Source organism: Callithrix jacchus, chromosome 3, assembly GCF_049354715.1.
Source record: "Callithrix jacchus isolate 240 chromosome 3, calJac240_pri, whole genome shotgun sequence".
NCBI lineage: Eukaryota > Metazoa > Chordata > Mammalia > Primates > Cebidae > Callithrix > Callithrix jacchus.
The window spans coordinates 118,448,016-118,592,194 of NC_133504.1; the positions used below are offsets into that span (position 1 = coordinate 118,448,016).

The 144,179-nt window shown below is 34.4% G+C and overlaps 1 long non-coding RNA gene and 1 pseudogene across 1 annotated transcript; one reads left to right on the forward strand and one right to left on the reverse strand.

Moving 5' to 3' along the window:
• Positions 1 to 18,994: 18,994 nt before the first annotated feature.
• On the reverse strand, positions 18,995 to 91,553 carry LOC144581873 (uncharacterized). Its single transcript, XR_013533288.1, has 3 exons — positions 91,096 to 91,553; positions 71,728 to 71,845; positions 18,995 to 20,290 (listed from the first exon to the last, which is right to left on the reverse strand). It is a non-coding gene; the product is annotated as an uncharacterized LOC144581873 (long non-coding RNA).
• LOC100388061 (putative elongation factor 1-alpha-like 3 pseudogene) lies at positions 46,692 to 48,233 on the forward strand (annotated as a pseudogene).
• Positions 91,554 to 144,179: the final 52,626 nt, after the last annotated feature.

The following is a 144,179-nucleotide window of genomic DNA, read 5'->3' on the forward strand; positions in this document are numbered from 1 at the left end:
TAAATAGTATTGATTTGGTGAATATAGATAGGTTATATTAATGGCCCTGAGTCTTCACCATTCCCTGTATGAAAGCCCTTTGTCATGTGTATTATTCAGGCTTTGATTTAAATATTAATCTCATCTAGAAATACCCTCACAAATATACTCAGAAGAATGTTTTACCAAATGTCTGGGCACCACATGGCCCAGTCAAGCTGACATATAAAATTAACTAGCCATGTGAGTTTGCAGTTACTCCCACAAAAAATATAAACTGTTTTCTCACTCTTTAACTTAGATTTGGCTATGTAAGTTGCTTTAATCATTGAATGTTAGCTGGCATGTCATGACCTAAGGCTTTAAAAGCACTTCCGTGTTTCTACCTGTCCTCTTACATCTCTGCTGTCCCTGTGAGATAATGTGTCTGGGGTAGTCTGCTGGTCCCAAGGGGAAAATGAGTGACTCGTGAAGCAGAATTGAGTTGCCCCAATTGCACCCAGTCCGAATCAGCCAATTCCAGCTAACCCATAGCCACGTTAACTAAATAAAACCTTGTTATCGTAAGACTCTGAGAATTTGTTGGTCTTGTTATGCAATGTTATTGTGCTCCTAGTTAACCATTAAAGCATCCTTTTTTAAGGCCTTTTTAAAATCTCTCCTATATGTTTAGTTGTTGTAAAATTTTTTCATGATATCTAGTTCTTTTATCTGATTTTTATAGCAATGCCTGAAATTACTGATAGCACAGATGTTTTAAGTAGGTTTAAAAGCAACCTCATCAACAGTATAATGCTCACTTTCGGTACTGAAAGTTATGTAGGACAAGTTAAACGAAGCCAGCCCTCTGTAAGTGTATAATATAAGGAAGCATATACTGTTGTGTAAGGAACTTAAGTCTGTAACATAGAGATGTGATCCTGTATCAGTCTCCTGTTCAAAACTATTTGATGTCTTTTCACCAGCTTGAACCCAGAATTCCTAGTCTGGTAGTCAGCCCTATGCCATTTTATCCAAACTCCTCTTTTTGTCTTGAGTAACCTATATGTTGAAAAGAAGAATTAATGGAATAAAATTGTAAAAGTAACTTGCTTTTTAATTTTTCACCATCCTATTAAACCTGATCAGTGTGTGAACTCCTTCTCCTCTCCTGCTCCGAGATGCAAACTTAGACAACTTCACAACCTTTTTCATTCTGTTAGATTTTTTTTCTTTTACTCCTTTTAAGTTATAAGCATAACCTAAATTCAGTGACTAAATTTGCCAGTAAAACATATGAATCAAAGCTCAAAAGTTAATGTAAAGTTAAATCTCTTTTCTTTACCTATTGTGGATCCTGTATGAAACTGCTGCTTGCTGTAGAAAAGAGATAAGGGATTTTCCTTTTTGTTCATTCACTTCCTTTTTCACTAGTCAACTACGGTTTCTTACCATGCCAAGATGGAACCTGGAATAGGAAGGAGAGCCAGAGGGTAAGGAAAGTCTCATTTGACCAATGCTAAAATAAGACGGTTTTATGCTTTCTGGTCCTGGCCAATGTTTACTATTTCATCCTCATATTAATACTCTCTGAATGCATTTAACCTTGGGAGCAAGGCCTTTCCTCCAGCTGCCTACCTCAAATTCCTTTCAGCTCCCAGTGTGGTCCAGCATGACCTCTCACAGCTGGAGGTTTACTCAGTATGTGCAACTACCATTTTAGGTACAATTCCCTTCAAAGCAACTAACTCATTTTGGTTTCCATGGCTGATCCTTCAAATTTACGTGTATCTGACTAGCTATAAGTGGATCTGTGACTCCTATTTTGCTGAAATGACCATGGGGCCAGAGTTCAGTTGCATTCTGACATACCTCTAATGACAGGATACACACATTAAAGCCTATGAGTGGCCCCACCATTGAAATTCTCACGAAATTGATGTGAAGAAGTAATAATGGAAGAGGGAGAGATTCCCCCAGTGCAGGTTTCTCTCAAGAAATCCTTCTCTCTAATTTTCCCATTTTTTTCCAATGTTTTTGCAATTTGATGTGCTGAGAAGTTCAAAAGATTCGGGTAATTGGTTTTCAGCCAAATCCTTTGAAATTTTTCATATGGCTCAGCGCTCTATTTTATATAAATGCCTCAGTCAGAATTTCCCATTTATCACCTGTTCCACTTCTTAATATTTCTCATGTGGCTTATTGTTCATTTCTACATGATTCTTGTGGCTCTCCAAACTTTTAAGCATCTGTTGCCTCTTATGAGAGTGCTGCTCTTTCATCCACCTTTTTTGCATAAGACTAAACTCTAGTCTTCTTTCAAGGATTCTCGTATTTGTTTTCTCTTTGATCTTCTGGTCAAAATCAGTACTTCCTACTATGTTTTCAGGGCATGTTGCATCTTTATTGCAGCTTTTAATAAAGCATAGTTTATATTCAAGTTCTTAACCACCATATTTCAAGAATTCTAGGATAAATAGATTTTTACACTAAAACATATTTGGAATTGACATGCGTTTTTCAATGAATGCAGTGATACCTTATAATTACTTGGCAGAGTTTTGTTTTGTCTTTCTTCTGTTTTGTGTTTTATGAAATAATAGTGTCTCTCACAATGCATGGCACGTCAGTAGTTTGTCAAATTTCAAACTTTGCCTCATTACATTGTATGTATTCCCCAGCAATGAATCCAGGGCCTTGCATAAACAAGAAGCTCAAAATTTGGATGTTGAACAAAATGTGTCTTCTATATAATGCTGGTATACTATGATTTTCCTTAGGGTCCAAAACATTCCCAATTACAATTTCGTACAAATTAAAGAGGCTTTGATGGGACAGTCACTACTTGAAAAGTAACATTTATTAGTCTATGTGTTGTGATTGGAGCTTCAATGTCATCAGGAAGTTTAATTTGATTTCATTTTCACTCCATTAAAAGCCTTGTAACAATGTTCATAAATTAGACTTCCAGAGTCATAAAAATATATGTCATAGTTCCAATCTGCACAATTTTGACCACATTGGATATTTAGCACAGTTTTAGATTTGAAAATCTCTACCATTTATACACATTAATGTTTCTAATGATTTTAATGAGGGCACACAAACATATAAATTGTATAATTTTTGTCTATCCTGTTGTCAATGATACTAATAAACCAGGGACACGTTGCAGCAATTAGAGTTCATTTCTTTGCTTAAAATTAACACTTTTTTATTGTGAGCTCATCACAAGCTTGCCTTGCCTACGTTGAATTGTAATCGGATATCATAAAAACAGTCAACTAGACTTATTATTTTAGGAACAAATAAGACATACGGGAACAAAATAAACTGAAATAGTAGTAGTATAGAATCATTGTGAGGCTTAAATGTCTTCCTATGACCAAACCTTAATTACCAAGATTCTCAATTTAGAATCATTTAAGGACATACATTTACTAACTTGCCGGCAATTTCATTTGCTTAGAAAGGTGTATGAAGACCTTAGAGCGGAAATGGAAAACAACAATAAAGAGATGATAATTCTGCAGCAATAGGCCACCCTCCCATACCTCAAATGTTCCCTTTCCTGAATGCCAATATGAAAATATTTGGAATGGGAAAACTTACTTCATGCATATACCAAGTGAAAATTTTCTCCTATGCAAGTAAATATGTAGGTTTCCATTAATCCATTTATTTATTTTTTTATTAACTTTGTTCTTAAGTAATTTCTGAGTTTCTCAAGAAACAAAAATAAATTGTTAGAATTCTAATACATTGTGAGGTAGTCCATAAAAAGTTTGGTTGCAAAAACAATGGTTTCTAACTAAAAAATTCATATTCTACTGTATAAGGTCATTATAAGTAAAAGTCATTAGCCATGACTAAGAATAGTTGTTTCAGAAAGTGTCCTCTTTGTACATATACTAATCAATCTTCACAACAATCTTGGAACTTTCATTCAATTTCACCACAGATAAGAAATTTTGCTGTAACTCTATTTGTTCTAGAGTGGAATTATTCTTAATCCACTGAGATTATTTTAAAAATTCAAGTCCTAAAAGCATTGTGTTTAGATTACATTACCTAATATTTGGTTCACCAGGACATGCTCTATGTAAAATTTTGCTTTCTTATATGAAAGAATATTGCAGTGATTTAAAGTTCTTCAACAATGGGATGAAAACAATTCTCATGCAGGGGCGGGACCACTGGCAGAGTCACAGAGTTACCCTGCTTTGGAAGAAAGTTTGGACAACTCAGATCAGTAAGGTCTTTTCTAATTTTCACTGTCATGAACAGTGAAAAACAGTGAAATAAAAAGGGTAAAGGTACGAATCATAAGTTCTAGAGTCAATAGTCAAGAGATCAAGTCTGGGCTTTTACTACCATCCTGTTTGGGGGTTAGCTTATTGATAGCTCTCTGGATCTCACTATATTCAATTAAAAAATAAAATAAGGGGCATAATTGTGAACTTCACATAGTCACTATTAAGTTAATTGAGAAGTTAAAAATAAAACACTTCGTAAACTTTAATATACATATTATGTGTTGATATAAGAAATAGTTGGTACAGTAATGTACCCAGAATTAGTCTTTAAACTGATCTTTAATAGGAACTTGTCCATTCTCAAGGGAATTCGTCAGTTTTCATTATATAATCCTAAGTCTCTCAGAGTTTTCAACCATTTTTTCTTTTTTACTTACTATTTCAAGTAGAAAAATAGTTTTCGTTTTTGTTCTTTTGTACCATGTTTGAGATTTCTTTAGGAATTCAATATGGGTGCCTTCTGTCAGAATAATACAAATTTCCTTTCAGTGTTTGCAGCACATCGGTTTTTTCAGAAGCCTCTCTTTGGGCCTGTGGCTCCATGCTAACATACAGATAATACTAGAAGGTAGCTGTTCCCTATCCCATTTTAACTTGTTTCTTCTCTCTCAGTCACCTATTGCTTGAAATGAGTTTGTGTTCAGGGTAGAATATATTTGAATGTAATAGTTAATTGTAAAGAAGGAAAAGTAACTGTTATACCTGCCAATGCTTTAAAATAAGTATGCTTTACTCTTAACAGTAATTATTGAAATAAAAATTTCTAGCATTAATTTGCTGCCAAACATTATTCGTTTAGAGACCATGTAGGATGGTTTTCTGGGCCTTAAGCCTACTCCACTTCTGACAGTGTAAGAAGAGTTGTGGGGAAAAAAGAAGAAAATTCCTGGGCCTCATTTCATCCCTACTTGTGTATTTGCCTAACTCTTGTAAGCATTTTATAACTTACGAAAACGTATCTGAATGAGAGACTTAAATATTGTAAATAATAAGAGCCTACAATGCAGATGTTCAGTCTGTGTGGCATAACAGGAACAGTCATTACAAACAAACAGTAACAAGACTGGAGTAGTGGGGTCAAAATCAAGGCCAGAGCTTAAAGGGAAAAGCTTAGCTTAAGAGGTGTGAGAAAGATCAGGAGTGGTCAGGATCAGATAGTCTAAATGGAAAAAAACAGGACAAAATGTCAACATTCCTTAGCTAGTATAGAATAACGCAAGCTGGAGCCAGTGAGAAGGTAGTACACAAGAGCTGGGAGGGAAACGTGGGTCACGACAAATTATTAAGAGCTAGTATCAAGTTCTAGCCTCTGGTCAACCTGCTTGATTCACCTATCCAAGACTGTCCGAGTCTCCCAGACTTCTGCAGTGGACTAAAACAGATGAAGGGAGCAAAAATTATGCTTGGCTGTATAAAACTGATTATTCCTACGCAATGTCAAATCAGTTCTGCCTTGCCCAAGGAGAGACTGTATTGCTCCAAGAATAACATTCAATTGTGGCAGGGATAAGAGAATCCCCCTATCTATTCCCCTGATCTATGATAGACTGTGAGGCCATGTACCCAAGTTTCATAAAGAAGCAAATCACCAACCTTAATTCTATACTCCTTGAAACACTAAATTCAGCATTTTCCGGGAGGAAGTAAACTGACTATCCTACAACAAGAATCTAGTTTTTGTCCATGTGTGAGCATGCTGACTAACAATTTCACATGCTTAAGGGAAAACTGAGCAATAGGCATCTCTTTTGGAGTCTCATAAACTAGAGTACGTATATTCTTCAACCAACTTTATTAATATCTCTAAGGGAACAGTGCATGTCTGACATTGGTTTACAATGTAGTATCATTAGGTTATTCCAAGTCAATTCTCTCTCATTTCTCTTCTATGTCATTAGTGGTTTGATGGAGCCTGCTAGAATTGCCACAGTGAACAGACTGTCCGAGTCTTAAAAATAAACTCTCGTTGGCAAGGCTTTATATCTGCAATTTGGGGTGGAATTTTGGCACATGAAAGATCAGCTTCTTAAATGATATTTTTTTTTGCATTTGTCTGCATGATGAATTTGTTGTACTAAGTCATCATGAAATGAAAAGAGAGAATAATGAAGTGAAAGCCATGATAAGATTATTTACCTATCTCAAAATACAGTTTTTAGGATAATACTTTATTCAGCCATAAACTCTTATACCAAAGCATGTTACCACCTTCTTTTCTTTATATTGACATTTTAAATTGTAATTATTTGAGACCTCTTTTCCTTGTCATTAAAAATACATACACTTACAAACTGAATTTTGCTTTTAAAGATCTCTTATAGATTAGAATAAAATGTAGCTCTATATTAAACAAGCTCCTTCCACATACGCACTTCTATAGAAGATTATAACTGAATTACTATTCAAGCTTAGTCTAAAATGAACGTGGTAGTCAATGAAAATATAAACTCATTTTATCATAATTAAAGCAGATACATAAATATATAAAATAATATATTTTTCAACTTTTATTTTAGATTTGGGGGTACATGTGTAGGTTTGTTTCAAACGTATACTGCATGATGCTTAGGCTTGGGTTACAATTGAACCTATCACCCAGGTATGGAGTATAGTACTAAATAGGTAGTTTGTCAGATCTTTCCCTTTTCCCACCCCTCCCCCTCTTATAGGCCACAGTGGCTATCTTTATGTCCATGTATACTTAGTGTTTAGCTCCCACTTATAAGTGAGAAAATGCAGGATTTGGTTTTCTGTTTCTGTGTTAGTTCACTTAAGAGAATGACCTCCAGCTGCATCCATGTTGCTGCAAATAATATAATTTCAGTCTTTTATACAGCTGCATGATATTGCATGATATATGTGTACCACATTCTCTTTTGCCAATTCACCATCAATGGGCATCTATGTTTCCTTGGCTTTGCTATTATGAATAATGCAGTGATGAACATATGGGTGCATAAATCTTTTTGGTAGAATGATTTATTTTCCTTTGGGGATATATCCAATAATATTTGAATAATATTATTCAATATAAAAGGTCACTTGTCCAAGATGGTCCCCAGCAAGCTGGTCTCTCAGAAAAGGAGCTGACCCCATACAAATCTAAAAAATTTACTACTGCCCTGTCCTTGAGGCAACAGATCTTGGTCTAGCAAAGCCAGGGACCATCATCCTGCTCATCACACCAGAGGAGGGACTAGAGCTTCCCCAACACAAATGCTGAAGTGGTGAACCCTGTAGCAAACTTCCCTTGCCAGTCATCTCTGCTGTATGCCTGGGACTGTAGCCCCCTGATTGCATAGTGTTGAGGCTGGTGCTCCATCCTCCAAATATGCACACTCACTTGCTGGAAAGATAAGATTGGAGACAAGATTCCTCCACAATCATACTGCTATTGTATTCCAGCCCCTGCTCAAGCCAGGGAATTGATAGAGGCTTCTGTAATTTTACTGCTTAAGTGATCCCCCAACCAGAGGGACTAGTCTTTCTTCCAGGGTTGGAAGTCTGGCTCATCTAGTCCCCTGTGTCTGCCTGAGAATGCATAGACAACCAGAGTCCCATCGTAGAATGCTGCTCTGGCAAGTCTGGTGTGTGTGCTATCCAGTCATGTGCCTTATTGACATGACATTAATAGCAGTCACTATGCAACTATTTACTGAGCTAAAGACTAAAAGTCTTTGCAAAAACCCAATGAAGTAATTAAATTGTCTTGAATTTAGAACTGGAATTAAAGTAAAAAAAAAAACATTAATTAACCTTCCCACCTCTTCTTAGGTAATATTGATGAGATCAGGTTTTAAACCCAGATTGGTCTTTAAAGTCTTTGCTCTGTACCTATATAGTATTAATTCCATGATTTAAACTTTTCAGATAGAGGAAACTTTACAACTTTAAGTTCTAAACCAAAGATCCTTAAATCACTGTGGACTGAAGATAAAATTTACTGAAATGGCTAAAACTATGCAAAATGTCCTCAGGGGACAAGAATTTATAATTCTTCTTGAATATACAGAGAGGCAGGTACTCTCAGTGGCGGGACTGGAGCAAAAGAACAAATGGGGAATGACATAAGACATATCTAATACTTAAAAGGTTATAAATAAGGCAAATAACTCATAAATAAAACATGTCATGTTCTCTTATCTAGACACATACACCTTAATAGCAACAAGATCAATGTATATACAAATGCATATATATATATATATATAACTATGTATTTTTATATGACTGAAAGCCAGTAAAATAGCAAGATAGCTTAATGTAATTATTATTGTGATTTTCTGAATGTTCTCTTTAGGCCTGCTATACTCTAACAAATAATAAAATGAAGATTCATAATTCACAAAGGCATGTTTTTAATAAATTTATTTTTACCTTTATTTTGACAAAATCACCACTTATGCAGTTGTAATTGTGCATTTTAACATAATTTGGCAATATTTACAGCAATTACAGATTAACCATTCTTTCTTGGAACATTGCAGCTCTTTGATGATTTGTTTTAACAAGTTTCCATTTTGAGAAACTTCATTTTGCTGACAAAGTAATACCTGAGATTTTTAAATGACATTTTAAAAGCATTCCTTATATTTGGAAATTAACCATGAATTTTACAAATTATGTTTAATCATTGCAGTAGAGTAGAATTGGATGCATGATTAAGTTATCATAGAATTTATTGCAAGACATTTTAAGTGTATCATGTAAGTCACTAGCACGTATGCAGCAATTTCACCTCCTCTTAAAACAATAACTAGGTTCACAAAGTATTTAAGTTTGATTTAAAAATTTTAAACACTGGAATATTCTATGGAAAAATATAAAATGTAGTATATTGCTATTTCTTTTTCAAATTTCTCTTTAACTCAAGGCTACACCTGATATATAATATCAAGAAAATAATCTGTAGAGAAATTATTTTGGGGATTATTTGGATGTGATTCTTCTCTTCACATCATATAAACATGTCCATGTCCTTCTCACTTCTACATGTTTTAAAATAATGTCATGTTTGTTACATAATTTATATGAAATTTCTTGTAATTTAGGAAAAACTTTTTTTCTAGACTTTTATTTAAAAATCAATCTTTTAAAAAGTGAAATACTCAAACATATCTGTGTGGAGTTTTTTGTATTCAAATGTGAATAGAACAAATTCTAAATAAATTTTCTTTCCCATGAAAGACCATGGTTCACTCTACTTGATGATATTTTGTTGTTTAACTCAATTATTCTGATATGCCTCATATTTTTATAACTTAAGTCTAATTAGTTTAATAGTCATGAAATGACATTTCCTCACATGTCCAAGAATCCTTGGGAAGAAATCCAGTGTGGAGAGACCCAAGAGAAATACGTTGATCCCCTGTTCTAATTCTCCATTGACCAAAGCCAGTGGATGCCAGAAAGCATAGATATTAGCTGTTGCTATGCAGCCCAGAACTCTGAGATCCCTCTCAATGATTTGGTTGGTGTGCTCATTCATCAGTTGCTTGCAGCTGCTTCTAGTATAGACTTCACCTGCACCCTTCTCAGAAGGCTTACCCTTAAGTGATTGAGGTCACCTTACCTGGAGGTGCCTGGGAATTATACATTCTTTCCCCACCTAGTGGCCAGTGGTCCAGGACTGACTGGAGAGGCACTGCAAAGTCCTTGTTTCCTTGTCCCAAGTTGAAAAAGATTCTGCATCAGAATTTATACTCCAGAGCTTTCCATGGAATCAAGCCATGGAAGCTAGATTTCACTTGAAACCACATTCTTCCATAGCTGCTTTTCATTCCCTGTTTGCCTTCCTCACTCCTCTGAGGATTGCTCCTGGGAGCACTCTCAATATGTCATGTGTACTCAAATCCCCACCTCAGGATCTGTTTCTAAAGAACCTGGCCTGGGAAAGCATAGTGGCCTGTGGAACATAGCCCTGGAGATTAGCCTCCAGAGTAGAGAGCAGAGTGTCAAGGGTGGAGAGTAGATTTGAAGGAGCACATGGAAGATTCTGACAAACTGGGATATTATACAGCTCACTGTGTGGTGCCATTTTTAAGCATGCTACTCCAGTCATCCTTACAAACATATTCTACATTTGTTAAAGAGTAAAACAGAAACAGCTATGTACATACTTCAGGCCAATGAGATGCAGGCATAAATCTCAGTGGGGAAATTGTCTCTTCCTAATCAAACCGACATAGCTGCAACAGGAGAAAGAGGTCTGACCCTTTTTCTCTTCCTCTTTTTCAGTCTGGAACACAGGAGCTGGAAGCCTGGAAGGGCAACAGCCATCTGGTGGCCATGATCTGAAAAGCATGAGGATGAAAGACAAGATGTTAGGATTACACAGTGAAAGAGATTTCAGAGTCTGTCTGTTGTGTCAGCCTGGACTGCCTATCCCTCAATATCTGATCACGCAAGAAAAATAAAACCTTCTGTTTTTATATCACTCTTGCTCAAACTTTCTATTATCTGTCATTATTTGTAACTAATTCCTGTTACAGCAGCCATTAGAAGAATAAAGAAGAGTTATACCGGAGACTCAGAGTTTTATTTTACTAGAGCGACACCCACCTGTAACAAAAGATTCATACCTTTTACCTCTAAGCATTCAGTCGAGTTTCTGCACCAAGTGTACTGGAAAAATAAAGCCAAGCACTCTGGCAGGACATATCAATGTTTTAATCATGCATAGACTCTTGCTTCTGTGGCCTGAGACAAACTATCTGGAGAGTATAAAGGCCACTCAGCATGCAGAACAATTTTAACAGGAGCAAGAAAATTAGCCAAATGGAAATGGACTGAGGCTGAGGATAATTCTTCATGTTTTATCCAAAAATTTGTCTGGGAATTATTGACCAGTACAAATGCTCCTGGCTCTGATTTCAAATCTTGCCCAAGAGAGGAAATAAGTCTTGCCACAACAAAGTATCCAAGTGCCTTTTTGGCAGATATTGTACATGTTTTCCAGGAGGAATAGTTTTCTGGGTCAAGTAACATTTATATTACAGGGACGCAGACACAAGTGCCTTGTTTAAACAGCAATGCACTGTTTGATAAGTGCTAATACTTCTGACAAGTGTTAAAGTTTAAGTTCTATTTTTTAAAGCCTTGTGGGTAATATCTCTTTGCCTCTGTGACATATATATAATTTTATAGTCAAGTAACAGAAGCTATAGCTCTGAGATTGAATTGAATAAATTGAAGGTAGGAGAATTATAAAAAAATAACTAAGTAACAATAACCAAAATGAATTTCACAGCCTAAATTAATATGCAAAAGATATAACTTTCTATAGTTTTCTAACAGGGATGATGAAATTATGTTTCGTTCAAAAAAGATGCTTTACAAGATGCTTTTATGCTCTAAGTAGACCATCAGAATATACACTCTACACACACACACTTCATACATATATACACACCTCATCCCCTATAATCTTTCATTTATTTTATAGCTTGAACCTAGTGTTCTCTCTAGTTTTAAACAGTTCTTTATGAATCCCATTGCTATAAACAAAATTCAGCCAACATTTATATGGGGGACACTCAACCCTGAATGATGTAAGAAATGTATTCTCAGATAAATTATGATTTCTGAATGTACAATGCTATTATAAGCAGGAAATTTAAAGTTTTATTCTTACCAACTACAAAAACAATGAATCTGACTACCTTAGAATGGTGTACAAATCAAAACTAATTTGACTAGCATGCTTAGTACAATCAATGACTACCTGGACAAGCAATTGATGGGGAAACACCATTTAAAAACATATTTTCAACTTTTATTTTAGAGTCAGGAGGTTCATATGCAGGTCTGTCACATAGGAACATGCTATGATGCTGAATTTTGGGGAAGATATGATCCCATCACCCAGGCAGTGAGCACAGCATCCAACAAGCAGTCCTTCTGCCCTCACCCCTCTTCCCTCCACAAGTCTGCAGTGTCCATTGCTCCCATCTTTAGGTCTGTGAGAAATATTCCTTTAAAATGTTTGATTTAGTTTTATGTTCTCAATAATCAAAACACTTTCATGCAAGGTACAGCTATTAGTGAACCACAGAAGAGGGTTCATCATCTAGGTCAAGTGGATGGTCTACTTCATTTCCTGTTAATTTATTCATTCATTCATTTAAAATAGATTTTGACTAATTACTGTGTGATTGGCTAAGTACAGGACTTCAAAGACATAAGGGGCAAAATTCCTGAAAGAGCTTACAGCCAACTTAGTAGCCAATGGAAATATGTAAGGGAATAATTATTATTATAAATATACATATGATAGATACACACAAACAAGGCTGTGTCATTGTACAAATCCAGAGGGAAATGTAGAAAATGAATGTAAAGAAAAGGTTTACAGATACATTTAGGCAAAATCTTAGAGAATCAGTGAGAATTTGTCAACTTAAAACTGAGTGTAAGAAAAGAATACCAAATGAAATGCATTGCATAGAACATAAAAATTGTCATGGAATAATTGTAAGCCTAAGTCTGTGGAGTGAGGCCTGATCATTAAAATCCTTGTTGGACACATAAGGATTTGGATTTCAATGAGCAATGGGGCCTTATGAAAGGATTTTAAGTATGTAACATGAGCATTTATATATTTTAAGAACTGACTCTGACAAATGTAGTTATATTGGAGGGGAATGAGAGTAGAAACAAAGACAGAGACAGCAGGGCAGTAATAGAGTCACTATAGCTATGTGAAGAAACTGGACTAAAACAGCTATTTCAGTGATAAGTGGATAGCGCTGAGAAATACTTAGATGTAGAAGTTGGTGAGAATAAAAACTGATAAATTATCTTAAATTTCTACTTTGGAGGGTTGGGTAGGTAAAGGCCATTCTATAGTATAAGATATATAAAGAAAACAGATACATGAAGAAGAGTAAAGAGGATAATTCAATTACAGTTATTCAAGACACACAGGTCCAATTTTCTGGTGGGCACTTGAAAATATAAATATGAACTTCAAAAGAAAGGTAGAAAATGGAAAATCACTTGGAGTAAGAACAGAATTTAAAGTAAAAGGATTGGAAGCAATCTCTCTCATGGAATACATTACTGAGAAGAGAATTTATGACAGATCCTTAGAAAATATTCCCAGTTAATGGTCAATCCAGGAATAAGAGGATGTTAATTTTAACTCTATCATTATATCTACTTTACTTATGTATTTTTGGGTGAATTATTTGTTTGAATATTTCAATCTGGATGAAATTCAATTCTATTGACCAGTATAATGGGGAAAAAAGCCTGAGTTAGAATTCCATATCAATAAGTGTACTAAATACTTTCAGATGAATCTCATAAAATCAATATGAACATATATTAAAATATTATCCATTTCTATTTACATCAAGAATTTTGAGACTTTTGAAAGAAAATATAGAAGCAGCATCTGCATAGCAACTTTATATAAACATACATTTTAAATTTCTCCAAACTATTTTAAGACTCTAATACAATGTTAACACAATTCTTTACAGTGATCAGGCCTTAGGTTATCAATTCAAGAATGAAAATCTGGAAAGCTTCCTAGGAGAATATAAAAAACATAGAAACCCGTCTATGAAAAAAAATCCCACTTCTAGGTATATATGTTTTAATGAATATCTACCACTGGGTTAACGGTCTTTTTCATTTTTTAATTTTCAGGGAAACTTAAGGGAGATTAAATATTCAGAAACTGAAGCCTTTCTATTTGGAGAATAATAAGAACAACAAGAGAATACAGTGTCTATTTGTTAATTGCAAAAGAAAAAATAATTGAGATGGTGATTTCATATATATGATATCAGTATGTTTTACTTTATTGACTTAGGACAATGTAGCTTTGTCATTGACAGACAGCAATAGCTTCACAAGAGTAACTACTGTCCCAGTTTTACTTTCTTACTGTTAAAGTAGTAGACAGAAGAGAACCTTAAGATTAACATATCTTCTGGCAAAACATTTCCTAAGCATTTGGCACTGTTTTCCAAGTATGTTTCTGCCCAAGAAAATTCAAGAAAATCATTTATAAATTTCCTTTTTATATGTATAGTTTTATATACCACATTGCCTCATTTGATACTCAAAACAACCTATAGCATAGACAAAGAAGATATAATTATTTCAACTTTAGAAATGAGAAAATAATAACAAAAATTAGTGCTTTTTCACAATGTAGCATGTTGCAAGCACTGTGCTATGAGCATTCTTCTATAATTGATCTTACCTTCACAGTCAACTATAAGATTAAAATGTTTTTATTTTAGTGTCCAGAGGAAGAAACTGAGTTTTAGAAGTTTGGGAAGTTGTCCAAGGTCACATAGATAGTGAGTGTTAAAAATGGAACCCGACCAGCTCTGATGCTAAATTCTATGATCTTAACTTTTGTTCTTCTTTCTGCATATGAAATGGCTTTGCAGAGTCCTTGTCAAAGAAGAATATTCAGGAAGAGTTAGAGAATCTGGATGTTGTAGCAATTGTGAATCACTTTGAGACATATGGCTACTAAATGGAAGAATTGGGATTTAGTTCAGGTTTCTGACTCCAAATCATGGGACACCGAGTCCTAATCTCTGTAGGGTACCCTACATACTGAAACACTTGAGTTATACAGATAACCTGGTTCACAATCACCCATTAACTCCTTCAATCAGATGGAAAAGTAATTGCCAACTTTGAATTTTAAATTTTCATATCATTATATGATTATCTATGCTGACACCTAGAGTAGTTAAATTACTTAGCATTGATGTGAACTCTGTGTGATTTAAGGACAGTTGGCAAAATTTCACTTGAATACAAAACCCAGAAGAGTCATGGTTATAACGATGTCTTAGGAGTACTTTTTATGTTCCAGGCACTGAAGGTAATGATTAGTCAACATTACCTTGTTTATTCTTAAAAGCATCCCCAATGTAAGTTTATTTTTTATATATTGCCATGTTGTAAGTTTATTCTTCATATATTTAAATTTCAAGAGGCATCAGGTTTTCAAGAAAACCAACGTTCAGGAAATGAAATCAGCCTTCAAGAGTTAATAGAATGTCTAAGAGAGTTCCAGAAGCAATATATGGAGTTTTCAGCAGAGTTTAGTGAGACCAAATTGGCTGCATGATTAACAGGTATTCTTGTCATTCCTAGACTGGGAAGGTGACTAGAGCTGCGACATGTTCAACCGAATGGCTCAGCTCAGACCTTCTCTGGGCAGAATGCATTTCAGCTCTGTGCTGGCTGTGCTCGCTAACCAGAACCATGCTTTCAGTCCAATGAACCCCTGAGACAGTATGCTTCAAGGCCTTCAGCTACAAGATTTGGAAAGTCTTGCACTTTGAAATATATTGCAAAATTACACTATTATGAAAAACAAAGAGAAAGCATTAGAACTCAATCCTATCACAAGACAAAATGTGCTGAAAATGTACATATGGGGTAACTGCCTCTTTTTATTCAGTTGGCAACTGTATGACATGAAGGAATCAGTTTGCTCACCTAGTGATTACAGATGAAAAGAAGTAACAGCTTCCAAATTAAAATAATACTGTTCCTTTGGTGAGTGTACGTGAGCATAATATTTCATGGAATTTTTTTACCCAGACAGTTAAATTAACTCATTGGAAATGTAGCATACTAAATGATTCCTTCCAAAAAGTAACATGTAATCATTTCTTTTTCAGGCTTGATTAAATTTCCTCTGCCTGTACAAATTTTATATCTGTGCCCAAGTTTCATGTATCCATTTCTGATCATTGAACAGAGCACAGACCCTGCATGATCCATCTCTATTAATAGGCAAACTCATGTAACGGCAGTTGTAGGGCATTGCACTGTATTTGGTGTTATGTTCTAAGGAATGCTATATACATAGGCTATGTGAATGGCAGATACTCCTCAACAAATCATACAACGGGATCTTGTTTAAAGATAAGAGAGCAGTCTAAAGCAGGTCTTTACTGTAAATGAAATGCCCAGCCACCTCAACCTTATCCCATCCCTGTTCCTAATTACCTTCTCAATAGTATAGAGAAACCAGATATCCTAAATGATCTTATTTTACCCTATCCCTGATACCACGACCTAATATTCTAATCCCAGCACTGCATGCTAATGTAAGTTGTCCATCCGTACACTAAATGATTGTTATTCAGGTGTAATGTACAGGACATTCCTAGGTAGAGCTGGAAACCAGAGCAGAATCTCAAAGCAGAGTCCAGTAGACAAGCTAGAATGAAAGGCAGATTCCAGTGATAGTGGCAAATTGAACTAGACTGGGAGCATTTACATTCAGAGAGTCACCACTTGTTCCACCAGCAACGTAGAGACATGCTTAAACTATGAGGACAGGCGCAATAGCTGCTGCTGCTGCAGTCCTGCCAGCCCTTTTTATGTGATCATATCCCCAGTCACTGCACTGACTAGCCCTTCAGCCACAGGGAGAAGGGACTGGGGATACCACAGACTGTTGCCAGAGCTTTGTTGCGGCATCATAGACAAGTGACAGAAATAAAATCTAACGTGAAACTCTACAGCACTTATTATAGTTGATTATTGCCTACTCCTTCAGTTTGAAAGCATTACAAGCTACATAGCAAGTTTATGAAACTATCTGATATATAAACTGATTTGGCATTTTTTTTTACTCAGATATGTGTGCAAAACATGAGAAAAAATCAGCAGAAAAGGATGTTCTCTCTTTAATGAAATTAAAATTAGGGATACTAGAAAATGGCCTTAGCCAAAAATCACTGTAGTTTAATACCCATAAATAATGACTGATGTTTTTAACCATGCCTAACTTACAGTGAACCTATGAAAATACAGTGGTAAGAAATAATGAAATCTTAGAGAAGCTATTAGGACATATCATTTGAGAAAGCAATACCTGACCTTTGGGATTCTATGAGATACTACAATGTCAGACTTGTAATAAAGTCCCCTTCTTCTGCTTAACTTTGTTTGAATAGGATTTGTCATTTGCAAACAAAAAGAATACCAACAGACAAACTGGAATAGTGACATTTGCCATGCAGATTTCTAAGAAGGTTTGGGTTATTTTTTTGAAAAGGGATTGGCACACAGTAGGCATTTTATAAATGGTGGCTTTTAATAGCAGAGTAAATTGATCATCCTAGGTTGACATCATGTGTTTTATCCTCAATGAAATAAAGGCAATCGCTATTCTGTAATGTTGGAACTACAGGAAGAGTGACAGATTGGTGAGAGATGAGGACATTGTGTAGAAGCAAAATCAATGCTGGTGGTCAAATGACGGCAGCTGTTAAAGCTGTGTCACTCTCATGTCCCAGTCAGCTATGCTGCCATGTTAATTCCAGGTGTAGCTGTTTAACAACACACAGTGCCTTCATCTAGGGTTAGAGTTCAAGATTATACATAGAACAAGACACAAACTGAGTTTAGTTAAAAAAAATTGATTTAATTGTAAAATTGATACATACAACTAATAAAAGTTTAAGCTAACTTCCAAGAAAAATGTTAATTCTTTGTTAAAAATCAGAATGCTTGGCAGTTTAATAATCAACAATCTATTAAAAACATGTTTAAGAAAGACTATTACATAATAGGATTAGGCCAGTCATGTTGAAAACAACTGAACAACATTTCTAATTATATTACATTATATTATATTATATTATATTATATTGTATTCTTTTATTTAGAAAGTGTCTTGCTCTGTCACCCAGGCTGCAGTGCAATGGTGTGATCTCAGCTCACTGCAACCTCCACCTCTATCCTCTCCCGTTAGCCCCCCAAGTAGCTGAGACTATAGGCAGGCACCACCACACCTGGTTCATGTTTGTATTTTTTGTAGAGCTGGAGTTTTGGCATGTTGCCCAGGCTGGTCTTGGACTCCTGGACTCAAGCGATCTTCCTGCCTCAGCCTCCCAAAGTGCTAGGATTATAGGTATGAGTTAATGCACCCAACCATGTCTTATTATTATCCATTGATTTATATTATTGAAAAGTTGAACTATAATTATTTTGTAAGGACATGAGGTTCAAAATAAGATATCTAAACTCAAAAGCAAGTAAATATTAATCTTGCCTGTACACGGGACTTAGTGGATATTAGTCTGAACAGAATAATATGATTTAAATATGTGTATGAAAATACAGCACATACAAACCTGTCCACATGAATTAGTTTAAATTTTCATCCTTAAAATTGTCTTTATTCTCTGAGAAAAAAAGAGAAATAAAGTAAACAATACGTGCATAAGGAAAAAAATAATGTGTGGTAAACCATGGCAGTAGATAAATGCGGCTATGATCTTTGTCACACATTCTTATCATAGTCATGTAGACATTTGTAGTTCAACAGTGTTACAGCAAACTCATCTTTATATTAAAAGGTTGAAGACGTGGTGTAGATATTTTTAATCAAAGAATTTTACCTTAAATAGAAGGAATTAGATATTTTTGTATGCATATGATGACTGACATCTCTAGGTCCTTTCCAAAAATAAAATATCTGCCGTCATGATTTGAAAATTAAATAAGCAAAATTTCTGGATTTTGGAGGATACACAAGGCAATGCACTGAAAGCATCCCTCCACAGTTTACATCTAGTACAATTTCCAATCAGTAGAGGGCTCCCTCGTCTGTGCAAGACCCACAGTAAAAATGTAGTCTGTATATGCAGCAGTCACACATCGTGTGCATGTGCACATACACACACACACATCATCTAGATTAATAAAACTGTCATTTTTCATTGTTTTCAAACCACCTTTAATATCAGTTGATTTTAAAGCTTAGGGGAAGGAACACATAGGCAGCACCCATTGGCAATATGTTAGAACATTTTCTACCTAAAAATACTGATAGGTGTTTACAAGTTTTCTTCATTTCACTGTGACATTCCTCAGCTCTGATGTGCATTTGGCTGCTTTCCTGAATTCACACATCTCTCTGTTTGCTCATGTGCTTGTGCATTTTGCAGAAGTGTCACTACCCAAGCTTTGCAAATAACGAACTCAATCTTCTAAGTGACGTTGCTGAGGCTGTCTCTATTACGCCTTCCAAAACTTGAAAGAGTCAAAAATAAAAATTTGAAAAATGATGCAACTAGTCACTGAGTCCAGCTATATTTTTCCACGCTGAAAAATAGATGAAGACATCCTAACTGGGTTGAGTTTTAGTTGAGATTTTTCTCCTCTCCTTGGCCTGTAGGCTAGCTGATTCAATGATGCATAGTGAAAATGCCAAAAATAAGCAAACCTCACTGGGGTAGAAATTTGTAATAGAAAGGGCATTTATGGAGGTGTAATAGCAGGGCTGGAATAATCTCAGGCTGTCCCCCCAGGCCAGTTTTCCTGATACAGTTAAAAACTGGCTGGGCCGCCAGCAGAATAAACTGTTTAAACATCTTGTTGATTGTTTATTATAGTTGCCCCATAGATGCTTAAAAACATTGGTTTTCATGAACCTCTGGTGGAAACCTTTTATATCCAGCTGATCCTAAGTTATTATTCATATATTTGCTCAGTAGCCAGATCCAAGAATTCTTGTGGGAGCTCTTAAAAAGGAGAGAAGCAAAAGAGCCTATGATTTTTCAATCTAGAATCACCACGTCCGAGAAATTTTTCTTTCCCACTCTTTAATGTTCCCCACAAGGCTCTCTGTTTAATATTCTCACTAGTTTCTTTATGTGTCACATATTTTCATTGTCTACTCTAGCCTGAAGTTTAAAATGGGGCCGTTTTGAAAGTAATGTGCTGCTTTTTACCCCTTATCCCACTTGCTCTTGCTGAAATTCAACCTTGAAATGCCTCATCCCATTACCTAAATGTTTCTGGGCATTTCCAAAAGGCATCTCACATATGCTTGACACAGGTCAGTCAGCTCTCAGGTGATGACTACCAGATACAACAGTCACTTTGGTAGGATTAGGAAGCCTGATTATGCCACAGATCTGAACCTTGTTCAACAATCCGAAACTCCTGTCAGTGAAGCAGATAGTTTTATCTCCTCTCCAAATCCTGGGTTGCTCTCTCAATTGGTTTCAAAACTGGAGTGGAAGAAAGAAGTATAATTAATCATGACTATCACCACTCTCCAATCTCAACATCTATGTATTATGATCTTCGTAAAGAAACTAAGATTCAGAGAGGTTAAGCAACATGCAAAAATCATCCATTAGTAAGTGTCAGCCTCAGAATTCAAATCCACGCTTTATAAGTCTTAATCCTGTGCTTGTTTCACAGCTCCTGTAACATTAGATAAGAAGCTTACCCTTGCTCTGCAAGGGTTCATATAAAGATTAGTATACTTCTGCCAATAAAACATGAGATAAAAATATAATGGCTTCAGAGACTGAGATGATACACAATTTTAGACAAAACCCAATTCTTTTGTTTTGACACTTAAAGTCACCTACTCTTTATGACAACTACTCTCACTGAAAATGCCCCGATTCTGATGTTCTTTTCCATTAAGATTTGCACCATCCTTCTGTGGAGCCTTTGCTCGTGCAGATCTTCTCACATTCCCTCTATTCTCACTTCTTATTCACCCAATTCTCATTCATGCTTCAGAACCTGGCCTCTAACAAATTACAGCAATTAGCTCAAGGTTTCCTCTGACAATTATTGTTGTAAACTTCTCCATTTGCCTTTATGCCTTCTTCATGTCATTTGGGAATTTTACAAGTGATTATACCACTTTCACATGTCTGAATAGTAATCTCTTGACATTATGAGTAGTCTTTGCTACATGTGTAGATATTAAGCAAGCTTATTTATATCAGATATAGGCCATACAGTCTTATAGATGCTTTTCACTGTATTGATAGATTAATGCTCCCCTTCATACATACGTCTAAATTACTCAAGCTCCAAAAATATGTCTCCATAGAGCCTTACAATTCTCTTTTTGAAACTAGAACAAGTTAAGGAAATCGTTTCTAAAAATTTGAGCTTGAGGTAGAAAAGAGGATGATGAAGAAAGAATAAGTAATATTTTAAACTTTTTCTTACTCTGTTCTATATCCAGAAAATGTTTTAATGATACAACTTTGACATCTGTAGCAAGACAAAGTTCCTTTCTTTTCATCATCAAGTCAGAATATTACCATTGAGCTGGTTTCAATGAACAATAAACTCATATATTTACCCTGACTAACAAGGGAATATTGATATCAATAACATATATTTAATTATGGATGAATACCAACACATGAGCATGGAGTTCTTAGGAAAATTGTAAATACCAAAGTATTTTGTAGAGCATTGAGTAATTGATTTTATCAGCCAGAATAGCAGGTAGATCTTAGGCTGTTAATATTTAAATTTTGGGGACAACTTAACAAGTTTTCTTTCATGGTCATCATTTTTAGAAATCTTTCTATAACTTAGGGAAGTGTTATAAATAATACAGAGTGGGAATATCCTAGGGAGAAATGAGAATTTCTGATTCTAAGAGGAACAGTAAATAATTTCATCTCATGTACCAAATCTGAGTGGTTGGCAGTGGCTGTTGAGACTTTAGAGTGCTATGTTGATGAGGATTCTGAGTCTGGGGCCAGGCTCTGTCATGTCACAAGTGATTAGTAATGTCTGCAGTAAATGGAGAATTGTAAGGAAAGCACATGTCATATGTTGCCACTGCTGCTGCAGTTCTGAGATTCTGCAATTTTTTTGGTTCTTCTTTGGTGTTCAGGAAGGGCTTAGACATGTGAATGTTAACACTATAATGCCATATGAGGGCATAACATAAAAATATATGAAAACCTCCATGTTCGGGATATGCTCATCCCGGGACATGAATGGTAGTAGATCATAAGCAATGAGTAACCAGATTGCCAGAGTGATGATGCAAGGGTGGTGGAGAAGGCATTTGCTGGTTTCCTTGCTGTAAAGACTTTTGCCGTGCCTGATTCTAAGCCACCAACGTGAGGTCATCAAACTCAGAGCTGGAAAGATGTGTAATGTCCAGACCAGGGAGGAGGCTACAGCCAACCAGTGATATAAGTGAACTTTTAGGGTTTTTAGGTCCTGAGTAAACCCTGGGCCACAGAATGGAGGATAGGCATAGGGATCCAAGGAAGGACCAGAAGCCCATAGACAGATCAGCTGTGTGCAGCCAGGGAACAGTATCAGCTATAAATCAGAGCTCAGGCCAACATTTCTAAGTTATAACAACTTAAGAATCAGTTTCAATGCCACCCTCCATAAACATACATTTTACCTTATCTACTGACATAATGTGTTTTCCAGGGCCATATGCCGAGACTGCATAGTATATCAGTGAAGTATATGGTTTTTAGAGCCAGACTCCATGGGTTTGAATTCTAGCTCCGCCATGTGTTAAATTCCCCTGAAACCTTGAGAAAATTACTTAACCTCTCTGTGCCTCAGTTTTCTCATCTATTAAAATAGGGATATTAATAGCACCATCAGGTCATTTAAAATTAAATGAGTTAGTAACTGTAAACTGTTACTAACAGTAAACTGCATAGAACAATATGTGTGTCTGATGCATGGAGACTGCTGTATAATAAAGGTACATAAAATATAGATTTGCAACTTTTATCAGAATATCATTATCAATATATAATTTACCCTTGAGCTTAAGACAGAGGCATAGGATAGCTATGATAAAAATGCCCACTAGTATAAGTGATTAACTTTACATTTATAATTATAACAATTTCAACTGTCCTATATCATCCCATTTATCTCAGAAACTAGAAATAACAATTATATTAGCAAGTATACACCATTTTTAAAGTTCCATTTTTGTAGCATTTAGATTTTTTATGACAAACTTAATAACAAAGCCAAAATTGAGATGTTTTTATTCTTACAAATTTTATTTTACATAGTATGTGGCGATGATTTTTTTATGTTGAGGAGTTTAGTGAAGAAACTTCATATCAGAGATTTATAGATTTTTAATCTAGAATATATTGTGCATATAATAAAGGACATTCTTTCTATTGGAAAAATTTTTTTAAATGTCAATTCCTCAAATATAAACTCATAGAATAAAAATTCTGGAAGTGGTCAAGCTCATTATACCACAGTGAACCTGTTTTCCTCAGGACTAGATTTAACCTTCTAAGTTTGTAAATTTTACATTTAGCCAAATTTTTAACTAAAACAAGTTAAAATAGAGCAGAAAGAACCTTTCCTGCCAGTTCTATTCAGTAGCATGTTAATCAGATTGCAGTAATAAGTACGAAACAATGCATGCAATTAGCAGTGGTTAATTTGAAACTACTTCATGTCAGTTTCTTTCAGAGCAATACGTTAGTAGAGTAATTATTTATTACCCTGAGGACATGATCAATGATATCCTTCCATAATATCGTCTGCAAAAAGAGTAGGCATCTTCATTTGCATAAAAAGGAAGCTATAGAAACTGGTTTTTTTCAGCTAAATAAAAGCAGAAAACTGTTTCTAACCTGTTTCCAACTATTTCATTAGTAGTAACAGATAAGCAAATCATTTGTTACACTTCGATATTTTTATGGTAACATAATGCTGAGGGGAAAAACCAGCATTAATGATTTAAATCCACAAAGACTATCTTTATTGAGAAAGGGGAAAATGACCCATTTTTAAATGCATTGTCATCAGTAATGTGTGTGTGCTAGTCCCTTCCACACCGTGATAACTCACTAGTACCTTAGCTGGAGCTTGAGGATAGAATTATGGGAAGCCCTGAGTGATAACAAACACACGGTATACATAGCTGAGCCATGGTTGTGCAAAGTCAAGCAAAAGACGCCAGGTTAAACAGGGGGCCACAATTAGATGGTGCAGTTAAATAATTGGGAAGGTGATAATTAGAGGATATCATCTTGGCTTTCTGAGTTCACTGTATGTTAGACAAGAAATCCTGTATGTCTTCATATCCAATTAATTCATCTAATTGTATAAAATACCCATCTTTCTAAGAAGGACAAGAAAAATATTTCACCTTTGGAAGTAGTCTGGGTAATGGAAGAGAGGACACAAAGAAATGGAATAGGCTGGAAAGGCCACACCAAAGTAGGTAAAGTGAACATGTTAAAATGATGCACAGGTCTGAGAAGGATCCTCCATATTTTACAACCCCAGGGGCTTCTTTCCATTTGGAGAATGGCAATCGATGAATTGGGCATGTGACAGCCTGCACATCTACATGTGAGGGATCCAAACTGAGATGATGATATGGGACACAGGTCAAATTTCAAAGTAGGAGGACCAAATGAAAGACATAGGCAGGTTTTGTGGTTTCAGTGAGGTAGGGGTCTATAACCGCTATTCAATATGTCCCCAGTATTTAGCCATTTGTGAAAGGATTCATAGCTCTAATAGAGTCAATGATAAAGCTACGCTGGTGAAATTATCAGTCATATTGTACCTTACATACAGAAGGTCGCCGAGTATATGTGGAAGAAAGAAATTTTAAAATGTATAAAATCAAAATTATTTTTAATAAAAATATTTCCTTTTAAAGGTTTTGAAACAATTACACGAGAATTGTGTACATGTATGTTACAACTGCTCAGCTCTTTTTTGTTTTTCCAGGAATAGTATTTTCTTTTTATGAGAACCATCTTCCTTTCATACCACAATTTCTGCAGAGAACTGTTATACTTGTATATTACTCAGGCAACTTGAAAATATATTCTCTATCTGGGAATGGGAGTTACCTGCCCTGTTAGACTAGTTTGAATTCATTTTTGCAATGTTTTGCATTCTAATAGGGAATGACAGTAGCATCTGGTGTGGTACCCATGAAATGTAAAATGAAGAGCCATCAGCAGTGATGTTCCCCATATGGAGGAAGTTGATCTGCAGTGGGACAGAAGAGAGCTGACGTGAAGAAATGGAGAAAGTCCTGATGAAATTCAAGTCCCCAATAATTTTATTTTTATTCTTTTAGGGACAGGGTCTCATTCTGTCAACCAGGCTAGAGTGCAGTAGCGTGATTATAGCTCACTGTAACCTTGAACTCCTGGACTCAAGCAATCCTCCTACCTCAGGTTTCTGAATAGGTAGGACCACAGGTGCACACTACTATGCCCAACTTTTTATTTTTATTTATTTATTTATTTATTTTTAAATTTTTTGTAGAGAAGGGGGTCTTGCTATATTGCCCAAGCTCTTCTGGAACTTCTGACCTCAAGCAATTCTCCCACCTTGGCCCCCGAAAATGCTGGGATTACAGACACGGCCTGTCCCCTTATTGTCTAATTCTTGAGGCCCAGAGAAACCCTTGCTCTTCCACAGTTCATTTAGTCAACCCTTATTTCAATATTGCTATACATTCCAGTGTTCTTTCAGTGAATCACCTTCTTGCCTTAAGTACTTTGAACTAGTTCTCTGAGTAAAGCAGAATGCAATATACTCTGCTTAGCATGAAACACATACTAAGTCTAAAGAAAATAAAAGAAAAGGAAGAAGAAAAACGGAAAAAAAAGAGCAACACACTGAACATAAAGTCCTATTGAGCTTATAGACAGTTCTTTGTAGATGAGTATTTAATTGCTTTTTAACTGTTTCAGGTTTATTAATCATGCCTTACTAAATAGTATTTGACTCTTTAAAGTAAGATACTATATATTGTATATGAAGTTATCACAAACAATATTCACTACAGTTCCAGGCTAAAAATAGTAAACCAAAAAAAAAAAACCCTAATTAGTTGATTCAATAATTTGCTTTTTGTCCATTCACTTTTTAACATTTCTAAGACGCTGGGTTACCACTTAATGCACCAGAAGTAATAACTTCCTAATGGTGTACCAATGATAGACAAGATCTAAGGTATCTCAGGGGAGCCATTACCACTTTTTCCATCAGATTTGGCACAATATTTGCATGATTCCATGTGTTACTAATCTGTTACTAATGGTTTCACTTCAGGAAAACCTGAAACATAAAGTAGAATTTGGGGCAGCTTCTTAGTTTATCTACCAAGCAACAAACTTAGTAAAACCTAGCGTAATAGCCAAGTCCCAGACATATAAGGAAAAAAGTCCTGAGAATCAAGTTGTTGAGATTTTTTAGACTTCTCATCCAGTAAGTACAGTTAGCGGCAATAGAGAAATGTTTCCTATTTGATTTTATTAACTGATTGATATGAATTAATGCATTAAGATATTTGATTGTGTCATAAAATGTGTATATGAGCATCATGATTCAATTTAATGTACCTATTACTGGTTGATGTGCCATTATATTAGGCTAAATTAAAAGATTTTATGGAAAAAAAATTACAATTAAAGACTCAAAATTGATTGCATTAATAACTTAAAAGTAGATATTCTGTTCCATTAATATTTTGAATAATTATAATATATCAGAAAACAATGTGGAAAACCTGAGAGGTAGACAAGGTAAAACAAAGACAAATAGCTATAAAGAGTCAAAAATAAAGTTTACTTTCTATGTTAAATCAATTATTTTCTCTTTAGTTCAAGTTTTTAAAAACTGAAAGAGTAAAAAAGTCACATGGTTAACAGCTTGTCTCAGCAAATAAGTTTTAGGTCACATTGTCATAAAAGAGATGAATATCCCTTCTTTCTTATTCCAAATTACAAAACAAATTGATTCCAAATAAAGCATTTTAATTTTTTAAAATAATGTTTTCATAGACAATAAGATGACACTTTGAACAGACCATGAAAATTCTTTTAATGCAACATGTGCCTGATGAAGGGTGACTCCATTTGCTGAGGACTGAGGGATTTCTGGGTCATGGGACTTTCAGTGTTAATACCAGGACAACCTTCCTGGCAAACAGAGGTGGTTGGTCATCCTACATAAGCATATTGTTTGGCTTATTTGTAAACATAAGTGTCCAGAAGCAGATTTTTTTTTTAATGTTGTGTTTACTCTTGAAGACTTAAAGTTACTTATCTCCTATTTTAAGTAGATAAAGGTTGATTCCTATAAAGACATAGGCATTGACAAATTAGGATTTTGCTAAGATTTCTTTTTTCTGTTAATTCTGAGGATTAGGAAATATTCTACCTTTCCTACTGACAATGTGGTCCATGAACCAAAAGCATCAACCTCCCCTGGGAGTTCATGAACAGTTCACAAAAATAAAATTAAGCCCAGGCATACTGAGAGCACAGAATCTGTATCATTAACAAATTCCCAGGTGATTCATATATGCAGTAAAGTTTAAAAGGCACTGATCTAAATTCTCTTAAGAATTTTCTAAATGGACTCCAATTCTTCTCTATTGTCAACTTTCTTTTGAATTCCTGTCTAGTCCACTACAAAGCCAATACAGCCTCATTAGCTCAGCTGCAATTAATTTGAGATGTGTAATCATCTGACCTGGGTTGGACTGACAATTTTGCCCTGCAACCCTTGCCCTAGGTTTGAAAAGGAGTTATCTAAGCAGGAGGGCAGTGTTGGAAAAACCTACTTTTTAAACTTGTTAACAAATTAATTCTTCATAAAGTATTGAATGCTATCTGAAAATTAAAATGGACCTAACAGGACCTTTATTTGAAAACTTTGTGTTTGCAGGCTTCAAATTAGTGAAAGAGAGGAACCTATATGGGATTAAAAAACATTTGCACAGCCCTCCTCTAGCTAGCCTAATTTGGTGAAGTTTGACTGAACATTTTAGCAACTCTTGTCTAATTAGTTAAGCTCATTAAACATACTTTCCTGGTACATTATATTGCAAAATTGAGTCTAATTCTTGGAAGAAGCCATGCTCTTGTAGGTCTCCTTCCTTTCTTTGCCTCTTTGTTTTCTGACTGGGAATCCCCTCCCTACCGCCCTCAAACTCCATACCTGTTTTCTGACTGGAAAACTCATACTCATCCATTAAATGTCGCTTTAAATGATATTTCCTATGTAATCAATCATCTAGGTTTAGGTTCTCCCCTAGTGTATCGCTCTGTTTCTGTCCTTGAACAGCTTTTAACATTTATTACATTGAATTATTATGGTTTATATGTGAGAGATCCTCCAAATGGACTATCAAGTCCTGCAGGCAGATTACCTTTATAGGCTTAACAACCAGCCCCAACTATGGGCTTAATAGACATTTGTTGAATGCCTGAATGAATGAGAAACTGCATGAATGAATAAATCTTAAATGATAAAATGTTACTGATAATGAACATTTTGAATGTTCTTATATGTTTATTTTAATAAATTCTTACTATCCTAGAAGAACTAGAGGAGAGAAGAGATATAGATGTGTGTGTCTAGAAATCTGTTGCAGGCCCATCATTTCAGTACACATAAACATCTTGTGGAAGCTGAAACTGAAGTAACTGATCCTTTTTGCATTATTTCTTCAAAGTTTTCTTTGTTTAAAAAGTCAGCCCATTTGTACAAAAAGCCCATTTGTACCACAAGGCAGGTTGTTCTGTGGTTTCCTCCGATTTCTAGTAGTCCTGAGCTATGATGATGGGGCACACACTGGCTTGGTATTTCCAGTCTCATTGTAAGTAGATAGAACTTTAATCTCCTCATGTATTATCCGAATGAATACCGGAGATTGAGACTTGTTAACACTGGCAAAAATGCCATTTGAAGTTTACCAAGAGTTACAGACTTCAAGGATGAAGACTGAAATTAAACTTTAAAGTAAATTACACTTTTGGGGAAGATTAATGCGAATTGTTAGATGTGAATTTAAGTCAAATGCTTGCCCATAGTTTTCAGAAAATACGTATCCAAAAAAGTACCATTCCAAATCAAGAAGTATAGTGTTTTCTTTAGAAATTTATACTCCTAAATCTTAGTGTTCCTTGCAGATTTGGGAGCAGGGACTGAATCTCAAATGTCTTCAGAGAAGGCTGATAAAGTAAATGAGTGAAGTGAGCCAGGTGAGGCTTGAGGTAACCCAAGAGTTCAGGCTGTTGAAGAGGTAACATTTACTCATTCTCAACAGATTATGATCATGCAGAAATATGATTTTAAGATTGCCATATATTTTGGTTTTTCCAAAAAAGCTAATGTTCTAGACATGTATATAAAATATCCCATCATTTAAATGTTGGCAAGTAATTCAAAATTATAAACACTATGTGAATTAAATAGAATATATCTGCTGAGTAGATATGGCTCACAAACTAACAGTGTATACCTTATTATAGAGAAATACCTCTCTTTGAAATTTGAATTTAGACTGTTCTGAATCCATAAATAATTGGACGTCCCTGCATGGTAGAATGTCTTCTGTGAGCGGGTCTTTACTAGTTGTAATGCTTAGATGGAAAAGACTGCAGAAAGGTCATACAGACTCTCTCTAGAAAGAAACTTTTCAAGGATAAATGCAGTGCAGCTTGGAATGAATATGCAATATGTTACCCAAGGTAATTAGTTAAAAATAAACAATCCACATTTCAAAAAGTGTATGTGTATATGTCAAGATTCCAGTGATAGTTCTTCTGGGGACATCAAAATCTATATGGGGGCTTCCCCTATGAAAAATAGTTGCTTTAAGTATGGCCACTTTTAATAGATGATGAAAGTTTCTCTACACCATACTTCCCATCCATTATCCCTGAGTCCTGTTTAAAGTTCCAGCCTGATCCCTTTTGTGTTATGGAAAATTTAAAAGCACTTATACCATGTTTTAGGAAGACTAAACAGAGAAAGGGCTGTGTCCTTTCCCTAAAACCGTATTGGAAATTCCAGCAATAGCTATTAGTGAAGAACTGTTGTACCCAGCAATAGAAATCTATTAGTAGTTAGCCATAGCAAAGGCAGTAGCAAACCAAGCAATAAGGCGAGAGAACCCAATATAAAGAATTTCAATGAATAAGCCCACTGGGAATTCTCCCACCCCCCAAATAACTGGGCATACATTGGCTATCCAATTTCTGACAATAAAGCTTAAAGAGAAGTAATGCCATAATCATATATATTTTAATTTTGTTTCTTGTATTATACTTTTAGGATGATGAGGATTAAAATATATGGGTTACACTCTACAATATAAATATTATTTTCATAATATAATGCTCTGAATTTTGTGAAACTCAATTAACAATTTTATATGCCTGCAAACTAATGTTGGTATTTACTAATATCAGCATTACTGCTGTCAGTTTTACAAGAATGAAGTATAAAATATGTGACTTGTCACCCATGTTTTCTTTTTGCTCATTTCACTGATGCTATTCTTGCAGCTTAGCACTCTGATAAGCCCTAAACAATCCCTTTTCTCCCTGCCCTCCCTATTCTAGCAACCAGGAAAGACCTCCTCTATAGAACCCCATATGCAAATCTACAATACAACAACACTTGAGTAAAATAAATCGAATAAATTTTATAAGCTATGTGAACAGCAAAACATAATATAGAATCTGTCCAAATTAAATGATTCTATTTCAAGATGTTGGCATCAGCATCTTTTGCTTCTTAATAATCATAATATTCTTACAAAAGAAATCATCACAAAATGAGCACAAATACAGGATTTATATTTTGTTTTTAAAGATCATCTCTGTTTATTGCAAAGCACTCACTCTTCCAAGATCTTCCACTGCCTTATTTCTCTAGCTGTTCTTCAGATGGTCATTCTCTTTTCCATTTCAGTGTATCAAAAGAAGCTTGAGCCCTAGTTCTTACATTTTCATAATACAAAACATTTTTAGACTCATTGAAATGACCCAAACAGACAAAGAAGAATTGGATGACCATAATTTTTAATGCTTTTTCATACATCCACTTGGTCAGAATACAATTTGACCAAAGGATACTTATACATATACATGAATTTCTGCTATATGAAATAAGCAGTCTATTGTTCAAAAAAATCTGTACCAGAGGCAGTGTAGGACATTAACTCTACTTGTTTTTTAATCTTAATTGCTTTTGTCTTTGTCTATATTATTTTGTTATCTATTCTAATAGATGATTAACAAGACATCTCAAAGTTGTTATTCAATTAATTGCCATTTATTTTCATATCTTTAGAGAACTTCAATTTTAATGGCACTTTACTGAGAAGCTATATATAGCTTTGAAAGAGGGAAACCAGGAGGAACAGTCAACAATAGTAGAGGGCTTTACGTCTTTAGAAAATGAGTAGGACAAGGAAAGCCACATTCATTTCAGTTTGGATCATTACCACACTAGTTCTGCTCCTCTGTTTCTAGTTGATAGAAACAATTAAAATGAATATCTAGCTCAAAGGAGATACAGTGGAATAGGTCACTGCCCATCACTCTGAATATCCAGACACTAGTTCTGCATGACTCATCTATCCACACTGTAAAACCAGTCTGGAGGGCTGAAGTTGTCATGTATCTCTAAATATCGTTTGTTTCATACTAAAAGCCTAGTGTTATAGCAGCTGTATTAATTGCCACCCAAATCAAAGTTTAAATATTACTCTGTTTCCATTTTGATTGGGGGAGGGGTTGCTGTGGGGTTTCTTTCTATTCTAGCAACCAGGAAAGACCAAGGTGACTTTGGAGAGGAAGTTGCCTTGTGATACTATCATTATCAGTAATTAGCCACAGTTAGTAAGCTTCTATTAATCAAATCCACATCTGGAAAGACTTTAATTCTGTGAGATGAACAGTGTTTGCAAAATTTAAAGCATGGAAGATAACATTGCATAATTTTGCAAGTCAATGCAGGGCAGAAAAGAGAAAAAAAATCCTATCATCAAAGCATAAATAATCTTGTTTAATTAAGAGTATTATCTATAAAGTTATATATAACATTTATGTATCTATTATAGAATAATTATAACTATTCTTTTTAACACAATTGGAAACTCAAAAATAAAATTTAACTATTCTACATATAGCCCTCTCATATGCTAGTTAGTGACATGCTATGGCGAATGTCTAAGCATGTTGTAAATAAATAGGAAAAGACAAAAAACTTAATTTTAAGGGATTATGAGTGTAAATCCTTCGCACTTCTAGGCATGAGGGAAATGTCCAAGTTCCTAAGAAGAATGTAAGAGGTGAAGCTGTGATATTACTATCCCTTTCCTCTGCCCTAGGAAAGAAGAGATTAAATATCTTATAAAGAGGAGGGTGAGCAGCACCTACTCTTCAGTACCTCCAGCCAAGTGTTCTGGGGATACCAGAAAAGTACCAATCCATTCCAAAAATAAAGTCTCAAACTTGGAATTTGTACTTTCAAACACAGAGCAATTTTGTCCCTAGAAAAAATCTTGCCCTTTGACTCATCTTAATATTAGCCAACTAATTGGCTAGTCAGGGTTCTCTAAGACAGAATTAATAGTACATAAGGATATATGAAGGGAACTTTTTTAAGAATTGACTCACACAATCCCAAGGTAAAGTCCCACAGTAGTCCGTGTACAAACTGAGGAGCAAAAAGGAAGCCAATCCGAGTCCCAAACCTCAAGAGTAGGGAAGCCAACCGTGTGCAGCCTTTTGTCTATGGCTGAAGGCCTGAGAGCCCTGGCAAACCACTGTTGTTAGTCCAAGAGTCCAAAAGCCGAAGAACTTGGAGTCTGATGTTTGAAGGTAGGAAGCATCTAGCATGGGAAAAAGAAAAAGACCTGAAGACTCAGCAAGTAAGTTTCACCTTTTTTTGCCTGCTTTGTTCTAGCCACACTGGCAGCTGAATAGATGGTGAACACCGAGATTGAAGGTGGGTCTGCTTCTCCCAGTTCACTGACTCAAATATTAATCTCCTGTGAGGGCAACACCCTCACAGACAAACCCAGGAACACTACTTTGCATCCTTCAATTAAATCAAGTTGACACTCAATATTAACCATCACACCATGCTTTATTTAATTTCATTACCTCCTAATCCAAAACTTCCAAGAAACTGTATTTATACCTAAATTAAAACAGCACCTACTGTATCTTCTTCCTGGTTATATATAATGAAAAGAGCAACAGACTTTGACCTGGATGCAAGTCTTGAGCCTACAATTTTCCAGTCAGGGGATGCTGGGCAATTAATTAAACCTCACAGGGTCCTATTTTTCTCTTCTATATCTTTTGCAAAAGCCAAGTCATTTTATGCTTTCTAAACTGCTCTACAAAGGAAAAATAGTGATGTTCTTACAAAATAGATACCGAGGGATGATTATATTTGCTTATATTCTTTTTCTCTTACTGTTCCTTTTTCCTTCTAACTCTGACACTTGGCTCTTTCCCTAAGCCATTCCTCATCAGAGTATTGCCTCCTTCACTTTTCTGTTGCCATGACCGTGGAGGTATGGCGGGTGCCCTCCTTGCTTCTAACAGCTGCTTTCAGATTACCGTCTTCCCCTACTCCCTGAAATCCCTGGATTTTAAGCTTATACCATCAGAATACATCACTCCTATCCTTCCTTATGCATTTGCAGCACCTTGGCCCACTTGCCTTCATTCTTTAAAAATTTTTGTCTCTTTTTTACTGTCATTTCTCTTACATACTGCAGCTCTACAATCTTTAATTATTTTAAAATTCATAAAAACAATATTTCCAATAACCTGTCCATTCATTTATAAGTTAATATTTATTGAGGGCCTCAAATTTGTCAGGCCCGATTCTCAAGGTGGGAGATAAAGCAGTAAAGCAAAAACAAAATCACTGCTTTTAAGGAAATGGCATCCAAGTGGAGAGATTGATAATAAATAAAACCAAAAAGTAAAAATATGTCCTATTTCAGTGAATGGTAAGGTCTGAGAAGAAGAAAAAGATAAACCAGGAAGCATAGCTGTGTAATGTGTATGTTTGGGAATGGAATGCTTGGCATTTGAAATTTCAAGAGTGGTCAGAAAAAGTATCACTAAGAAGGTGACTTCCGAATAAGAATATGGGAGTATTCAAATACAAAGTCTCATTGGCTTCTTGACCTTCTCTCCTCCAATAGCCCTGTTGCCTACCCTACCTCAGCAATATGTCCCCATAGCCACAACTTACATCTTCTCATTACCAAAAACTGTACCCTTCCATTCTCTCAGTTCCAGGCATGCGGCTCTCTAATCACCACCCCTACCACTCCAATCCCTACCTTCACGCATTCTAGCTCATATAGTCCTTTATTCCCATTGGATCTATGGTGAAATAATTGTCTTAGCAAAGTTTTATTATTTCTCATCCCTCCTTTTGTTTTTACTTCTTATATTACTGGCCCACTACTAAAATCCCTTTCTTGTATATAATATGCACCCTCAACTGCCCTGCCTCCTCCCTTCATTGTGCTCACTTGGCAGAATTCCAGTTCTGATTAACCTACTCGGTCTTGCATCTCAACAGCTAAGTGTGATGATTACCTCATACATTCTTTGATCTCCTTAAACCTTTAGTAGTTCCTCTGATTCCCTCAAACTCAGTTGAGGCTTATGTGTCTTACATTTCTGAGAAACTTAATTTCTGCATATTTCCAACATTACGTTTACCAATCAACCCAAATCCAGCTAATATTCTTGGCCTTGTAGCTTCCCAGCAAAGATAAACTGTCTATGACTTTCTTTTATTTATTTATCTACTTTTCTTCTGAGGTGGAGTTTCACTCTTGTTGCTCCAGTTGGAGTGCAGTGGTGTGATCTTGACTCACTGTAACCTCCGCCACCCAGGTTCCAGCCATTCTTCCACCTCAGCCTCCCTAGTAGCTGGGATTATAGGTGTGCACCACCACGCCCAGCTAATTTTTTTGTATTTTTGGTAGAGACGGGGTTTCATCATGTTGGCCAAGCTGCTGAAACTCCCGACCTCAGGTGATCCTCCTGCCTCAGCCTCCCAAAATGCAGGGATTACAGTCATGAGCTACTATGCCTGGCTCATGACTTTCTTTAGGATAAACTCCTCCTTCAGGAGACATAAATTATTCTCTAATCACACCAAGTCCCCCATTGTACTAAATCCCCCATCTGCACACAAGCATACTGTAATATCTTATATCAAGAAAGAAAGTGAAAGAAATAAAAAAGAAAGAAAGTGAAAGAAAAGAAAGAAAGTGAAAAAAGAGAGGAAGGAAGGATGGAAGGGAGGGCGGGAGAGAGGGAGGGAGGGAGGGAGAAAGGGAGGGAGGATACTTTTCAACTTTATATTCCTCTTCAAGTACTATATCATATTTCTGCTTCCCTTTATAGAAAAGCTTCAAAATAACTGTGTGCACTCATTGTCTCCATTTCCTCCCCTTTTTTCACTCTGGAACCCTCCAAGATTAGGCTTTTGTCTTCACCACTCCAACAAAAAGCTCTGGTCAAAGTCCCTGCAAGGTCCATTTTGATAAATTAAGTCCTGTATTCATATTTTCTATTTTATTGAACCTCTCTGTGCCTTCCACACAGTTGATCACTTCTTGAAGTACCCTGTTCATTTGGCTTACAGGACACTATTCTCCTTGTTCTCCTTTCATCTCATTTACTGTACCTGCTTATTTTACTTTTCTGGTCTCCTATCACCCTATCATAATGAATTTTTCCAGGGCTTTATCATCAGACCTTTCCTCTTTTTGGCAAAAACCACTGACTTTCGTTTCACCCTGAGGATGTAAATACTATGCCTACACTGACACTTGCAAAAATTCTTATTTCCATGCAGTACCTTTCCTTGAGCTCCAGATTCTTATTTTCAACTAGTCTCTTTACCTCTCCTCTTAGATATCTATATATAACTTAAATGTAACAGCTGCACACTGCCAGGTGTGTACCTAAGCAACAATCTTGCATGTTCTTCACATGTACCCCAAAACCTAAAATGCAATAAAAAAAAGTAACAGCTGCAAAGGTGACTTCACTTGTTTTCTTCCCTCCAAAACTATTTTGCTTTTCTCAATCAGTGATAACTATTTACTTTAAATTGCTCAGGTCAAATTTCTTAGGGCCATTTTCACTTTTCTCTTTCTCTCATACTCTGAACTGTGAGGGAAAAAATGCTCTGGAATGATTCATCAGGCAGAGAAAACCATTCGGCTCAGTGCAGTGGCTCCCACCTGTAAGCCCAGAACTTTGGGAGGCTGAAGTAGGAGGATCACTTGAGCCCAGGATTTCAAGACCAGCCTGGGCAACACAGTGGGACCCTACCTCTTCAGAAAGAAAAAAAAAAAAAAAAAGAAACTAGCCAGGCATGGTGGCATTCACCTGTGGTCCCAGCTACTTGAAAGGCTGTGATGGGAGGGAGGTTGAGGGGATACTGAGCCATGTTCATACCACTGCCTTCCAGCCTGCGTGGCAGAGCCACACTCCATCTTCAAAAAAAGAAAAAGAAAAACTTTACTCAAGACTGTTGCAATAAGGATCAAGACTATTGCAAAAGGAGAGAGAGGTTGAACTCAACTCTTGCTTTGAAAGAAAAGTAGGAGAGATTTTAAGCTCAGGGGTGAGACAGCGTGAAAGTACTGGAGAAAGTTAGCCAGGAAGTTGGTCAATGCCAGTAGACCATCTGTGTTTGCTAATTGTTATTTATTGGCCCACTTCCCTTTCACAGAGACTAGGAGATAAGGGCCCTGTGTTTCTAGCATATTACATTTCAAAGAAAAGGTTTTCAGGTCTTTAGGAGAGACATTCCTGGGTTGTAGAAAATTTACATTTCAAAGAAATAGAGAAGGTATTTAAGACTGCAAATTTTTCAGGGTGAATGCTCAGAGAAAAGGGAGACCAAGAGCCTATACTCAGAAAAGAAACCTGTCTAAAGTTAAGTGAAGATGAAGGGAAGTCAAGACCATCTTGATCAATATGCAATCAATCACATATCCACAAAATTCACTTCTTACAGATCTTTGCTCAAAAGTCACATGACTAGAGTTTTCTTGATCTCCCTTTATAAAATAGCAATCTCCCTCACAATCTTCCGCTACCCATTACACACCTAGTCCATCTTATCACCTTCAGACTGTGGCATTTATTTATTTAGGTAGTTCATTTTTTCTATTTTAAAATTTTTTATTTTACTTTACATTCAGGGAGTATATGTGCAGATTTGTTACATGGATATTTTGTATAATGGGGGGTTTGGACTTCTATTGTACGCATCACCCAGTAGCGAACGCTGTATCCAATAGGCAATTTTTCAACCTGCATGCCTCACTCACCCTGCCTGCTTTTGGAGTCCGCCATGTCTATTGTTTCCATCATTATGTCCATGTGCATCTAGTGTTTATCTCCCACTTATAAGTTAGAATGAACAACTTATTTGATTTTCTGTTTTGGAGTTAGTTCACTTAGGATAATGGCCTCCAGCCCCATCCATGTTACTGCAAAGGGCATGATTTCATTCTTTCTCATAGCTGCATGTTATTCCATGGTGTTTATATACCACATTTTCTTTATTCATTCAACCACTGAGGTACACTTAGGTTGATTCTATAACTTTGCTGTTGTGAATAGTGCTATGATAAACACACAGATGCAGATGTCATTTTTACATACCAATTTTTTTTCCTTTTGTTATATACCCAGTGGTGGTGGGGTTGTTGGTTGAATGGTAATTTACTTTTAGTTTTTTGAGATATCTCCATACTGTTTTGCATAAATGTTTTGCCAACTTACATTCCCCCAAAATTGTATAAGAATACCCTTTTTTCTGCACCCACAACAGTATCTGTTGTTTTATGACGTTTTAATAACAGCTAGAATGAAATTAATAGAAATTGCATCAAACCTGTAGACTGCTTTGGGCAGTATGATCATTTCAACTATATATTTTTAGATCCACGAACATGGGATGTTTTTACATTCACATGTATCATCTATGATTTTGTTCATAAGTGTTTTGCAGTTCCTCTCGCAGAGACCCTTCATCTCCTCAGTTAAATGTGTATGTATGTATTTTGTTTATTTTTGTAGCTGTTGGAGGAATTGACTTCTTGATTCAGTTCTCAGCTTGAATTATTACTAGTGTATAAAATTGCTACTAAGTTTTGTACATTGATTTTTGTATCGTGAAACTTTACTGAAGTTGTTTATCAAGCCTGCAAGTCTTAGAAGAGTCTTTTAGGTTTTCTAGATATAATAAGATTATGTTATCAATGAACAGAAATAATACAACTTCCTCTTTTTTGTTATCAGGGTAATCTTGGTTTCATAGAACGAGTTAGAGAGGAATTCTTCCTACTTTATCTTTTGGGATAGTTTCAATGAGATTAGTATCAGCTTTTCTTTGTATGTCTGATAAAATTTGTCTGTGAATCCATCTGATCTGGAGATTTTACTTGTTGGAAGATTTTTTATTGCTGAATTATGTTCGTTACACATCATTGGTCTGTTCAGGATTTCTTTTTCTTCCTGGTTCAATCTCAGAAGCTTGTATGGTTGCCATCTTACATGGTTGCAGGACTCTATCCACTTCCCCTAGGTTTTCTAGTTTGTGTGTATAGAGATGGTCCTAGTAATCTCCAATAATCTTTTGTATTTTTGTGCTATCTATTTTAATGTTGTCTTTATCATTCCTGATTGTCTTATTTGAATCTTCTCTTTTCTTCCTGGTTGAACTAGCTAGTGGTCTATCAATTTTGTTTATCCTTTTAAAGAAATAGCTTTTTGTTATGTTCATCCTTATTATCATTTTGTCAGTCTGTCTCATTTAGTCCTAATCTGATCTTTGTTATTTCTTTGCTTCTGCTAGCTTTCAGTTTGATTTGTTCTTGTTTTTCTTTGAGTTGTGACATTAAGTTGTTGATTGAGATCTTTCTATCTTTTTGATGTAGGCATCTAATGCTATAAATTTTTTTAGGCCTCCTTTTGCTATATCCCAAAGATTTTGGTATGCTGTGTCTATTTTCACTCATTTTGGAAAATTTTTTAATTCTGCCTTGATTTCATTGTTTACCCAAAAGTCATTCAAGAGCAAGTTGTTTAGATTTTATATATTTGTGTAACTTTAAGATTTCCTCTTAGTACTGATTTCTAATTTTATCCTACTGTGGTCTAAGAAGATATTTAATACGATTTTGATTTTTTTGGACTTACTGAAATTTACTTTATGGCCAAGCAGATGGTCAATTTTGGAGAATGTTCCATATGCAGATGAAAAACATATATGTTCACTAGTTCCTTCATAGAATGTCCTATACATACGTATGAGGTCCATTTGGCCTAGAGTCCAGTTTATGTCCAGAGTTTTTTGTTGGCTTTCTGACCTATCTAGTGTTGTCAGAGGGGTGTTGAAGTCCTTAACTATTATTGTATTTTTATCAGTTTCTTTTCTTAGGCCTAATAGTATTCGGTTTATGAATCTGGATGTTTAAACATCAAGTGTTAAGTGTTGGGTGTGTATATATTTAAGAGAGTTAAATCTTATTATTGTATTGAACACTTTATCTTTATATAATATTCTCCTGTTTTTTCTTTATATTGTTGTGGGTTTGAATTTTGTTTTGTTTTCTATAAGAGTATCTACACTTGCTGACTGGTTTTCCATTTTCTTGACAGATCTTTCTCCACCTCCTTACTTTGGGTCTTTGGTGTCCTTATGTGTGTCTCTTAGGCAGGAGATTATAGGCTCTTGTTTTTCTTTAAATCGGTTTGTGGCATTTAAAACTATCTGAAATATTCAGATATATAATACTTTTACTAATTTATTTCATATTTATCTCCCTCTACTTGCCTGTAAACTTCATAAAGACAAATACTGTTTTGTCTACTGCGGGCTCTCCTGTATCTAAAACAGTGTCTGATATGTAGTAGCCACTCAATAATTATTTCTGAATGAATTATGAAATGCCAGATTATTTCTGGCAATTAAATACAATTTATTTGAGCCCTAAAGTGCCAGATTTTACATCATAAACATTTGTGAAAATCTGATGAAAACTGTATATTCTTTCTGCAGAAAAATATACATGAAGACACACTCACTTGATTTTTGCTCATAGTTTCAGAGAAGAGTATGGATTTCATAAGGTCCTAGGATTTCATGTAAACTCTAGGATCTCACTGACTCCAGAGAAACCTCTCTGGGCTACTATGTACCTGCAACTGTCTAAACATTTTGAGTACCAGCAATCACATAGGCTTACTAATTTATACACAGTGTACTTCTACTGCAATATATTTCAACTTAGGAAACTAAAAGTAATGCGTTTAAAGACCACACTCAATTCCTGTTAAATTGTCCACAAATGGGATGGTGTCAAGATTTCTTAATAAATTGCTTCAGGAAAAAAATGTTGTTAATATTCTAGTACTTTGCGATGTACTCTTGATGTAATGGCAAATAAGCATATTTTTTATTTTCCTCTTTGAGAAAAAGTACATGTCAGATTCTTAATTCCATGTCTATATCTTTCACAAAGAGCTGGAATCAAGGACAATCATTTCTATTATACTATCTAATGCTGCAGTTATTAATAAGTATGTATAAAAATACACAAACATCAACTTATTGTTCATAAAAAATAATCTGTTCTAATAAAAACACACCCAAATATGCATTGTTTGATTATCCATTTCCAGAATGACTATGTAATTGTGTCAAGAGACTCAATATTTAGACTCATTAATATAAAACCCTACATTCACTTAATAAAGCCCTTTGCTCAGTCTGCCCATGAGTTATTCAACCTGCAGAGGCTTTTGTTTATTTCTCTGAGGTACAGTTGTTATTACATTATTGGATAGCAACTTGATGCTGCTTTTAATCAGCTAAAAAAATAAATTATGGAATATTTCATCAAAATGAAGGTTACATGTCCATTTAAAAGAGTATGGAGTTGAGCAGGGCTAAATAATGTGTGTGAAGGAAGAGGGTAGAGTAATAATGTTTAGGATCAGTAAAGAACATCCAGGCTATGATAGTGCTAAAGATCAAATGGGCCTGATGTCCTCTATTTGAACTTTGAACCAGTGGGAAAAAGGAAAAATTATGAAGCAGATACAAGCAATATATCTGTTTTAATCCTAACACAAGCTTGAGTTAGAACGCACAGCTTCAGTTTGAGACAACTAAGGACCTCCTACCTCCAAAGCCCAAAATTACACAGAATAATTTCCCAGTCACAGGCTGCGTTTGACTTTGCTTGTAGGGACTTGATGCTATACATTTATTATAATGGAGAAACTTACAAAAAATATATGCTTCCTCTCATTAGGTGGGTTCCATGAAGAATAAAAAAAGGTACTTAGCTTTTCAGCCCCAGTGTCTAGGAGGAGGGGGGTATAGAAGAGATAATTAGCATTACATTAATGTATTCACAGAAGGGGACATCAGAAATGGGGTGTTACTGTTCACATTTAATTTGAAAGGAGGAGTGTGCTATGAAGCCAAAGTGGACCACCAAGAGGGAACTTACAGAAAACAAGAATCAAGCAAAAGGAAAGGTGAAAAATTATCCAAGAATGAGGGTCAAGGAGATCACTGTCAGGGTAACAGCAGATTAGAACCCTCCCTAAGATGATTCTATACTTTCAGGTAGCTTCTCACACATGGCTATGACTAGATCTCATACAACCAACTTTTCCTGCCAACTTGTAACTTAGAAATCATTGATTTATTAGAATGATGTTTTTTATTTTGACACAATAGTCCTTTTGCTAGAATTTTTATTTCACTCACTTGTAATCTCAGATCTTTAGCATTCTTTAAATGCTACTCATTATACATTTGTTTTTTAAGTATTCAAAAATTGTACTAGGTAGATTCATACTCTGAACTTAGGAGAAGTAACTCCTATTTTACTATTCTATCCTGTGTATACCAATGATTGATTACTGCCAAATTCTCTTATATACAATTTTTAAATTTAAAGACTGACACAATACTGATAAGTGGGAAGACAAAGAAAAGCCCAAATAAAGAACAATAAATGTATGCAATCAACTCTTCCACCAAGGCAACCATTCCTAACATTTTAGTGTAGGTCTTTCCAGTTTCTTTTTTGTTCATTATACTTTTTCTTTCAATCAAATGGTAGCACTTTTTAATATTACTTAATAGCAACATTCAGTAAGCATTTTCTTATGATAAAACACATTTTCATTCACAGACATCTACAAATCCAACTAACATTTACTGAACTCTTTCTATGTATCAGGCACTGGGTTCAGCACTGGGTCTCTGAGGATAAGTGAAAAAAACAGGCATAGGCATAGCCTTCATGGTGCCTAAAATTAATGTAGAAAGATAATAAATAAGTAAGCAAACAAATAAATTAATCAACAAATACCCTGTGAGCCAATATGATATTAATGGAAAGTATGTTCTTATTTTATTTTCTTGTTTGTTGAGAAATACAAATTATTTTTACATATATCAATTATTGGTGAATTGAAAAATATAATAAACAAAACAATATAATAAAACAATAACTATCTGGTAAGTGGAGCAACTACAGTCTATCCTATTTCTTCCACCAAATACAGCTATGAAACTTGGATGGGACATGTGAACATGAGAACTCTGAAAAGTAAATGACATGAGGCAGATGGGAATGATGACCAGAATTTGAAATTTTATTAAACTGGCAGTAGATTTTACCCAGAAAGCACTGGATCACAGAGATCACACCATGGAAATCACAGAGAGGGAAATGTTTAGGAAAATAATCGTAAAGGTGCTTATGAACGCCTGGGCTCACTCTCTACTGTGCATGAATGAATATATACTTAAGCATACCACAACCTTGAAAATTAAACTCATAGAAGATAGTCCACTGCCCAGATTCCAGACTGGCCACTGGGGCAGAGCACACAGAAGGAAACATCCAAATGGGGCATTTTGTGTTCATATTTGATCTCACAGTTAGTATCTGAATGGTACTGCAAAGGCTTTGAAACTGAACTGACAAGAGAACCACAGCCTATAGAAAGTGTGTCAGAACCAGTGAACTGACAAATTCAGATCAGCTTGCCAATACGAAAATTATCAACATTCTCTGTATAATTCAAACAAGACTCAGAGTCTCACAACATCATATGCAATATATCCAGAATACAATCCACAATTACTCAGTATTTCAAGATTCAAGAAAAATTCACAGAAGCCAGAAGAAAATGGAACAAACTGTGAGAAAAGAAGTGTCAGCTGGGCGTAGTGACTCATGCCTTTCCCAGCACTTTGGAAGGCCAAGGCAGGTGGATCACTTGAGCTCTGGAGTTTGAGACCAGCCTGGATGACATAGTAAAACCCCGAGTCTACAAAAAAATTTTTTAAGAAGTTAGTTTGGTGTGGTGACGCATGCCTGTAGTCCCAGCTACTCAGGAGGCTGAAATGGGAGTATCACTTGAGCCACTCTTTCCAGATGACATAGATAACCTGAATAAACCTATTTGCTTAATATCTTTCCCCAAATATCTTTTGACCTAGAGCATTTACAAGTAAACTCTAAAAAACATGTAGAAAAGAAATAAAAATTTAAAAATTATAAATAATAACAAAACTATATAATGCATTTTAGAAAACAGAAGGAAAAACACCTGCTAACCTATTTTATGAAGTCAGCATTACCCTGATAAGAAAACCACAGATAATGCATATTTTTTTCATGTACAGCCAACGATAGTGCATATTTTTTTCATGTTTGAAAACAAATAAATCAAATTCAGCAATATAGAAAAAGCATTACACAATATAAACAAATGAAGTTTTATGCACTACTAGTTCAATATTCAAAAATTAGTTAATGTAGTCCACCATTTTAACAATCTGAAGAAGACATGGTATATACTCAATGGTGAAAGACTGAGTCCTTTGCCCCTAAGATCAGAAATAAGGGAAGGATGACCACTCTTACCATTCATATTAGATTGGAAGCCGTATCAAATATAATAATACAAGAAATGAAAAAAGTCATACAGATTGGAAAGGTAGACAATCCCAAAGAACCTTAAAGCAAACAAATAAAATTCTTAGGAATAATAAATGATTTTAGTAAAGTCTAGAGAGAGGACACAATGTGAACACACTAAAATCTATAGTATTTCTATGCAAAATACTAAAAGAACACTTAAAACTCAACAATAAGAAACCAACCCCATTAAAAATGGGCCAAAGATCCTAACAGACAACTTGTTGAAGAAGATGTACAGATGGCAAAGCATATGGAAGGATACTCAATATCACATATCATTTAGGAATCACAGATTAAAACAATGAGCTACCACACACCTATTAGGATGGAAAGGAAATGCAAACACTGATGGCACCTAATGTGAGCAAGGATGTGAAGCACCAAGAACTCTAATCCATCGCTTACTTTGTGATCCAGCAATCATGCTCCTTAGTAGCTAATCAAATGAGCTGAAGACTTATGTTCACGAAAAAACCTGCACATGGATGTTTGTAGCAGCTTTATTTCTAATTGCCAAAATTTGAAAGCAACTAAGGTATTTCTCGATAAGTGAATGGATAAGTAAACAGTGATTCATTCAGACAATGGAATATTATTCAGTGTTAAAAGGAAATGGGCTATCATACATTTCCACGTAAAGACATGGAAGAAAATTAAATACATATTCGTACATGAAGAAAAGACAATTTGAAAAGACTATACAACTGTATGATTTCAACTGTGTGACATTCTGGAAAAAGGCAAAGCTATGGAGACAGTGAAAATATCAGTGGTTGCCAGCGGTGGGGCAGAGGGAAAGATGAACAGGTACACCACGCGGTTTTTAGGGCAGTGAAACTATTCTGTATGATATTTTAAGGATGGATACATGTCATTGTAAGTTTTGTTTCAAACCCATAGGATGTACAATAAGAACAGTGAACCCCAATATAAACTATAAACTTTGGGTGGCAATTATGTGTCAAAGCAGGTTCATTGGTCATCACAAATGCACCACTCTAGTGTGGAATGTCAGTAGTTGGGAGGCTGTGCATGTGTGAGGACAGAGAGTATTGTATATGGGAACTCTCTATACTGTCTTCTCAGTTTTGTATGAACTTAAAACTGTTTTAAGAAATAAAGCCTATTAACAAATAACTCAATGGTCATATTAAGATTAAAAATGTCTGCTCTTTGAAAGACGTAATTAAGAACACGGACCAAGAAATAGAAATTCCATTTGATCCAGCAATTCCATTACCAGGTATATATTCAAAGGATTATAAATCATGCTATTATAAAGACACATGCACACGTATGTTTATTGCAGCACTGTTTATAATAGCAAAGACCTGGAATTAACCAAAATGCCCATAGATGAGAGACTGGACAGGGAAAATGTCACACATATACACCATGGAATACTATGCAGCCATAAAAAACGATGAGTTCATGTCCCTTGTAGAGACATGGATGAATCTGGAAACCATCATTCTCAGCAAACCCAAGAACAGAAAATCAAACACCACATGTTCTCACTCTGGTGGATATTGAACAATGAGAATACATGAGCATAGGAAGGGGAGCATGACACACTGGGGTCTGTTAGGGGGGGACCAGGGGAGGAACAGCAAAAGGTAGGGAGTCGGGGAGGGATAACATGGGAAGAAATGCCAAATATAGGTGACAGGGATGGAGGCAGCAAGCTACATTGCCATGTATGTACCTATGCAACAATCCTGCATGTTCTGCACATGTACCCCAGAAGCTAAAGTGCAATAAAATATATATATACATATATATATATACACACATATATATACGTATATATATACAAGTCAAAGAATAAGACAATATATTTGCAATCTATATATATGCTTCTGTCAAATACATATGCATATTTGGCAGAAGACTTATATCTAGAACAGATTAAAAAAAGAAAAATACTCTTAAAAGAAAAGCAGCCCTATAAAATGGGTAAGAGGTGGTCATGGTGACTCTTTCCTGTAATCTCAACACTTTGGGGGCCAAGGTGGTAGGATCACCTGAGGCCAGGAGTTTGAGACTCCCTAGGCAATGTAGCGAGAGCTTGTCTCCATAAGAAAAAATAAAAAACTAACTAGGCATGGTGATTCATGGCTGTAGTCCTAGCTTCTTGGGAGGCTGGGACAGGAGGATCACTTGAACCCAGGAATTTGAGGCTACAGTGAGCTGTAATTGTGCCACTGTGCTCTAGCCTGGAAAACAGAGCAAGACCCCCATCTTAATAAAATAGGCAAAACATTTAAACAAACACATTACAAAAGAAGGGAAAGCGCCCAAAAAGCACATAAAAAGAGGCTGAACATCATTAGTCATTAGGATATGAATATTAAAACCACAATAAAATACATCTTAGAATGGCTAAAGGTTAAAAGACTGTCAATACCAAGTGCTTGCAATTATGAGGAAAAAAATTCTTATACATTGCTACTGAAAATGTAAAATGGTGCAGCTGCTTTGAAAATAGGTTAGCGGTTTATTGAAAGTTAACACTTTATGTATGACCAAGCAATTTCCTTCCTAGATATTTCCCGAAAAGACTTAAAAACAAATTTTTGCTATTTTTTTCGCAACGGGTTTGCCACCAGAAGATAGGTGTCATGAAAACTACCCCTAAAAGCCAAAATGGGAAAGAAAAGACTCATATCAACATTGTCGTCATTGGACACGTAGATTCAGGCAAGTCCACCACTACTAGCCATCTAATCTACAAATTCAGTGGCATCAACAAAAGAACCACTGAAAAATTTGAAAAGGAGGCTGCTGAGATGGGAAAGGGCTCCTTCAAGTATGCCTGGGTCTTGGATAAACTGAAAGCCGAGCGTGAACGTAGTATCACCATTGATATCTCCTTGTGGAAATTCGAGACCAGCAAGTACTAAGTACTATCATTGATTTCCCAGGACACAGAGACTTCATCAAAAACATGATTACAGGGACATCTCAGGCTGACTGTGCTGTCCTGATTGTCGCTGCTGGTGTTGGTGAATTCGAAGCTGGTATCTCCAAGAATGGGTAGACCCGAGAACATGCCCTCCTGGCTTACACACTAGGTGTGAAACAACTAATTGTTGGTGTTAACAAAATGGATTCCACTGAACCTCCCTACAGCCAGAAGAGATATGAGGAAATCGTTAAGGAAGTCAGCATTTACATTAAGAAAATTGGCTACAACCCCAACACAGCAGCATTTGTGCCAATTTCTGGTTGGAATGGTGACAACATGCTGGAGCCAACTGCTAACATGCCTTGGTTCAAGGGTTGGAAAGTCACCCATAAGAATGGCAATGCCAGCGGGACTACACTGCTTGAGGCTCTGGACAGCATCCTACTACCAACTAGTCCAACTGACAAGCCCTTGCTCCTGCCTCTCCATGATGTCTATAAAATTGGTGGTATTGGTACTGTTCCTGTTGGTCGAGTGGAGACTGGTGTTCTTAAACCTGGTACGGTGGTCATCTTTGCTCCAGTCAACGTTACAACTGAAGTGAAATCTGTTGAAATGCACCATGAAGCTTTGAGTGAAGCTCTTCCTGGGGATAATGTGGGCTTCAGTGTCAAGAATGTGTCTGTCAAGGATGTTTGTCGTGGCAACGTTGCTGGTGACAGCAAGAACGACCCACCAATGGAAGCAGCTGGCTTTACTGCTCAGGTGATTATCCTGAACCATCCAGGCCAAATCAGTGCTGGCTATGCCCCTGTACTGGATTGCCACATGGCTCACATCGCATGCAAGTTTGCTGAGCTGAAGGAAAACATTGATCTCCATTCTGGCAAACAGCTGGAAGATGGCCCTAAGTTCTTGAAGTCTGGTGATGCTGCCATCATTGATATGGTTCCTGGCAAGCCCATGTGTGAGAGCTTTTCAGACTACCCACCTCTGGGTCGCTTTGCTGTTCGTGATATGAGACAGACAGTTGCCGTGGGTGTCATCGAAGCAGTGGACAAGAAGGCTGCTGGAGCTGGCAAGGTCACCAAGTCTGCCCAGAAAGCTCAGAAGGCTAAATGAATATTATCTCTAATACCTGCCACCTCAGTCTTAATCAGTGGTGGAGGAAGAACAGTTTCAGAACTGTTTGTTTCAATTGGCCATTTAAGTTTAGTAGTAAAAGACTGGTTAATGATAACAATGCATCATAAAACCTTCAGGAGGAAAAGAGAATGTTTTGTGGACCACTTTGGTTTTCTTTTTTGCGTGTGACAGTTTTAAGTTATTAGTTTTTGAAATCAGTACTTTTTAATGGAAACAACTTGACCAAAAATTTGTCACAGAATTTTGAGACCCATTAAAAAAGTTTAATGAGGAAAATAAAAATTTCATAGCAGTTTGACTCAGAAAAGCTAATAAATGGAAAGAATCCAATGTTCATCAACAAGTAAATGGATAAACAAATTATGGTATATAATACAATGGAATATTACTCAGCAATAAAAAGAAATGAACTAACAATATACAGAGAGCAGCAGAGATGAGTCCCAAAAACATAATGCTGTGAGCAAGAGACCAAACACAAAAGAGTACTTGTTTATTTATGAAGCTCTAAAAAAGATAAATCTAATTTTTAGTGATAGAGAGCAGTGGTTGCCAGTGGCTGAAAGTTGGGAGCTGATTTACTGGATAGGGGAGCAAGGAATTTTGGGATGTTAGATATCTTCTATTTTCAATTTTGGTAAGAGTTATATCAATATATAAACTGGTTACATTCATTGAAAATAAACAAAGTGTATGCATTTTATTGTATTTAAATCATTCTGCAACAAAGTTAATATTTTAAAACCCTCAATGGTTTCACTAAGACTATTGCTTTCATGAAATTAATGAATCTTAAATTTGAGCAACAAAAGAATATATTGGCTCACATAGCCAAATATATAGTTTATATACTCATACTGTAGGAAAGGAGGTGGGAAGCCTACCTCAAGTAAAACAAAAATTAGGAATTCAAATATTGACAAAACTCTATTTCTCTTCACAGGACTAACTCTATTGCTGGCCTTGATTCCTCAAGATGGCGGAAACTAGGACAGCTGACAACTCCTGAACTTAAAACCTCATGGATTCATCAACCAGAAAAAGATCTTTCTTTGGAGATTTGGAGGTGAAATTTGAAAAATCTGGAGAAGGACTTCAGTTGGCTCCACTTGAGTCATGTGGATGGCTATCTCGGATGGACCACTGTAAGGGCTTAGGACACTGTGATTGGCTCAGATTGAGGTAAGTGGTGATTTCCTAACCAAGTATTCTGATGACAAAGGCGAACTTATTTAAGAAGAAAGTTAGTGCTTTTAGAATAAAAACTAAAAGCAGAAGCAAAAGAGACTTTTTATAACAGGAAGAAAATAGCATAAATAAGGCTACTGAATCATTTAAAACTAAAAATCCATTCTTATTTGTTTATCCAATAGTGAACATTAAAGAAAAGTATTTTAAATTCTCGAAGCCTATGTCTAGCTAAGACAACAAATTCATAAGGCATTTATTTTCAGCTGTAAACTTCTTATTTACTAAGAATGTGAACATTTTACACCACCAGAAGTTGATCAGGATTTTTTATTCATGTTATGAAAGAAGAAAATAGTTGTTCCTATAATCATAAAATTGCTCAGTTCAAATAGAGAGATGAACTCACTGGGATGTCACCAAGTCCCTTCCTACATGCATACTGTAGCATTGTTACACTGTTGGATTCCTCTTCATAAGTTGGGTTACATTAACTGCAGATGGTACATCTGACTTTAGAGCAGGTGTTGTAGCAGGCCTGGCCCACAGCATCCTGATGCTTGTCACCTGGACAGTTTCCAGCCACAGATTGGTCTTTGAGTTGTTGAGGAGATTGTCAGAGAGATTGATAGTGTGAGCCATATTGGAACTATCCATGATAAATGACATGATTTCCTCCACTCTTCTCAAAAGACAAGCTGTGAATCACAAGACTGTTCAAATAAACTTGATGAGTACCTCTTTCCATGTGGAAGTTGCCTAAAAACACATTTACCTCCAGACTTGGGTCACCTGCACAAATCAGAGCTTTATCAACACATCTCTAGAATAACTATTAGAAGAAGAAAAAGATGACAGATTATATGGGAGTGATTTTTATGTGGCAAATCTGGAGGCAATATTCACCATTTCTACCACATTCATCAACTAAAACTGGATTACATATTCCAAATTTAACTGCAAGGGAACAGAAATGTGGTTTAGCTGTTTAACCAGGAAGAAGAAAAGGGAAATGGATATTGGTGATTATTAGTAATCTTTGCTACACAGGTACTGCAGCAATGCAAATGGGAAAACAGCAAGTTGATTGAAAATTGAAATTTACTGGAATGAAGTCAGTGATTTTTCATCTACAAGGAAGTCTCATATTTATTTCGTCTACTACTGGATAAAATTCTTAGAATGGGTAAAATTATTTCTCAAACTACAAAAGTAAAGTATGTGAAAAATCTCAATATTGTCAGCTCAGCTATCATAGAGAATGGTAGGTAATTTACCAACTTAAAACATTCTTAAAACAGAAGGCAACTAAAATTCAGTTAATAGACTTAACAAGAGAGAAAACGTGCATTATAAAATTCTCATTTAGCCAGGCATGGTGGCTCACACTTATAATCCTAGCATTTTGGGAGTCCAAGGCTGGCAGACAACTTGAGTTCAGGAATTTGAGACCAGTCTGGCTAATATAGTGAAGCCCTGTCTCTACTAAAATATAAAAAAACTTTAGCCAGGTGCTGTGTCCCAGACCTGTAATCACATCTACTGGGAGGCTGAGGCGTGAGAATCACTTTAGCATGAGAGATGGAGGTTGCAGTGAACAACAAGAACAACATAACTCAATTCAAAAAGAGAAACCAGTAACACCATTTTTAATTTTATAATCACTAAATTACATATAAATTATAAAAGAATCTACAATTAAGAAAAAATATCTGTATTCTTTACTTGTGTTCTCTTTATTGACCCCTACTCCAGCCCTCTGAAATTAGGAGCAAAAGTTATTTACTTATGGTTAAGACTATGGTGAGGAGCTGGGAGAATAGTTTACTTCTGAAATGTCAGAGGAGACTTCCATCATGATTGCTGGGGCCTTGGTAATTACATGGCAGTGATGTTCATCCTAGCCCAGACTTTATCCAACATGGTCTTACTGGACTCAGGAGCTAAATGGCTCCACTCATCGTCCCCATATCAAACCTTGTAGTGATGTGCTTTTCCTGGCCTGATAGGTAATTTACCAGCTTTCATTCATTCATTCATGGTAAATTGTGGGGGTTTTTAAAATCAATTTTAGGAAAAAGAGAGAAAGAGGGAAAAAGAGACAGAGATACCAAAGAGAGATATAATTTAAGAAGAGTATAAATGAACACATTACAGACTTAGATTTATCATGCAAATTCAATCCACGGTTAACAAAATATAATAGAGTATTATGTCATATTTACCAAGTGCTCATTTTTCACTAAGCATTATTCTAAATGCTTTAGAACAGCAGTCCCCAACCTTTTTGGCACCAGGGACTGGTTTTGTGGAAAACAATTTTTCCAGGACCAGGTAGTGGGGGATGGTTTTGGAATGATTCAAGCACATTACATTTGTAGTGCACTTTATTTCTATTATTATTACATTGTAATACACAATGAAATAATTATATAACTCACCATAATATAGAATGGGGAGTCCTGAGTTTGTTTCCTGCAACTAAATGGTCCCATCTGTGGATGATGGCAGATTATGACTGATGATTAGGCATTAGATTATCATAAGGAGCATGCAACCTATTTCCCTCACATGTGAGGTTTACAGTAGGGTTTGCCCTCCTACAAGAATCTAATGCCTCTGCTGATCTGACAGAAGGCGGAGCTCAGGTAGTAATACCAGAGATGGGAGGCGGCTGTAAATACAGATGAAGCTTTATTTACTCTCCCTCCACTCACCTCCTGCTGTGCCGCCTGGTTTTTAACAGGCCATGGACTGGTACTGCTCTGCGGCCTGGGTGCTGGCGATCCCTACTTTAAAATGTCTAACGTATGTCTAAGGTTCACTTGGTATCACTATTACTTCCTTCCAAGGCCTTCCCTGAATGGCAGAAGTAAAGCTGGGAAACTTGTTTCCCAGAATCCTCCTTTCTGTAAGATTCCTGGTTAGAGTTTGCAAATTATAGGAAACTAGGAAGGTGTAAGTGAAGGAGCTCTTAGTCTCCAAAGGCAGTTCTACCCAGACTCATAGACTTCCTGATGAATCCTTGACAGCCATCTACTTTGCTTCTACAGACAGAAAAATTGATAAAATATTCTCAAAGATTCTGGAGAATTGCAGCAACTTCCTTTAGAAGTTTATGAGAACCAGACTTTTTGTTGCTTTAGTTTGAGATCTTCAATGATTGCCTCCCTGACATTGGAGGCATTTTCTTGGACTTGTAGTGAGGGTTTGAGGGTCAGCAACCATGAAAGTCTCTATTTTGACATCAAACACTTATCACCCAGAAAATATGTGATGACTTCTGTTTTATTGGCCAAACTATGATACAAGTAATCACAATCATTTTGTAATATAGACATACAAGCACATCACCTACATTTTTTTCATACTAAACAAAAGCTTAGAAACGTAAATATCTTGTTAAAGTTTACACAGCCAAAATTCAAACTCAGTACACTAACTCCAGAAATTATCCTTTTCCTTATAATGTTCTACTCTCAGTCAAGTCGGCACCGATGAGAGATAGAAATAATTTTATAATAAAACAATAACTCAACAACATTAAACATGTACCTTCCTATTCAGCCACCTTTCCTCTTTTTTTCCAAAAAAAAAAACCCTTTCTAGAACTTCTTTCCTACATTATCAATATTAATAGTTTGCATTAGCTTCCTTATCATGTCTATTAAATTTATTGGTAAATACTGAACTTTCTAGACTCCTAGATTTGCTCATAATCATCTTAGACTATTGGATGCTCAGGCATTACAGTTTCTGCTTAGCTGGTAGTTACAACTCTGCACACAAAAAGAATCTTCTTTCAATAGTCGTTTCTCACAGGAAATTGCAACAAGCAATTAAGCATGGTAGAATTGAAAACTAACTTGGAAGATTTTTTGAGAAGAAACGTCTCAAAATTAAAAAAATAAAAAGACAAAATAGAAAAATGTTATCATGCAAAGTACTCAGGACAGAAAACAGGCTTCCCAACTTAGAAGAGGTATTAATAATTTGGGGTCACTTTAAATTACCATTCCTTTAGAACATTTATCTTCACTTTTCCATTTTCTTGAAGAATGAATACTAAAATGTGCAAACTTGAATTGCATGCAAGAAATCCTATTCATTACAAGCCATTGGTCATGTGTTTGTGGATATAATTTATTATGGCAAGATTGCGTCCTAGCTCTTCTAGAAGAAAAAGACACAGACTTGAAGAACTTTTCTCTTTGAGTCCCATAATTGCAACATGTAAAGAAAGTTATAATTTTAAAATTTAAATAAATCACTCCTTAAATATTATGAATAGGAGCTTCCAGGACGCTTATGACTACAATTACAGGTAGAATAAAAATCCTTCTTTCCAGATGAGATCATCAGTTATTCTAATTTATTTTCTTGTGATTTGTGATTTTTCCTTGATTTCTCATGGCAGACTTTCATTATTCTCCTCATTTTAAAAAATGAGGACACTGAAACCCATTCAAATTTGCTCAGAATGACTGGGAATCCAGGGTAGAAGTATACCCAATTCCATTTATCTCACTAAATCCTCATCAGTAAAGCCATAGGGATACTGAACTAATGGAAAATAGCCATATGCAAGGGGAATACAGAGAAAATAGTTGCCATACAGCTCGAACCAAAAAATAGAATATCCCTCAGTTTGTCTCTCATTTGTCACATGGAATCATTTATTCACTTTTCAGCTCTTTCAAAAATAAATTTGAAGTAGCTTGTGCCAACATCACTCCATTAAAGAAGTCCTGGATTAGTCGATATTAGTACCATCCCACATTTATTAGATTTTCCTAAAACTGATTTGATGGCAAATGTATTAAAGCATTTGCAATGTGAATCTAAAATTCCAAATGTTAGTATTTAGATGTTAAATTTGAACTAATTCTCCTATTTCCTTGATTCGATAAAGGGATGAGGCTAGTTCGTATTGTGCCTCTGGGAGAAGAAGAAAAAGACTTCCTCTCTGGAAGGAGGCAGTCATGTGGTTGCAAGGCTGGGCAGGCAGTCAAAGTCATGGTGTGTCAAGAAAAATGTGCCCCTTCTTCCTAGTGGATACAGTCTCATATCAGGTGTTCGGCTTGGCAAGCAGACTGAGCTGCTTTGTAGCTCCCACTCACCACCTAGGCTGGGTTCTTCAGTGCAAGGTATTAATATAACCAGCACAGATATAAGTAGTAACTCTACATAAGCACCCTTCTTAGCCTTCAGATCTCTGATTCTGCATTACAAAATATCGTGTGTGTGTGTGTGTGTGTGTGTGTGTGTGTGTGTGTGTGTGTTTGAGACGGAGTTTCGCTTTTGTTACCCAGGCTGGAGTGCAATGGCGTGATCTCGGCTCACCGCAACCTCCGCCTCCTGGGTTCAGGCAATTCTCCTACCTCAGCCTCCTGAGTAGCTGGGATTACAGGCACGTGCCACCATGCCCAGCTAATTTTTTGTATTTTTAGTAGAGACGGGGTTTCACCATGTTGACCAGGATGGTCTCGATCTCTTGACCTCCTGATCCACCTGCCTCGTCCTTCCTAAGTGCTGGGATTACAGGCATGAGCCACCGCACCCGGCCTCTTGTGTTTTTTTCTAAGGATGTAATAGATTGTTAACGTTTATTCTTATTTTATCAACTACTTACTATTTTAAATTTTATATTATTATATTTAATATCTTAAATTTTATATTATCTTATCATTTAAAGGACAATTTTATTGCAAATGTGCCCTTTTCTGAGCTTTTTGATACTCATTGGGAATGATATTTTTTGTTCACTTCTTGCTCCCTCTCTCTACCTGATTTTCTTAGATAATTATCCCAAGTCGTACCTACTTTCCATTGACTCTCAAACCCAAACTTTTTCATCCTTGTCATTAATAGCCTCTCATTTTTCTTAAGTGAACAATAGTACAATCATAAATGAATTTTAATTTTCTTCTCTTCTAATTCAGAATATATCTATATTAGTATGCTAAGCATTCCTTTCCTGTGTTAGAATTTTTGAAGTTTACTTTTGAAAACTGAGCCACCATGCTTATTATTTGTTCTGTTTTTTTCCACCATGTTTATTATTTGCATACAAATGTATTAAGTGCTCATGTATGCCAGGTCCTGTGCTACCGGCTAGGGAAACATTGGTGAAAGATTTTCATGTGTTCCTTCATAAATACACAATCAGATGGGGAAGTAAACAAAAACTAGGCAATTGATGATCATATAGTGTAAAAATTTCCTCTGACAGAGAAATGGGATATCGTGTAAGGACAAATCAGAGACATCCACATCAGATTTGGACTCAAAAGATTTTTTTTGTTTGTTTGCTTTTTGTTTTTGTTGTGGTTGTTGTTGTTGTTGTTGTTGTTTTGAGATAGGGTCTCACTCTGTCTCCCCAGCAGGCTGAAGTGCAGTGGGACAACCATACCTCACTGCAGCCTCAACCTCCCTGGCTCAAGAAATTCTTCCACCTCATTCTCCCACGGAGAAGCTCCTTAGAGAAAGGACTGATTCCTCAAGAAGGAAGATGAGATAATCAGGCAGAGATAAGGGAGGTAGAGATAGTTTGCGCATTCCTGGAAGAGGGAGGACTGAGTTTAAAGGCCTGGAGCTACTCCGGAGGCTGAGGCAGGATAATTGCCTGAACCCAGGAGGCGGAGGTTGTGGTGAGCTGAGATCACGCCATTGCACTCCAGCCTGGGTAACAAAAGCGAAACTCCGTCTCAAAAAAAAAAAAAAAAAAAAAAAAAAAAGAGAGACATTGTGATTGGCCTTGAACGTAATTCAACAACAGAAGAGAGCCCCCCTTCAGGGTGCTAAAGGGAATTCTGTATAATTGGAGCATGGAACACCATTGAAGAACAGTAACAGAAGAAAAAGCAGAAGTAAACAGGGATATAATAACTCAGGGTTTTGCAAGCCATGTATTTTATTTTTTTAACTGATAACTTGATTTCAATATTACAAATCTTTTTACTTTTTTTTAGTAAATACTTTTCAAGCATCTACTATGTATTAGATTCTATTCTGTGCTAGACATTTAAGATACGTCTACAATATGCTAGACTTTCAAGATACATTAGTGAACAATAGAACAAAAAATCTCTGCCATTTTGAAGCTTACATTTAACAAATAAGATACAATATACCTAAGAAAGTATATAATATGATCTAAGTACGAAGAAAAAGAAAAAGTAGAATAGAGTGAGAGGGTTGAGAGAGGCAGGAAGTTGTGTTTGAGATGCAGAGTTGTGTTTGAGATTGGCTTCATTGAGTATCTCTTCCCTATCTTTCTGTGCTCTCTAATTTAATTGAGAGCATCACTATCCATCCTAATACCCGTATTAAAGCTCACTGATTGCTAAAGGCTTGGGATTCTGCTTCTCCTTTTGCATTCTCATTGCCTTTGCACCACAGCATCCTCAACTACCCGTCTGTTGATCTCCATTCTTTCTCCGTTATAAATTCTTCTTCATCCTTGATCAGACTCTTCGTTCCAAATGACAAGGAGTGATGCCACTCGTTTATTCAAAAACCTTTCCCCCCTTATAATGTCTACAGATAAGGGTCCTGACACCAAGCATGGCATTTAAAAATCCCCAAGTCTGATCACTGACTAGCTGCGGAGCTGTTTTCTAAACTTTTTCTCCTGTAGCTCACCAAGCTAATAGTGCATTAAAGGATGGACTTTTCCTTCTTTTGGATAATATCTTGCCTATAATGTTTTGACTTTTATGACTCCCTTTCTCTCCTCATCTCTGTATTTTTTTGTAGTCAAAACCTCCTTTATCTCTAAAGCCAGGCCACATTTGCTTTCATTGAAGAAGAGTTTCCTATTTCTTCCCACTCATTCTAAATAAGTGTTATGTTTTCTGTTATCCCATGGAATTACGTTTTTTCCCTATGGCATCAAAATCTTGTACTTTCATTCTGAAGAATTCTGTCTATAATTGTTACAGACAGAAGACAGTGCAGTCATTATTAGATGGTAAGCACCCTGAGGACAGGGACCTTCCTGTTGTTTCTCCCCTGGTTTTCCTGCTATAATTGTGGCTCAATGTTTTCTGTAGAGTAGGGGCTCCATTAGTGTTGGATTTAAATTCATTTTCTTAAAATCTGGTTTAGGCAATATTTTATTTTGGAGGTCAATGTATTAGCAATCTCATTCATAGAATTAACATGATGGATAAGAACATTTTTAACAAGCATCTTTTAATAATTATAAATGCCAGATTTCATCAGAAGCCTAGAGCAAGTATTATCACTGTGAGACAAACTAAATGCTACATGTGTCAATATTTACACAAGCAGATTATAACAGTGTGGTCTCATCAGTTCAGCTATTGTGTCTTGTGAGCTTAACTAAATTTCAAACTCCATAAGGAACTGCATTTTCCCCTGAAGTTATTAAAGGGTAGATTTCTTTTAATTAAACTCATTTGCATGACTAAATTAGATTTAATTACTCTCATTCATTTCACTAATACCTTTCTTTGATTGGAGAAGGAGAACTTTTATAATTGATTAAAATAGGATGCTCTGGCCTTCTTCATTGATTCTGGAGAATAGTTCTAATTTATGCTTTTAAATGACTAGGGAAACATGATTTTTTTTTTTTCAGATCTAGTGCTACTGCCAACACTCCTCATGAACCTGGGATGAGCACATAACCACTCCGCTCCTCAGCTTCTCCCTCTGATAAACACTGTAGTACTGATGGTACTGATACTTCTTTTGGCCTATTGTGCAAAAGCAAATAATGCTTTCAATGTGGATGTGTTTGAAACATTCATATAGATCATAAAACACGAATATTATTGAAATTATTAATGTCAGAAAGTAAAGCTCTTGCTTTAAATGTTTTCTAAAAATGAAATTCTTCTTTACCTTTTGGGTGGTAGTCAGGGTCTTCACAAGTTTAGATTATCAAAGTTTACTATTGTATTCATTCATTCACTTATGCCTGCATGCATTTATTTAGTATAAATTTGTTTTCACAGAATATTCCAGATGGCAACTGTCATTGGATAGAATTAGATAAATTCTTAACAAGTCCAATAAAACATATTCCTCCCTCAGGAGTTCATTCTTGAGAGGGAGGTTAATATATAAAGAAATATATTTTGATAAATCGAATAATAAAATTGCATACAAGGTTCATGGTTGAAAAGGGGAAGTTTTTAACTCAACTTGGAGGTACCTAAAATAGATCTTGTGAGATAAATACATTTAAAAAGATAAGAGAGGAAGGTTATTCTAGGACAAAGGAATTCTGTGTTCAAAGGCACTCAAGCAAGAATAGAATGACATATTTGGAAAACTCTAGATTAGTTTGGCTTAAGTTTTGTCTTAGAGTGTGAAGTGACAGGGAAGGAGTTTAGAGAATAACTCATTCTGGGGATGATTTAGCTCAAAGCAGGTAAGTAAAATGATAATATTTAAGTATTAGAATGACAAAGAAGTAGCAATATGGCAAGTAGATTCGCGAGAGATAAGTCCAGCTAGGATATTCTTCAGTTTAAAGATAACACATATCTGCAATAATGCAGTAATAATAAATTTGAGAGGAAAAAACAAATGTGATATATTTCATTGGTATTTATTTAGCAGATAGAATTCACAGGCAGAAGTTTAAGATACCTTCTCTTTTTCTGCATTAGATGATATTTTAAGTAGTGGTAGCATTACCAACACTTAAGAACATAAATATGTTTAGGGTGTGACTAGAAGAAATCCTAATTCAAGTTTTGGGGATGTAATTTTGAAATGAAGACAATACATTTCTCTATATCCTAGGATAGGGGCATAGAAAAACATTCTACATTTGAGAGTTGTAACTGAGGTTTTTATGTTTTGTCTTGTTTTAAATCTACTCTTTACTTTCTTTTGTGAAACCCCGCTTTCCTGAGTTACTGATTCTGGTTTGACCATTAAAGGGGCCATGCCTCACCCTCTGACAGCGGAGGGCACTTGATCCAAGTCAGGCCAATCAGAAAACAAACATAGATACTGATAAGGATGCTGGAAGAGAGGTGGACATGTGTTTTTTGTCAGCGGGATTATTAGCTGTAAGAATAAGTAAGTCCAGAGTAACTCATGGTGTCTTTGTCTCTGTATAGGTGAACTTTGCAGATGAAGATGATACAGAAGTTAAAAAGGTAACAAAAGAAACCATTCTGCTGATATCTTTGCACTACTGGATCCAACCAAGCATTTAGTTAACTTTATCTTTAATGTTTTAGATATGTGAGCTAACAATTTTGAGTTTCATGCCTTATGCATGTTTCTATTTCTGTTATTTGTAACCAAAAGCATCTTAACTAATTCAGGGGTTTTCGGCAAGTGAGTTGTAACTCACATTGGGAGAATGAGTGTCATAGCTCTGGTCAGGGTGTGGTAAGTGAGGAGAGAAAAAGATTAAGGTAATATAATCAGGGGAAATGTGAAAATTAAAAGATAGATAGAGGGAAAGAATCCCAAAAAGAAAGATCATTTAAGAAGCCTAGTGTAGGGTAGTATGATAGAAGCCAAGGAAGTAAAAAAAACATGAAGGATAATGGAATGTCATAGGGAAGAGGTGAGATCATATTAAATGGGACAAGATAAATAAAAATGTGTGTCTAATTTAGCATTCTGAAGATCAGAGATGACTTTGGTAAGAACCGTTTCAGTAGAGTAGTTGGTGCAAGACAGCTGGAATATGTGTGAAAAAGTAAAGTCAGTGAACTGATTTTGTCTCTCAAGGAGATTATCTGTAAAGGGGAAGTGGGAGATTGAGCTTTGTCTTCAGTGCAATGGATAGTTTTTCTAAAAGCTAACAAGAGGTTTTTTTTTTTCTAAGTTGGGAAAAGTGGCACTGTATATGTGCTGAGATAAAGCATCATTTTTCTTCTGTTCTTTCTTGTTTAAATGCAGTACTTTTTACATGGCTTTTACAAGAAAACTTGTGGTGATTATCAGCATAAAATTATAAGAATAGTGACAATTATAAATCAGAGAGGCTTGTTCATTTCTTTCATTCACTTATGTAAGTCCTAGAGATTTTCCATATTCTCATGCTTCAGTTTTTCAAGTAGAAAATCTTGTTTTTCACCAAAAAAATGCACACTGAGACATAGAGAATCATAATATATGTCCTACAACCATATCATAACATACAGGAGCTAATAACTGGCTCCGGCAAGTATTTTCAAAGCAATGCTCTTTATTTCAAAAACTGTGCTTTACTACTGAGCAGAACCGTTTTCTTAACAGAAGATTGTCATTACCCATTTTAAGATACCTGTGTTTGCTGAATTTGATAGAATTTATCTCAATAAACTAAGCTCAAAGCTTTGCATTAGTTGGTGGCTTTTCTACTCATTAAATGTCATCCTTTTAATGTATCTAATTACAATGTATAGGTAACATTTATCGAACCACCTAGGATATGAATCTATTGTCAGTTTCATGTTTTTTAAAAGATAATAGTAAATATAGAATATAGACATTTAAAAATAAAACACAATATTGCTTCTTAAGTAAGGCATCACACTTTTAGTAAATGGCATATTTACTCATTAAAAAGAGAAAATCCCCAAACATTGCAGTAAATAATAATGTACTAATAGTCTTGTCTGTCTCTTCCAGCCTACAAACAAAATCTAGGGTAGGATTAGCCAAAATAACTCAACATACTAGATCAATTTTTGGAGAGTTAAAAAATCTATCTGCATTCTGGATATAGACATCTGATTCCTAATCAGGAAGCACCTTGAGGTGAGCACCTTCCCTTTCAAGCCTGCATTTGGATATTTGGCTTGGGTGTACACAGTCATAAAAAGGAATGTGTCATGAAAAGAAATGGAAACAAACAAGCCACAATATCAAAAAGAAGCAAAAAAAAAAAAAAAAAAAAAAACCACAAACTACACTTTCACAGTCCTCTATTTATACTAGCACATTCTGGGAAAATCACTCAAAAACCTGTTACTAATCATTTAAACCTTAGGCTGTCGACATTTTTCTGCTTTGCTAGCCAAATAGTCATGTGCAGCAGCCAGAGGGTTAAAGAGCCAGATTTCCTGTCCCGTACTGTAGCTTTGTGTGAGCAATATGGAGGACTCCATCATCACTGCAGAGGCTCCTGTTGAACATGAAGAGGTCTATCCAGGCAAAAATATGTGCAGCCTTCTGGGCCAGATTTGCTCCGGAAAGCCTTCTGAGTTGGCTGTGCAGTGAACTAAGCTGTCCAGACCTGCTGTTCTGCAAAGGCCAAGATTCTCCCTTTGTGCATCTAGTTCTTCAGCCACCAGACCATACAAAGCCTACTTTCCCTGGGTCCAGGCACCCTACACAATCATTAAAAAGGTCTTTGCTTTGTTTCAGGAAATACAATACATAATTTATTATAAATTAGATTAATTAGGTTTTGGTAGACCGAAGAGAAACATTTCAATTTTCACATTGAGACAAAATAAGTGAAACCAAACACATAATTATATAGTTCTGGGATTTAGACTGTGGAAGGCAACAACATTTTCTATTACTTGATTTAAAAAAATACCTACAGTCTGTCAATTACACAACAGTTTTATCTACAGTGGCCTAGGCACATTGCTTTATTTGTATTATTTTAATGGAAGATTTATGATATGCTGATAATAAGTACTGTATTAAATGTCTTTAAAACATTCATTGGGAGAATTCATAATCAAGGGAATGGGAAATTAATGCTGTCAAGATCCCAGTCACATGTCATAATTGTGCTTTGTGACTTCAAGTGAGAATTCTTGATTTTAATTTCTCCAGACTCTGTTCATTTGACTTGCTCTCAGCCATGCTTAATAAATAAAATAAGGACAAAAATACTTAAAGCTGGCCATATCTTGTGGACAAATATTAGTGTTTTTCACTTCATAAAAAATCAAAGTTCAAATTCAGTTTGACAAGAAACCCACCCACGCTACCTCCTTCTATGAAGTTCCTCATTGACAGTCTGAAAATCTAGACTCTTCTGCAATAAGAGACAAGAGAAACCTAAAAAATCAAGAAAAAATCTGGGTCTCACACACAGGCTATGGCTGAGGACTGCTTCATGTGATTCTTTCACTGTGAACAGAAATTTGAAGGTACACTTTGCAAGTTAAAGAAAAAAATTGCAGTTGAAAGTTTGATTTATCTTTAACATCTGAACATCATATCCTGTTTGTTTGGAAATCTGACTAAACGAGATCCACAGATCCACGATACCTGCTGTTGTAATCAAAGCTCAGTGATCTAGAGGAGGCAAAGTTTGACTCAGGATTAACATAAGCCACCTTGGGTCCTTGGAGTCAGACTCAAACACTTAGATTCCATCATGCCCTTAATTATCAAATGTGTTTCCTGTGAAGAAAGGAGTACTGTTTAAAATGTTTGATAATCTGACAAGGCCATAAGGCTTAATGGAATCGATGATTACACACAGATGGACGATTAACTCTCGAGGTTTAACGTTAAAAAAAAAAGGAACTGTGCTGGATTGCTGCTTAATGGAATTACACTGCCCATATGGAAAAGAACTATACCCTAAATATACCCAGAATGATGGAACAGGTGGCAGAATCTGGGCAAGACTGCTTGGAATGCACAAAAGCATTCTGAACTTGTAACTGCCAGAAAAGATTCCTGGAGAAAAAAAAATAAGGGGAATCTTTGCAAGTGTGTTAACTTTTCTACATTTGGGAAATATGAGTTGCACAAATAATTAGAAAACTGAAACCCAAAGTACATTTTGTGTAGTAGGTCTTTTTTTCTGTACTACGTTCTGGAAACCTGCACACTATGTCTATTTGTAACTGAGGTAATGTTACAAGGCATGAATCCATGTATTCATGAATTCATGAATTAGGTTTTAGCTCCAACATAAAGTTAGCGAGGGCAGAGACCATGTCTTTCTTAGTCATAGCTTTATACTTCAAAAATATAATTGAGGAAAGAAAATTAAAACTATTAGCAAAAATAGTTTTAAATGAAGATTGGCCATCATTTCTGACTTTCATATTCTTTACTAACATGTTACATCCCCCTGCCATGAATAAAAAAGAGCTGCATATGTAAAAATAGTGGCAGGATATGAACACAAGTAAGCATTTACATATAAATAAGCAAATGATAAGGCAATTAAGAAACTACTGCTGATAGAAGGTAATTTATTTGTGATGTTTTGCTCCAACTCGGCAGGGTTTTTATTTTAAATATTAATAACCTTTTAGATCATGCAGACTCTATCTTTCATGGACATGGAGGGGCATGAGAATAGAATCTGGAAGGCCTTAGTAATAATAAACTTAGCAGGGAAGTGGCCCTGAGCACTTACTATGTGCAAGAATTAATTTATTTATATGCATTATTTTATTCAATTCTTAATATGGTTCTTTGTGTTCTTTCCCTATTTTACCAATGAAGAATCTGACATTAAGTAGCTTTCTAAGATCACAGAGCTAGTAGTTGATCAAGTTGGGACTAAAATAAGAAAGAGGTCTTTTTGGAGCCCTTTCACATAGAACCATTTTTGTCAGTACCTATTTTACATGATCTCTCCTTGCTTCTGTGTTACTTCTCTAGTTTTGCACATGCCTGAACATTCTTGGACTCTTTCTTGTGCCTGATGCCTTCCATAAGCATTATAGATCCACACTGTTTGCCAGATTTCTGTTATTAAGATATTTAGAAAAGTCATAAGGATAGATTAGACAAGAGAGCCCTACCCACAACAAAATAGTTAACTAAAAATAAAATACTAAATGATAAAATGAGTGTGAAGAAGCCACACAACGTTTGGTTTCTCTTCCATAAAGTACTAAGTTCTTTGTTTTTTTAATTAAATGTTAAATTCTTAAAAAGAATTTTGATGGTATCTCTGCTTTATTGATGCCTGTAACATAGCTTGTTATGCCTACTGGATAATTTGGGAAAACTCTATCCCTGGGTCTACTAATCAATTCTTGCTATGAACTGAATATTTATGTCCCCCACCAACTCCCACATTCATATAGTGAGGCCCTAATTCCTATTGTAATGGTATTTGAAGGTCCAGCCTTTGGAAGGTAATTAGGTCATGAAGATGGAGCCCTCATCAACGGGATTAGTGCCCTTATAAGAAGAGACATGAGAGATATAATCTCTCTCTCAAACATGTGAGCCTACATCAAGAAGGTGGCCATCTGCAAACCAGTAGGAAGCTCCTCACCAGACATCAATTGCTGATAACGTGATCTCGGACTGTGCAGACTCCAGAACTGTGAGAAGTAAGTATCTGTTGTATAATCCACCGAGGCTATAGTATATTTGTTATAGCAGCAAAAAGACAAACCATTCTGAAAAAGTTGAAAATTATCTTGGTTAAACCAATCACTACATTTCATTATATAATTTTGGCAAATTAATACTTTCAGATCTCTTTCATGACTCTACCATGAAAGTGGAACACACCTAATTGTTTTCCCTAAAAATAATCTTGACATAATCCCACAGACCGATTGGCTACTAAAATTACAGACACAACTTCTTCTAACTGCTTGCTCCTTAGCTTTCCATATGCTTAGGATTTTTTATACATTTTGATATATGTACATTGTCAAAATATTTTTTTCAGACTTTTTTTCCTACCCAGAGAAATTTTATCACTGACAAGATACAAGATGAAGCAGAGAACAGACTTCTGGTCCAGTGAGAAAACCTCCTTTTAGTCTTCAATATTTTATTTCCTGCGAATTAGTTGTAAACTTTGTTTTCTTATTTGTTCCAGGCTTCCATTTTTCTCTTAAGATACTTATCTTGATTATATCATAGGAATTACAAGATAAATTAAGAATGAAATATGGGAAATTGCTTGAAAAAATAAGTAAAGTAAATGAGCTGTTGAAAATTGGAGACAATATGCTTTCCCTCCTTGCCATATACTGCACAGTATAGGTGCTCAATCAGCTTCTATCACAGATAAATGAAAATAGTTCTTAACCAAATAGATTGTAAAAAGCTTGAGAGCAAGGGGCTTACCTTACAGTGGGGCCACACAAAAAAAATGTTGGTTTTTATAGGGGATTATACAAAATAGAATGACTAGAGTAGTATAGATGGCAATGAAATGCAAATACTTTGGGTAGATAATATATGCACTTTCTTACACGCTTGCACTATTGGCATAGCATCCTTTGTTATTGTGGGGATTTTTTTTTTTGGAAAGTAAAGAGTATTTTATCCAGGTAATCTAAATTATTTATACTACTATCAAACTTATCTTATGCTTATTTAGAAATCTTAAATTTCTAGAATTCTAGAATTTTTAAAACATATTGAATATCAATCATAGTCTTATTTTTCAATAATTATTATAGTTTCTAGTTCTACATAAGATATTACTTCCATTTCCCAGCAGACAGTTTACTGTTTTGATGATGTGGAGTAAAGGAAGTATGTTGGTAGAAACTAGTGTTGAATTATATCTTTATCTTTTTAGCAATTGACAGGTGTACTTTTAATAAGATATATAGAATCACTATTTAATATCCTTAAAACATTTAGTATTTCATCAAATTGGACACATTTTGAAAATTTCTTATTACTGGTTTTAAATGGTGGGCTTGTTTTATTTACTCACTTTTGATATCATAAACTGTTTGCCTGATAGATACTCAGCCTTAAGATTGAAATGAAAGATTGAAAACTGATCCCAGCCTAGAGTGACTGTCTCGAGGAAGCTTTTATGCTACAATATTTAATGCAAGACTAACTAATAAGGAAAAATCCTAAGGCAGCCAGGGTAAATGGGTAGGTAGAAATTCTACAGTTGCCCAGATAGAGACAAAAGAAATAATAGTATTCCTTTGAGACTGATAGCAGGCTCTCTTATTTAAAAGCACAGTTTTCACACTGAGAATGTCAATACATTTTGCTATTGTAGGGCTTATTTTTTGTTTCCACAGATCTAACCATGTCCTGAAAATGATCCTCGTCACTTACTTCTTGGTTGGTCCAAGTATATGACTGCCCCACTAAAGGCCAAATAGAAGAGAAACAGGAGTGATTTGTCTATTGGATGTACTTCAAAACTAAGAAAGTAGAGGTGGTTGTCTATTGGTTTCATAACAATATCATCAAAGAAGATGGAGCAGTGAAAAGAATATCCACAAGATCACAGCTTCTCAAAACCCAACATGGCAATTTCTGAATATGTACTGTGGGAAAGTATGGGAGTAGAGAAAAAGGCAAGAGCCTAAAAATGTTGGCTCTTGATGCTTTCGAACCAATTCTCATGGCAATTTACACCACAGCCTACAAGACACGTCTCAGGCATTTCTTGTGCAAAGTAAGACATTCCCAAGAAACAGCATAAACCACACATTATGAATGCAATTTTATCTTGATTTTTCTTCCTTGCAAGACATCAAAGGTGGAACAGAGCAGAACAGTCATGACACAGATGAAAAAACCATAAATGTGTCATTGCTTGCTTTTACCAACTTCCACCTCAATGTTTTCTTGTTGCACTGTTTTCTTTCTGCCTTCTCCTCTCTTGAGGCTCTGTTATCCTCTCTACACTCCAACTATACTACTTTAATTTTGCATTCTTAGTGTCTTTATGCTTTGGTTCTAAATCTCCTAAAACAGGTCCTGATATTTCATATTTATATGTGTATGTATTTAGTCCCATTTTTTACTTACCCATGTTCACACACACTCAAGATACAAAAAAACTGAGAAAAAGGAATATCTCATTTAAATCATGATGAGCAACTTTCCAAAGACAGGACTGTAAATGTCAGATCCAGGGAAGTTGGCGTAATAAAGTGTTCCTAATTTTAGTTTCCATTGAAGGTCAGCAGTCTGTGGCTGAAGATTAACATCCCTCTCCAATCAGAAATATCTGAGACATGTTTTATTGTGGTATTCTTAGACCTTTTCCTGTAGATGATTCTAGCACAGCTTTATATTTCATGAAAATCATTCTATGAAATCTCCTATTTCTGAACCCACAGTAGCAGTCCCTTAGATATGACTTCTCTTCACCCAGTAATCTATACATACACAATTCCAGCATTCTTTAATTCAAAATCTGGTTTTTTTTCATCATCTGGCTCTAGTGAAACTGGTGTTTTACAGTAATCTACCCAAGTTATACATTCAATATCACTCACTTACATCCGAATTATCTGTTCTATAACCATGAAGGATATCCATTGTGCATTGTTACAGAGAAGCATGACAGGATCAAGGTACTATGAGCCCTAAGGTCCAATTTTAGGCACATTAAAGGTTTTGTATATATTTAAAATATTCATTATTCTTTATTAATTCACTTTCAGAATTGTTTATTATCCCATAGCTTCTGGGAACCAGTTGCATAGAACTCAGCACAAAATTCTTGTACAAATTTATCCTTGTACCTCTACTGAAAATCATTACATGTCCTGTTGACATCTAAACCAGACATGTCATTTAAGTAGTATGCTACTATAAGAAATATACTATACAAACTTTTTCTTTTCTTTTCTTTTTTTTGAGACGGAGTTTCACTGTTGTTACCCAGACTGGAGTGCAATGGCACGATCTCGGCTCACTGCAACCTCCGCCTTCTGGGCTCAAGCAATTCTCCTGCCTCAGCCTCCAGAGTAGCTAGGACTACAGGCGCGCACCACCATGCCCAGCTAATTTTTGTATTTTTAGTAGAGACGGGGTTTCACCTTGTTGACCAGGATTGTCTCGATCTCTTGACCTGGTGATCCACCTGCCTTGGCCTCCCAAAGTGCTGTGATTATAGACTTGAGCCACCACGCCCGGCCTATAAACTTTTATCTTAATACAATATCACCTATATGTTGTTATGAACCCGGATTTGAAAATACCATAGGATGGTCATTCTAAGGCAAGAACGAGAGGGAAGTATAAGGTCTTTACAGACACCATCAAAAGCCTAACTCAAGCTTAAATGTGGTGGCAGAGACATATTCATTTTTTAACTGAAAGTTATTCTGGGGTTTATTTTGTCATTTTTCAGGTCTTCTTTTTGTTAATTAAACCATCTATTTGGAGAGTTTTAATATTTTTCTTTGTCAGCTATTGGTTATTAAATTGCAGTCCTCAGCTTGTGACTACAGTAACAGATGTCTCCTAGTTGGAGTGATATCAGAAGATTCCTTTTGAATGAATGTAAAGAAAATATACCAATATAATAGAAGAAAGGACATGTACATCCTAGGCAGTTGAATAGTCTGCTTAGGATACAAAGCAGAGATGGTGCTCGTGCATTTAATCACTTTTGTGTCTTGCCCAAAATAGTTTAATGACTAACTTAGAAACCAAGTAAACAGTCATAGAAAGTTGACAATTTCATCTATGAAATTTTCTCTTATGATGTATTTCACTCGTGTTAGCAAATAATACTAGGTAAAGCTCTGTTTTTTCACACCCCTTAAATATCATTACCATAAAAGTATTTATTAGCAAAATTGAAACTGTCATGTCATATGTGGCATATATTTTCACATAGCTCACCTACAATGTGATACTATATTTATATCTGTCTAAGCTCAATATCTTTCAATATTTACTTATTCAACGTAACACTTACTGAGCACCTTTTTATGCCATAAAACATACTGGAATGTGGCATGTGCCTTGTATCTTGAGGATGCTATATAAAGAGATAGATAAATATAGATATAGATGGGAAGATTGATTATAAAAATAAATGCAGAAACGAATATGAAAAAATTAATGTAATAAGGTGATAATAGAGTGTGGATATTTTGAGAGTATAGAGCTTATTTTAAAATGCTTTTTATTTTAATATATTTATCCTGTTATTTAACAACTATTTACTTGTAGGCCTGGTAATACAGTTGTCATAATTCATACATATATAGAAACTTCAAAACAGAAATGATTCTTAGATTCTGCTCAGTAGTTAGAAATTGTTGTTAGATTGAAAGCCAATTCATGTCTTATGGAACAGCTCCATTTTCAGAAACTCACAAAAAATGTCTATCAATTAAATCCCAGAGGAGATCCAATCATTCATTTATTTTGAAAAAAAAAACTTGTTCAGTTTAAACTCTTTTGTACTATGCTTTTTATTCTCTAATTCCAGATTATTTCTATTATTTTCCTTTCTATTTTTTAATTTACTCTCTTTTTGTTTTGGAAATAGCTGTATTTTATTTTTGACAATCTGCAAGATGATTCGGATATTTTACTCTCAAAAAAAAAGGTCAACATTTCTAGATTTCCTGCATGGACTTTTCTAACATTGTTATCTATATTGTTTCAGTGTTAGTAGTTCTCTGACAAAGAATTTTAAAACCAACCAATTATAGGACATAGTGATAAGGGAAAGAGGAGAGAAGCTAATTCTACCATTTCAATGAAATCTCTGCTAAAGTTTCCTGGAAGTTGTTATGCCCAGTTCATCAGGAGCATATTCTCTGATGCCCTCCTAACTGAAATCCCGACTTCTTTATTACTTTGTGAAGCTCCCACAGCCACATTGGAATGAATTATCTGAAAAGCTATTAATAGGTTCATTCTGAATCCACCAAATAATCACATGTCCTGTCACAATTCCATCAGCACTGGACTCATCGAAAATGCAAATCGTAAATTGTTTGCCAGGGAAATATGTGGTCTACTTTCAGTGTATACTGGTGTTCAGTGAGGTACTGCAAAACTAGAAATAGAACATTGATTTTTAAATTGAACATAATATCTTCTTGAACTACCACCAGATTCAACGCACTGAAAATAATACAAATATGAATCAGACAAACCTAACTCTCAGAGGTGGAGACTTCAAACTGATAGCACAGGATGTGTTTTCAAGACATGCATTAAAAATCCTCTATATGTAAAATGGTAGAGAATTTTGGTAAAGGGAGAATGAAGGGCTCACGAGTTCAGGGTAAAAAGGCAATTAAAGAATGCTTCAAAACATAGGTGACATTTGGTTTGTCTTCATGGGAAGACAGTGAGTGGAGAATATTTCAAGCAGCCGAAATCAAATGAGCAATGAAAGTAGAAAAGGGCAAATGCCTAATAAACATTTACTGAATGAAATGGTTCTAGGAACAGTCAAATCTTTTTTCTTTTTATTATTATTATTATTATTTGACTTTTGACAGTGGTAAGGATTTTCCCATTTTAAACTCTAAATTTTGGGGGTGTTTAGTGTATTTTGTCACTTTTTGTAACTTATTTCCACAGATAAAGCGGTTGTTTTCACATCTATCCATCTGCTAATCAAAGATCATTTTGGAATTAAGTGTAAGGAAAAAGAAAAAAAGAAAGGAAACCATGAAGCTGTGTTACACTTGAAGTACATTAAAATATAAAAACAAAAAATAGGAACACACTCCAAATGACTCATTTGCTTTTCAGTATTCCACCATTTAGTGACAATAACTGGCAGTACGATGATTTCACAGTGTCATCCTGGTGGAACACAGGGTTCTCATAAAATACATTTCTATCTCCTTCAACATCACTATTAAAATGACTTATTTGCTTCTGATTAATTAGGACCCAGTTTCTTCCTTCTTGGCATTGCATTTTTCCTCCTGTTCAGTCTATCTGGACAGGCTAGATTTGCGTGGGCATGTACCACTTTGTGAGATTCTGGATCAGAACTCAGTGGCTTTGCAACAGTGATAAACCTAACTTCTGGTAACTGTGAATTTGTGTTTCAACGTGCCACAAACCGCACGGTAAGATGCCACAAAAAGGAGCAGTAACTAGGTCGAGTTTTTGGCAGTCTCCGTGGAGCTGTGGTTCCAATGCTGGCATGCCAGTGATTAAATCGAGCTAAAAAATATTTTTCCTTATCTTCCTTAAGCAGAACAAAGGAGCTCAGATTAACTGATGGGAAGTGCAGAGGAAAAAGGAAATCTTTTTAGAGGAGTGTAACTGCCAACTATCTAAAATCCAATTATTTATGTCCACTATGAGCAGAACTCAAGGGTGCATGCTATGGTTATAGCCAGAATGTGTTTGTGTGTGTGCGTGTTATGTCTCTATGTGTGTGTGTGTATGTGTGTGTTGGAGGAGGTGTTTCTGTTAGAGTCAGGTAGAGACAAGTTTTTTCCTGCCTTCCCGCAATACTGTCATAGCCTATGATTTGTGGCTGTCAGCAGTCTTCAGAATAATGCCATTTCCCTAGTACTTTTTCTTATATCGTAATTAGGTAAGTGTTTAGAAAAATAATAATAATAATAATTAGGTAAGTGCTAAAACATTTGCTATTTTGGAAAAGCAAAGAAATGTGCTAGACTTGGTAGTATAACATTGAACTGCAGGAGAGACTAAGCCTCCTTCCTGAGAGCATGATAGTTCACTCTAGCACACGTTAATCGTAAGTGTCATTGCTGTTCATGTTTTTCATATTTGCCCCGTGCAAAGATGTACCCACCTCTCTAGTTCTGAATGTACTCTTTTCAATTAGTTCATGATTTCCAATAACTAAAAAATTAATATGCAAGAAAGCAAAAGACTAAAACAAAACTGGTGAACAAACATTTGGGAAAAACCATTGAGAAAACTAATTGACGTGCTTTGTAAAATGCCAGAATTATTACCTTTCTGTGTGTTTAGAAAACAAATTATCTTAAAATGTAACACTTCTTTCTCTATTCATCTTAGTGAATCCAGTCGACAGGATTTAGCACTGGGAAGAAACCCAGAAGGTTTGAAATCCTGTAAGAAAGAAAAATATATTTTTAGAATTATGGTAACAGCTGCTAAGAAATGTATTCCTATTTTGTAGTTAGTCTGAGCTGCCTAACATAAATGTGTGGTAGAAAAAAGATAACAGAAAGAAGGCAAGTGGAGAGAATTATAGCAAAGTGAACACTATCTTTGGTTGTTGTTGAAGGAAAAATTGAGTACTAAAGATGGCATTTTATCAAAATAAAACTATATATTGTACATCTAAGAGCTAGAATTAGATATCTATCCTCTCCCTCTCTCTCTTTCTCTTTCCAGTCTTCACCTCTCCTCCTTATATTTCTTATCTATTTTTAAGTCTTTTCTTAATGGAATTTTAGGGAGTATTAACATAATAACATTGATCTCATTAAAAATCACCTTCTAATGTTCCCAAATCTGCTACCAACTGTCAAATACACAATCTATCAAATGTTTACATTAAAAATAACAAAGATGTTTAAATAAAGCTCTAATTAAAAAGTTATTTTGCAAATGACTAAAAATTTTATTACAGTTTATTTTCTTATGAAATTGATGTTTCTTAGACTTTATTATTCAAGTACATGGTCAGTACAAATAGAAATAAAAATATACTGCAATTTCTTCACATATTGAAGTAGATATATTTCATATTTTGTCTTTCCTGTGACTGGTGTGTTTGGGAGGTGTTTGGGTGATTGAGTTTGTTAAAAATAGTGACATCACATATTTGGGAAACAGTAAATATTATTACTAGCAAACATAATATATATTTGTGTTATTGTTTCTACCTCTTGGGCTCATTTTGTTCTCAGATTTGATGGAAAGAGCCACTTCTCCAAATAAACAAAATGGGTGCAATTTTTGGGAGGACTTTTCAACCTATTCTCCACTGGGAAACAGCCTGGAGTTGGCATCAAAATGACATAATGTGCATGTGGTTTGTAACCTAGGGGCTGTTATAGAAATTTAATTTATTGTTTCATAAGTTAACTACATTAATAACATATTGTTGTTATGGTTACTGTCAATTATTAAATGAATACCTGGAAGGATCATCATTTTACAGGTTGAAGAAATCTCAAAAATGCTCTTAATAATTATCCCTTGGTCTAGAAGAACCTTTTAATTAGTCCTTAATTTTGCTTTCCTAGTTTTTCTTGGAAATATTCTATGGCTTTTTATTATATATCATAAACACATATAAGCCAGCACACCATATTTTTCTCATTCATATCCTAGAAGATGTAACTTACCTTCATTATCAATAATTACTCCTACTCCCTTCCCCAAGAACTCAAATTTATGTACGTATTTTTACTCACTTTCTCTTTCACTCTATCTTTCGTGTGCTATGCTGTTCTAACCACCATAATTTTTACAATGGAAAAATAAGCTGCTAAATAGTATTGGATCTTTGAAATATTGAGAAATAATGATACATATATCTGCATGCACAAAGTATCTATTTTCAGAAACACACTTAATGAATCAGATAGAAGAAGATGGGAAAATAATATTCATCATGGTGAAAAGTTTGAAAACTGAAAGACTGGTTGAGAGATCAGACTTATTTGAAAATAGTAGGTTTTTTAAATGGCTAAAATTCATTTAAAATGGCCACTGTTTAATTGTTTTTCTTTCTCTCCCTAAATCCCTTCTCTTCACTGTGATGCGTTCCGTAGATTTGAAAGGGTACTTCTCAGACGATTCAAAGGTTTTCATAATTTGTTTAACACATAGCTCACCTCCAACCACCACCTATTCCAGATATTACAATGTCATTTTTCTCTTCTATTGGCAACCAATAAAAATAATTCATATTAGTGTTGCTTGTATTTGACCATGATACATGCCCATGAGCCACTTAAAAAATATGGTAGTCAACATGGCACCCTGGGATAAGTTGATTATAGGGAACCTTTGCACTTTATTGTTAGAAATATGTCTTACTCTTCCTTTTACTCACAGAATCTATCACAAGGACTAACATAGCAGGAGATAGTCAAGTATCTGTTGCACCAAATTTTATTTAATTTTTTTATTTCTATTTTGAAATACAAATTGAATATTTGAAGTCTAATTTTTCCAATCAGTACTGTTTACTGAATTCCAAAACATTTTCTCCCCAAATTAGTTACAGGAGGTAACAGAGACCAAAGAACAGAATAAAAGTTGGTCAACTGAAAGCCAATTATGGACATTTGCTTGTTAATCAAAGCATTATCTGTTATGTATTAAATAATTCTGTATGTTAGGGTATTTTACGTATTTAATCTCATTGAATCCTCAAAACAAAAGTATAAGGCAGATACAATTATTATTTCTAATTTACAGATGAGGAAATTCAGGCACAAAAAAGCATAAACTACTTACCCAACAGAGAGGGTCAGGATTTGAATCAATGAAATCTAAATAGAGAGTGAACAAATTTAAAACCATACTTTCAGGTTTATATGGCAAAGTTGATTTCCATGGTAGATAGTAACATGTATTTATAATTCCAAATGGGGCACGAAGTTTAATTATTTAAACTTTCTTGTTCTATATTGTTCTGACCACCACAAGTTTTAAAAGGGAAAAATAAGCAGTATAAGGACCTGTGGAATATTAAGTAGTAATAATATATCTGTATGCACAAAATATGTATTTTCAGAAATACACCTTATGAATGAGATAGAGAGAAGAGGCTAGGAAAATAATATTCATCATGGTGAACAGCTTGAAAATAGAAAGATTGGTTGAGATATCAGATTTATTTGAAAAGGGTAGATATTTTTAATTGCCACAATTCTCTTCTCCCTGAATTTGAGTCTCCTGCAAAATAACTGCTACTTCTTCCATCAAGAAAATTCTATTTCTCCATTTTTTGAACTGAATCTTGTAACTTGATTTGACCAATAGAATGTGGTCAAAAGGATATGCCAGTTCTGAGCCTAGGTTTCAAAGAGTTTTCCATGATTCCACTCTTGCCCCTTGAGCCCCGCAACTACCATATAATCAAACCCTGCCTACCCTGTTGGTTGTTAAGAGAGATGTGGTCCAGTAGCACCATTGCTCCACCCAACAACCAGCCAACTCCCAGAAACAGAGTTGCCTAGATAGCCTGCTAGCTGAACATAAATAAATGCATGGGCAGGTCCAGTCAAGATCAATCAGGCATGGCCCAGATCAACACAAAAGATCATCTGATCCATAGACTTGTGAAAAGTAATATGTTGTTATTATTTTAAGGATCTAAGTTTTGGAGTGGTTTGTTATGTAGTAATAGGTAAAGATCCGGCATGTATCACAATCACTTAGATATTAGTAGTGCTGCGTTAATGTGAAATGTGCTTGCTATTTTCCTGGAATGCCATGACTCAATATCATTCATTTTTAACTGTTAACACTTATTTTTAACAAATCACAATGAAAAGAAAACTTACTTATCTGAGAAATTTCAGCTTTGCTGTCTATGGCAGTGACATTACCCATAATGATTTGTCATGCAATTTTATTTTCAAAGCCCAAAATTAATTATAAACATGAAACAAATCATCGTGTTAAGACATACATTAAAAACAAACTATGATTTCAAAATGCATAATTTACAGCTTGGAAAATTAATTGATTAAACCCAAAGTGCATAAAAATAATTGCAAAAACCGAGGAATGAACAAACCAATGGCAATGTTATCTAACTGAGCAGAGAATAATGTATAATGATCAAATATCACAGCAAAAAAACAAAAAATCAATAGTCATAATTAAATCATAAAATCCTAGGTGGAGATAGGTTGAAATCCCAATTTGGGGATATTTCTATATTAGAGTGATGGGCTCAAGAAATCAAATCCCATCTTTCCAATGAAGTCAAAATAGAAACTATAATATTGGCATCAAAACCAGTCATAATTTTTTTGAAAATATATGCAATAGATTTTACATATTAAAGCAGCACTACACACAAGTAAGTAGTTTAAATGTGCTCTATCAGTTATCTATTACTTTCTATTCTATTCTTTTCATGTTCTTTTGGCCTGGCTTTTGTGAAATATGTATGTATAAAATTTATTCAAGATATTATCTATAAATCAGAAATGAAAAGAAAATAAAGCCAATAAGACAGCATTTTTATACCAAATAATATTTTGTTCTAAGCTTTTTAAATTGTTTAATATCCATTTTAAGAATGAGGAAGATTTCAATTTTAATATTTAGAACTAATATTATAGGCATTTTAAACATATATGATGGTCAAAGAATATGTTTCAAGCAATTGTCTACGTGTTAAAGTTTTTAGGTAGCCAAATTTCCATTTTATGGTATATAAAATGTGTTATGAACATCTTTACAGAGAAGTTCAATACAAATAAAACATTTAATCATCATAGCTTTTAATAACAACCTTCAATTTTGCTTATATTTAATGTTGAAAAATTGAAATAGAGTAAGTTTTCATTCAGTTTATCCCTAAAAGTTTCTATTGACTCAACTTTTTACCAAAGAATTCAATAATCCATTCTTGGATCCCCTTGTCAGAGTTTAGCAGCTTTTCAGAGGAATTATGTCACTAATTTACCCATGCCTTCATTTGGATTCACCCCATAGCACCTGGAAACCAGATCTTATATTCAGGAACTTTAGGATTTATTCAGGCAGGAAAAGTGAGGGAATGGGGAAAGTGAGCAAGGAAGAATGAAAAAAGTCAATAAATACACACGGATTTACATTTTGCCATTGTTAGTAACTGGGACTTAATCTTTCTGGAACTGAACTATGAAGACAGCAGTAAAATCCTGTAAACTAGCTGGACTCTCGGTCCCAGTGGAAAAACTTGATAAACTCCAAGTGTTACTGAAGTCAAGAGTTATAAGATAAAGGAAAAGAAAAAATGATCTAAACAACAGAACTAAAAAAGTGATCTACACATTCTAATAAACTACTTGTTTGTTCATTATTTATTTACTTATTCACAAACATTTTCTAAGTGCTGATTATAAGGACACTTTGGTGATTAACTTAAGCTTATTTTTGCATAGGAGATCTGTAAACATGTATTTTGCACTTTACTGAAATACGTAGAGTAATGCGATTCCTAAATTTATTCATGCTGTCATTCAAACATTGTTTACTGAATAGCTTTACGGCTGTGAGCTGTTGTTAAGAACTGTTAGGAAGGCAGTTCAGGAGAGAAAGGATAGTGTTTTCCAGAAGTAATGTTGATATAATTGGTTGTCCATATCCAAAAATAAAAAGCATTCAAACTGTACATCACATCGTATGCGAAAATTAACTAAAATGGATTATAGAGCTAATGTAAAACTTCAAATGATAAAACTTCGAGAAGAAAACTTAGACAAAGAATATTTGTGACATTGGATTAGGCAAAAATTTTTCAATATGATACAAAAATAACGATCCTTAAAAATCAAAATTGATAGATTGTATCTTACTGCAATTAAAAACTTGTGTTTGTCAAAGACAACTTCAAGAAAATGAAAAGCCATAGACTGAAAGAAGATATTTGCAGAGCATATATCTAATAAAGGACATATATTCAGAGTGTATAAAGAACTCTTAAACACAACAATAAAAAGCAAACAACCCAATTAAAATAAGCAAAAGATTTAAATGAACACTTTACTAAATAAGATATAATGATGGCAAATAAGAACACAAAAGGATGTTAAACATGATTAATCAACAGGAAAATGCAAATTAAAACAATAATGAGATGTGGCTATACACCAATGAGGGTGGCTTATATAAAGACTGATCATATGATGTCTTGGGGAAAGTCCAGAAGAACTTTCAGTTCATACATTGCTACTGGGAAAGTAAAATGGTAAAACTACTTTAAAAGCAGTTTGTTAGTTTCTTAAAAAATGAAAAATATAACCCCCATATTATCTAAACATTCCAATTCTAGATATTTTCTCAAAATAACAGAAAGCATACATTTATGGCAAGACTGGTACGCGAATGTTCATAGTATCAAAAGTTTTATTTAGAAGAGACAAAAATTGGAAACTATCCAAATATCAATTGACAAGTGAAAAAACTTTGGTATTTTCATACAATGAAATGTTATTAATACTTAATAAGGAATGAACAATTGTTGCACACAACGGATAAATCTCGAAATTATTTTGCTGACTGAGAAACTTCAATATCTACTATATGTCTCCATTTAGCATCTACTATCTGGTTCTACTTACCTATAACTATAGAAAAGACAAAATAATCTATAGTGACATAAGTTATATCAGTGGATTCCTGGGGAGTGGGAAAAAGAATGGAGGTGGGTGGAAAAGAAAGACTTAAAAGGAACACTAGGAAATGTCTGAAGGTGATGGATATGTTTCTTATCTTGATTGTAGTGATTGTTCCACAGGTGCAAACATTAGTCAAAATTTATCAAATTGTGCATTATAATTTACTATATATTAACTGTATTTCAATAAAGCTGTTAAAAAAAACCTGTTCTGGTATAGATTGTGTCAAGCATATAAGGAAATTGTAGTCTTATTGGTCATAAAATTATTAATTGCCCAAGCTGAAAAACATTGGATATGAATAAATCTGTCTGTAGGGTAGAGAAGATGTCCTGGGAAGGGAATAAAGAAACATCACAGGTAGAAGACGGTAGTAAACTAGGACTGAGGGGATAGATGAATGGCCCCAAGAAAAAATACAATCTAGCTGAGACACATGGGATTGGTCCCTCTCCTGACATTTAAAATTTTCCTGTGTGCCATCTTTGGCTACTGTTGCCCACCCCACTGCTACAGAAATTCTAAATATTGCCATTTCAAGTGAATGATTGCTGTTTTCCAATATGCAAAAGAATATGATGGCAATATGAACATTTCTACAAGTGCAAATAAAGAGTTCTTTGTTTTAAAATATAAAACAGGATTTGGTAAGTAAATACATTAATGTTCAGGGAACTTTATGTCTCAGATGATTCTAAAAACCACGTTTGATCACTCAGCTGTCAAGTTGGATCTTCCCAAAATCAGCAAGTCAAAACTATTTAAATGATTTACTGAAACATTGTGGTCAGTAGTTGCCTCTGGAGAGAGTGTTCATTTAACATAGGACTGTAAAGCTTTAAAACCAATCCATGCTTCTTCCTGACATATAGCTTCAACACCCCTTTCTCTTTCAGCTAAAGCTCTTTCTTCAATTTAATTCACCTTCAGACTCTTTTAGACAGAGTGCTATACCATATTTTGCTGTTAAATCATGAGAAATGATAGAATCTCTACCCTTTTGCAGGAGTCATTGTCAAATTATACCCTCCAATAGGTAATACACGGCTTGAGTCAGTAATTTCAACTGTTTGTATGCATTTCAGGTTTGCCAATTACCTTTCCAAGCTGTAAATTGCCTATTTTGATAGCATAATTTGATTTTTAATGTTTGTCTTAACAGCCTGATTTGTTTTGTCTTTTGATTTGTTTCACATTTTAGTAATTAATTTTAGGCTGACAATGTCTCTCCTAAAAGGAAGGTGGGGTTTGGAAGCCTTTGAGAACTACTGCCATTTTGATACTGGTATAAATTTGTCTAGGGCCATACAGCCTAAGCAAAAAAATGCCAGGCTTAATTTTCTTTTCTTTGGAAAGAAGTCATCATTTCTTTTCCAGGAGGTATACTGTTTTGAGTTTCAAATGCACACTCCATAACCCCCTAGATTTAAATACACATGAACAAGCAAAATTGGTCCTAAGAAATATACTCAAAACAGAAGTGATATTTTTCAAGGCATCAGTCTGAAAATAAAGACTAAAATGTGTCTTGGGGTTATATAAATGTATTTGTTCTCAGGTATCTTTTGAACTCATTCTGCATCTTTAGCCTACTGACAAAAACTATGGTGAAAACAAACCTCTGGCTCACAGACACTGCAAAAATTCTGTTATGGTTACTCGGGAAACACTAACACTTCTGACTTAGATTTATAGCCTTTAATAACCTCAGTAATATTTTTAGTTAGTTCCGTGGGATGCAGCAAGTCTTTTACTCTTCTACATTTTTGAGAATGAACATAGCAATGAAGAAGGTAACCAAAAAGTAAGATGTGAAAAAGCACGAGAAGGAGAGCATAGCTGATGGAGAAGGGTGAAATAAGAGGCATGCAGTAATAGAAAATGGAAAGAAAATTGGAGAGTAAAACTTTCCATGACTTGTAAAACATGTGAGGGAACCTCTCCAAATCATTTGATAGTTCCCTAATGACACCAAACTGCCTAACTCTAAAAACATTTGATTTCTGCTCTATTTTTGACAGAAAATAGAGTATCCAATATCTTATAACTGGTGGGCAAATTGAATTGGAGGGTTTTTTGTTTACATTTAATGGAAATTTAATGTCAATAATACATGCATGAAAGACAGAGTTTCTTTCCATTTGCAATATGTAAAATGTGCATAAATTATAAAAAGAGATGACGTCTGAATGTGTTGCATGTTCCAAATGGGGAGAAGTTTTTATATTCCAAGTACTATTTAGAAGTATTAGAAAATGTAGCAAGGACAGAAGAGCAATTAAATGGTTCATTATCAGTCTAGAGCACACGTGTTCTCCTGGAACTATTTGTTGGATATTTAACACTTCAATTTACTGAATTCAAACATTCCAAATGAAGAGTACTCGTGTTTGGAGAGTTGAGAGTGAATTTGAGATCTTTTGGGGGCTGGCTTTTTAACTACAACTACTTGTTTTGTGATGATTGTAGATTCACACCTATTTGTAAGAAATAATTTTGAGAAATCTCATGCATATTTCCCCAGGTTTTCCTAAAGGTAATATCTTGGAAAATTATAATACAATATCACAACTAGGATATTGACACTGATGCGGTAGAAATACGGAAACTTCCATTGTCACAAGGATTCTTCCTGTTGCCCTTTTATACTCATACCCACTTTTCTTCCACTCACTACATCCCCTCTTTAATGCTTAGTAACCACTAATAATCTTCTCAATTTCTATAACTTGATCATTTCAAGTATATTATATAAATGAAATCATAAAGTATATAACTGGAATCAACTTATTTTCATTCAGCATAATTTTCTAGAGATTTATCAGGTTGTTGCATGTAGCAACAGTACTTTCCTCTTCCTTGCTAAGTAGACTGCTGTAATATGGATGTATCATAGTTTAGTCATTCATTCATTGAAGGACATTTAGGTGGATCCTAATTTTTTCCTATTATAAATAAAGTTGCTATGAACATTAATGTATACATTTTTATGTCAATCTAAGTTTACATTTTTCTGGAATAAATGCCTAGGAATACAATTGCTGGGTTTCAGGATAATTGCGTGTTTAGTTTTTATAGAAACTGCCATACCACTATCCAGAGTGGTTGTCCACTTTACACTTATACAAGTAAATATGAATGATTCTAGTTTCTCTGCATCCTCACCAGCATCTGGTGTTGTTACAAGTTTTTAATTTTAGACATTTTAATAGGTGTTTAGGGATATTGTCTTGTGGTTTTAACTTGCGTTTTGCTACAGCTAATGATGTTAAATACATTTGCAAGTAATTATTTGTCAACTTTATATTCCCTTTGGAAAAATGCCTGGTCATATCTTTTGCCCAGTTTCTAAATGGATTATTCATTTTCTTAATTTTGAGTTTTGAGATTTCTTTATATGTTCTAGACATAGGATAGATACTAGATTTTTGGGAGATTTGTAATTTGCAAATATTTATCTTAGTTTGTAGATTGTAATGCTTTGCATTTCCCCAGATCTCAAATAATTTTTTTAAGTTTTATAGTTTTACATTACATTTTATATTCAAATCCATAATCTATTTTGAGTTATTTCAGTTTAGAGATGAGGTTTAAACTGAAGTTGTTTCTTTTAATTATTTTTATTTATTTATTTATTGCTAGAGATTTTAAATAGCACCAGTACTATTTGTTGAGATTCTATCTTTGTTGATAAATTAGTTGGGATTCTGTTTTTCTTCTGTTGTATTTCTTTTACAACTTCATCAAAAATCAATTGCATTTATTTATATAGGTCTATATTTTGGGTTCTCTCTTCTGTTGCACTGTTCTGTATGTATCCCTCTGCTAATACCATACAGTCTTGATTACAGTAGTCATATAAGTCTTGATGTCAGATAGACTGATTTCTCCCACTTTACTCTACATTTTCTCAATTGTTATAGCTACTCTTGTTTTTTTTTTATTTTTCATATAAATTTTGAAATAATCTTACCTATATTTATAAAAATACTATGTTTTGATAAAAAATTATAGTAAATCTGTATATCAATTTGAGGAGATATGAAATTTTTAGCATACAAGTCTTTCATATCTTTGGTTAGAGTTATACCAAAATATTTCATTTTTCAAGCAATTGTAAAGGAAACTGTATTTTTTATTTTACCCTATTTATGTCATTACAAACAGAAAATTGATTGATTTTTGTAAGTTAACTTTGCATTCTGCAACCTTGCTTAACTCGTTTATTAATTCTAGAAATTTTTTGTACATTACTTTTTGTATTTTCTACATAGACCATGCTATCTGCAAATAAGTCTAGTTTTATTTTTTCCTTTCTAATCTGTATGACTCCTTCTTCACCTTTTGTTTTCTTACTGCAGTGGCTAAAACTTCCCATGCTATGCTGAGTAAGAGTTGTGGCAGCAGATAAGTCCCACTTGTTACCAGACTTGGAGAAAGCATTCAGTCTTTTACCATACAGTGTAATTTTAGCTGCAGACTTTTCTGTTCACTTATCTTGCAGGCTCCTTTGTTTGGGTTATAGATATTTTAAATTGCTACACCTTCTTGATAAGCTGATCCTCTTTATCATTATGCAATCTCCCTTTCTGTCTCTGGTAATTTTCTTTGCAGTTACATCTATTTTATCTTATAATAAATAGAAATACTCCTGCCTTATTTTGATTAAGGTTTGCACGATGTATGAGCCTGCTCTTGCATTGCTATAAATACCTGAAACTGGGTAATTTATTAAAAATGGGGTTTAATTGGCTCACAGTTCTGCAGGCTGTGCAGAAAGCATAATGGTTTCTGGGGAGACCTCAGGAAACTTTTACTCATGGCAGAAACCAAAGTGGGAGCAAGCATCTTCACATGGCCAGTGGAGGGGCAAGAGAGAGGGGAGGAGATGCTGCAAACTTTTAAATCACCAGATCTCCTGATAACACCCTCTTGCCACACCACCACCAGGGGGGATGATGCTAAATCATCCTCATGATCCAATCCCACCCACCATGCCCCACTTCCAAAATGTGGATTACACCTGAACATGAGATTTGGGTGGGGACACAGAGCCAAACTCTATCACATGATACTTTTTTTTTCATTACTTTCAAACTATCCTGTTATATTTGCATTGAGTTTCATTTAGGCAGCATATTGTTGATTCATATTTTTAATTCAATCTGCCAATATCTATCTTTAAATTGTTATATTTAGACCATTTCTATTTAAAGTAATTATTTATATGTTAAGGCTTAAGTCTGGCATCTTATTTCATGTTTCCTATTTGTTCTTTCTGGTTTCTTTAAATGTCACTCTCTTTTTCTTCTTGCCTTTTTGTGGGTAAACTGTAAGTCTTTTAGAACTCCAATTTGATTTTCTCTTTATGGTGTTTGAATGAATCTCTTTGCATAGCTTTTTTACTCTTTCCTTTAGGCAGTATATATATGCATATAGATATACACACACATATATATTATATAAGTACTACACAGCTAGATGATTAATCAATTGATTGATTGATTTCCCTAGTCATACTTTTACAATAAGTCTTAATAGTCTCACATTTGTAGTTTTCTTTACCTGAATATGTTTTCATTTCTCTTTAATTTATGATAGATATTTTCACAGAATATAGAATTACAATTGACAGTTCTTTTCTTTCAGCACACACACAAAAATGTTGCGCCACTTCCTCTGGCAAAATTTCTGAAGAGAATACTATTGTAATGTTAGTGGTTTTTTCCCTATAAATTAGGTGACATTTTGATCTTGATACTTTTAAAATCTTTATTCCTTGTCTTTAGTTTTTAAAGATATATTTATGATATGTCTTGATATGAGTTATTCAGAGATTCATTCTATTTGAATTACACCCAGCCTCTTAAATCTGTAAATCCACTTCTTTACCCAAAATACGGAAAATTTTCAGCCATTATTTTTGAATACTTGGTTCGTTTCACTCACTTTTTCCTCTCCTTCCAGGATTCTTATTACATAAATTTTAGAAGTCTTGTTATAATTCCACAGATCTCTGAGGCTCTTCTTATTTTGTTTAGCTTATTTTCTCATTATTCACATCAGGTCTATTCTGTTGTTCTAATGTTCTTTCCTCAAGTGCACTGAGTCTTTCCTCTGATCCTTTTATTCTGTTATTGAGTCCACTCATGCTTTTACTTTGGTTATTGTATTTCTCAACACTAAAATTTTCACCTGGTTCTTCTTTATAACATCTATTTCCTTATTGAGAATTTCCATTTGTTTTTATTTGTTTCAAGTGTGTTCATAATTCCTTGCTAAGAATTTTTTTAAATTGTGACTTCTTCAAAAATTTTGCTAGATAATTGTGAGATCACTAACATTTTGGTTTTAGAGTCTAGTAATATTTTACTACATCTGAGTTGAGATTTTCCTGGTTCTTTGTACGATGAATAATAATTATGTTATTAGACAGTGCATTTTATTTAGACTTTCTGTTTTAGCTGGCTTTGTTTGATGCCACTCCAGCAAGAAAAAAAGTGAAGGGCGTTGCCTTACTACTTCCAGATGGGGTTAGAAGCCCAGGTTCCTCACTCAGCCTTCGTGGACACACAAGGAATGGTGGAGCCCTCTTTGCTGCTGAGTGGTGGTGGGAGTTTGGCTCACTACTAAGCCTTCACTGTTACTTCTCTGGCTGGGAGAAATTGGAGTGCCTCTTACTGTTCCCCATATGGACAGCCAAGGGAGTGATAGTGAAATTGCCTTATTACCGCTGGGTAGTAGTGAAAGTCAGTGAGGGAATGAGCATCTCATTGCTGTTCAATGAGTGAAACTATAGGCTTCCTACTCAGCCTTCTTTTATACCACCCAGTGAGAAAATTGGAGTACCTTGTTTTGTCTTGGCAAAATGGGTGTGTAGGGTCCCCATGTGATCTTTGCTAGTATGGGTGGAGTGGGGCCATGGTTTTTTTCCGTGGTGTTCAGCTGAAGTAGAGCAGCTTTTCTCTAAAACATATGTTTTCCTGCTAAGCACCTTTTCAGGTTTAACTAAAGAGAGAAGGCTTTTGTTAGAGCTGGGTGTTTCTTTTCTTTTTTTCTTTGTTGTTGTTTGTCTTCTACCAGTTGTGTTTCTTGATTGCTATTTACTTCAGGTCCAAGTCTAGGATATATGAGGCAATAAATAAATAAATAACACATGGAATTTATTTGTACTCCCTTGGGACTCAAAGGCCCTAACTTTCTCCACATTGCATTCCTTTCCACACATTTCAAAGTCTTCTGTTTGTTTTATATATAATATCCAGGGTTTTTGTTTTATTTAGTGAGAGGAATAGGAAAAATTAAATTTATTCTATTGGAGGTTACTTTTAAGTAGTGAGTTCTGAACGCAGTTTTCTCTTGTCAGTTTTAAGTTACTAAAGGACTATGAATCCCTTGACCAGATCATTTTGGTGGTAAAATATAAAAATCACTTTGGTCCTAACACATTAATAAAGATACATGCAAAAATGCAATAACTGCAAGTGAGAAATTCACCTTAGTTTATTTATATCAATAATTTATTAGTATTATTTTATCTTGAAATGGGGATAATTTTAGTAATATTTTAATACTTGACATTTAAACTGAAAATTAGAAATGAAAGTAAGTCAGACCAAGTTGCTACAAGGAAAGCAAAACAGAAAATTATCCCTTTACCTGGGGCTAAAACTTTTCTTCCTCCTAACATTTCCTAAATTTTTTGTATCATTTGTAATATATTCATAACTTAAGCAAAATAGCACACTTTTGTATTTGAAGAGCCTAGCAATACAGGTGCTGCAAAGAGACATTTTCTTAATCAATTTAGTGTTTAGATAAATCCTAATACTCCGAAAACCTAGTGTTAAAGTCAACCTGTATTGTCCATTAAATTTCACAGAAAATAAAGTGAAGAAAAAAACCAGTAATTTGTGTCATTTGTGGCAGATATAAAATAATTATGAGATTTTACACTCTTATAAAATATTCCTCTACAAACTGCATAACTTCTAAAAAGAATGTGTAATTTCACAGCATCTTAACCAGTATTATTTCAAAGTCCTGAAAACAAACTAAGATGTCTAAAACGACTTCAATAGCACAGACCGAGTACCCTAGTATTGGTCGGCAAGTGTAAGTATCTCCTCAAGGATTTTTCCACTTAGCTTAACTTCTGAAGGACACTAAAGTTCAAATAAAAGGAAAGAATGAACACAATTATGCCATGATATTTTATGCTACTACAGAGAAAAGAGAGCCAGGGTCAGTCCAGAGAGATACCTGTATTTAATATAGTTTATGTAGATAACACTAACTTACTGCTACGGTCTGAACGGTTGTGCCCTTTCCATCCCAAAATTCATATGCTGAAATCTAATCTCCAATATGATAGCCCTAAGAAGTTAGAGCCTGTGAGAGATGATTGGGGCATGAAGGCAAAACTCTCGTGAATGGGATTAGTGGAAGCTAGTTTGCTCCTTTCATCCTGTGAGGACACAGTAAAAAGTTGGTAGTAGCAACCTGAAAGAGGGCCCACATCAGAACTTGACCATGCTGGCACCCTGATATTGCACTTTCTATCCTCCAGAAGTGTAAGAAATAAATTTCTGTTGTTTATAAGCCATACAGATTATGATATTTTTTTACAGCAGCCTGAATGTACTAAAACACTTATGACTATATAAGTAGTTTTTCAATAAATGAAGCATTGTAACCATCACCTTGTTCTCCTCAATCTTTATTTTCTTACATTAATACAGATGCTTAGCATTTTTTACTTCACATCCTCTATATATTTCTTGTCTCAACTTAATGGAAGAGGGAATGTGCTACAAGGAAACCAAATGAAGTAAAAGTTCACTCAATGTTTTAAGAGGTTTATCTCCTGCTTTTGTGCAGATTATTTTACCATTAGCAAGCCATATGAGCCATTCTCCTTTTCTTAGATAAAATGAGATTGATAATAATAATAATAATAATAATAACAACAAAAACATTTACTACCAAAACAATGGTCTGCCTGCCTGCCTTATAAGCATTAGCTTCTCAAATTCTGGTCAGTGGGCCTCTGTTAAGAGCATGTCACAGTTTTTTTTTTGTTTTTTGTTTGTTTGTTTGGTTGGTTGGTTAGTTTTTTTGTTTGTTTGTTTTTGTTTTTGAGACATTTATAAAACAATCATCTTAATTCTTAAAAAAAAGTCTCATTCATAGCATTGTCACTGATATGAGTGCATTTTATTTGCACTTATGTAGCATGAAATAGATAGCTCATGAAAGCTTTTCATATTGATAAAATAACTTCTTAACTAGGGTAAAAAGGGAAAACTGTTTACTTGGGTCCACAGGGGCAATGCTCAGATATAATTTTATTTATATATGTCCTAAATGCTATGATTCCTCCCATATGTGTAATCCTCCTGTTGATGTCAATCCAAAACCTCTACTCATTCTGAGTTACAGCAGCTGAATGTCTAGTCCTCATACAGCTAACTCCAGTTTTTCCTTCCCTGTCTATGCCTACCCTCACTGTCATATAATGGGCACATTCTTTGTTCCCAAGAATCATGCTTGCCCCTTGTCTTGCAAAACAAAAAGCAAGCAAACAAACAAACAAAAAAAAACAAAAAAACAGCTCCTGGAATTTAATATATACCATATACCAGAGAAATTTCTCTGGTATATGGTATATATTAACTTGCATTCCACAGAAGATATAAGAGGGTATCATGAATGCATCAAAACAACTAAATTAAACATAAAACAAACTACAAAACTTATTTCATACCTGAATCTATCTTCTTTTTTTACCTTTCCCACCTCACCAATACTTAGAAAAAATAAAACAATTCAGATATCTAGGTCATAAATCTATAAAATTTTTAATTTTCTATCAGTATGAATAAATTAAAGCAAAGCAAATGATGGGCAGAATTTTTGAACATGTACTCTAGAAATGCTTTGTTATTTCTATATCTGTACATTTTATAATTTATTAAATTTCAATATTTTATTGAAAAATATATTATGATTCAATCCAGCAAATTTGTAGAGGGTGAGATGCCTCCAACATAGAGCTCGCTGATTAGTTTAAGCACATCAGAGACTGTATCTTCAGTTGTCCCTCAGTACCTGTGTGGGATTGTTCCAGGACCTCTGCCCCTGCAGAATATCAAAATCCAGTGGTTCTTAAGTCCCTTATATAAAATGGCATTGTATTTGCATATAACAAACTCACATTGTCTCCTATGATTTAAATTATCTCCAGGTTACTTATAAAATGTAATACAATGTAAACACTATGTAAATAGTTGTTATACACATCATTTTTTATTTTGTGTTATTTTTATTGCTGTATTTTTTTCTGACACTTTCAAAGGGATGATTGATGGAAAACATGCATCCTAAACCCATGGATATAAAGGGCTGACTATAGACTTACAATGCTTGGGTATAACAAAAACATGATAATACTTCAGTGTAGAATTTTGATTTTAGCATCTGTTTCCTAAGATAAAGAGGAAAAAATAAGTGTCTTCCTTTGCTCTGAGTGGTTTCATCTTTTCTTTAACATTTTAATAGAAAAAAATATTTTAACCGAATTTTAATAGTTGTAGGAGTATGTCAACTACTAATTGTACTTTATTCTCCAGAACAAAAAGAATTGTATATATGATTCTCATCAAACTGTCATGCTTAATGTGTATGTCACTATAAGATGAGAAAGCCTGTCAACACTAACTTCTTCCTTCTAAACAAGAACACTAGAATGTTCATTTCTGGTTGAAAATTTGGATTTCTGACCTGTCTCCTTCCCTTAACTCCTACTCTCCAACATAGAACATGCCTGACATCAGACTTACTCCTGAGCCTTTTCCCACCTCATTCACCTGACAGCCTCCTCCACAACAGACATCTTATCAGACGTGACTGATTGCTATAATCTGTACTCTGGGCAGCCATTAAGCAAATTACCTGAATCATTGCAAGGATTAGTCTCATTAACACATGATTAGCATCAAATTAAAATAATGAGTGTTTAACTTCTGATGTCTTCCAGTTGTTTGAACAGCTTGATCAGCCACACCAGGCTGGCAGGGAGGTGGGGGTGTCAAAGAGCCACAGAAAAAAAGGGAGGCAGCACTGTGCAAGACACAGTACAGCTCACCAGTAGAATGAGGTAAGATCAGACTCAAACTGTATGGATGAAAGGTTTCTTCCAAACAGCAAACATGCCAGGTACAAACAGAGGTCTCTCCCTCTCTCACTGGCACTGACTGTACTGCTAGCCATTCATCTGAATCAAGGCTTTACATACTAATGGTGCACAACCTCACCTGTTCCACATCCTGGATATTTTATTTCTGCTGGGCTTTCCTGTATCAGAGAAATGCAGATTTTGCTCCTTCCTTTTCAAAACTTTATCGGACTTCAGACCCCTAATGTTCTGGGATTATGGTAGACTGAAGATCAGAGCACAGATCCTCCTGAATTCCCACATTTTTCCCTGGACATGGCTGACCAAAAATCAAAACAGAAAGCTTGCATCAGCTCTGGAAACTGTGAAGAATATCATCCACATATAGAAAGTTAAAAGAATCTGCTAAATCCGATGCAAACTATTCCCAACTTATGGTTTGATTTAGGGTTTTTTGACTTTAAGGTGGTTTTATTGAGGCATTAAATGCATTTAGACTAATGATGCTCATCTAGATGTTACCCCATTGTAAGTCAAGAAGCATCTGTGCCCATGTGGAAGATTTGGTGGAAGCCTAAAGCACTAACTCACTTTTGTCCTACCTGTGGAAGATCAGCATTTATGGAAAGTAGGCAGGCAGGTTACAGTGATCCTTCAACTCCAAAACTTAGGGCACCTTATCTGTCCAGTGATGGTCAAGACAACCAGAGAGCCTGGATGATTACTGGGTTTTTTGCCTGAGCTAGTGAATAAAATAAAGAGCTATTGTGATAAAGGGATTCTCTATCATTCCCTTGAAAAATATTAATATGAGGAGTGTAATGTTATGGAAGAAACAATCTAAGATCAGGAAAAAGTGTGAATGTAAAAATCATTGCTAATGTAAACATCCACAGTTAGGTATTTCAGGAGGGAAAAACAACAGATCTTTTCTTCTACCTATCTAAGATTCTCCAGCAGAGGCCCTGTGAATTAGACTAGCCAAAGACAGATAATTAGAGACAAACAAACAGAAGTTTTCCTGGTGGACTTAAGCAAAAAAAAAAAAAAAAAAAAAGTATTCCAAAGAGGCATATTTTGGAGTGATATATTCCAGTACCCCCCAGAATACATTTCTGTTGAAAATAGTCACATGAACCATAAAGGGACAAAAAACAGAATGTGTCTAGATCAGACTTTATTTGCAATATTAAATGCTAAGAAAAACAAAGAAATGAAATAACGCTTACAGAGCTTTGAGCAGAAAAGATCAAGAGCCAAAACCTATTAGTGAGAAAAGCTCATGCTTTTATGCTACAGCAACAGGAAGTTGTTTTAGATATGCTAGACTGAGAGACAATGCCATCTAAAATTCTTTGATTAAAAAAGCTATCTGAATAGCCACTTAAGTCAACTATGAATAGAATATAAATAACTCAAGAAATGGAGTTCTTAGCTCTATAGAGTGATTAGCTTTAAAATTTCAAACATAGTACTTACAAGATAAAATACATACTATTAAGCTAATAATTAATAATAACCTAGATGTGAAAGCTGAGATTATATCAGCAAAACAATGTGAAGGAAAAATAGAAATGTGAAATCTATGCCAAATTTGAGAAAATTGTGCTATCTGAGCTAGAGGGATATGAATGACAATAGTTACTGTTTTACTCTGTTAGGAGATGATGAGAGAAAAATAGACTCAAGTAAGTCTTTAAAATGCTTGGAATTTATAAAACTGTACTTTCTGTGTACCTGTGTTAGTCAGGATTCTCTAGAGGGACAGAACTAACAGGATAGATGTATATATAAAGGGACTTTATTAAGGAGTATTGACTCACACGATCACAAGGTGAAGTCCCACAATAGGCCATCTGTAAGCTGAGGAGCAAGGAAGCCAGTCCAACTCCCAAAACTTCAAACATAGGGAAGCCAACAGTGTAGCCTTCAGTCTTATGGTCAAAGGTCCAAGAATCCAAAAGCTGAAGAACTTGGAGTCTGAAGTTCAAGGGCCCGAAGCATCTAGCGTGGGAGAAAGAGGTAGGCTGGAAGACTCAGCCAGTCTAGTCTTTCCACCTTTCTCTGCATGCTTTTATCCTAGCTGCCCTGGCAGCTGATTAGATGGTGCCCACCCAGACTGAGGGTGGGTCTTTGTCTCCCAGTTCACTGACTCAAATGTTAATCTCCTTTGGTGACACCTTCACAGACACACCTAGGAACAATACTTTGCACCCTTCAATCCAATCAAGTGGACACTCAATATTAACCATCATGGAATCCTTTCCAAATCCCTAAAAGAAAAAAAAAAGGTAGTCAATATAATAAACAACAGAAAAGAAATAGATAAACAAAATAGACAATATCTAATAATATAAAAAAGCACTATATAATTAGTGTAAAAAACTTTAGTAGTTCAATTAAAACTAAAGACTCTCAAATTAAAACATTATTTTTAAATCTTTACTTAATAGAGAAGGCCAACAAAAGTTAAATGTCAGAGAATACACCAAACCAATGTGCTGAAAAACCTCTACAAGGAAAACTACAAAACACTGCTGAAAGATACCATAGATGACACAAATAAATGAAAACATATTCCATGCACATGGATGTGTAAAATCAATATTGTGAAAATGATCATATTGCGAAAAGCAATCTACAAATTCAATGCAATTCCTATTGAAATACCACCATCATTCTTCACAGAACGAGAAAAAAAAAATCTCCAAAATTCAAATGAAACCAAAAAAGAGCCTGCATAACCAAAGCAAAACTAAGCAAAAAGAACAAATTTGGAGTCATCATACTACTTGACATCAAACAATATTACAAAGTTATAGTCACCAAAGCAGCATAGTACTGGTATGAAAAGAGGCACGTAGATGAATGGAATAGAATAGATATCTCAGAAATACAACCAAATAGTTACAGCAAACTGATCTTCAACAAAGCAAACAAAAACATAAAGTAAGGAAAGGACACCCTTTTCAACTAATGGTGCTGGGATAATTGGCAAGCCATATGTAAAAGAATTAAATTGGATCCCCATCTCTCACCTTACACAAAAATCAACTCAACATGCATCAACTACTTAAATCTAATACTTGAAACCATAAAAATTCTAGGAGGTAACATTGGAAAAATTCTTCTAGGCATTTACTTAGGCAGACTTCATCACCAAGAACCTAAAAGCAAATGCAACAAAAAGATAAATAGATGGAACTTAATTAAACCAAAAAGCTTCTGCACAGCAAAAGAAAGAATCAGCAGAGTAAACAGACAACCCAAAGATTGGGAGAAAATATTCACAAACTATGCATCTGACAAAGGACTAATATCTAGAATCTATAAGGAACTCAGATCAGTGAGAAAAAAAAAACAAGTCGTATCATCAAAAAGTGAGCCAAGGACATGAATAGACAATTCTCAAAGAAGAGATACAGATGGCCAACAAACATATGAAAAAATTCTCAACATCGTTGATAATCAGTGAAATGTGAATTAAAACCACAATGTGATATCACCTTACTCCTGCAAGAATCACCATAATTAAAAAATCAAAAGATAAAAAATGTTGGCTTGGATGTAGTGAAAAGGGAACAGTTTTGCACTGTTGGTGGGAATATAAACTAGTACAACCACTATGGAAAACACTGTGGAAATTCCTTAAAGAACTAAAAATAGATCTACCATTTGATCCAGCAATCTCACTACTCGGTATCTATCCAGAGGAAAAGAAGTCATTACATGAAAAAGACACTTGCACATGCATGTTTATAGCACAATTCACAGTTGCAAAAATATGGAACCAGCCCAAATGCCCACAAATCAATGAATAGAGAATGAAAAGGTTATACACACACACACTCACACACACACACCATGGAATACTACCCCGCCATAAAAGGAAATTAAATAATGGCATTTGCAGCAACATGGATAGATTTGGAGACCATTATTCTAAGTGAAGTAACTCAGTAATGGAAAAACAAACCTTCTGTGTTCTCACTTATAAGTGGAAGCTAAGCTATGAGGGCGCAAAGACATAAGAATGATACATTGGACTTTGGGGATGGATGAAAGGGGGTTGAGGGATAAAAGACTACACAATGGGTACAGTGGTGTATACCACTCAGGTGATGGGTGCAGCAAAGACTCAGAAATCACCACTAAAGAACTTATTTAGTTTCGCCCAAATTTTTTATTTTGAATTTTAAAGTTGAATATTTAATTGTACTTACTCTATGTGAGGGACTGTTTATTTACTGGAAACAGCAACTAACAACAGAAATTGATCCCTGCCTTCATGAAACATCTTACTAATTTGAATAGATGATGATGATCATGATGATCATGATGAAGATAGACAGATAGACATTTGACTCAAAAATTTCACTCCTAGATATATACTCAAGGGAACTGAAAACAAGTGTTCATGTTTTCACGGACTTACACATAGATGTATTCCTTGGGATTTTTTTATAGAAACCAAAAAGTGAACAAAACTCGAATGCCTATCACCTGATGAATGTGTAAACAAAAAGTGACATATCTATACAATATTATTTAATAATGAAAATAATAAAGTTCTGATACATGCTACAACATGAATGAACCTTGGACATATTATACTGAATACAAGAAGCCAGTTAAAAAGTCCTCATATTATAGAATCTTATTTATGTAGAATATTTATTATATGGAATCTTATTATATGGAATATTTAAAACAAGCAAATTCATAGAAACACAAATTAGATTAGGAGTTTCCAGGAATTGGATGTAGGGGCATGGAAAATGACCTGTAATGAATGGGTGGGTTTTCTTTTGGGTAATGAAAATATTTTAAAATTAGATATGATGATTGTAAAGATGTGTTAATATATTAAAAACCAGTGAATTGGACACTTATTGGAAACCTTTCCTCAAACTTATGTAGATTGTATGCTAGATTAATTATAGCTCATATATAACAGCTCATAGCTGTTATAATAAATAAGATAAATTATTTCGTTCATTTATTTTTGAGATGGAGTCTCACTCTGTTGCCCAGGTCAAAGTGCATTGGCATGATCTTGTCCCACTGAAACCTCTGCCTCCCAGGCCCAAGCAATCCTCCCACTTCAGCCTCTCAAGTAGGTGGGACTACAAGCATGAGCCACCACACCTGGCTAATTTTTGTACTTTTTAGTAGAGACTGGGTTTCACCATATTGGCCAGGCTGGTCCCAAACTCCTGATCTCAGGTGATCTGCCCACCTCAGTCTCCCAAATTGCTGTGATTACAGATGTGAGCCACTGTGCCCGGCCTAAATAAGATAAACTATACACTATGATTATGGATTAGAAAGCCAACTATTTTAAAGATAACATTACTTTCAAGTTAATCTATAGATTTAATAAAATTCCAATCAAAATTCAAAAAAATTTCAGTAAAAGCAGAAGTTATTCCTAAAATTTATAAGAAATATAAAGGATCAAGAATAGCCAATACATTGGGAAGCCAAAGCAGGTGGATCACCTGAGGTCAGGAGTTCGAGACCAACCTGACCGACATGGTGAAACCCCATCTGTACTAAAAACAAAAATTAGCTGGGCATGGTGATATGTACCTATAATCCCTGCTACTCCAGAGGTTGAGGTGGGGGAAAAATGGCTTGAACCTGGAAGGCAGAGGTTGCAGTGAGCCGAGATCTTGCCACTGCACTTCAGCCCTGGCAACAGAGCAAGACTCTGTCTTAAGAAAAACAAAAACAAAAGAATAGCCAAGACAATCTTAAAGAGAATGAATAAAGCTGAATTACTTACACTGCCAAATGTCAAGATTTATTAAAAAGCCACAGTAGTTAAGACAGTATGGAATTGTACAAGTATAGAAAAATAGGTTAATAAATCTTAATAGAAAGCAAACAAAAAGATCCACATGTGTTCAGTCATTAGATTTATGGCTAATGTGAAACTGCAGAGCAGTAAGGAAAAGAAGAAGGTTTTTTCCATAAATGAGTCCATCAGATAGCCATATAAACATAAATTTTTATACTTACATTATATATGAAAATCTATTCCAGATACCCTCTTCATCTATAAGTGAAAATGGTACAATTAAAAAAAAAATCTAGGTAGAAAAAAACAGAAACCTTTCCTCACTCATGATTTTAGAATAGACAGAGATTTCCTTAACAAGAAACAAATTACAAAGGGAAACAAAACTAACTGTACAAAGGGAGAAAAAAATTGGATGTCCTCATGAAAAAGAATGTAATTGTACCCTTATCTTTCACCATAAAAAAAAAAAAAATTTTTAAGTAAAAGACTTAAACCTAAGGCCCAAAGGAAAAGGAAAAAGATTCTTAACATTGATATTGGCAGTTATTTTTTAATATAATATCAAAGCACAGTTAACAAAAGCAAAAATCAAAAGACAAATAGGATTGCATCAAACTACAAGTTTCTACAAACCAAAGGAAATAAGCAACCCATTGAAAAGCCAATGTACAGAATGAAGAAAACATATGCAAACCATATATCTGATAAAGAATTAATATATAAAATGTAAAAGGAACTTATACAACTAAACAATAATAGAACAGAAACCTGATTTTAAAAATTGGGCAAAGGACATGAACAGACATTTGTCCAAAGAAGACATACAAATATTCAGCAAATATATAAAAAGGTACACATCACTGATTATCAGAAAAATGCAAATCAAAATCACAATAACATATCACTTTATGCTTTTTAGAATGGCTATTATTAAAAAGACAAAAGATAAGTATTGGCAAGGATGTTGAAAAACACGAATGCTCGTTGGTGAGTATGTAAATTCATTCAGCAATTATGAAAAACAGTAAGTAGGTTTCTCAAAAATTAAAAATAGATCTACCATATGTTCCAGCAATTCCACTAGTGGGTATATATCCAGAGGAAATTAAATCAGTATGTCAGCAGGATAACTGCACTCCCATGTCATTTCAGCATTATTCACAATGGTCAAGATATGAATATAATCTAAATGTCCATTGACAGATGAACAGATTTTAAAATTGTATGTATGTATATGTAGTGGAATATTATTCAGTCCTAAAAAAGAAAAAAAATCCCTTGTTATTTGCAACAACATGGATGAACCTGGAGAATACTGCTAAGTGAAATGTAAAACATGAAATAAAAATATTGCATTATCTCACTTATATATGTGATTTAAAATAGCCAAACTCCCAGAAGCAGAGTGTACAATGATAATTGCCATGAGAGGGGGAAGAGGTAAAGAGCGAGGTCATGGTCAAAGGTACGAAGTTGCATTTATGCAAGATAAACAAATTCTTGAGATCTACTACTGAAGAGTGTAGTGCCTGTATCTAACACTACGGTATTAAATGCTTGAAATTTGCTAAAAGGGTAGATCTTCTGTTAAGTGTTCTTACTGCACATGATAATAGTCATAGTAGTAGTACCATTAATAAAGGTGGAGAGAGGAAACTTTGGAAGGAAATAGATATGTTTATGGACTTGATGGTGGTTATTGTTTCAAAGGTGTATGATTATCCCCAAATTCATCAAGTAATTTATATTAAATATGTACAGCTTTTCCCATGCCAATCATCTGTTATCAAAGTGATTTAAAAAAACTTAACAAATTTGTTTTGGCTATTCTAATTACTTTGCTTACCCAAATAAATTTTAGAATCAATCCTGTAATTTCTGTCAAAAATATTCCTGAATTTTAATTGTAATTGTGTTTAATCTATAGATCAACTTAAAGGGAATTGATATTTAAAATTCTGAATTTTCCACTTCATAAACATATTTCTTCATTTATTTCTTTTAAACTTTCTATCAGTATTTTGTTATTTTCAGCAGAGATTCTGCTATTTTGCAAGATTTATTAGTATTTAATGATTTTTGTTGCTGTTGCAATTGGCACTTTAATGATTTTAATCTTTAATCTCTTATTGCTAGTATTTAAGAACACAAGTGATTTTATATGTTGACCTTGTATCCTACACCATTGTTACATTCATTTACAAGTTCTAGTAGCTTTTATTCTTTTTTTTTTTTCAGAGATGGGGGTCTCACTATGTTGCCCAGGCTGGAGTGCAGTGGCTATTCACAGGAGCGATCCCACTACCAATCAGCACGGGAGTTTTGACCTGCTCTGTTTCTGAGCTGGGCTGGTTCACCCCTTGTTAGGAAACCTGGTGGTTTCCTGCTCCCAGAAGGTCACCATAGTGATGCCGTACTTAGTGCAGACACCTGATTGGCATAGCACTACAGCCCAGAACTCCAGAGCTCAAGCGATCCTCCCACCTCAGCCTCCCAAGTAGCTGGGACTACAGGCATGCACCACCATGCTCAGCACTTTTATTCTTATATTTTTTTAATTTTCTACAGGCAGTCATGCTGTCTATGAACAAAGTTTGAATTTTATTTTACTCGTGTGTGTGTGTGTGTGTGTCTACACACATACATATATATGTATATGTATATGTCACCAATAAAGGTAAATGGATGGACACATATAGTAACCTGTATTATTATAATTTTGCTGCATAGAATTTAGATGGCAAAAACATAAAAAATTAAATCTATGTTAATGAACATACAATACATGAAGATGTGATTTGTGACATCAATAACAAAATGGCAAAGTGGAGCTGTCAAAGAAGTAGTTTCTGCATGTGATTGAAGTTAAATTGTTATCAGTTTAAAATAGACTGCTATAATTTTGAGATGTTTATATAATTTTAATAGCAACCACAAAGGAAACATGTATAGAATGCCCAAAAAAGGAAATTAGAAGATAAGTCATATCACTAACAAAAAAAATCAAGAAAACACAACAGAAGGTGGAGTAAAAGCAGAGAGAAAGTACAAAATCTACCAGACAATACAGAAAATAATTGACAAATGGCAACAGTAGGTTTTCACCCATCAGTAGATGTAATGGACTAAACTTCCCAATCAAAAGGCTAACTGCATTTAAAAAAAAAAAAATAGAGCTTAACTGTATGCTGACTACAAGATATTCACCTTAATTCTAAACACACACATAGGTTGAAAGGGAAAGAATGGAAAATTATTTTTAATAAAAATGCAAACAAAAGAGAGAAGGGGTGGCTGTACTAACATCAGACAAAATAGCAAAGCAAAAACATTTATAGAAGACCGAAAAAAGAAAAAAAATACTATTTAAACAAAAAATAGTCAATTTACCAAGAAGATTTAAAAATTATAAATATTTATGCACCAGAATTCCTAAATACCTAAAGCAAACTCTGACAGAACCAAAGGAAGAAATAAACAGCCACAAACTTATAGTAGGAAACCTTAATACCCTACTTTCAATAATAAATAGAACAACCAGACAGAAGATCAATAAAGAAATAGAGAACTTGAATAATACTGAAGGTTAATTGTATCTAACAGATATATACAAAACACTCCATCAACCAGTAGAATAGACATTGTTCTCAAGTTCAAGAACATTATCCAATGTAGAGCACATATTAGGCCACAAAATAAGTCAAGAAATTCAAGATTGAACTCATATACAGCATCTTTTCTGATTACAATGGAGTAAAACTAGAGATTAGTAGCAAGAGGAAAACTGGAAAATCCATAAACATTGAAAATTAAACAACATACTCCTAAATAACCAATGGATCAAGGAAGAAGTTACATGGGAAATTTTTAAATGCCTTTAAATAAATATAAACGAATATACAGCAAACAAAAATTCATGGGATGCATTGAAAGCTGTGCTAAGAAGGAATTTCATAGTTATAAATAAATATATTAAAAAGGAACAAAATGTTGGATTACCACACTTTGCATTTCAGGGAATTTGAAAAAGAACAAACTAATACTGAAACTAGCAAAAGGAAGGAAAAATACAATTTAGAAGAGAGATAAATGAAAGAGAACATTAAAAAAATCAACAAAGCAAAGAATTGGTTTTTTGAAAAGACCAACAAAATTGTAAAACCGTTAGCAAGAGTATCTAAGAAAAAAGGAAGACTGAAATAACTACAATCAGATATAAAAGAGGAGACATTAAAACTGACACCATAGAAATACAAAGAATCATATGAGAACACTACGAACAGTTATGCACCAACAAATTAGATGACCTTGAAGAAATGAATAAATTCCTGGAACACAAAATTTGCCAAGATTTGCTCATGAAGATATAGAAAATCCGAATAGACTAATAACTAATATGGAGATTGAATCTGTAATCAAAAAACTCCCAACAAAGAAAAGTCCAGGACCAGTTTTCTTCACAGAATAATTTTACCAAACATTTAAAGAAAAATTATCACCATCCCTCCACTAACACTTAAAATATTGAAGAGAAGGGAATACTTCCAAGCTCATTCTAAGGTCATCATTATGCTGCTACCAAAGTGAGCCACAGACACTGCAAGAAAAGGAATCTACAGATTGAAAACTGATGAGCACTTATAAAATACTCAACAAAATACTAGCAAACTAAATTCAGCAGCATATCAAAAGAATGATACACAATGATAGGTGGTATTTGCTTCTCAAAGGCAAAGCTGGTTCAACACATGAAAATAAATAATGTAATACATTCCATTAACAGACTGAAGAGCAGAAACCCTGTGATCATCTCAGTGGTTGACATTCTTCACAGAATTAGAAAAAAAAAAAAAGGTATTTTAAAATTCATGTGATATTAAGAAAGAACCCAAATAGCCAAGGAAATCCTCAGCAAAGAGAACAAAGCTGGAGGCATCATGCTACCCAACTTCAAGCTATAATAGAGGGCTACAGTACCAAAAGCAGCATGGTACTGATACAAAAAACAGACATATGGAACCAGTGGAACAGAATAAAGAATGCAGAAATAAGACGGCACACCTATAACTATCTGATCTTCAATAAGCCTGACAAAAGCAAGCAATAGAAAGAAGATTCTCTATTCAATAAATGGTACCAGGATAATGAGCTAGCCATATTGAGAAAGATAGAACCTGGAATCCTTTCTTATACCATATTCAAAAATTAACCCAAGATGGATTAAAGACTTAAATGTAAAACCCCAAACTGTAAAAACTTAGAAGACAAAGTAGACAATACTATTCTGGACATAGGCACAAGCAAAGATTTCATGACAAAGATGCCAAAAGCAAGTGCAACAAAAGCAAACACGAACAAATGGAATCTAATTAAATCAAAGAGCTTCTCCACAGCTAAAGAAACTATCAACAGAGTAAACAGATAACCTACAGAATGGGAGAAAATTTTTGCAAACTATGCGTCTAATAAAGATCTAATATCTCGCATTGACAAGGAACTTAAACAAATTTAAAGGAAACAATCCCATTAAAAAGTGGGCAAAGGACATGAACAGACATTTCTCAAAAGGAGACATACATACAGCCAACAAGTATATGAAAAAAGCCCAACATTGCTGATCATTAGATAAATACAAATCAAAACCACCATGATATACCATCTCACACCAGTCAGAATGGCTATTGTTAAAACGTCAAAAAATAACAGATGCTGGCAAGGCTGTGGAAAAAAGGAACATTTATACGCTGTTAGTGGGAATGTAAATACATTATGGCAATTCCTCAAAGACCTAAAGACAGAAATACCATTCAACACAGCAATCCCATTATTGGGTATATATCCAAAGGAATGGAAATTGTTTTGTTATAGAGGCAAATGCACATGTATGTTCATTGCAGCACTATTCATGATAGCAAAGACATAGAATCAATCTAAATGCCCTTCATTGGTATACTGAATAAAGGAAATGTGGTACATATACATTAGGGAATACTATGCAGCCATAAAAAAGAATGAGATCATGTCTTTTGCAGGGACATGCAAGGAGCTGAAGGTTATTGTCCTTAGCTAACTAATGCTGGAACAGAAAACCACATACCACATATTCTCACTTATAAGTGGGAGCTAAATGATGAGAATACATGGATGCATAGTGGGAAACAGCACACACTGAGGTCTTCTTGAAAGTGGAGGTTGGGAGGAGGGAGGAGATCAGGAAAAATAACTAATGAGTACTAGGCTCAATACCTGAGTGATGAAGTAATCTGTTCAACAAACCCTCATGACACACATTTACCTTTGTAATAAATCTGCACCTATGTTATACTCATGAACTTAACTGTTAAAAAAATTTCATAAAAATTTTTACTTGTTTGTGCCCTTTCCTGCATGTGCATTAAAATTTATTTGAAGTATGCTTAAAATAAAAAAGTAAAAATAATTAAGAAATTTATTTGCATTACTGAAATAATTGTATAAATAAATATGCATGTTTTCCATTTTTCCCCTGAGACAAAAGGAAGAGATGAAGCTATAAAATTTCTCATTGGTCAAAATGTAATTGAATAATTTTGGTTCTCATTTATATGTAGAATAAAGCAACATGTCCTTTATGCCTAAATCATTTCTCGTTCAGTTTCACCAGAAAATAAATGATGTTTCCAGACAGGTGAATGAGTGTTAATTGCCTGATTATGTGATTGGAGAGAGGGTATGGAGGGTGAAAACCTAGATTATTTATTATTCCATAAATTGACATTCAAATGATATTTTTGATTTCAGTTCTTTCCTCCAAACTTGCCTTCCCTGGACCCAGGCGGTTCAATTTTGTTTTGTGTTGTTTTGTTTTGTTGTTTAAGACTGAGTCTTGCTCTGTTGCACAGGCTGGAGTACAATGGTGTGATATCCACTCACTGCAATCTCTGCCTCCCAGGTTTAAGTGATTCCTTCTCCCACCTCAGCCTTCTGAGTAGCTGGGATCACAGGTGCCCACCATCATGCCCAGCTAATTTTTGTATTTCTAGTAGAGATGGGGTGTCACCATGTTGACCAGGCTGGTCTTGACCTCCTGACCTCAAGTAATCCACTCTCTTCAGACCCCCAAAGTGCTGGGATTACAGGCGTGAGCCACCACACCTAGGCTGATTCTAATTTTTGAAATTTTTCTGGAAATATTCTGGGAAAATAACTCACTTTTTGGCAGTATTCACAGCTGTGGAACACTTAGGAAGGATGTCCCCCAATTCTGCTAAATGGTTTATCATTCCCACAATCTACTTGGCTTGCCAGTGCCTCCTATTTTCTGTGTATTGTTTTCCTTGTGTTCCTAGAGCAAGCTTCAAGAGAAGTACCTTCAAAATGGGGGTTTCCTACAATATCAATTAAAAGTGAGTCTCTAATGGGTTAAAACAGTGATTCAGTTTACCAAAATTCAGTATAAAACAATGTTTTAACACATATATGGTACATTTCCTGGAAGTGTGCAGGACAAGCAATGGTTCAGGGGTGACTGTATTTCAGAATTTAAGGAACTATTTCTTTCTTTAATACAATGAAGGGAAAAAAATCAAAGTTTAGAACAACTAGTTGTGTCCAAAATTGTATGACAGGGTCACGTTGAGGTAACACATATATTATTCACTGATCCATTAGTGTAAATGGTTTTCTATGATTTAACTATTACGTTATAGATCATAATTTGTTTTGTCTTCATAAGAATCAAAATAAACCTAATTAATTAATACATATGTGTTCTTTAAAACCTTTTCATCCTAAAACATATTTAAGTTAGCCAAGCAAATTGCTCCATATATCTTATCCATAAATTGTCAAAAAGATAAAGATTCTATTTTGCTTGAAGGAGACAGATATAGGGATGACATGGTGAGAGTGAACTGCATGTCATGTTAATTCTTCTGGTTTCTCATACCTATCTCTTTGGGAGCACTATTACTCAGTTAATAATACTTCTAAGACTAAAAGTTTTTTATAGGCTAAGATTGACAGTCATTGTACTTTTAGTTCAGAAGCAATTCTCATCAGACTATTTGAGATTCATAGGGATTATTGATGGTTTGTGGGTCCCCTAAAATTGGAAAAATAGCAAAGTTCTCTTCCTAATATGAACCATTAAAAATAGTCTATCCAATTTTTTTATGGACATAATTGTAGTCATGTGGGTACATATAAGCAAATTGTTTAAATAGTTACAACATGCCCGTCACATTATTTGACTATTCACCAGAAACAATCTAAAAATCATAGGTAAAATATTTTTACATGGATGAGCTTGCTGTTCTATTAATTTCCATTGAACTATACAAAACAAAATTAAAAAGTAAGAGCAAAGTAAGATTAGTTAAAAAAAACTGAAACTAACAAATAAACAATAAACAACCATCCCCGCCAAAGTACAGTTGTGCTTTGATACTCAGGGACCTTCAAAAGAATCACATAGAATGTATTTAAGATGAAGTATTAAGACTTGGGATTACTTTGCTTAACTGTGGGGAGAAAAAAACTTCTTAGATATTATAATGCCAGTTCAAACTTCTGAAATATGACTGATAGCTGGGTAATAAAGTAATAAAAAATAATTTTAGAGAGCAATAATCATGAACAAAAATTTGGAGGCATAAAATAGCAATGATGAATATGTGGAACAAGAATATATGATACAATTACCTATTAAATTTTATTTCATTGAACGAGCACTTATTATTTGCCAACTGCTAGACCCTGTGCTAAGCAGTGAGACTCTAGAGAAGAGAATACATGTTTCTTGTTCTCATGTGGCTTACTCTCTACCTAACTTAGGACGTCTTATCTCATAAAGAACTTTTCATTTTCTCCATTACTTTAACATTCACAAGTCCACTATTTTCAGTTGTACATCAATATTTGTTTAATAAATTAAGATATGGAGGAAAGGATATAATTATGCTCATCATATAAGATTAGAGGTATGACTTAACAGAGTCAACACTGCAATTTTTAAAAATTCGTCTAATGTCAGTCATGGCCCTAAGGAAAGAGAAGAATCAAGAAAATTAGGAAGAGCTCTGATTGAGTACTGTTTTCAAATTTTACATTTTCTGAAATGTACCTTCAAAAAAAACTGATGTAACGTCAGCACGTTATTTCATATTACTTATAGTTAATTACTATAAAAAAGGAGGAATTTCTACATTGGATAATCTCTTCAATTGTTGATTATATCTCTTTACCGCCATAGAAATAAGTTAATTCTATAATAACTAATTTGGCAAACAACATGGTTATGAATAATTAGAAACAACTGATAATTAGAATTGTAGAGATCACTACTTTTTTTTTTTTTCCGAGACGGAGTTTCGCTCTTGTTACCCAGGCTGGAGTGCAATGGCGCGATCTCGGCTCATCGCAACCTCCGCCTCCTGGGTTCAGGCAATTCTCCTGCCTCAGCCTCCTGAGTAGCTGGGATTACAGGCACGCGCCACCGTGCCCAGCTAATTTTTTGTATTTTTAGTAGAGACGGGGTTTCACCATGTTGACCAGGATGGTTTCGATCTCTTGACCTCGTGATCCACCCACCTCGGCCTCCCAAAGTGCTGGGATTACAGGCTTGAGCCACCGCGCCCGGCCCAGAAATCACTACTTTTTATATAGCAAGGCAAATTAACAAGATTAACTTAGATAATTTATTAATCCACATTTACAAATCATATATTAATATGCAAGAATCAATGTTGAGCCTGTCATTTATTTTTAGTCTAGTTAGGTTTTGTGAGTTTAAGTTTCAAAATATGTTTGCATAGCAACAAAATTTATATAGCTTTTATTTATAACAACTGTACTAAACATTCTTAGGGCTCTTGTTTGACTAAGTCAGCTCTGGTTTCTAGAATCAGATTTTGGATGCTAAATGGCAACAGAGGTTAAAGGATTATATGTGAATAGTATTATGCATGTTAATATAAATACTTTGTATAAAATAAGCATGTCAGATTAGGAAGAGATGACTATTAATAGATAAATTAACTTTACATTTAAATTGAGTTAGTGAAAAGAACAATTTTCAAATATCATACTTTTTTTGGTGAAAAATGTATGTCTCTCCTTGTCTCGATGGAAATTAAAGGCAGCATTAATTAAAGCACAGAGATACTTTAAGCCACAAAACAACAAGCCTCGTAACCGAAAAGTGTATAGACTTTTAACTACGATAGCATGTATGGCAAATGACTGCAATAAGCAGGGAGAAGTGTTCTGTGAGGTGCTGCTGTGATAAATATTCATGGAATAGAAGATACTAAAACTAGAGCAGTAAGCTCTCTTGTCACCACTTGAGTCTTGATATGTCTTCATTGCCTGTAAATGTACATGCTGAAAAATTCAGGGACTGTGTCTGAAAAAGAAATGTGATTTTGTCATCTGTCCACCCTCTGTCTTACCCATTACAGCATATATTATCACGTCATTTGCTCTATCAGTTCTTCATCTTCTCTTCATTACCTCTTTTGAATATAAATATCATATACTATGTGCCTATATTAAATTTCAACTTGAAAAAAAATCTAGTGTTTATCAGACTGGTAGGTAAATGAGACTTCCGTGCTGTAGTTAAAGAAGGAACGTGATGTCATTACATAAATTGCAATCTGAAGTTAGCTATGGACAGGGCTTCTTTTTATTATTATTGTTCCTGATTTACTGACTCTATAAAAGCATGCTAACATATTTATCACCCAGTGCAAAGTGCCCTTGCTGATTAGAAAACAGCAGAAATATTATATAAAAACTAATTCTTCAAAATATTGGAAAATACATTCAAAATTCTGTTTTAGTCTGAAGAATTCTATAAAGACTGTTGAGATGAGAACAATGAGTCAACAAAAAACTTGCTGAAAGGGCTCAAGAACCCCAACTGAATTGTGATGCCAAGATACGGCGTAACTAGTTAATTGCCAGTAAAACAACTGAGCCACTCAAAGATAACTGACTTAGATGTGTTTCTCTATTGTGAAAGGTTGCTTAATGTGACCTAGTGTTTCCTAAAATTATTATTATTATTGTTTGAATTTTAGGTTTTGGGGTATATGCTTAAAATTATTACTATCCTGACTTATACAATGGTAAAACAGATGTTTCTCCCATCAAGAATCACTTCCAACTGGTAACAAAGGCAGAAGACACAGAAACCTGAAAACGCTAAGAGCAAACCCATTTTATAGATGGAGAAACTGATGCCAATGGAACTATAAAATTTAAGATTTAAAAGGAAATTTAGGGATAATTTAGTGCAAGCTCTTCATTTTACTAAGTGAAACTATTGAGGAACAGAGACGTTAAATATTTAGTCCAAAGTCATATGCTAAATAAGCTCAAATTAATTAGAAAACTATAGGACTAATAAATGCCTTTGACAGTTTAGTATATTATTCAATTTCACATCCCTAGTTTATTCTGAATACTTCAGCCTACGTAAGGGATCCTTTACTAGCTTAGAACCATATTCTCGAATACTAAAAATATGGTTAAATCAACTGTAAGGTGATGAAATTCAAATGGTCAGAAATCAAAAAGGCAAGTTAAGATTTTATTTCCAGAATCAAGGCTCAGTACAGCTCAGTAGGACACATATGGATCTACTGAAAACATTTGACAATTTGAACACATTTTCTGTGTTTCATTTCATTTAGCCTAGAATTTTCCTAGATCTGGCTCTGATTAAAGACGGCATGTAGAGGGGCATCTGGAGAGTCCAATTCAAAAATGAAAAACATAATTCTCTTTCTCCACTAATTCAGTTTTCAGTGTTAAATGAAATAAAGTTCCAATTATAAGGAAGATTCAGTAAATAACTACACTACAGATTTTTATTCCTTTTTGATACAAATTCCTCTATTATCATAGAGAAAACCATGGTCTTCTCTCTTTATTTCCTACCTCAATTTTATTTCCAGGCTTGCCAAGTTGCAGTAATGATTCCAGAAGCTATTTAAAAGGCATCAAATTATTCCACAAAGCAATGGAACCAATTATGTGTTTTGCCTTCTTGTTCCTTCCTTTACTAAAAGACAGTTCTCATTCAGATTTCCATGCTCTATTTTCTTGAAATTTTCTCTTCTTCACCTCTGGCTGCTTCCATCTGTTCCTTAAGATGTGAAATATATCAGGATTTGACTGAAAACACCTTCAGAGATGTCCTCTACCCATCAGGAAGTAAAGAGCTTTTGTTCTAAGCCAAACATTCTTTCATAAAAAGTTTACATTAAACATCACATGTACAAGGACTATTATCTCCATACCTTAAATTTGGTGGCAGGCTCTGGGAAGAGTAAGAAGCTTGCTGAAGAGTAGCCTACAAGGAGGATAAAAAAAGAAACTTTGATACATTTTAAGAGGAAGAAATAAATGTCCTTTTCCTGCATTTGATATTTTTATATATTTTTTACGATAATTGAGTCCAGATGTTAAGTAACAGTAGTATCACTGCTAATTGTCAGAATCATTTGGGCTATTCAAATACTGAATTTGCATTTTATACAACACCTCTCAAACCAAATCTGGTGCTTCTTAGTGATGTTACCTAAAAGCTTTTGGAATAAGAATAATTTACATTTATTCCTACCAAATCTGTACAATTTAATATGCTTTATTAATCAGAGTTTGGATTCTTTTAAAAGTAGAGTATGTTTAATATGGCAACATTCTTAACAGTACTATTAACAATAGCCAAAAGGTGGAAACAGACCAAATGTCCATTGATGTATAGATGGATAAACAAAAAGTGGTATTTACAGACAATGGAATACTATTAGGTCTTAAAAAGAAATAAGATTCTGACTGAGCACAGTGGCTCACATCTGTAATCCCAGTACTTTGGAAGGAAGAGGGGGGTGAACAATCTGAGGTCAGGAGTTCAAGACTAGCTGGCCAACATGGTGAAACCTCGTCTCTACTAAAAATACAAAAATTAGCTGGGCATGGTGGCACGTGCCTATAATCCCAGCTACTCAGGAAGCTGAGGCAGGAAAATCACTTGAAGCCAGGAGTTGGAGGTTGCAGTGAGCCGAGATCGTGCCTCTTCACTCCAGCTTGGGTGACAGATTGAGACCATCTCAAAAAAAAAGAAAGAAAGAAAAAGAAAAGAAATAAGATTCTGACCCATGCTACAACATGTATGAACCTTGAAGACATTATCCTACGTGAAATAGCCAGACAAAAAGATTATGTGATTCCACTTACATAGAGTATCTAGAGTTATCAAACTCATAGAAATGAATAGTAGAATGGTTGTTGCTGGGAGCTAGGAGAAAGGAGACATGTGGAGTTAGTTAATGCTTAACGAATGAAGTTTCAGTTTGGGAAGGAAAAAAGATCTGGAGATGCATGGTGAGGATGGTTACACACGTACAAACAGTGAATGCACCTAAGGCTACTAAACTGAACACTTAAAAATGGTTACAATGGTGACTTTTAGGCTATGTATATTTTACCATAATGAAAGAGTGAGTTTAATGATTAATAAAGCTTTGTATTTTGATATTCACTGATTCTAATAATAACAGAGGTAGTTACATGTAACCCTTTTGCAAGGTGGATGACATAAATTATTTTTGTTTCACAGATGGGGGAAATACAGAACACTAACCTTCATAAAACCTTGGAAGACACCAGTGGCAATATTAGAACACCATTCTCTGATCTGTATTTTCTTTCCACTATAAGAAAATATGTTTATAAACGACAAAAGGTAAGACTAATCTTTTGTAAAATTGAAGTTGATCATCTGTATCTTCTTGACTCCTCCCTGTAGAGTACTACCTCTAATGGCCGGTCACTTACTCTTCATACATTGACTCAAAGGCAATATTCCATTGAACCCCCTCGCATACTCAGTCCAGTGTTTTGAAAACTCATTCAGACCAACCTTCTCACACACCAGAATTAATCTCACTTTATCCTGGTCACTACTCAACATTGCCCATACTCCTCAAGCTAAATTACTCTGGCCTCCTTCTGCCTAATCTAATAAATGAAACAGTGTTAAATTATGAATGAATAATGATATGATAGTATGATTATTCCTTCCAGAAAAAAAAATTCTAGAGTTTCCAATATTTTGATTTAAAAAATCGATTAATTTGGAGATTTCTCATGTTGAGCCAATCTTTTCAAGGTGAGTTTTTTGAGCATAAGAAACATTTGGCACCACCTTTGATGGGTGACTGTCAGTTCCACCAGACATTAGGCCAAAGGTCAAGTTTACACACTGATCTCTTCCTTGCTCTTTTCTGATCTTGTAGAGGTCATTCAATATCATTATGGAGAACATATACTGACAAAGGAGACCCATGCTGAATAATGTACATGCTACTCTGCCCTCTAGAACCCTACGATTATAAAAAACAGCATACATTCATTAGAAATAAGATGAGAAATGTCTGTAAGGATGCAGATAGTATTACCAGACATCAGAAAAGAGATAGATAAATGTTATATTATAAATCCAGTAATACTTTACAGAATAGATAATTCTCAAATATATTATCCTATTATCTCAAAATAATTTTGTGTTTTATCTGTATCTGAACTACTTTATGTCAAAAACGCTTTTGAAAAATAAAATAATTTTCAATTTTTACTTTTTAAAAATGTTATATATTAATTGCTTAAAGATATATTTTAAATTTATTTTAAAATATATTATTTCATTTAATTTTTAGGGTTCTAGATGATATTTAAATAAAATAATTCATACAAAAATTGTATATGGTCATGTTAAGATAAAAGAGCAAACAAAATCATAACTTTTACTAATGCATAGCTTTGCTTTTAATGAATAGAGAATTATATGTGTACATTTGTGTGTGTATATGTATGTATATATTTGCATATATTATTAAAAACATGAATGGATATTATACATAGTGGTTTGAGGCTTATTTTATTTTCTAACTTAACAATTCATCTTAGAGATAATTTTTATTGAAACTTGTAAACCACACTATTTTTTAAAGGTCTAAATGTTATTCATTGTATTATTATGGCACAATTTGTATAACCCAGAACATTTCATTTGTTTCCCATCCCTTTCAATATTTAAACCAATGCTTTAATTAATATTCCTATACAAACATCTTTCTGTAATATGATTTTTTCTTCCAGAAAATACCTAAAATATCTGCAGGTAAAATTTCTCAAAATGGAATTACAGTATGAAAGGATGTATATATGTAAGCATTATTTGTTGTTGGGTATTGCCACATGGCTCCAAAGAAGTTGCACCACTTAATATTATCATTAACAGTATATGAAAGTATACTTTCCCCACACACTGCGTAATTCTTCTGTTTTCCTCAAATTTGTGATCTTGCCTAACTGATCATTATAAAATGGCATCTCATTAATGGTTTATTTTGCATTTCTTTAGTCAAAGAAACATAGAGCATTTTGTAATATGCTGATAAGCCATTCTTACTTCCTTTCCTGTGAAATACCTGATCAAGTCTTTTCCTCCATTTTCTTATGAGAAAAGCGAATCTAGAAGAGGTAGCAAACTTGATAAAAAGCCTAACTGGCATCTATTTAATAAATGTCTCCACTTGATGACACATATGTAAAAATTAACACATCGTTAAGAAAGTCCAAAAAAGAAATTTGTGAAATTTTGCATCTACATATGCATCTATTTGGAGATGACAATTCTTAGCATGAAGTATGACTCTAAGAAGAAGTGAGTCTGTGGGGAAAAGGTACGAGAGGATCATGGAAAAGAGCATCAGAAAGTGAAAAATATGAGAGAGAAGAAAAAAGACAGACAAAAAGAGGCAGAAAGGAGAGGGGAGAAGGAGAGGTACATGGAGGAGAAAAGAAGAAGTAGGGAAGGAAAATTATATCTATGTCTAAACTGATTCTGCCCCACTGGAACAGAGTTTTTAATAACACACAAATTATTTCATATACAGTTTTTCTGAATTTTGCTTTTCAGATTATTAGTAGAAATATTAGGAGTTTTGGTGTATATTCAGCAAACTGATGGCATCTCTTTTCTCCTAAAGTTAACATCTGTTAGCTTACAGTTTTCTGAAATGTGTAACTGTTACTTCATTCTTATTTGACACAGAGTCTGTTTCTTGTAATGAATAGAGTTTAGACCTCTTAAGACAACACACTATAATACTTTCCAACAGACTCCTTTTATATCTTTGCATTCAAATCATTGTGGATGGGGTCAAAGAACAACTCATCTTATGTTGCACTCCAGCCAAGAATAAAGAATGTGTTAGGAAAAGCCCAGGAAATTATTGAAAGTAGGGTATTGCTATAATTAGTTTCAGAATTAAAGCAGAAATTTAGTCACTTTTGTATAACTTACGAAGCTTAATAAATTTTATAAAATTCTGATCACTTTAATTGTCCATCCTTTGTTTGATTTTTTTAAATTGCTGTATTTAGTGTTTGTTTTCTAAAGAACTGTGACAGAAGCAGCAGCAGCATGAGGTCCATACTTTATCCACCTGTGCTTTGCAAAAACCCATAGTGATTCCAAGAACAATGCATCTCTGAAAGAACAAAAGTAACTGGTTCTTTTTCAGGCTGTAGCTGCAACAGGGAAGATAATTAGTGGACTTGAGAAAGAAAATTGTTAATAAATTAAAAAGAAAATTTTTATTTGGCAAAAATGTTTAAGAGTTCTGAAAGAATTCATTTCAGAGAAAATATCCAAGAAACTAAATTATAAACCTTCACTAAACAAGTGTAAGGAAATGTAACATTAATTTTTTTGTGCTACATTAACTTGGTAATATTAGAAAAGTGTTAAGCAATTTGGAAGCCTCACTAAAACAATTGAAAATTCATGAGTGTAATAAATATGACAAGGGCAGGTGGTCTGCCCAAAAAATATTTCATTTTCTATATATCTTTTCAATATTGTATAAGGAGAGCATTATATCAATGCACACCTAATCTGCTGGTAAATCTTTGGCTCTTCTTGATCTATGCAAAAATTTACATTAACTTGAAAGAGAAAGCTAAGTGCTTTTCTTTTCCTTTTCCAGGCAACACTCATTGCCCTACTCTCAAAATTCTGTGTGCTATAGAAAAGCCGTGGGGCATTGCTCCAGTCTAAGAACATGCCATGAGTCAAATATGTATTTCTGCAAAATGAGATGACCAGATGGACTAAACAGAATTCCATCATCACGAATTCAATTGAAAAGGTAAAGCATCAACATCAACAAAGAGAAGTATTTAAATATTTAGATAACTTATCTAAATATTTATCAACATAATTTACTTTACCAAAAATCTACATATGTTATATTTAAATTTCTTAGTGTGAGAGAGTAAGACAATAGGAATGAAATTCAAGATTTGTTGTTTTTTTTTTTTTTTAACATCTGTCATTAAATAGATATACGGCCCTGGAAAAATCACTTTATTTATCTAGGGCTTCAGTTATCTATCTGTCAAATGTAGCAGTTAGACAAATAATTGTTTCCCAAAATGCATTTCATGCAGGGCTCTGTAGAACAATGTTTGATAAAGTAGCCCTCCATGAAAATACACAATACATTGTGACACAGTTATGATTTAGAAACTCTCTTTAGGAAAGAAATTTATAGGATATTGCTTAACCCCCTGTTCCCACACTTATTTGACCACAAAATTTTCTTCAAAGAAAGGTTACAAACATCCTAAAAGTACTTATTAATTAAAAAAAAAAGAACAAATAAATCATTAGTTTCTTTTAGCTCTAAAATTTTATACTTTAGAAGTTATACAACTGAAATAACATACTCCTGATTATTAAAATTTAGCATTGTACTTTAAGAAATAACCTTAGGAATCAGTGATAATAATCATGTATGTAAAAATCATGTATGCAAAAAAAAATCATGTATGTAAAAAGCAAATATATTTAATTATAATCATGCACTTTTAATTTTGATCATTCAAATTTGAAGATTTTCGACATAGCATGTTCAAAGAATAGCTCGGTATATGCCCTGAGCCAAGACATATAAACGTGTGTCTATTAAAAACCAGGAATATTTTAAATAATCAAATACATGTTAGTATTCTGCTTTCCAAAGAAACAAAGGGAAAAATTTCTTCATATAGCTATAGTAAAGCAAATCATTAAATTGTATATAATAAAAACAAACATAATTTTTGTTTAAGAAAAATTTACCAAATACTGAAAATTTCAAACTGTTTCTTATATGCTATCCTGTGGTTTGCCCTTTGTGAGTGTGTTGTTGGTACATGAATAAAAAATTCCCTATTACACATTTATACTGCTGATTCTTAATTATAGAGCACAGATTCCACTGAGAAGAGATCTCTGGGTGCTTAAAGCTAATCAGATAATCTCAGAAAATCCCTTCTGACTGCCATTCAACACTTAATCATGCATTTACCATAAGTTAAGCATTCAGCCTCTGCCAGCCTTAGAGTAGTTTGGAGGTGCAGGCTCTCTTTACAATTTTGACCTGTTACTAAGCAGTTCAGCCTACTTGCAGAAAATGAAAGCTTAAAGGGTTGATACTTAAATGTAGGCTAATATAAATTTAAATTGGTCTTTCTAGCACCGGCTGATTAGAAATTTCTCAATATTTGTATCTAGCATCCTTCAATGATCCAGACTTGTCTTCCTCGTTTACCAAAAATCAAAGCTACTCAATGTATGCTCTCTTTTTGTGTCCTTGACTAGGATAGAACCCTCCACCATGCTTAACTGATAATGGGAAAAAAGGTTTCAGAATGAGACCACTAAGAGTCAAACTCTTAATCCACAGGTGTCATGGCATGCTGCTTGGCACTCTCAGAGCATTACTTAGGGAATATTTATCTTTCCCCAAACCCTGAAATAGCCTCACAGTTAATATATTCAGGTAATCTGGTTTTTATGATAGCTGCACATTCCACTAAATCCCCTTACTTGGTGAAGGAACCTTTACCTCTTGAATTGTACAAAAAAATGTGTGTGTACTGTTTGTGTTGTTACCAATAATGGTTGATTGACCTAAGAGAATAGGAAAGTTAGAAGGGACATCAGAGTTGTTCAGATCAACTAAGTGACTTGTTTAGAGACGGAGCTCATTTCTTATGAACTGCCTATTTTTACTCCAACCTATTAACATATAGTTGTGTGTTAACCATCTCTACACTCTCTTTATCGTCATCTATCTCACTCCAATGTTATCACCGTTTTTGCTTAACCATTCTTTCCTTTACCCTCTCGCCTTGGTTTGGGAACTTACTGCTTCCTGACTGAATTCCAGCCACAGATGCTTCAATTTTCTTCATAAAACCAAGCTTTCCCATCTCTGACTCAAGTATCTACAAGTGATTTTTTTAAACCGCATTTTCATTGTGTCATTTCTGTAATCAAAAGATTGACGTTTTATCGACTAATACACAGTATTGATAACCCATACATAGGAGATGTATTCAGATGTAAAGAGATACCAGCTTTAGTTTTTCCTGCCTTCTCACATCCCCCTCAGCTGCTATTCTAATTTGTTATCTTCCTCAACTCTATGCCTGTCTCTGCTTCTAAGGGAAAACAGATTACTTCTCACTTTGCCTCCTACCACAGCAAGAAACTTGAAGTCAGCAGGTGTGGATTAGTTCACAGTTTTGCATTTCCAAACTTACCTACCTTGATTATAGTCACTTTCCTCTCTTCCATCACTTACGATAAGCTGTGCCTCTATTTATTTATTGCTAATTCCTGTCTTTTTCTGGGCTGTGAGTTACATCCTCTGCAGACTCTTCAAGTTTTGCGCTCCATTATTTAATCCCTCTTTCTTTTCTATTTCCTCTCTCCCTTTCTTTTTAATGATCCTTTCTCTTCATCTTATAGACCTGCTCAAATGTCACCCATCATTAAAAATCCTTACTTTTCCCAATCTTCTGACTTTCTTAGTCAAGACTCTTAAGCCAGTTGTCTACACGAAACTCCACTTGCTTATTTGGTATTTGTAGCTCAACCAATGTTACCTGGTTTCTGTGTCTACCACTCCTCTAAACTGTACTGGATACTCTACTGGAAAAGGTCACCCATTGTAATGGACAGCTTTCTTAAGAAAAATCCTCCAGTGATCTCTGACACCTGGTACTCATACTCTTGTGTAATCCCCTCCCCTTGAGTGTGTCTCTAATCAATGGAATACTGCACAGGTAATAGGATAACTTTTTCATAGTTAGGTTTCAAAAGATTGTGACTTCTATCAGCCTCTTTCTGTTGCTTTCTTGGCTCTTGTGATTTGATGAAGCAAGCAGCAATTATGGAGAGCTCCACATGATAACGAGGTAAGAGCAGCCTCTGGCCCACAGGCAAGGAGAAACTGAGGCTCTCAGTTCAACAACTAAATCCTGCCAACAACCACGTGAACTTGGCAGTGGATTCTCACCAATTTGAGCTTTCACATGAAACCCAATTTTAGGTGACACCTTGACTGAAGTCATCTAAGACTCTGAAAAGATGCCTTGCTGCTATTCTTTACTTACAAAACTGCAAGAGAATAATTTTGTTGCTTTATACTGCTAAGTTTTGGGTTGATTCGGTATTATACAGCAATACATAACTTGTACACAATCAATTCTATATTTTCAAATTGATTAAAAGTCTCCCAGATTTTATCTGACTTAACTTTCATGTTATTTTATTTTAATGACCATTCCTCTCCCTTCTTAAATTCCTGTTTTCCTTGTTTTTCATTTCTCCACTGATTCCTTATACTTCTCTTTCTTTATCTCCAAACCTCCTAAACTTTCTCCACTGAATTCTTTTCTGTGTACACACTAAATTTTGAGAAGTTTAAGCATTTGTCTTCTGTGTCCCTCTCTCCTCACTCTACAACTCCCCTTCTTGGAATCTCAAATGCCTGTGATTTGGGCTAACATTTTCCTTCTGAGTACAAAATGAATATATCTAATTGCTTACTATACATGTCTACTAGATATTTCTTCTTCAAACTTAATATATGTAAAATGAAATGCATTATTATCCCCTTACTAACATGTTTTAAGAACCAGATCTGACTAGTAATCAAAAGCTTGACAGTTTTATCTCTTATATCCTAACTTTGTCTACCACTTCTATTGCCTTTGCTTGGTTGTGGCCCACATTACTTCCAGCCTGAATTATTTCAAAACTTCCTGACCAAATTTCTGCTTCCATAATTATCCTCCTTACATCATTCTGCAGGAGAGTGGGTTATCCAAAAGACAAATCTAATTATGTTACAGCTCTGCATAAAATTTTTCAATGACTCATAGTACCAATAGGTAAAAAACAACTTTCTTAAAGGAAAGATCCTCCTTACCTACTCTCAAGTTTTTTTTTTCTTCTAGCCATTCTGATTCCTCTCTCTCTTTTCCTCTCCATTGACACTACTAAACTATTAGTAGTTGTCTGAACACAGTTTGTTATTTCAAGACAAAGGTTCTTTCTGCCACAAATTCTACCCTTTAGCCCATACCTAATTACTTGAAAAACTCCTGGGAATCCAACTCTATTCAGTATACTTAAGTAAACATATGTGGATCAATATTGATACACCATACATGAGACTAGGTCCTAGTGAAACTAACAATAATCTAATGGAGCATTAGAAAATTTAAAATTTCATAGTAGCACTATGCCCAGAGTTCTGTGAGAAGAGCCATCAACCCAGATAAAAGATTCAAAGATCTTCTGAAAGAGATTTGTCACCAGTTAAAAGACAGACATAAATAAGTGTGGTGATTTAGGTACTACAAGCAGTTTAGTAATTTCATCTTTACTCCCTGAATGTCTCTCTTTTCTGTCTGCCAAGAAATAGCTAAATATTCCTTGTAAGTACCACATCTTCCTTTAACACCCTTTCATTGTTGTATTTTGCACACTCAAGTGGTCATCATTAGAATTATAATATTCCTAATTTGATTGTGAGCTTTTGCAAGTTGGGACTAAAGCTGAGTTATCCCTGTAGTGAAGCTACTAGTCCCTGTTTCAGCGACTAGTGTAATTTTGGTCACTTTATAGATGCTCAATAATTCCTTATTTTATTCAAAGTCAGGTTTATTAAGGTATAATTTACACAAAGTAAAATGAAATTTATATACAATAAAATGCATGCAATTTAACTGTACAATTCAATGATTTTAATAGTTGCCTTTTGATTAAATAACTTTGCAGTCTTTTGTCATCTGTTATTTCTTAGATAATTTTATATGCATTAAAGAATAAGATCCAACCACACAGTTTCTTATAAATGGTACAGACTCAGTAGTTTTTTAGTAAGTGAGCAAGCTGACCAAAATTTTCCCAAACTATCACTTCATTGTTTATAAAGAGAGAAAAATAATTTAAAATGTAGTAAAGTTAAAAATTATATATAGAGTCATGTTACAGGGTACTGAAAACCCATTTTAAATAGTAAAGTAAAAAAATACATATATATGTACTGATGTCACAGGATACTGACAACCCATGTTAAATATTCAAAAATAATTTTTCTACATCCCAGAATCTAGATTGGTCAAAAGTATTTTAAATCAGAACTGAATTATTTGGCATTTGTAATTTTATATAGTACTTTGTTAGTAAGCTGCTTCAGAATCAAAATATCACTTACCTTCCAGTCACCACAAATTTAGAAATTATTCACAAGTAGGCAATTGTGTGTGCCAAAATCACCTACAAAAATTTGGACTGGGTTTTTGCCAATAACTATGCCAATTAATTACCCCACAAAGACTGGTTGGCACTAGATCAAGTAAAGCCTCATTGATATGCAAGGCCTCTCCTAATAGAAAGAAGACAGAATAAAAAAATAAGGTACTTAGTTCAAGGAAAGCTAGTGGGAGAAGAAGATATATTTCTTTAATGTTTCTTGGACTCTCACAAATTTCTAAGGACTCTAGTCCCACCTGGATAATCAGAATTGGCACACAAACTCATCCTGCAGATGGATCAGGCCAACATCATCTGAAGAGAAAGCAGAGACTGTAGCTGCCACGCAGGTGTTTGGTACTGGGTTTGCCCTCAAACAGAAGGTAGTCTTGGGTGATGGTAGTGGAAGGAAAGAAATGAACTAGTAACATAAATCATAATTTTTCATAGTGATATGTGTGTCATTTTTTCATTCAAGATAAACGAACACTGGAAACCACTGGAGTTGATCCTCTTTGATTTGCAATCCATTTTTGTTAACAATGTAAGTTTTGAAGAGAAATTATATTAACACTTTGCTTTTATCTAGAGTATTTTTAATTTATGCCAAAAAACTGAAGTGGTATGTTTTGTCCATGTACCATCAACTTTTCTCATTCCCCTTCTACTGCATTGTTTATGGTTTAAGTGAAGACATATTTTCAACAGAGCCTCTATTTCTAAATAAGTCTTTAATATTTTGGAATATATTTCATCTTAATAAAGTCACTGAAAACCAGAAATAATTAAACAAATCTGGCTTTTAAATTCAAATTACTCTAGAATAAAAACTATAGAGGATATTTGAATGCATATAAATATATATAAATCTCATTAAAATGGGTAATAAATAAATAATCGAATGTAAAGATGCATTCTATGGCTTATTTTTAATAAAAAATGATTTATATTATCAGCAACTTAGTCCAAAAAAGCAACTTTTAGGGAATGTTATAAACCCTTCTATCAAACTTAAATTTTCTTAAAAGAAGAGAAAATATCCTCAGTAGTTTTATAGTGGTTGACACATAATAGATGCTAAATAAATGTGAAAGGATAAATGCCATAAGTACATATTAAAGCAAAAAGCATATAATGATTTCTTGTACAATGAGAAAGTAAAATCGATAACAAGTGATATGAATCAAAGATAAATTAAACAAAGTTCAATATATTTTTTGAACGATTATATTTTGTTATCATCCTTTACTTATGTTTGCACAGCAAAATGTCTCAGGCAAGTAATTTTCTTACCATACACATACAAACAGCACTAAAAGTGTATTCAAGTCACTCACCTCTTACAACACAGAACCTTGTTTTCAGTTTTAGAAAAATACATTTCTCAACTTCTACAATTCACATTAAGGTTTCAAAGATTTAGGGGGCCAGATTTCATCAAGATGCCAGCTCAAAGTATCATTGGTTTTTTTATTATCCTTTCTTCTGCTTGAAGAAAATTTCTGCCAAACATATGACCTGGGAATAGAAGATCCACCTTGAGATGGTAACAGAGGTTCATTTATCCTTTTCACATCGTGCTCCAGGAATATCTCTTTTTTCCTTTTGTATTAGTTCCTCAAATGCACAAAAATATTATCCAACTCTAAAAGGAGTATGTAGTAAAATCTTAGGTTATAATTCATGCAAATACATGAACACTGTATTCACAATGAAATACCAATAATCCAGCATCTATAAAGGCAGAATTTCCAGGCAATTAGAGGAAAAACAACCTTCAAGATTATTTTTTTTACACAGCCCAAGAGAACAACAGCCTAAGTCAAGACACCTGTTGAAACAAGTTGGGCAGTTCAGAGTCCACAAACATGGAAGAGAGAGGATTAAAGAAGTTCCTAAGGTAAGGTATATATATAAGAACAAAAATGCTCTAAATATTATCTGACAGAACAATGAGGAAAATCACAAATTCAAGTATATCAAAGCAGGACAATATGAGCAACAGTATTACAGCACTGGTAAGAAATACAGATGCCCTTTGACTTCTGTTGTGGTTATATCCTGATAGATCAATTGTAAGTTGAAAATATCCTAAATCAAAAGTGCATTTAGCACACCTAACCTACTGAACATCATAGCTTAGCCTAGCCCACCTTGAATGTGCTCAGTTGTTGAAGCACATTTTGTCCAATTTAGCCAACAATTGGACAAAATCATCTAACATAGGTTTATTTTATACTAAAGTATTGAATATCTTATGTAATTTATTGAATACTGTACTGAATGCATATCACTTTTGCACCATCATAGAGTCAGAAATGGTAAGCCAAACAGCCATAAATCGGGACTGACGTTGTAAGAAGGTTTATTCACGTCTGAGAGAAAAGAAAAGAGCTAACTTGAATCACCAAAGTAAGTGGAAGACCACAGCTGGAGTGAAAGCGAACCAGGGACTATAAAGTCAGCTCCAGACAAAGCAGGAACTGGCAGGCTGGAGCAGAGAACACTCACTTCATTAACTAAAAAAGAAAAGGTAGCACAGGCTCTGAAAAACACACTACCCAAGGTGATATAACATGCTCAGTACAGCTTAGAGGAAACCTTCCAGCATTCTGTCACATGGATTGCACCATCTTACTGAACAATGCTTTCCCAATAAAGACTCTCTTTCTTTTTCATTCTAGAAAAAAGTTGAATGTCAAATTTCAATGAGAATTTCTTCATGACTAAGGACAACTGCCCTCCTCTATCATAAATAGAAATGTGCACTTAGGTGAAATGGGACTGAGAATTTATTTGATGGCAGTTTTAAGCACTGGTTCTTGAAATTGTTACTGTCTCCTGATATAGTCTGAGAAAGATATATTGACGCTATAAGCTCTGACACTAGAGTGATTAGCAGCCATTACGGCCTGTTTTGGAGTATTCATAGGGGATCTTAACTCACACAAAACAATCTGCAAAGAAAATCACTAATAAGGATTATCTATTACTGAACACCTCATCACCTGATAAAAAGTCTTATGCTGACATTTTCAATTCAATGATTAAAAAGTTTCAAGATCCTTTAAAGCCTATTTCTGTTATATTTAAAACCACATGCCATTGAAAGAAATAGTCTCTATTAAAAAATTGACTTGGAAATTAAGTAACTCTGTTCAGAATTTCTACTGCAGCCAAATAAAATCAGCAAAATTTAATAACAAAAATGAGCAAATCTTATCCATGTATCTTTTTGTATAGTCAACTGAGCAAACAATATTGCTATTAAAAATAACATTAGACCGGTCCTGTAATATAAATGGAGATGAAAAATTACAGTGAGATAAAGTGAATTTAAATCATCAATTCAAAATATTTTTAAAAAATGAAATGAACATTTTTTTTAATTTCTAGAATTGCACTATTGATAATATAATTGTATCCTCTGTCAAAATGAGGCCATTACCGTTATCTCCATTTCATCTTTTACTTCTCTATAAAGCTAATCAATTCTTGAAATGACTCTTCAGTGCTTATGCTAGAAAAGCAATGCTGGACAGAACAATGAATAGAAGTGACTCCTGGGGTCAAAACCTGTTCTCCACCAGTTAGTAACTTAGTAATCATGGGAAAGACACTTAATAGTTTCAACCTTATATTTGTTGTAAGAACTAAATATACTCAGCATTTTTTAAAAACATCCACCAAGTATTAGCTATCATTATTAGATACTGTTCGTTGGGAGCAAAGTAGAGTAGTTTGCTTTTTTTCTTTTAGGAGATCACCCGCTAAAAATTTACACATAAAAACAACATGGAAACAAGGTAAAATAAAATATAGGTAAACGAAAAAAAGACAACAGAGCAAACAACATTTCCTTAAATGGATATGGTCAGTCTTTGAGACTTTACTAAAGCTTGTGGTCACTCTTCTACAATTCATTGCCTGAAGACTATAGCATTTGGATCTTTCTTTTAGTGTTCTTTGTTAACACTAAGGCTTGAGATGTTACAGGACCTACTGGCATTTCATTCAGTGAAAAACTAAATAATAGGAATTTAGTATCCAGTTAGGAAACTGACTGCTGTTCAATGGAATCAAGTGAACAAATTTTTCTCCTTTCTTCCCACTATATAAACTATATGTGGATTCAGGACCTTCGTTGACTCCCTGAAGAAGTCTTCCAAGACCAAGTAGTCATCTTGCCATGAAGTTAAGATCATCTTGGCAATGCACTTATTTATATTTATTCCTTCTCCTTCCTACTATATTTCCATTTTTTCTCACATCTGTTTACTTGGGATGGCATTGCCCAATAACTTGTAAGCACAGAGCTTTTGATTCAGGCTTTATTTCCTAGGAAACCTAGTGTAAGGCAGTAGAGAACCAGAGTGACCCTAGAAAGAAGATCTTCAACATATTTTGGATATGAATTGCCCACCAGTCTAAATTGCTGGTAGTAAGTGGGGCTGGTGATAACCCTTGTCATTAACTTGTGATTGAGATGAGGGGCTGACAAAAAATGAGTTTACGGGATACACAGTGGTTGTTGGACTTACAGATGTGGTAAACATCGTCAGTGCCCTACCCTTAATCTCTCCAATTTTCACTGTGCTCTGCCATCTTCCAAGTGACTGCGTCATCTGTGAGCCTATGTGTGTTTCCTCATAATGGTGGGATGTGTTGATGCCATATGCACAGCCAGATTGAAAATGTCAAGAATTAACACTTCTGCAAGAACCTTCAAATGAAGACTCTTGAATATTGCTATATACTCTCCCCAGTTTCCTTTCCTTAGTTGGAATAATTTTCAAGGTGTGGATTTTACCATTTTGCATGGACAGCCTGTGGGATAAACTCCAGATGCCTTAAGTAGTTGACTTAATCATGCACCCTTAATTTTGTAAATTTTATTTTCTACTGGTGTAATATGTACTTCCTAATAGAATACTTGCACTCATGCCCTGCTTCTGGGAGAATCCAAACTAAGACAATCATTGTGGTGGAGATAATGATTATAAGGAATGCAATGTGGGGATGGGTGCTTTTGATGACATTAGATGCCCTGTGGGAAAAAAACTGTGCAAATAATTAACTGTCAAGGCACACACTGGAAAGCCTGAGGACATCTATGGTAGCTTGTTCTTTAAACTGGAGTTGACAGGATGATGCCATGGAATTGGACTTCCTAATATCTGCAGTACTTAATCATCATAACACTAATAAAGACATAGTGTCTCAGTGGGCTTCCTTAACATTTACTAGTAGCATAAACCACATGTGGGAAGACTAATCTAACCCATTTTTTGGGTAACTTGGAAGACTACCACTTTCAAAGGGGCCTAATAGCAAGAAAGGGTTTTGTAGTCCAAGTTTTTTTGCAAGCTTCCTTGTTGCTCAGACCATATCTATCATATCAGTCACCTATCATATCAGTTATCAGTTATCTATCATATCAGTCAGGCTAGAAGAATCTATGATGTATAGAGAAGTAATCTGGAATCTCTGGCAAGCCACAATAGGAAACCTGCAGTGCAGATTATTAAGAGTTTTAGGGGAAGGCCATGCCTTCTGTGGCCATAAATTCTTCATTTTTCAGTTTCTGATAATACCTAACTACAGCACTTGATAATTGCAGATTGTAACTGCAAATTACAGGCTACAGTAACCTTGGTAAGAAATAGACATGAAAATAATTGTGCTGGAGTTTATTTTTAACTTTTTTTCAAGATTTTCTTTAGGGTCATTTTCGTATTGCTTCTGTGATAGACACAAGGGAAAAGTAAGTGTGATACACAGCGCCTAAAGAGAGAGCATGGTCTGCTCTAACATGGTCTCTAACAAAAGTTAGAAGATGCGGTTGTTTTATAGAATTAAAGATGTGGCTCCCTAACATAACTTCAAATGGGGGAAAGCTTACAGCGAAATTAGTTGGAAAAGGCTTTTTACTGTCAGTTCCGAGACCCTTGTCCCAGATTCTCATGACTCCTGCTTCACAACTTTCTCTCTAGCATCTTCCTTTCTATAGAGGACAACAGCCAGCAGCCCATTTGGAAAAACCAGAAAAGTCAGAAAGTGGCTGGAGTTTTCTACTCAGTAGCACCATCAGTGTGTGCTAGTTCTGTGATTTGTAAGCTGAAGTAATCATTGTAACCCTTGCACAGTAAGGTCATACAGATCAAAAAGGCAAATATTTCCGAACTGTCAAGTGATACATAGGCCTGTTAATACACTGGCCATAATAGCAAAAGCTTTGCAGTCTGGAGAAAGGAGAATTGTCCTAGAGATGATGAATATATTTGACCCTGGAAAACCAATTTAATTTTTTAGTTTTTCTTACTAGCTCTGCTAAAACTCCACAGTTATAAAGAATATTAAAGGAGATATTAAAGATACTCTACATAACATAATAGGAATCTAGGGGTTTTTTTTTTTTTAATCACTAGAGATCCACAATGAAGGCCTCAGATACAATCAGATTCTGAGGGATATATTTGATTTTGTTATGTATTTATTTATCACTTTTATCTTTTTCCTTTTTTCTTCCCTTTCTCCCTTACTCTTCCTTCTTTTCTCCCTTTTAATTCTTTCCATTAAATAAAAATTAAAAAAAAACATACTTACCACCAATATACCAATACAGAATTTATTTCTATGTATTCTGTCTTCACTGGTAACATTTATTCTTAAGGGAGGCAGAAAGAGGACAGAGATAAAACAAAAGACACAGAAGCAAACAAACAACAAACAAAGACATTGTATGTGTCACCTCTTTTTGGGGAATGTTGGGGAGCAAAGACTTCCGTTTTCTTTCCAAGGTCATTTCATGAATGTTGTCATTTGCTTGCAGCATGATAGTATCCCACTCCTTGGTGCTTTCTTAAGTTTAAATTAGTTTCCAATAAAGATGCTTTTGCACCTTGCAGGGGAAAGCATTGTTTTTAATACACTTGTAACTAATGCTGCTAGTCCTTGGGGAGTTTCAAAGGACCTCAAAGGCAATAGTTCTCTACCCAGGAGCAAAGAAGCCATTACAGCTTGTACTGGAAGATTTAATAGGTGTCATAATTTATCATGTAAACCGAAAAGTGTTTCTTAATTAAGTGCGTACGTTAATGAATTTTTTAATTTGATCCCTGTAAGTACCTTGCTATACTAATTGCAATATTCTACACATTAGTCATCCGCTGTTGCCCTTGGCTATTTTCTACCCTGAGAGGAAGAGAAAGAGAGCTTTTCAGTTAAAATTCATTTAACTCTTTCCACCCAACAAATTAAATTTAGTCTTACTCATGATGGAGTGACAGCTGTAGTTGAATTTCTCTGAGCTTCCACAGTACTTGTATGTAGGAACCAGCTTAAATTTCTGTTACTTTCAAATAATAGGAATTTGGGGTAACTGGCCAGAATTCAAAGCCCTGCCCTTTTCTAAAGGGGTACTTATTTCAGTTATCCTAAGACTGAAGAATTTTATAAGGGGTAAGAGGGATAAGGGACACATTTTCTTCTGTTCTGCTGTAAGAATTCGATATAGCATGATTAATGAAAGGCTTCCATATTTGTAAAATATTTCCCAAACCCAAAAGAATTAGGGGAAAAAATAAAACTTAGGTGTGTTTACTTGACTGGACATCTACAATAAACAAAGTGTTATTTGTAATGGAAAAGGAAGTACTTATAATATGAAGCTCAAAAGCACTATTATCATATACTGTGGCACAATATTATTGTACCTATGAAAAAAGTGTTTACAGGAAAACTACTTGGAAAATAATATGTCCGATCATTAGAATGATTGCATTCTGTTGATAAAGTTATGGATATGTTTTTTTCTTTCTCTGTTTTCCAAATATAATATCCATGTGTTATCTAATAGGGAAAACCCCTTTAATTTTAAAACACTAGCTAAATATTATTGTATGAGAAGACTTTAGGCTTCAAATTATTTTAGTTAAGATACTCTTCATCTAAATAGCTATTATACAGATTTTTATTGTTTTCCATATGTTCAAATTTTCCACAGTTGAGAGTTAACAAAAAAACTCATAATTACAAGGCATTATTAAAGGATAAAAAAAAAAAACCTTTAATTTTTTTTTTTTTTTACTTAAGTGGACCTATTAGTTTATTCAGAAGACAATAACTGTATTATAATAAATTGTGTTTAGCTTTCTTATAGAGACACGTAAGTTTCTCTTTTACGTGCTATCTACGATACCTGATTGAGCAGCATATGAAAATCAACAAATGAAGAAAAGAAGAATGTTGTTTAATTGACAGATACCAATGCCTTATTTTTTTTTATATTTATGTTTTACAAATAACTCTTATACCAAAAGAACTTGTTTTGAATCTTAGTTCTGATATGTTTAGCCGTGGATTTTTAGAAAGAGATTTAAATTGAGTCTCTGTTATTATGTCAAATGAATAGAATTTTGAAATAAGCTACAGGATGCCTAGTTAAATTTGAATTTCAGATAAACAATGAATAACTTTTTAATATAAATATATTGCATACTATTTGCTAAATCTGTCAACCCTACAAATGGAAGAATTAGGATGCATCAGAATCAAATAGACAATTTCTGTTATTTTGTTGTTGTTTCATACACATGCCTTACTTGAGAATTTTACTCTTCAGGGGTTGAGGTACACTGATCTAAAAAAAAAAAAGGTTATTACTCCAAATAATTTTTCATAGAGACTGCAATCTAGTGTTTGGGAACCACTATTGTTAAGCAAAGCTACTCACACTTTAATATGCTTAAGATTTACTGAGGGATCATATTAAAATGCAGATTCTCATTTGTAAATTGGGTTGGGTGTTGCAAGTCTGCATTTCTATCAAATTTCAAGGTTATACTGATGCGCCTGGTCCTTAAATCACATTTCAAATAGCTAAAGAGTTTAGATGATCTCTAATGTCTCTGTTAGAATTTACTGATTCTACGATTCTGTTTTTATATACATTATTTTATTTTATTAAAATTTCACTGTCAAGTAAATGATGACAAATTTCACATAATCAAATTCTTACACCATTCTTTGGAACTCAGAAAATTCAGTATGGTATTATAACTTTAGGCTTTCATCATAATTCTTGTCTTGACTAGATAGTAACAATAAAAGTTGATCCGAAATAACAGAACTGTAATATCATTCTTCATTTTAGAGATTTGATTCTTTTTAACGAGTACTTATTGTATCCCTGCTATGTGTCAGGCTCCACTGTTGATCAGCAAGGGAAACTCTTCAGAGAATCTATAGGCTTATTTCAAATGGGAGAAGTTGAACCACATTTCTAACCTTGTGATTTCACCACTCTTTCCCGTCATCTTGTGGTCAACTTGCTCCTTTCTCAGATTCTTTATACTAGAACCCTCTTTTCCTGTGTATTTTTTTATAGTTGGCTCTTTCTCACTACTGAAGTCTCAGGTCACAATGTCAACTCCTTAGGTTTTCTCTAACTGCCTCTAGGTAGAAAAGTACTCTAGTAAATAGAAATAGACATTTCTGTTTTATGATATTACTATTTTCAATGATCTCAAATTCTCTTATTTACTTATTTGTGCATTTATGTATCCATGTATGTACATGCTATTTTCTGTACCCTACTCCACAAGTGAACAGCAACCTTGCATGTTTTGTCCACTGTGCTGTTTCATAAGTACTTGTGAATTAAACAACTCTTCTTAAATCTAAGCTCAAGTCAATTGAAATTTGCACTTATGTAAGTAGAAGTAGAAACTTCAATAATGATAGGGCAGTTTTTGTAAGAGTTTTGTTTCTTTATGCAGGACCATATGGATAATCTAGGAAACTTCTAATTCATTGTTTGATCTTGGAAATTTTGATATATGTTATTATTGGTGTCACATACAAATAGAATTTATATTAAATTGATCCGCTATACTCATAACACCATTCTGAATATTTTGTGTGATATTTCTCTAAATATTTTCAGAAAAAGTGAGGAAATTTCAGTAAAAGCCAATATAACAGTAAAAGTAATTCTCTTTATACTCTGGAAATAACTAGAATTAGATTGGTAGAACAGATAAATAGAGGAAGAACAATAGAGCAACACAGAAAAATTCAACATCATTGACAACTCTTAATTTTTACATGACAAGAATGAAAATGCTTACATAAAAGCAGTCTCAATAAGTGCAATAAAACAATGTCTAACCTAATTTTCATTTGATATTTTGTTCAATATTACACATATGTTTTATAAATTGTAAAAAGTAACTTGATGATTTTTAGGCCATGTGTTTGGACATTTCTATTTCTGGAATTAAGGTTTTAGGGTACATAATTATTGAATAGACTAGTAAATCTCATTATAATTTAGGCTCTAGGAAGCTGGACTCCTAATTCACTCACACAGTCACTTAATTAGAACCTACATCTCCAATCCTAACCATCAAACTCCAGAAGCTATTGGCCTAATTGCTAGCCAGGTCACCAAGACTCACAAGCAACTCAGCCAGCACGCTCCGGAAAGCTGAAAACTTCATTTTCAGTGTCTTCCAACTGTGCTCTGAATACATTATTGATTCATTTAGCTGGAAGTTCTCCTGCAAGCTTATGTGCGCAATTAAGTGGATTACAGGGAACATGTTAAAGAGCCTAAGAACTTCTCAGGCTGGAAAGGCTTTGGGCATCAGCCTTGATTCACTCACTCAACTCAATCACTCACAAGCGGGACCAAGGAAATTATAGCAACCATACAACATCCTGTACTTCGTGAGAGAAAAGCTCTCCTTGTGGGTGGCTGTCTCTTGCTATGAAAAAAATTCAGTTTTGCAAAAGCTGTTTCAAACAGATTCTTCCTTCACCTAGCCTGACATCATTGTCTATTGTACTAGTATGAAAAGAAAAGTGTGCATCAAGTAAATCCTTACTATTTTAAAACAACATTGATACCACCTGGGTTTTTGCTATTCAGCATAATGCCTCCTTGAAGGGCTTTCGTTCTCTCTAATTCCTAAATACTTTAATGAATTGTTTTACTCATTTCTACAGATAATCACACAGTATATATCAACATACTAATATAACAGGCTAGTTTTAACATTAAAAATAAATGTGGAGCTCCGTAGTAAAGGATTCTGATATTACAGTCAAGAGTTTTGTTCCTTAGACCCTCTTTTCTGTACCTAAAACCAAATGTAAATAAAATAAAAATGAAAGCAACAGTCTGACTTGTATTGCTAATTAAAAACACATTAACAGACCACAGTAACAATAAGACTTTAAAGCATCTAGTTGATTATTACAGTCAAGCCCAAGAATTACATGAAGAAAGCCTCATTGAAATAGATTTGCATGTCTTTAAAAGGAATCATATAAATAAAGCATTTTTCAGTGTGTTGAGGAACAGTAATATTATCTGGGAAAATAGGACTTTGATGTACACCCTAACTGTTGTTATTACTGAATGTAAACACAAAACAAAAAGCCACTTTGAATATACTGGAGTACAGTTGTTAGTGATACGTTAACATGCTGCTACTCTTTTTGTGAGTTTTGGTTGGCAGTAACTGCAGCCAACTTGAAACTCCTTGGTAAAAAAGAAGCCCTAAGGAAAATTATGTAACTTATTTTTGGTTTATTTTTAATTCTAAGTGAAACAGTATAAAACAGGATGAAAAATCAACAAGCTATTAGAACAATAACAGCATCAAACCTATCACACTCCAGTATCTGAGATCTGCTGCTTAGGACTAGTTGCAATTGAAAAACACTGGATTGAGAGAGAAACTGACTATAGCCTAATGATTTAATATTGTAGGGAATATAGCTCTATTTCTTCCATCAGATCACATAAAAATTGAATGTGCTATCACTGAATAATGGCGTTCCTGGTTCTCTGAATAATAATGTTTTAAGATGGTAAAAGAATCTCAGATTCTTCTCTTACCTGTAGAAAACAGTTGTTATTCCTTTCATGGTCTTCAGTGTCTTGTGGGAATATGGGTTATCATATGTCTTATATGAATATTACTGTGTGAATATGAACTATTATATAGATATGGTACTGGTGAATCTAGGATAAAAGTTAAGATAAAATAGGCTTTTCTTGATCATCACCTTTGTATAAAATTCGAATTGAATATTGGTCTATATCATTTTTAAAAACTACTTTTCAATTTAATTTTTTTAAAAAGAAAGGAAGATGAATTCTATTTGAAATAGAAAACAACAAATAGAAACTGGAAGAAATTTAAGCCTACCTTTTCCCATCAATAGACTAAATTTTGTTATGGCAGAGAATATGTCTATCTTATGTATTACCTAAAAGAAGATTTTGATACTAGATTAGGTTCATTCAAATAATTTTTGATAGTATACAGTTCTATTATATAGCTACAAGTGAAATGAGTCACAGACTTCTGCTTTTAGAAATCTTTCTTTCATTAACTATGATTGCCCACTGAACCAAGCTACTGGGAATATTTTGACATAAGCTATCTTGCATCTTTTCTCAAAATATATGCAAGTCATCACAGTCAGATAAAAATTATAGAAGTAGGCATACCATTGGTAAAGAAAGCTCTATAGCTGGAGCTAAGTTAATAAAATATCTACTTTCACTTACCAAGAAAAACCTAAAAGCAGTATTGTTACAGAATTATTGAATGCTAGATCTGAAAGGAAATACATTTAGATAGTCTTTCTCTATTCATTCCATGTAAAAATCCACCTAAATCATACAAGGGATGTGCATCTATGCAAAGCCTTCGGGTAACACTGTTTTAATAGAGTTGAGTTTAATCTCTGTCTCCTATTGCAATAGTCTTGACCCTAATTGCAACTAGTCTTGAATAAATCTTTCTTGCCTATTTACTCTATTCAGTACAATTTTTCTTTGTGCCCTGACGAGCTTCTTTCAATAATATTTTTTGGAAGTATTAATTCAAGCCTCTCATATTAGGTTTCTCCAGAAAAATAAAAGCAATTAGATGAATACATATATAGAAAGAAATGTAAGCAACTGGCTCACGTGATTAGGGAGGCAGAGGCACCAAGACATAGTTTCAAAGATGACAGTTTAGTCTACTCCAAGCTCAAAAACCTAAAACCAAAAGAACTGATGGTGTAGTTCCAGTCAAAAATTGATTTATTTTCAGTCTGAAAGCTGGTGGCTCAATAACCAAGAAGAACCAATATTTCAATTTGAGTCTGAAGGCAGGAAAAACTAATGCCCCAGCGTACAGGTAGTTAGTAAAAGGAGAGTCAATATTTTTGTTCTATTAAAGCCTTCAGTTGATTGCAGGGGGTTCACTACATTAGGAAGAGCAATCTGCCTTACTCAATTTACTGATTGAAATGTTAATTTTATCCATAAACTCCCTCTAGGTACATGCAGAATAGTGTCTGACCAAGCGTCTGGGCACCAGACAAATGGACACATAGAATTAATTATCACAGCTCTGTTTAAGGGAAATTGGCTTGACTTTATTATTGTAAAATATATTTTATATAATTAGAACAAAATATTTTTCCCATGAATGATATTTTAATTATATAAAACTTTAAAACTCAAGGTAGCACAACCAAAAAATGTAAGATGGACTAAGAATATTTGTCATTATGGGAATTCTTTTCACGTGCTTTGCAGAAATTATTCAAATTCACCCTAAAATTTGACTTTCTGCAAAGTTACAAGAAGGGTACATGCTAAGCTTTAGTGAGTCATTTTATTATTCATGTAAATCAAATGATTGATCAATAAAATGAAAGGATTTCACTTACTAAATAATGCTAATATTTACTATATAAACAAATGTTCTATCTAGAAATCATTTGCCATGCTTCACCTTTTATAACAGAAAACTCAATGATTTCATTTTGAGCTTTCTGTTATTCTGTTTTCTGTTTCCCTTAAATAATAGCAACTATAACTAAAATTTTAAATATGCCAACACATACCCCGCTTGATGCATAGTACAGCTACTTCTAACATAATATAAAATATTTGTTGATTCCTAAGGTTTGATAAAGATTATGTTTAATCTTCAAAATCTGTGGAAAAACAATAACAAAGTTTTTTACATTTGGTTCTCATTTGCCAAATTTCCTGGCCTTTCCTGGGACTTTAACATGAAATTAGCAATTGAGTCACGTTCCCCGTAGGGCCAAAAAAGCCCAGGTTGGAATTGACACCAACAGTTAAAGATGACACTCTGATCTAAGTAGTTGAAAATCATTGTTTTCTCATGTGGGAATGAATTTGCCTTTGCTTACTGTAAATCAAGGATCCCAAGATTATTTTAGAAATTAGTGGTCATCCATGGTCTCTTCATACTTCTCAACTTTGCTGTTTTGATTTTGAGCCAGAGAAAACCTCTACTGGTCCCCTTCGCTGCTGAGAACTGAGAGATTGATCATGTTCCAATTCACCTCTAGCAGTCATTTTCAGAGTTTATATATTTTTTTCTTTCTCTCATCTTCTGTGGTTACTAGGGATCAGGAAAGAGTTGTTTGTTCTGTTCCCATTAACTTTTGATTCTCCAAAGTTCTCCATCATGAAAACCTGATGAATCCTACTTGTCCCTGATTTAGATCCAGTCACATTCACACTATGAAGCCACAATAAATGTACCTACATGTCAAATCCACATACACATACCATGTGCCGTTCTTTCTTTCTTGTCAACCTGATTGTTCTTCTATTCATGGAGGGAAAAAGAAAAATAAAGTTATAAACAGGCATTAATAAAGACACTAGTCAGCTTGAATGAAGATATGGGTTTTTTGTTCGTCTTTTTATTTAAAAGAAAGAGAACAAGGTGTCAACTACGCAAAGACCAAAGAGACCCCAATATACGTTAAATATATAAATATTTAAGCAGATTGCCCCCACTCCACTTTTTAACAATGTATGCAAGTGTCTCCTTTAGCTCATAAGAGCCAATTTTCCCCTGTGGATTTCAAGTACCCAAAGTCTCTATGTGGTGATTAGCGGTTTCCGTGCCTCCCCCGGCCTGACTCCAATCACTTTCTCCTTGAAAATTGCTGAAACTTGATGCAGCAGCACAGCACAGGGCAGACCTTCTCGCTGGGGCTTGGTCCTCATTACAGCCCAGAGACTTCAGGAGACTGTTTACGTGGCTGGAACATCTTCCTTGCGGGTGGCTAATTAGTGTTTCCCCAAGGCTTCTGCTCTGTGAATACTTAAGGGTAATCATCACTAGCTAACTGCGTGGGGAGTGTATCTAAGCAATTTTACCAAGTCAACTGACAACAGCTTGAAGTAATATTAGCCCTGTTACATGAAGACAAGTGCTCTCCACCCAATGAAGCCGGAGACTGGCACCACTCAATAAATCACTGCAGTATCCTTGAAAGCTTAGCATCAGTTCTGAGCCATTAATTTCAGCGAGGTCTTTTGACAGGATGTTTTGAAAGCCTGAAAGCATGCAGTGAAAGCATGATTTCTTGAGCTAAGTTATAAAGAGTAAATACTTCTAAGCTACCAACCTGACAACCCATATAGGTCCTAAAGCTATCAAATATATGTTTTGATGTTTTTTAAAATCAATCTCATCATTCAGTATATAGAGAATAACCTTCCTTTAAACAAGAACATAATATGGTTGCCTATTTAGCCTCTACCTTAATAGAATTACCTGAAGTTTCAAAAACAGGTACTAAACATTTGGATAAGACAAGATAGGCATGAAATTTCCCTCTATTGTCCAAACACCAACTAATGTTACCAAAATTGCTACTTGATAACAAAATAAGTTTATCCAGAAAACTGAAGATGAAATGTCAGAGAATAAACTTATAAAGCTATGCTAAGAATAAGTTAAGCTGGACACAGTGGCTCATGTCTGTAATCCCAGCATTTTGGGAGGCCAACTGGGAGGATTGCTTGAGGCCAGAAGTTCGAGAGCAGCCTGGGCAACATAAGCAAGATCTTATCTCTACAAAAAAAAATTTTTTTTTAATTAGCTGGGTGTGATGCTACATGCTTTTAGTCCCAGCTACACAGGAGGTTGAGGCGGGAGGATCCTGTGAGTCTCCAGAAAATCAAGGCTGCAGTGAGCCGTCATTGCACCACTGCACTCCAGCATGGGCAACAGAGCAAGACGCTGTCCTCCAAAATAAATAAATAAAAGTTAAAAAAAAAAAGAACATATTAAGAATGAGAGCACTGATTGCAGTATTACAAGGGCAATGTCTAATCAAATAATTGCATTTAAGTCGCACTTTTTTTTCACAAATATTGTATGTCTTACTATTAACAAGCAGTCTAGTAGGTACTGGAATACAGAACATGTCAGGGAATCTTGTAGTAAAAGCTTGTTAATCCAGGAGCGCATGACAACTTTCTCTATAAAATAGTTTATCATTTCATGCAACGTTTTACGAGAGTGACCACTGTCCATACCATAAGATATATGATGATTTTGGTAAAGGGGAAGGGGAGGTTTGTAAAGATATCAGAAAAACAAGACACAAAGCTATCTATCTGATTGTTTCTCTATTTGCCTATATGTCATCTATCTATCTATCTATCTACCTATCTATCTATCTATCAATTGTGATAGTTAATACTGTCAACTTAATTGGATTGAAGGATACAAAGTATTGATCCTGGATGTGTCTGTGAGGGTGTTGTCGAAGGAAATTAACATTTAAGTCAGTGGGCTGGGAAAGGAAGACCCCTCCACACCCCAATAACCTGGGTGGGCACCATCTAATGAGCTACTAGTGTGGCTAGAATATAAAGCAAGCAGAAAAACGTGTAATGACTAGACTGGCCTGGCTTCCCAGCCTACATCTTTTTCCTGTACTGGATGCTTCTGGCCCTCAGGCATCAGGCTCCAAGTTCTCCAGTTTTGGGACTCAAACTTACAAGTCCTTGATCCTCAACTTACAGATGGCCTATTGTGGGACCTTGTGATCATGTGAGTTAATACTTAATAAACTCCCCTTCATATATATAAATATATATATATGTATACAATACATATCCTATTAGTTCTGTCTCTCTAAGAACCCTGACATTAATCTATCTATCTATGAAACAACAGAAATGAAAGATGCTAACTTTACCTAGAAATGTAAAAAACCTTAAGTGTATATAAAAATAATTTATACATTTTTCAGGAAAGATATAATACACTCGTTATTTTTCCAGTGATGTAGGGTAACCTTACTTCTCTTTATAATTAATGGGTAAACATGATCTAGAATAAGTTTTGAAATTAAGCAAATATACTGTTCGTTTCAAGTCTCAAACAAAAAGAACAGATGTTAGTATTTCAGAACCTAAGAGTAGAAGAAACCTTAACTTTGGTGCCATACTTTAAATTATGTATTTAATAAATATAATAATGTACAATGAGGCAGGACTAGGACTCTGGTGAAGTAACGGATTGGCCAAATCTCAGCAATATGTAGTAATTTAATAATAAAAGGAGTATAACTTTGAAATCTTTGTAGCATTGACAAAGTCCTAAGATGATTAAATGGCTTTGATGAATTTAGGAGAGACAATGGTATGATAAAAGTAAGTTTGGGAGCTCATAGTCATATTAAGTCTATAAAACTCTTGCACACACTTATTCAAAAGTCATTTGCAGTTTTTTTCTTCCAATTAAGTGATAGTCCCAAAAATGCATTACTTTTTATATTTATTTTCAAACTTTAAATTAGTAGAACAAATTTTAAATATACAATTTTTTATTCTAATAAAATAGATTTTAAGTTACTCTTTAGTCTATATTTAAGGTTTTTTTCTTTATATAAGGAAAAATAGTTCTGCATTTGTCATTCTTTCAGATGTCAAACCAGAAACTTTTGAACATAAAAGAAAAGCATATTATTTATTTTTGTGAAGACTTCCCATAATACTTTCTTTAACATTAAAGACATTTTAGACTAAAATAAATTTAAATTTTGTTATTAATTTCCACACAACACTTGATTCCTTGGCCACTTGAATAAGGAATTTTCAACATAATTGCTCATGTTTTTGACAATCTCAGGGATCCCCTCCCACTTCACCAGTAATGAAAAATAGGTAAAACATATTTTGGACAAGTGAAGGTTTCTGCATTTAATGCCTTTGCTCTATTTACATACTTCATATAATGACCAGTTTATTCAGAAATACATGACTAATGACTTACACGATAATAGTGACAGTATTCCTAACTTCTTTCGCTTCCTTGGAAACCTTCATCACTACTAAATCCAAAAGATGTAAATGACCAAGTGTATTAGTCTGTTTTCATGATGCTCTGAAGAAACATCTAAGACTGGGTAATTTATAAAGAAAAGGGGTTTAATTGACTCACAGTTTTGCATGACTGGGGAGGCCTCAGGAAACTTACAATCATGACAGAAAGCACCTCTTCACAGGATGGGAGAGAGAAATGAGTGCCCAGCAAAGGGGTAAGCCCCATCAGATCTCGTGAGAACTCACTATCACAAGAAGAGGATTAGGGAACTTCCCCATGACTCTAGTATCTCAACCTGGTCCCTCCCATGACACATGGGGACTACGGGAACTACAATTCAAGATAAAATTTGGATGGGGGCACAGCCAAATCATATCACCAAGTACATATACTATTTATTCACTTTTCTCCTTAATTTCAATAAGTTTTCTATGGATTTGGTGGTACAATTATAAGCCAGATCCTTCACTTTAGGCAGACAAATTTACACAGATATATTGGCTGGTGGTGGATTTAATACCTCTGTAAGTTGGACTGAGATGTGTGAAAAAAAATTAGTAAATTTCCCCTCATATCAATTTAATTGACATTTTTATGTAACTGCCATTATTTTATTGCAATATTAGTTGCTTGTTTCATTACTCACTATAAAATAAACTGAGAATACACTGATCTTATTAAAAACTTATGCTTACAACAGTTTCTTCTTTATTATTCAAAATATTTAATTTAGAAATTGAATACTTTTGAGGAGTAAACCATTAATTCATGAGTAGAAATATTTTCAGTTCATTCTTGTTTGCTCCAATGTGCAAAAACTTCAAAAAAAATTTGCCTTTAATCACATATTTAATAGATTTGGCCATACTTTTAGCAGAAACTATTGTTTTATAAGAAATAAACTATTTTCTACTGTGAATTTCATATAAATTTAATTTTCACTTGGTTTTGAGAGAACAGATGATAATTTAATAGCACATTTCCCCCCAATATGCAATAATATTAAGTGTATTTTACCTCTTTTATGCTTTTTGAATTTTCTAGGGTTTTGATTTCAATTATAAATTCCTTATGCTTTATTTATTCTTTTCTATGATTGAAGCAAGATAATGGCTTACCCATTAGGTGACCATATGTCTCAATTTTCCTGAGACAGTCCCAGATTATATCTATTATCTAGGCATTCATCCAGGTTAGCATTCTTTCCTCTAAATTTTGTGCTTAAAAAATAATTACCGTCATTATTAAATGCATAAAATAAGGCAGAATGACTTACACCTCTCTCCTATTTTTCCAGAATTTGCCACCTACTAGTTTATGAGATGCATTTGCAGCAACAATTTGGTTAAATCTAAAAGGTGATCAAGAGTAACCATCTCTTACCTTTCAGTATTTTCTGCATGCAATATAGCAAGCCGCTCTCTTTTGAGGGCAACGTGCTGAGCATGTAAAGATCAAATAGTTTAAGTTGGAAGACCAACAACTAGGAGCAATTAACTCTTTCGGGTATTGGATGGTAGTGAGGAAAGCATTTGTCAAGGCTAAACCATATGTCCACTTAGGGTTCTCTCCAACTGTTTTGTGGCACATGCTGCAACCTAGAAGGTGCATGAATCCATTGGGTCACCAGTAGTTGAGATCAGAAGAAATGTACGGGTTACCTTTGCATGCAACTAGCCTGTTACTACAATGTTTATAGGAAATAAAGTCTGAGTAAATCTGTTGTTGACAATACAGAGTCGCACTATCCAATAGGTAGCCACTGACTACTTAAATTTAAAATAACCAAAATGAAAAACAACTAAAAATTCACTTTTTTAACCACAATTAACCCCATTTTAAGGATACAATGACTATATTTGGTTAATGGCTATGAATATTGATATTAAAAAGTATTACATGCAAAATCAAAGCAACTAAATATATGAAGCAAATATTAACAAAACTGAAGGAAGAAAGAAATAGATAGCTATATAATAATAGGAGGGGACTCCAGTGTCCCACTTTCAATAATGGATAGATCATCCAGACAGAAAATCAATAAATAAATAGTGGACTTGAACAACACCGTAAAGCAAATGTATCCAACAGACATATACAGAGCATTTCATACAATTCAGCAAAAATACACAATCTTTTCAAGTGAAAGTGGAACATTCTCCAGGAGATATCATATCCTAAGCCATAAAACTAGTCTTCACAGATTCAAGAAGACTGAACTCACATCAAGTATATTATTAGATCACATTGGTAAGAAACTAGAAATCAGTAACATGAAGAAAATTGGAAAATTCACAAATAAAGGAAAATTAAACAATCTACATCTGCACAACCAAAGAGTCAAAGAAGAAATCAAAAGAGAAATCAAAAATTATCTTTATAAAAAGAAAAATAAAAACACAATATACCAAAAGTTATGGATTGTAACAAAAGCAGTCTAAGGGGGAATATATGGTGATAAACACCTACATTAAAAGGAAGAAAAATCTCAAATAAACAACCTACCTTTATACTTCAGAGAATTAGAAAAAGAACAAACTAAGCCCGAGTTTAGCAAAAGGAAGAAAATAGTAACACTCAGAGCAGAAATAATAAAATACAGACTAGAAAAACAATAGAAAAAAATCAAAGAAACTAAGAGTATGCTTTTGAAAAAACTAAACAAAATTGAGAAAACTTTAGATAGATCAACTAAGAAAAAAAGTGCAAACAAATAAATGAAATCATTAATGAAAGAAGAGACATTGCAATTTATACAACAGAAATACAAAGAATCATAAGAAACTACTGTTAATTACTTACAATAGCAAAGACATGGTATCAACCTAAATGCCCATCAACAGAAGACTGGATAAAGAAAATGTGGCACATATTCACTGTGGAATACTATACAACCACAAAAAAGAATGAGATTATGTCTTTTGCAGCAATATGAATAAAGCTGGAGGCCATTATTCTAAGCAAACTAACACAGGAACAGAAAATCAAATCTATAAAAATTGTTTTAAAAAAGTAAAAATAAGAAAATAAATAAAATAAAAAGTAAAAACTATTATGACTAATGAGCAAATTTAGTAAAGTTTCACTATGCAAAATCAACATACAAAAATCAGTAGTATTTCTATATACTAATAATTAATTATCTGAAAAAAATATCTGGAAAAGAAACCCATTTACAATAGCTACAAATAAATAAAACATAAAATTTAGGAATAAATTTAACCAAGGAGGTTGAAAAAATCTGTACACTAAAAACTATAAAGCATTAATGAAAGAAATTGAAGAAAACATAAATAAATTTAAAAATGTTCCAAGTTCATAGATTGAAGAATCACTATTACAATTAAATGCCTATTTTAAAATGTTAAAATGTCCATACCACCCAAGCAATCTTATGCATTCTATAAAATTACCATCAAAATTTCAATAATATTTTCACAAAAATAGAAAAACGTAATCCTAAAATTCACGTGGAACCACAAAAAATACCAAATGGCCAGAATAACCTTGAGCAAGAAGAACAAAGCTAAACTCATCACACTTCCTGAGTCTAAGATTCAATGCAAAGCTATAGTAATCAAAACAACATTTTACTTTCATGAAAGCAGACTTATAGACCAAAGAAATAGAACACAAAGTTCAGAAACAAAGTAATGCATTGATAAACAACTGACTGATCTTTGGCAAAGATGCCAAGAACACACAGCAGGGAAGGGAAGGAACAGTCTCAAAAAATGGCATTGGAAAAACTGGATATTCACATGCAAAAGAAAGAAATTGGACCCTTATCTCATACTATAACGGGAAAGGCCTTCTTGAAATTGGTCTGGGCAATGATTTATTGGATATAATCCCAAAAGCACAGACAACAGAGCTAAAAATAGACAAGTGATATTGCATCAAACTAAATAGCTTCTGCAAAACAACCAGCAGAGTGAAGAGATAACCCATGAAATAGGAGAAAAATATTTGTAAACTATATATCTGATAAGAAGTTAATATCCAAAATATATCGAGAACTCAATTCAACAGCAAGAAAACAAATAACCTGATTTTACAATGGGCAAGATATAAATATGCATTTCTCAAAGGAAGACATAAAAATTGCCATACGGTACATGGCAAAAGTCTGACATCATTAATCACCAGGGAAATGCAAACTAAAACCACAATGAGGTATCACATCACATTTGTTAGAATGACTATCAGAAAAAAGACAAAAGGTAAGTGTCAGTGACACTGTGGAGAAAAGAGGACCCTAGCCACTGGCGTTGGAAATGGAAAAGAGTACGGCTATTATGAAAAATAGTATGGATGTTCCTCAAAAAATTAAAGTTAACTGTCATATGATCCAGCAATCCTACTGCTGGATAGATATCCAAAGGATATGAAATCAGTATGGTGGAGATATATCTGCATTCCTACGTTTATTGTAGCATTATTCCCAATAGCAAAGACATGAAATCAACATGTGTCCCTTGATTAATGAATGGATAAAGAAATATGTAATATATACACAATGGAATACTACCTAGCTTTTAAAAAGAAAGAAATCTTGGATGAACCTAAAAGGCATTCTATCAAGTGAAATAAGCCTGAAACAAAAAACACAAATGCTGCATAATCTCACTTGTAAAAGGAATCTAAAAGAGTTGAACTCATAGAAGTGGAGAGTAAAATGGTGGTTATTAGAGATAGGAGGTAAAGGATTGAAAGCATTAGAGAAATGTTGGTCAAAGGGTACAGAATTTCAGTTAGACAAAGGGAATAAATGCATTATAATATCCAGTGTTCTCATCACAAAAGAATAATAAGCATTTGAGGTAAAGCATATGGTAATTAGTTTTATTTAGCCATTCCATAATGTATACACATATTGAAACAACATGTTGACATCATAAATATAAACAACTTTTATTTTTTAAAAAATAAAGAACATCTTAGTTCATACACACACACAAAAATTAGACTTTATAATAAGAATATTATTATACAACTCTTTTCTTTATCTCTTCAATATCTAAGAGTAGAGTTATGATATATGGGACAGGTGTGCTGTACCTTCTCACCTTCAGTGTATGAAAATTGACCCATATCTGTAACATTTAGTGTTGGTATTCTAGTAGGTGTGAAGTGGTTACTCATTGTGACTCCACATTTCCTTAAGAACTAAGGCACTTCTCATGCATTTAAGCACTTTTTCACATACTGTTTGGCTATTTGTGTCTTCTTTGTAAAGCATATTCTGTTTGTCTTTCAATTGGGTTATTCAAATTTTTTATTGTCTCCCTGGAGAAGTTCTTTATATGTTCTAATTATAAATCTTTCATAGTAGTTTTTTGCTTGTAAATTTTGATTAGTAGAGAATTTTAATTGTGATAATGTTCAAATTAACAAGATTTTTCCTTTATGGTTTGTGTTCTTTTTGTCTTCTCCAGGAAATTTTTGCGTATCCTGGGATTGTAAGTATATTACCTTATGTTTTCTTCTAGAAGCTTTATGATTCTGTATTTTCCATTTAAGCCTATGAGCCATTTCCATTTCTTTTGTATGTAAGGAATAACATAGGGGTTTTCTATAGAGGTGTTCAATTGTTCCATCAGCATTTGTTAAAAAGGCCTGCCTTTCCCAACTGAAATTTCATGGCATTTTTCCTAAAAATTGATCAATCTTGTATATATGTATGTAATATAAGCCCTTTATTCTATCTGTCTGCATTCCAAAACCACCCTATATTCTTTCTTCTAGTTTTATATAAAATCTTGAAATCAGCTAATCTAAGTCTTCCTTGTTAATTTTTAAAACTGGCTATTCTACATACTTGGCATCTTCATGTAAACTTTAGAACTAGCTTGTCTGTTCCTTCAAAATAGCCTATAGGATTCTGTACATAAATTTAGGTAAACTAATAATATTAAATTATCTAATCCACAAATGTAGTGTATCTCCCCATTTATCTAGAAACCAGTAGTAGCTGCTGTACAATGTACATTGCTAAACACTGTTTTCTGCTTTTTCTCCACTGGCAGATATAAGCCTTTAAGGACAATAACCTATAATCATAGCACAATAAATAATCCATAGTTGACAAGTAGCACAAAATCCCATGTTAGACTCCAAGCTTTACCACTTATTAGCTGTATATCCTTGGGAAAATCCCTCGATCTTTCTGTTTTTCAGTTTTCATTTCTTTAAAGTGGGGGTAACAAAACTCATAAAATTGTTTGGAGGATTAAATGAGTGAATCCACATGAAGCTCTTAGAGTACTGTGTGATATAAAGTAAGCCACAGTAAATGTTAGCTGTTAGTCTGGCCAATATTTTTATTCTTATCTTTATCTAATTACTTAATACTTCTCTCAGTTCATAGGTGTGGCAACATGTTAACCATCCTAAAGATATTTATCTCAGGAATCTTAAAACTTGATTTAAAAAGGTACTTCTTAACACTGTAGTGATAACAGCTTAGGTCCTTTTAATGAAGTCTAACATTCTTACAGATGATCAAGTAGCTGTTTTCAAAGGCTCTCTTTCAGTACTTCACATTGAAAAAGGTGAAGACAATTATTGGATATCATCATCAAGCTTCCATGTTCTTCAGCCATTGTTAAAAGAAAATCGCTCTTTCTTGGCAATTAAGCCAACCATTTTGCAAAGGACCTAGTGTCAAATCCAGCCAGATAATAAATGTTTCCTTTTGGAAGTCTCATAACCTCACTGAGGACCGTTCAGCTTGGAATAAAATAATAACTATTCTAATACAGTGAAGAGTAATATCAGATGCAAACACATTGGGAAGAAATGACAAACATCTGAAAAGGTGCCAGAACCAAAAATCCTGCCTGGAGTAAAGAGGAACCAGTGATTTTGTAAACACAGAAGTTGTCAACATTGCTCCATACTGCTTTGTAAATTGTAAAATGCCTGTGATGAAGTTGTGCCAAAAGCAGGCATTTCAAAGTAACAGTTTACATTGTGTCTCTCCATGCATTGACTGTATTTATGGTATCACACAAGTAAGTATCCCAGAAATACCAGTGGGGTAGATTTTCCCAGATGTATATCTCTCTATGTGAACATGGCTTATATTTCTTTCTTATCAATGTAACTTAAGAAATGTATTATAGAAAAATGACCATCCACCTGAGCAGAATGGCAGAACTTCCACTAGTTTTGATAAAATTGAGGAATTTTTGAAAGGGTCCATCACATTTTCAGAAAAAAAGTAAATTATAATATCTCTTTTTTAAAAAAGACAGAACTCCAAACATTTACTCATTTTGGGAAGTATTATTTTCTATCAGACTTGTTTAATGAGGTAATTCCAAGTGACATATAAGGCTAATTTGTCTTTCCCTATGGGTTTTACTCTCTTAATTGTCTGATCTTTAATATTCTTAGTGAAAAAAAGACCAGTAGGGGTATCAGAAGTCTTATCTTCAGTGCCATAATGCAGAATAAACTTGGTCAAGTCACAAAAATTTCTCTAAGCCTCAATTAGTTCATTTCTGTGATGAGAAATAAAAAATGTCCATCTTCAGCATCTTTATACAGCAATCATGAATTTCACCTAAAAATTACAGGTATTTGAAAAGTAAGAAATGTAAGATGCTAAAAATGTTGCATTGCCCAGGGCCTGGCACATAGTGGCCACTCAATAAATATTTTTCAAGTAGGTGATTACCTACCCAATAAATGATTTGCTACTAATATTTGAGAAAAATGGAGTAAAATTACTTTTCTACTCTCTGATGAGAATTAATATTTTTGTAAAGTCAATGCAACAGTGGGACAATCACTTAAATAATGCAGATCTAAAATAAAATAATACAGACTATCCAAAATGGAAGTTTTCCCTTCTTGGGTCAATTTTCTGCATGAATTTAGTTTGTAATTTCTTGTTCATCCACTTTACATTTTTAGTGACTGTAAGATCAATATGAGACCCAATCAATGAGGAATTGATTCAGATGAAACACAACCAGAATGAATTTCTTCCAATGAACCATAGAATCAGAGAAGCAAGACTTGAGTCAGTCATTCTAGTGCCAGATACAGATGAAATTAAAAAGGGGCAAGAGGAATCAGATTAGTACATAGAGGGGTAAAAAACAGTTGGCTGAGTATCTTCAGCAGAAATTTCAAAATATAGTAAAAACTAGGTAGAATATACACCCAGTATGGTAGGCAGCTTGTGGTGACTTAGTTAGAGGCTCTCATTTATGGGATTACCTGAGCAGACAGCAATAGTCAGACAAAAAT